The sequence below is a fragment of the Alosa pseudoharengus genome, unplaced genomic scaffold (genome assembly GCF_046254945.1).
Source record: "Alosa pseudoharengus isolate Yale_2024_CS ecotype anadromous, Long Island Sound unplaced genomic scaffold, YU_APseudo_1.1 YU_APseudo_1.1_scf_24, whole genome shotgun sequence".
Classification (NCBI taxonomy): Eukaryota; Metazoa; Chordata; class Actinopteri; order Clupeiformes; family Clupeidae; genus Alosa; species Alosa pseudoharengus.
Window position 1 is genome coordinate 7972305 of NW_027468689.1, and position 144179 is coordinate 8116483.

The 144179-nt window shown below is 41.1% G+C and overlaps 6 protein-coding genes and 4 long non-coding RNA genes across 18 annotated transcripts; 4 read left to right on the forward strand and 6 right to left on the reverse strand.

Moving 5' to 3' along the window:
- Positions 1 to 1968: 1968 nt before the first annotated feature.
- On the reverse strand, positions 1969 to 7766 carry slain1b (SLAIN motif family, member 1b). 2 transcript variants are annotated; one of them, XM_076303011.1, is made up of 6 exons: positions 7621 to 7766; positions 6886 to 7233; positions 6301 to 6312; positions 5330 to 5479; positions 3974 to 4256; positions 1969 to 2428 (listed from the first exon to the last, which is right to left on the reverse strand). In XM_076303011.1, exons 1-6 carry the CDS (start codon positions 7640 to 7642, stop codon positions 2353 to 2355), a joined length of 891 nt encoding a protein of 296 aa, XP_076159126.1. In that variant the 5' UTR covers positions 7643 to 7766; the 3' UTR covers positions 1969 to 2352. The 2 variants fall into 2 exon arrangements, with proteins under 2 accessions (XP_076159126.1, XP_076159127.1); XM_076303012.1 differs by lacking the exon at positions 6301 to 6312.
- A 648-nt stretch (positions 7767 to 8414) lies between these two features.
- Positions 8415 to 16631, reverse strand: LOC143141727 (SLAIN motif-containing protein 1-like). The gene is made up of 4 exons (XM_076302441.1): positions 16179 to 16631; positions 14468 to 14604; positions 8933 to 9082; positions 8415 to 8539 (listed from the first exon to the last, which is right to left on the reverse strand). Exons 1-4 carry the CDS (start codon positions 16625 to 16627, stop codon positions 8415 to 8417), a joined length of 861 nt encoding a protein of 286 aa, XP_076158556.1. The 5' UTR covers positions 16628 to 16631.
- Positions 16632 to 17209: 578 nt separating this feature from the next.
- LOC143142239 (uncharacterized) lies at positions 17210 to 27557 on the reverse strand. Of its 4 annotated transcripts, none has more exons than XM_076303014.1 (26): positions 27455 to 27557; positions 26366 to 26429; positions 26146 to 26239; positions 25904 to 25954; positions 25724 to 25756; positions 25577 to 25621; positions 25044 to 25112; positions 24864 to 24926; positions 24639 to 24719; positions 23332 to 23415; positions 23072 to 23116; positions 22633 to 22710; positions 22106 to 22186; positions 21926 to 21967; positions 21629 to 21703; positions 20678 to 20761; positions 20418 to 20462; positions 19946 to 20023; positions 19417 to 19497; positions 19237 to 19278; positions 18940 to 19014; positions 18746 to 18823; positions 18455 to 18526; positions 18161 to 18269; positions 17746 to 17848; positions 17210 to 17534 (listed from the first exon to the last, which is right to left on the reverse strand). In XM_076303014.1, the coding sequence occupies exons 2-26, from the start codon at positions 26397 to 26399 to the stop codon at positions 17518 to 17520; spliced, it is 1659 nt and encodes a 552-aa protein (XP_076159129.1). In that variant the 5' UTR covers positions 26400 to 26429; positions 27455 to 27557; the 3' UTR covers positions 17210 to 17517. The 4 variants fall into 4 exon arrangements, with proteins under 4 accessions (XP_076159129.1, XP_076159128.1, XP_076159130.1 ...); XM_076303013.1 differs by having other exon boundaries at positions 24639 to 24722; XM_076303015.1 differs by lacking the exon at positions 23072 to 23116 and having other exon boundaries at positions 24639 to 24722.
- A 2834-nt stretch (positions 27558 to 30391) lies between these two features.
- LOC143142240 (F-box/LRR-repeat protein 3-like) lies at positions 30392 to 38617 on the forward strand. 2 transcript variants are annotated; one of them, XM_076303017.1, is made up of 5 exons: positions 30392 to 30646; positions 32240 to 32718; positions 33324 to 33446; positions 34233 to 34404; positions 35150 to 38617. In XM_076303017.1, the coding sequence occupies exons 2-5, from the start codon at positions 32263 to 32265 to the stop codon at positions 35788 to 35790; spliced, it is 1392 nt and encodes a 463-aa protein (XP_076159132.1). In that variant the 5' UTR covers positions 30392 to 30646; positions 32240 to 32262; the 3' UTR covers positions 35791 to 38617. The 2 variants fall into 2 exon arrangements, with proteins under 2 accessions (XP_076159132.1, XP_076159134.1); XM_076303019.1 differs by having other exon boundaries at positions 32262 to 32718.
- Positions 38618 to 39261: 644 nt separating this feature from the next.
- LOC143142241 (uncharacterized) lies at positions 39262 to 54220 on the reverse strand. 3 transcript variants are annotated; one of them, XR_012990912.1, is made up of 5 exons: positions 51773 to 54220; positions 51287 to 51390; positions 49793 to 49839; positions 40485 to 40670; positions 39262 to 40306 (listed from the first exon to the last, which is right to left on the reverse strand). It is a non-coding gene; the product is annotated as an uncharacterized LOC143142241 (long non-coding RNA). The 3 variants fall into 3 exon arrangements; XR_012990910.1 differs by having other exon boundaries at positions 39262 to 40285; positions 51773 to 54213; XR_012990911.1 differs by lacking the exon at positions 51773 to 54220 and adding an exon at positions 51516 to 51757 and having other exon boundaries at positions 39262 to 40285.
- A 622-nt stretch (positions 54221 to 54842) lies between these two features.
- Positions 54843 to 58589, forward strand: LOC143142244 (uncharacterized). The gene is made up of 4 exons (XR_012990913.1): positions 54843 to 55883; positions 56406 to 56543; positions 56650 to 56729; positions 56862 to 58589. It is a non-coding gene; the product is annotated as an uncharacterized LOC143142244 (long non-coding RNA).
- A 17001-nt stretch (positions 58590 to 75590) lies between these two features.
- LOC143142246 (uncharacterized) lies at positions 75591 to 77937 on the reverse strand. Its single transcript, XR_012990915.1, has 3 exons — positions 77879 to 77937; positions 76457 to 76576; positions 75591 to 76232 (listed from the first exon to the last, which is right to left on the reverse strand). It is a non-coding gene; the product is annotated as an uncharacterized LOC143142246 (long non-coding RNA).
- A 3632-nt stretch (positions 77938 to 81569) lies between these two features.
- On the forward strand, positions 81570 to 103646 carry LOC143142242 (uncharacterized). The gene is made up of 4 exons (XM_076303020.1): positions 81570 to 82052; positions 102170 to 102313; positions 102444 to 102520; positions 102988 to 103646. Exons 1-4 carry the CDS (start codon positions 81698 to 81700, stop codon positions 103078 to 103080), a joined length of 669 nt encoding a protein of 222 aa, XP_076159135.1. The 5' UTR covers positions 81570 to 81697; the 3' UTR covers positions 103081 to 103646.
- A 5677-nt stretch (positions 103647 to 109323) lies between these two features.
- Positions 109324 to 114071, forward strand: LOC143142243 (CD276 antigen homolog). 2 transcript variants are annotated; one of them, XM_076303021.1, is made up of 4 exons: positions 109324 to 109852; positions 112285 to 112325; positions 112420 to 112758; positions 112977 to 114071. In XM_076303021.1, exons 1-4 carry the CDS (start codon positions 109836 to 109838, stop codon positions 113102 to 113104), a joined length of 525 nt encoding a protein of 174 aa, XP_076159136.1. In that variant the 5' UTR covers positions 109324 to 109835; the 3' UTR covers positions 113105 to 114071. The 2 variants fall into 2 exon arrangements, with proteins under 2 accessions (XP_076159136.1, XP_076159137.1); XM_076303022.1 differs by having other exon boundaries at positions 112980 to 114071.
- On the reverse strand, positions 113613 to 116218 carry LOC143142245 (uncharacterized). The gene is made up of 4 exons (XR_012990914.1): positions 115253 to 116218; positions 114356 to 114621; positions 114073 to 114117; positions 113613 to 113695 (listed from the first exon to the last, which is right to left on the reverse strand). It is a non-coding gene; the product is annotated as an uncharacterized LOC143142245 (long non-coding RNA).
- Positions 116219 to 144179: the final 27961 nt, after the last annotated feature.

Below are 144179 nucleotides of genomic sequence, written 5' to 3' on the forward strand. Positions count from 1 at the left end.
CTGAATGAATGAATGGCTATAACCCTATTACCTCAACCTGTTCTTGCACTGAAATAGTTTTTTATTTTACCTTGTCTACATTACACTTTACTCTCCTATTTGTCTATATTATTTATGCTGGTCTCTAGACCTTACTCTTGCACTGTTGCACTGTTGGACTAATGTTGGACTACTTTTTGCACCTTCACCATGACACTCACTCTCTTGAGCACCTTGCCAGGCACACATAACTAAGGACTATGGTTGGACTACTGTTTGCACCTTCACCATGACACTCACTCCCTTTAGCACCTCACCAGTCCTGGCCCTGTTACTACAAGCGTCTTATGCTTGATCACCCTCAAGCACATTGGACTTTCTTAATTTAACTTATATAGTGTATTTAGTATTGTTAGTTATCTTATCTGTCTTATCTTCTACTGTCTTTATTGTACAGTGGAGTTTAGTTTATACTTACTTGGAGTTTAGTTTATACTTTAGTTTATACTATGTTTATACTTATGTTTACCATTTCTGCTGTAAGTGCATGTTGTGTGTTATGTCTGTATGCTATGCTATTGAGACCCTTGAATTTCCCCTTGAGGATCAATAAAGTATCTATCTATCTATCTATCTATCTACATAAGATATAAAATCATATAAAATCATGTTTGAATGTCCTTAATGCCAAAATTGGGGGCAGCCGTGGCCTACTGGTTAGCGCTTCGGACTTGTAACCGGACCAAACCGGTTGCCGGTTCGAACCCCGACCAGCAGGCACGGCTGAAGTGCCCTTGAGCAAGGCACCTAACCCTTCACTGCTCCCCTAGTGCCGCTGTTGTTGGAGGCAGCTCACTGCGCCGGGATTAGTGTGTGCTTCACCTCACTGTGTGCTGAGTGTGTTTCACTAATTCACGGATTGGGATAAATGCAGAGACCAAATTTCCCTCACGGGATCAAAAGTACTTATACTTACATTGTATGAAGGACGACATGCATTGCTTTAAGCAGCTATCTGAAGACAAATTGACAGAAATGTGTTTTGGTAGCTGAACTCTGATTGGCCATTGGTTTTGTTAGGCCTTGGTCAGACAGGCGACACAGAAGGGTGATACTCCAGGAATTTGCCCCCAAAAGCATCTATTTTTTGTCAGCAGGCCTTTGTATAGGCCTACATGCCCATGAGGTTTCATGTGCATCAGAGTTTCCGTACCCCAGGAATAGCTGACCAAAAATTGGGGGGAAAAAAAGCTTTGACAAAACCTCTAAGGGCGCAATGCGCTAGCGGTGGTCGTAATAACTCTTCCATGTCTATTGGCTTTATGTGTGCCTCTGGCATCATCCGGTCACAACAAGCCTGCACCAATAAGGCTACTGTACTTGTTGCTGAAAGTTTAAAAAGCCTTTATTTTTTAATTAAAACACACAAACTTGTTTCAATGACAGTGCTTAAAAATACAAACAAATAAACAAACCAAAAAAGTAATACCTGTATTTTAAGTGCAATTGCAAATATAATTTTTTGTTATTCTTGTTGGACACATTAAAACCTTTTTAATTCAGTGCTACATTGGTCATAGTGAACTTCTATACAGTGTCTTTTCCAAACAAACAATATTGAAAAACAAATAATTTAATAGTGAAAGTGCAGTACCAAAACACTTCATTGACACATTAACAATAGGTGCAACAATAACAAAGATTTCTTACTTCATCTCAGTGTTCCATTATTTGGAAATTAAGTGTGTGTGTTTGTGGGTTTAAAAACATCGTGTTAGCAGTTTACTCACCTTTACCTGTATGTAAACACTTTCAAGCTGGTCAAATTTGGTTAAAGTTTTCCATTACAAAAGAGTATTAATAGGACGGACATTACTGTTCAATCCCTTAAAAAGCGTCACACAATTGCAACAACTTCTTTCTCTTTTTCTATGTAATATTGTTTAAAAACAACTTAAGTGGAACAGCAGAATAATGATTAGCAGCATGTTTGGAGTTCCTCTTTTAAGAAAAACCACATCAAAAATGATTTGATTAAAAATAAGCTTTACAGGGCAGTGAGTCGATTATTAGTAACTAAGTCCTGGTCAGTGCATTAGAGCAAAGCTGGGGGCTTTATGAATGATGAAAACGTGACATTGAGGATTACATTTATTTTTTGCATAATACATAGATGCAAAAAACACCCCCTTAAAAAGGAAGCACTAAGTCCCAACTCTGGGCTTTTCTCCATAGCATGGCAACTTCCAGTCATTCCCGTTCACATTCTAAGATTGCTTTATCAGTGGTAGCCCACCCCAACCAGCAGGGCGGCGACATGTGACCAGATCACCACTGAGTTGAGCTGTGCCCTTTTCCGATGTTTGCCCATTTCTAGTAACAGCCATCCTTCCAACTGCCATCACGCAGGGCACTGAGGGTAGCCAAGCTCTTTGGCGGCGTCAGTAAACTGGTTGGAAAACACAACCATAAGTCATAGATATTCTTATATGAACTGGAATTTACACACAACAGTAACTATATGCTTACGTTGTTACATATTTTATACTACCAAATACAACAAATCTACATGACATCACAGTGTTGGTTTCTAGGACAGAAAATTACCTACAAAAACAGTAAACAACTTTGGCTTAATTTTTTATATAAAATGAACAGTGAAAATGACAGTTGAAACTATTTGAATGGACATCTTCTGTTTGACCTAGATATCGACTTTGCTCAGGAAACCAGTCTGTAAATGTCCTTAAAAAAGTCCTTAAAAAAACAAGTCACTATAAATAGACCTCTAGTTGGCACAAACTGCACTCAATCTAGAGCCTACACACACAGCACAGAGCAATACAACTTACTTGGGTTTGCTCTATTAAACCTGGGTCTACACACACACACACACACACACACACACAGAGGAATACAACTCACGTGGGTTTGCTCTATGGCAGGGGTGTCCAAACTTTTGACTCAAGGGCCACATTGGGTTTTGAAAATTGGCCAGCGGGCCACACACACAAAAAATAATACGTGTATAAAAATACTGTTAATTTGATGCTGTTTAATTCATTTATAAATGGTGCACTGTCACTTGAAGACTTTTTGCCAGCTCCACTCAAATATAGCCTATGGCTAGTGCTGTGCCTATGGCTGTGCCCTCTCACAGTTTATAATGGTCAGTAGTGCTACTGTTGCCAACGCGATTTCCTTTTAAAAGTTTCTAATAAAAAGGAGATATCAATTATCAACAATGACAAGCCAGCTGGAACCTGGCGCGCTCTCTCCCTCTCGTGCACGCTCAAATGCGTTCCAAATTAGCATAACATAGTTAGATCTGCCGCAATGGAGATACTATGTATCTCGATGTAACAAGCTGTTTTGACATTGACATCGTAAACGTTCTCTAAGAAGAGTGTAAAGCAGTTTGCAGTAGCCTAAGTTAACCACAGCGTTCCGTCTATTGCTGGAAAAAAATAGTGAGCAGCCTATAATAACCTAATTAAATGCTCGGCAGGCTGGATTAAAGTGCGTGGCGGGTCGGATCTATGATAAACGAATAAATGCTCGGCGGGCCGGATTAAAGTGTGTGGAGGGCCGCATTTTGCCCGCGGGCCGTAGTTTGAACACCGTTGCTCTATGGTAACTGGACCTACACACACACACAGAGAGCAACGTGTGTTTACTCTATGGTAACTGGGCCCACACACACACACACACACACACACACACACACACACACACACCCACACAGAGAGAGAGAGAGCAATACAACTAACGTAGGTTTGCTCTATGGCAACTGGTCTACACACACACACACAGAGAGAGCAATACAACTCACGTGGCTTTGCTCTATGGCAACTGGTGAGGAGCATGTTATCAAGGTTCATCCCTTTAAAGAGCATTTCAAGATGATGTTTACATTTCTCTCTCTCTCCGGGCCATATAAAAGGCAATCATGTTTGTGATGAGGTCTCCGCATCGTCCCATCTCACCCTCTTACCTGCGCACAGGTTGGGCGATCTTGCTCCGGGGAGTTGAGCTGGTTCCTATGAAGGAGGCTGGGCGAGGGAGGCCGCTGCGTCCTGATGCCTGGCCACTGCCTGGTTTGCTGGGTAGCGGGATGCCACTGCTGCTCAGGGACTGTAAACTGGTTGACGTTGTCACGGTAGCAGGACCCTTGACTGTGGGGCTGACGTAAGCAGTGGCCTTCAGGGGTTGCCGAGACGACACAGAGAAGTTCCCCACACTCTGAACGCGGTTCTGGAGCTGGCCAGGTGATGGGACTGACAGACACAACCACATGGTGTTAGCAACATCCACATTTGAACTCTTATTTTTCCTCATCACAACCACATGGTGTTAGCAACATCCACATTTGAACTCTTATTTATCCTCATCACAACCACATGGTGTTAACAACATCCACATTTGAACTCTTATTTTTCCTCATCACAACCACATGGTATTAACAACATCCACATTTGAACTCTTATTTTTCCTCATCACAACCACATGGTGTTAACAACATCCACATTTGAACTCTTATTTTTCCTCATCACAACCACATGGTGTTAACAACATCCACATTTGAACTCTTATTTTTCTTCATATCTCTATGACGTCCAGACCTGTGTTGATTTGACATGTTTTGATTGTTGTATGTGGTATTCAGAATTTGTTATCCTAGCACATATATATTACAGATGTTTAGCATGGTCAACAATAGCTTTAGGTATTGTAATGGATAGGGCTGTCAAACGATTAATCGCAGAATTTCTACAGTTAATCGCGATTCTAGAATCTTTGCTAAGTATTAAGTATATATACTCTTTTGATCCCGTGAGGGAAATTTGGTGAATGATGGTGAAACACACTCAGCACACAGTGTACACACAGTGAGGTGAAGCACACACTAATCCCGGCGCAGTGAGCTGCCTGCAACAACAGCGGCGCTCGGGGAGCAGTGAGGGGTTAGGTGCCTTGCTCAAGGGCACTTCAGCCGTTCCTACTGGTCGGGGTAGGCCACGGCTGTAGGCCACGGCTGCCTCCAGTAGGCCACGGCTGCCTCGGAAGTTTCTGTGGCAGTTTGAGGACAAGAAATGGTGCATCAAAGTCAAAATAGCAGCAAAAGGGGATTGTTGATAACAGAACAAGTGACAGTGTAAAATAAAAAAAATCATTGGCGGCACGCGATTAATGCGATAAAAAAAATGCACGCGTTCTGCTTGGTCCTTAATCGCATTGTGATTAAAGCGTTAACGCTGACAGCCCTAGTAATGGAATATAGTAAAACATATCCAAAGTCAAGCTCAGGACACTCAGCTGATGTTTGTGCAAAGGAAGTCAGGTGTCTTACTAGCAGACTGCAATCTGGCCAACCCGTTGGAGGAGTCGAAGCTCTGGCTGTTCCGGATGGAGGCAGGAGAGCCCACATGATTGGCTGGAACAGGGACACTCGGCATGCTGGGAGCCCTGACCAGGTTGGGCATACTCCTCCGCAGTTTATCTGAAGTGGCACAACTCATGCCGTTAGTAATGCTGCTCATTCTTCCCAATATAGTTTAAACAGAAAACACCAAAACCGCACACAAACACGGAATGAGAACGTAAATTATTAACGCATATTTGAAATGCATGCAAACCCTCTCTCTCGCTCTCTCCCTCTCTCTCTCACTCCCTCCCTCTCTCTCTCTCTCTCTCCCTCCCTCTCTCTCTCTCTCTCCCTCTCTCTCCCTCCCTCTCTCCCTCTCTCTCTCTCTCCCTCCAAACGCTGAGTTTAGGTAAAGTAGACAAGAAGCATGACATGAGATTAAGGACCTAAATTAAAAAATAAATCCTAACCAATTTTCCAGAATTTGGATTCAATATGCATCAAATTATCCCACCAAAATGTCAGAGTCGTTAAGGTGCATGAGTATTTGCCCCTTATAAGGGGCATTAGATATGCAGAACATGGCCTAAGTCCTCTCACACAAGATCTGGTGCCTGGCATATAGTCGGCCCTCTAAAAGGAGCGGACGACCTAATGAGAGCTTACAGCCCTGGAAGGAGCTTAGCGGTTTAGGGAAGTCAGATAGGGAGTGTTTTAGCAGTGGCCAAAGCGGAATTAAAGGGTGGTAACATTTTGGTCTTTTTTTGTTGCACCACCATGTGTGTTGATGACTATTGATTATTGAGTGAAGGTATGTTTGTGTTAGCCATAGCAAGTGGTGGACAATACGGTCTTGGAGATAAATGGTGACAGGTTTGAAAGACTAAGAGACATATTTTCACAAACATATCATGTAAAGACAGACATACAACAACACCAAACATTATCTGACTTACTGTCAAACTCGACTGGGTTCCAAACAGGGGATCCACAGGTTATGGTCACACAGACATATGTAAATAAAAGATAAAACATATATTAAATATGGCATCTTTTTAAAAAAATGCATCAAGGCTTTTTTCAGCCCTCAGAATTCAGAATCTCAACTATATATATTTATATTTGTAATTATTACTGATGAAATAATTTGTATAATTATTTAACATTATTATTATTATCATTATTATTATTATTATTTATAATTATTTAACAGCTATACAAATAAAACATAGCCATCATGTAATATTAAACAGGTCTTGCTGTGTTATCCTATGCATGTTTGTAAATTATTTTAATCTGACTATAACACCTTAAAAGACAATATTTGTGATCCTCCATAATCCTACAGATCATCAGAATTCTGAGCTTGGCAAACCTGCTTTACTAGTCCCTGATTTGATCTGCCATTTTTGACTGCTTAGGAGGAGTCCAAAGGGAGTAGCCCCATCCAGTGCAATGAAATGCATCAACTGGAAGGCGGCACCTCATTCCCGCCGCCATGCTGCTCTCGTAGCAGAGGCGTCTCCCCGTGCGACGCTCACCTGAGCTGTGCCGGGGCCCGTGCTGCTCGGGGGCGTAGCTGGGCGCGGGCTGGGGCTGGTAGGGGAAGGTGGAGGGGTAGTGGGGGGTGGAGGGGGTGGAGGGGGTGGACGTGCTCCGGCGCCAGTCCCGCATGCTGGTGAAGGTGTGGGAGTGGGACAGGCCTCGCTGCAGGGGCCCCCCCGTCCGCGTCAGCCGGGGCTGCGGAGGAGGCAGCTGGCCGTAGTCTTCGTCGTCGTCATCCTCCTCTTCCTCCTCCAAGTGAGTGTCCGCTCGCTGGCCAAACTGGAAGGAGAAGCTGGCGCTCCGTCGGTTGGTCGATGTGGTGGTGGCGTAATCTTGACGAAGACCTGAGTGGGGAAAACGGCTATACAGATCAGCAAAAATGCATTCCTACTATTGCCGGTGCCATGTCACTGACATGGTAAATCTAGAATCCCCCTCTGGTACAATACGGCAGAATAAATAGATAATTCTATTTGACAAATGCTATCCTCTTCTACTAGAAAAATCTGGATTAGTCAATGTTCCAAACCAAATTCCCAGTTGGAAAAAGAATGTCTTCACAAAAACGCAATCTATTCCTGGACTAAGGACTATGGATAATCCATGTCTGGGAAACTGGCCCTGAAATACCCTGTTGCTCCCAATTCTGGTGCCCTGGACAGAGCTTCCCCCCTCCACACACACCCGGCCCCTTCCCTTCCCGTTGGACTGAGGGTTTGTTGGCGACTTACTCTCCTCCTGTAGTCTTGCCATCACCTGGACGTCTGTGAGGTCCTGCAGCTTGTAGCCCAGAGCGATGGAGTCGTCCTCCAACTCGGACGCACTCAGTTCACTGTCCAGAGACGACTGAGGACTGAAGGAAGTCCGTCGGAGGCTGCGGCCTTCACACACAAACAAAACATGGTTTAATTTCCAAACAATGCTTCAAGTGATTTTTTTTAGGTTCTATTCCATTATGTCCTAACATCCAAAGTAACAGCAATGAAATTGTTTCACTAGCTAACTTACTATTGGTAGTAAAATCTGTCTTATACAATTTTGTGAACATAAACTAAAACTACTGATAAACAATGAAATCATAACTGACTAAATGATCCTGCTCTCTGTAAGAATTACACTCTGGAGTAAATGGAATGAAGGTTGATCCTATCATAGGGTACATCATCAATTATTCAGGATCAAAAAGAAAACAGCAAATCAATACTTTCCCCCAACCCAATCCTGTGTCATTGCAGTACAATAGAATTCAAAATCCAAAAAGCTTTAAAGCCATGGAGATATGTACAGACAACAGATCGAACCGATATGGCAGTAAAGCAAGCATTTGATTTGATTGACACCCAAGCAGAGACTCCGTTAGCATGTAGTGTTTGCGTTTTAGCGCGTTAGCGGCTGAGCTGAATTATACATTTGCAGGCACCAGCCCCTTTTCTGCTGCGACATGACCAATGGCTGCATGGAAGAATACGGCGCGAGAGCCGGTTGCCATGGAGCGAGGGAGGAGTGTTATGGGATGGCGGTGAGCTCAGCGAGGCTTACTGCGATCAGCTGGGTGATAGAGGAAGGTGGGAGTTCTCTCAGCTAGAGGAGAGCGATCCTTCCCAGGTAGAGTCAGGGAGAGCGAAGGGTGAGAGGATGGAAGGAATGAGGCTACAGAGAGGAAGAGAGAGAGAGAGAGAAGAGAGAAGAGAAAAGTGAAGAGATGACAGAAAGATAGGTTGAGAAATGAGGGAGGTGATGTACAAACTCTTCATTCAGGTCCATCTGCTTTGGGATTTGACATGTTTAACAATTTGTAGGATTACACATGTGTCCAAATGAGAGCCTAAGGGCAAGTTTTCAATCCAGTTGCACACCATAAAATTACTGGGACTGAGATGAAATATACTTGTATAAATATACATCTTTATACTAAATTTCACTCACAATCTCCATGTGATGGCCACAGAACTCTGTCTCTAGGTGACAGCATTGGTGTGTGTGTGTGTGTGTGTGTGTGTGTGTGTGTGTGTGTGTGTGTGTGTGTGAGTGTGTGTGTGTTACCTTGTCTCTCAGAGGAAGGTGCGCTAGGGGGAGGAGAAGAGCAGGACTTGGAGGAGGGAGAGGAGGTGCAGAGCGGGGAGACTCCAGCTACCCGACTGTGAGGGAACGCGGGAGACGCGGGAGAGGAGAAGACGCCCCTCCACCTGTGGACTAATAAGGAGGAGGAGGAAGAGGAGGAGGAGGAGGAGGAGGAAGAGGGTGGAGGGGACAGAAGAGAGTCCAAAATGGTCATCTTATTCCCACACAATAAGGCTAAGAAGGGGTCTAACGCATTATCTAAAAATCGGTATTGTACACTACGTAAACGCATTGCGTTACTGACCAAGGGAAACCTGGTCAGAAATCTGTGGCGAGTTGTTTACAGTATGTGTTATTTTAAGAGCATTATCAACAGTGATATGGGTGGGTGCACCGGCGCACACCCATGCAAAACATTACAAATTACATGATTACAATGGTAAACATCTCACAATGAGTAGTTATTCACCATCATTTGCAAATTGGTGACGGATAAAAGTGATCAGGCGTGAGGCGAGAGGTACATATGAAGCACAGCTGAAGACGCACTGTCACGAGATGTAAGCAGCAAGGCCTCTGCAGAATAAATGTCCTTAGGTTTTTTATTCAGTCATTCGAACATTACTGGGGTAAGTGTTGCTTTGTTTTGGGGTAAGTGGGGGTAAGTGTGGCTATGTTTTCGATGGTAACCCATTGTCAGTCAATAGTGAAAGTAATTAACTGTGTATAACTGTTTTGTCACACCACAGTGAAGTTAGTTTCACTTTGCCAATGAGTTCAAATAATAGACGAGTGCAGATGGGCTATACATGGTTTAGTGGAATACCTGTTCCATATGGTCTCGTGTACAAGCAGATTCCTTCAAATGCACCGCTGACAATCAAATTACTGATGCGCTGTTTGAAGCTGCTTGCTTGCTGTTAAAGGGAATGAAGGATGTCATTCTCATTGGTTTAAATGATGTTATGCCCCAAACACACCCATGACTGATTAAGAAACCTAGAAACGCCTTGTTGCGCCATCCGCCCGACGTTTGATAACAAAACCACTTCCAACGTGGACTGGACAACTCACTAAATTTAATTAAGCTATTCGCTAGTGACCATGTGTTTTAGATTGCTAAAATAGGGGCCATAGTAGATATAGATTTAGTATTGTAGATAGTATAGTACGTAGATATAGTATAGTAGATATAGGTATAGCATAGTAGATATATATATAGTATGTAGATATAGATAAAGTATAGTAGATATAGTATAGTATAGTAGATACAGATATAGTATAGTAGATACATGTATAGTATAGCATAGTAGATATAGATATAATATAGTAGATATAGATGAAGTATAGTAGATATAGATATAGTATAGTAGATATAGTATAATAGATAGCTATATAAATATAGGTCACCCAAATGGACACAAATAGATACAAGGATACAAATACACAGTTACATGTCCTTAGAGAAACACAAACTAGACATTCATCCCAGACACATGCACGCACACACGCACACACACACACACACACACACACACACACAGTAAACTGCCTAGTCACATAAAGCCTCCAATCCTCAGCCCAGGATTTAATGCTGTTATCACAGCCAGGTAGTCTGCAAGACGTTTATGTAAGTACAACCCGTACAGGTGTCTTAGGCAAAAATAGAACAAGGTACAATGGAACTTAGAGATGCATTGTGGGTAATGGATTAGAAATAAGGACAGACGTGTAAGAACCACATCGCCGCTCAGATATCCCTGCTATTACCAAATTGTACACCCAATGACAGAGTAAAGGTACTGATCTTGTTAACCTTCGAAAGGTGTTTTTCTATTTCTTGGTGTTATGTAAGAGCTGAGAGAGAGAGAGAGAGAGAGAGAGAGAGAGAGAGAGAGAGAGAGAGAGAGAGAGAGAGAGAGAGAGAGAGAGAGAGAGAGTGATCTTCTTCACGGCGGAGCTACCTCAGGGCAGAGTGGTGGCATCAGTCGGGCACTAAACTGCCAGTCACTGGCCGCCTGGGCACACATCTGTTTCCCCAAAGCCTGGCACACAAAGGGGGCATTCAGGGCTGGCACGAGGGTAGCGTGCTGCTCAATGCAGGCCTTTCACTGGTCAGTTCAAGCACAAACTGCACCCAATAGCCCCAACCCAGTTTAACCCCAGAGCTGGCAGCCAGTAGACCAATAGACCAGCCAGTAGTTTTTTTTTGTTTTTTTTTTAACTCAATATTTCACATGCACATTAACACAAAATCACACACAAACAAACACACACACACACACACACACACACACACACACACACACACACACACACACACACACACACACACACACTTCATCTAATATTCATGAATGTTTGAAGAGCTTAGCCAAACATACAGTGAATTATCTATTGGTCCTTCAAGGAGTACTAGATTTAATTAAAACACACACACACACACACACACACACACACACACACACACACACACACACACACACACACACACACACACACACACACACACACACACACACACACACACACACACACACACACACACACACACACACACACACAGCCAAGAACATAGTGCACAGAGGGTATACAGTGTTTCCCACAGAATTGAATTCTATTTGTGGTGGTAGGTTACTAAGTTCGGCTGGCACCCAGGCTAGTGGTAGGTGGTAGTTTTGAACAAATCTGTTTAGCGTGGTTATGATGCCAATAATGTTTTCTTTAATGCATGCATGCCCGTAGAGAGACAGAGAGACAAGGAGAGGAGACTGTGCAAAGATGCACATAGCTCTACAATGAAAGGATTTCATCCCATTTAAATAGTACAATATGGAAAATCATTGTGTGGTGGTCAATGTTGATATTGTGGTGGGCCGCCACAAATAAGTCAATGTGTGGGAAACACTGGTATATACATGGAACTGCTGAGCCAACTGCTGACATATATAGGGCTATGCTTCATAGCAACGAAGTTATAAGCCACTTGGCATGAAGCACGGAGTCCTTTCATGTAAACACAGTTTCCATGGTTACCCCTCTGGTTGCCCTGGCTTTTGTGATCCTGACTAGAACAAGCTTCTAAGTATGGCAGACTGCAGGTCTACACTGCTGCACTCAGTGCTGCAACGGAAATAAATATACATCTGGGCCAATATCACGAAAATAAGCAGGTCAACAGTGGGCTCTTTTGGTGAAATATGTGTCAATAGACATAAATACCCATGGACTTTATGGAGCCCATCACCTGAGAGTCCAAAAAGGGACGTTCATGTGAGGTAACCGAGTGATTCAGTCTCCCGTTACAGGCTAATGCTGCTAATCCCTATTAATGCTTTACTACCTTCTCAGGAGTCTCAGTCACAATCATTCACATTTACACACACATGACTCTCCCTCCCTCCCTCCCTCCCTCCCTCTCTCCCTCCCTCCCTCCCTCCCTTCCTCCCTCCCTCCCTCCCATTCCACGGCCACCATTCTGAAGGCACGTTGGTGAGCATCGTCCTCACAGTAGTGACTGCGTTAACTGCACGCCCACCGCTGGGAGAGTGGAGCCATATGCTGCTCTTCTGACTGAGCGGGAGGCATGATGTGAATTGTTAATTAGGGCTTTAAGCTGGAAGTCATTGAGGCCCTGCAATCTACATGCTGCAAGTGCGCCAGGAGATGTGCAAGACGTGATGCAAGACGTGCGCAAACGTGCACCACTCTGCGTATGTTCTTCACTTGTGAGCCTACCTACTGCTGTGTGGAACTGGCTAGACATGATGTGGTACATTTGCTGTGGTGGTGGTGGTGGTGGTGGTGGGGGGGGGGGGTGATGTTGGCATCTGTTGATCATCAGTAACAGTCCCACCATATGACAGTAGGACTTCTTGAGAGCCGATGAATGGCTGTTTGTGTCAGCTGAGTGTGTTATGGTCAGCTGTGTGTGTTTGTTTACCAGCTCTGTAAGAGGACTGGCGCGAGTGTCTTTGTGTGTGAGTGTGTTTACTCAACTACTTGGACGCGTCCGGAGTCCTAAATAGGGCAAGCTGGCAGATTTCCTTTTTTAATCCTCAGGAAGAAAAAGGCCAGCTCACAGGGAGGGGGAGTAGCAGTGAAAGTACCGGATCAGTTACAGATGTCTCTGATGCAGACCACCTTACCCAAACCTCACAGACCAACACAAAGACCGCAATTACTGCATCACTGGACGTGCCGGCTTATGAGTGACCGCCCAATCACAGCATCACTGAATGTGCATGGTTATGAGTAAACACCCAATCATAGCATCATTGGACATGCCTGTGACCGCCCCCTCACTTATTAACAACTCACAACTCACTGAGAATGGGAGGCTATTGAAATCAATCCAGTGGTAATGGTAATTGGAATTTCCTCAAAAAGCGTCAAAAGCATCATTTCCCAACCATGGGGTCGGGACCCCATGTGTGGTCCCCTGAAATCCTCATTAAAAACCTTAAAAACCCCATGATATCCGAGTTAATTAACAGATCCTTCATTACAATCTAGCTAAGTAAAAATAAACTTAGACAGCCCGCATAAGATGCTTGTTTTGAACATTGATCAAGCATAATTCCACCAATCAAAATAGTTAAATAACCAGACATGCATGAAAATCAAAGTACCACTATCGTCTGGATGTGCTGCGTTCTCTCTCGCTACACATGAATGATTGGGGTCGCCAACATTTTGTGACATCAAAATAGGGTCACCTGCCAAAATAAGTTGGGAACCCGTGGTCTAAAGACTCTGTTTACCTTGGTTTGTATGTAGGTACGTGGTTTGTATCTGTTTATGGTTGTTATCGTTAATGGTTACTATTCTATTTTTTACTGAATAAACGGGAAGCAAATCAAGGTATGTGGAGGATATAAAATGCACATGCGGGGCTGAGGCAGTACACTTCGATATGCAGGGGCATCTCAAAAAATTAGAATATAATTGAAAAGTCCATTGCCCTGCCCAGGCTGAGAGATTAAATGCTCAGGAAACCATTGCTGATATTTTGACTTAATTAGAGCTCTTCTCAGGTCAACATGTCTGTATTATAAATTCTTTATTGTAATTATTTGAGATACTGAACTGGCTTGAGAACTGACTTGATTTCCTGTAAACTGTAAACACTAAGATTAGAATAATCAAGATTTAAAAAAAAAGCTTGAAATGTATTTCACTGTATGTGTAGAATGTGAATCTAGTTAACATGAAAATTTCACTTAAATACATTTTGGGAAATTTGTATTTTTCTAGGATATCCATTTCTATTTGATGCACCTGTAATGTATACAAAACCAGACAATCTCAGCAGCCTGGAGAACGGCCACAAAACCCAACAACTACTTATGAACTCTGGAACTAAAATCACAGCCTGAGGTGCAACCCAGGGTTCAGTGTGACCCTTTGACCCCTGTCATCATATCATGTTACTCCATATCCCTAATAACACGGCCAGCTCCACCTTCTCATATCATATGTTACTCTACGACCATAATAATGTGACCATGGCTCTACCTGGGTCCAGGCGATGGCAGAGGGCCCTCTTGGCAGCCTCCATGTCCGGCCGGGGGTTGTCCAGAACCTGCCGGCACCATTGTAGTGGCGTCAGACTCCCCTCCACCCATAGACAAGCCTTAGGGGAGACATACAGCCTACAACAGAAGAGAGGGAGGAAAGCACCAGGGAGCAGAAGATGAGAGATTAAAAGGACAAGAGGTAGAAAAAGAGATGAGGTAGGATCGTGAGGTCAGAGATCAGCATTGTCATGAGTTGTTCTGTGAAAATGCGCTTTGGCGCAGCAGGCCTGTACCATATACGGGTCCGAGTGCCCACGGCGACCCAGGTTCAAATCCAACCTGCGGTCATTTCCCGATCCCACCCCATCTCTCTCTCCCACTTGCTTCCTGTCACTCTCCACTGTCCTGTCCAAATAAAGGCAAAAAAGCCCAAAAAAATATACTTTAAAAAAAAAAGAAAATGCAGATTTTCAAGTGCAGCACCCACTTGTCATGGCCTTGGAGGACAGAACCCCCCCCCCCCACCCCGCCAACACTCACACACCAGCCCAATCAGCATGACCTAGGGTCAACCTGATCATAATTAGCCATCCACTTAACCTTCCTGGCCTGACAAGCTTATATAGTAATACTAAACTTAGCTACACTAAACATCCATGAGGACCTGAGCTTTATGTAAACAAAGGAGCTTTATGGCTATATGGTGTATTTCTCTTTTGCACTGCCAACAGCATGTATCCTGCTTCACTGAGTGCATCTGTCCATGTAGCATATTTTAGGCTACTTTGCTGTTGACCTCTGTGCAATTCACTCTTATTTTGTGTGTTGAGATCAAATCCTGAAAAAAAGATTTCATGTCCACTCTTTCAACAAACTGAATCGTTATGAGAGGCCTGCATACACACTGAGCTTCACGTGGAAATGGAGCGATTAGATTGCAGAACTGAGCGATTTAAATGTCTACGACCGCCGCCCCCACAATAACAGAATTGGGCACATTGACTGTATTTTTTGATAGAAGTCAAATGAAACAGGATTTGGTAACAAAGCGATCACTCAAGGATGGAGACTGCAATAACTGTATTCGTCTTTAGAGTATTGGATGACAGTTGTAGGTCGGCGAACGCATTAGAACACTTGCCAGTGACGGCTGGTGAGGACACCAAAACAGCCAAATAATAGCTTAAGCCAATCCGAATTATATGACCGCCCCAATAAGGGACATAATACTGGCTATGTACACAAAAAAACAAAGAAAGGCTGCAGAACACAAGGAGACATAGAGGGGCGGGTACGGATGTAGGCTATGTTAAATCATCCACGTCGATGATTGCAGACCCAAATCTGGTTCAGACATCTTGACCAGAGGAGATAATCATGTATCATTTATCCCTCTACATTCGACAGACATGCCAAACGGTTCTGAAAACGCCGTGCGTAAAATGGCACTCACGCCCCCGTGTCAATACTCCGATGTAGTGGAGCTGGCCTGGAGCTGGCCTGATTAAACGGTCATTAGTGTCACATTCGCATAGCTTAAAATGAACAGCAGTGCATAAACTAATGCTCTTCACTGAAATAGTTTGGCCTTGTTAAGTTATAACGCCCCGGTGCTGTGATGAAGCCGACTAATACATTATTTGTCCATCCAATTTAATAGTAGGATCAGTGTGTTTCTGCACAAAACAGAACAGACAGAATGACCATACCAGGTTTCCTCTGAATCCTGATCACAAGGTAACAGGGAATCAAGGTTCAGTATCTCAATATCGTCAAAAACCGTAGGTTCAGTGTAGTCGCCAGACACATCATCTGCATCAGATGCGGCGTCGTCGGGGTTGTGAGGTTGGAAGTAAGGGAAAGGCTCCTCATTGTATAGTCCTAAGGATGCCGGGCACGACAGCGTCGGTGGCGGACTCGGAATACAGTAGCTACTACTAGCAATTGTATTCCCGAGTAAGCAAAGCGGAGAGGACGACAAGATATGAGGGCTTGTGCGCCCGTTTACTGCATTTGCCCGTGTCCGTAGCTGCTCGTTCTGCATTTCCAGTTTCCTAACGAGCTCTTGCAGCTTTTTCACCTCTAGCTCTGCGTTCATGGCACTGTTGTTGCAGTTGACATCCGTCATCATCTGAGGGTTTAGAACCGCAGCCTCCATTGAACCAAATTATTTCCAACAATATTCGTATAAATCCAGACTACTTTGCCCTGAAAATGGAGGACAAGGTAGGCTTTGCGATCCTCACTCATCCGCCGCCCTTACTGAGATTTGTGATGGCAAGTTTCCCCTTGCACCTACGTCCACTGGCCCTACACCGCACTCGACTGCTTCTCGCCAATGAGCGGAGGAGAAAATGAGTCTCCTCCCTCAACGTACAATCGTCTTCGCTACGCGACTCCACATCACCAGTACGGCCGACCAGCCTAATCAGAACCAGCAGCAGGTGGTAGCCTACCATAATTAATTCTCATCGCTACAGCTGTCGAAAGCTCTATCGTTTGTGTTAAAACACAGAAAACATAACAATAACACATAACTTTACTCCAGTTCACGATCTCGCGGTTACTCCCATATGAGTGTAGGGTTTAAAATGTTGTTAACGAATATGCTTAACTTATATTTTCAGTTGAGCTCATATATCATAGGTCTTTATCTATTCAAACCTAGATTATTTAATTTATGGGGGCTCCTGTATTGACACGATTCCACATAACAAGACATTCACTAAACACACCTTAGTAACAATAGCATACCTTTATTGAACATAATCATAATTAACAGGCAAGTTAGTTGCATTTTGATTAGTTATTTGCGCAAAGAAGATTACTTGTTTTAAATGAATTTGTTTCCATCTCTTTTGTAACATAGAGAAATAGAGAAATACATTAAAACAATTCAAACATTATATTGAATGAACTGAATGCAGTTTTAAGTAGAAGGAATAATGCATAGTTTATGTTGATAAGATTGTTAATATATGTCCATTTGATCAATAGTGTTTAGAATCCACAACGCTGACTGCATTCATGTCCATGTTTTGTCCATTCTCAATGATACCAACGATCTGTAATAGAACAAAACATTTTGAATGACTGAACCTTAAAACCATGGAAAGAAAATCTGCAAGATTTGATTATTTCTTTAAGCAGTTCTTATTGATTCACTCTGAATCATTACAGCTTGACTGTACACAATTGTATACACGTTTGCATAATGATCCCTAAATATTATTAGTAAAAGAATGATAATCCATTCTAATGGTAATCCCCACTAACCTTTTATTTTCATATAGCAGTTGTCACAGTTCACAGCGTCCCTGTAAACCCATAGACTGTCTCCAGCCTCCAGTTTGCTCAGCTTACAGTGACACCCAACACACTGAAAACATAACAAAACATAAATGGGGAGAAAGAGGGGGGGGGGGTAAAGAATGGGTTAAATGTCTAAGAATGTTAAGTACTGAAGCAGAATTTTGATCTTTAATCCAAATCTTTTTCTTTCTAAGAAATCTTTAGAGATCTCTTTTCGTTAAGAGCATCAGTGCCGTTAAAGTCTGCAGAGTGAGGCATGCAGGCCTGAGGCTGAACAGAGCTGCATCATGTTGTCCCACAGAAGGAGGGAGAGCAGCTCTAATCCAGGGTGACCTCTGGCTGGCATGGGAGCCTGATGGGACTGACTGAGACGGGTCACCTTAAAGCAGTCGGCATGGCTGAAGATCTTTAGCTCGTCCAGAACCATCCTGATGGACTCTGTGATGGGCTGATGGCAGAAGGAGCACACGTTTCTGTCCGACACCGTTCTGGATTAGAGACAGAAGGGGGAATTCTCATCAGCTGTCACCGTCACCAGCCAGTAAACTAATGAATAAGTCTGCACTCTGAAGACAACTGGGTGGACCCATAATGGATGTATAAAGTTTGTGCCTTGAGTTGCACTGTGATATCACAGAGGCAGGTATGCCCTGCTGTAATCACATTCACATACCTTTTAGACATGGATTGCACGCTTGGAGATGTTTTGGAGGAAATTAATGTATCTCCAGGGCTGTACTTGGTGCTGTGGGGAGAGGAAGGGTCAAAGGAGGACAGTTCAGATTTTGTTCTAGTGAACTCTTGAGCTGGTTGTTGTGCGGCCCGCCGGCCAATTTTCAAAACCCAATGTGGCTCTTGAGCCAAAAAGTTTGCCCACCCCTGATCTAAGGCATGTTAGAGATGACCATATGACCATATTCAAATGAATCCAAGGAGAGACAGAGATATGGTAAGAGATACAGACCTCTTTGTATAGGATGTCTCCGTCTTAGTTGACTTAGTTGGGGAAGACAGAAGTGAATCAGAAAGGCTGTCATATGAACTGTTGAAAAACAAGAGCAAGTCCCAGAAAGCAAGATTAAAAACCAGCACAACTTTTTTAGTGCAGAATTAGAAACGTTCTTGGGGAGATTGCATAATCTGTGTTGTTGTCCCAACCTGCCACGAGTTTTTTCTTGAGGTTTTGTGGTGGATGAGAAGGGGTCGAGTGTATCTGCAAGGCTGTCTAGATGTCTGAGAAACAACAGGAGGGACAAAAAATCATTGGGTTGTGACTGCTGTGTACAAACAGCTCATGAGATGGCACAGCTGCATGTTAAAATGACACCACGGTTGACCCAGCCAGATGGCAATGGACCCTGGAGCAGCAGGGCAGGTCCAGATGTTACTGGACCCCCAGCAGGGTCACCCACGGCCTCTCTAGGTTTGTGTGTCCTACTGTTAAAGGCCTCTAACCTTGCAGGGATGGAGTCCACCTCGCTTCCCTTCTTTGTGATGCTAAATAACATGAAACAGTGAGAGAGAATGAGCACTCTGAGAGATATGATGGTGGGAAATAGCATTGCAATTGCACATTTTATACTATTTTGTTTGTTCATAAACTAAATGTTCTAGTGTGTTTTTAGGGATACTGACCTTGTTCTGGTTTTCACAGTAGTAGTGTCTGCGGGTTTGGTGGGAATATCAATCAGTGTGTCTGCCAGATTGTCCAAAGTGCTGAAAAGCAAACACAAACATGGGACTCTTGCAGATGGGTCTGTCACCTGGCTGAAATGCTCTGTGTTGCCAGTATTTGGAGAGTACAGAGCATGCTTAAGGATTCACAAACACTCCATATAATGTCAGCACTGTTCCTGTGGTGATCCAACCACTTATGCAACAACAGAATGAAAGCAGCACTGTCTCACAGAGAGACAACTCTTCTTCTAGCTTTGTCTTTTGTTTGATTGTGATTTTTATTTTATTTTTTATTCAAATTCAATGGCTGAGTTTCCGCCCTTGCCATAAGTATCTGCTCTTATCTGCATAGAATGCTCACCTACCCACTTTTAAACATAGATGGCATAGTCTGAGATAATGCAGTAATGAGTGTAATCTATTGTTTGTGGGATGAATGAACCATGTAGTACAGATAGTTGTAAAAAGCCGTTTTCTCAACAAGTACCTTGATTTGTAGCTCGGAGACTTGGATCCTGACAGTGTTGGGGATGGGGACTCCGTCACACTGCTTATTGTTTTGGAACTGCTCCAAAGAGAAGAACAAAAAAACAGTATTGTGATGTTAAGGAAGTTTTCAAATATTCTTTGCTAGGAATGTGTGTGTGTGTGTGTGTGTGTGTGTGTGTGTGTGTGTGTGTGTGTGTAGACTCAATAGACAATGGGGTGGCTGAGATTTATCAATAAAAACAAAACACTCATAAGAGATTAAAAAATAAATACCCCACTGTAATAACTATATCAGTCATAATTCATCTACATAAATGCTCACATTCATTAGTGAATGCAGATGTCTTAATTTGCTGCCATAGATGTGCTGTTAGAAGTGCATAGAGGTGTTTCACATTCACTGTAAACTAAGGACACTCAGCATCTGGGAAATCAAAGTTATTAAATGATCAGATTATCCATAATCTCACCTTGTAATTGGAACTGGTGCAGGAGATTTGGGGGCGCTCTCCACACTGAATGAGGGAAATAAGCCAAGTCAAAACAGGACAAAGTAAAGCCAATTCAAAACAGGACAAAGTAAAGCCAATTCAAAACAGGACAAAGTAAAGCCAAGTCAAAACAGGACAAGTTCCTCCACATACTGTGTGTGTTGATACTAATTATTTTCCATGGTAGGAAACGGTATTAGACTCTTGGAATACACATCTAAATATTGATAGTTACTCACCTGCTCTTGATATTGACAGGGGAGGTGGGGCTTAAGATCTTGGTATTGACAGTGGAGGTGGGGCTTAAGATATTGGTATTGACCCTAAAATAAAAGAATATGAATTACTTATTGCCTCATTTTTATCGCTAGATGCTGTGAGTGCTTCAACAGTGCTTGAGAACAGCAAGCAGTGTGTGACTGTTTCTCCTTAGGGTCGTTATTCTAGTCAGAATCAGCCTCTGTAGAGATGTATGTTCACAGGATTGATTGCTGTCTACATCTTGTGTCATTGTCAAATTATCGCCCTTTTAATTTGGCTCTCAACAAGATTTTGTCACGGAAGCCTTTGAAGTACGCTTGATTGATTGATTGATTGATTGATTGAAGTAAGCTTGTGAAGATTATTTATGTGTCAGTCAGCTCAGATGTATTAGTGCATGAAGAATGTCAGGCCTGCCCCATGACCACACATTACCTGAACCCCACCCTCCGTCAGCTATGAAGCTGCGGTCTCCAGCAGCTGCATGCTTCTCATGCCTGCCTTTTTACACTACCTAATGTAATTACTCCTCCTGGAAATACTGCCATTTTGTTGTGCAGGAATTTTTAAATCTGAAAACTCTACACATAACACACAACCCTTTTAGGAGGGTTATGGTTTGCTGAGAAAGTGACCCTTCCCTTTGTATCTTTTTGTATGTGTTCTTTTCTCCATTCTGCCATAATTCTACTCACATCAGTGATTACGCTCCCTGAATGGGAACTGTTTCATGAGCAAAAGATGTTTTGCTTTCTAATTTCTATTGAACCCAGATAATTTGCTTCAAGTTTTATGAGTGACCAACATGAGTGCGGTGCACTCCGCTTCCGACACTCCCAGAAAGCAAGATTAAAAACCAGCACAACTTTTTTAGTGCAGAATTAGAAACGTTCTTGGGGAGATGCAATAATCTGTGTTGTTGTCCCAACCTGCCACGAGTTTTCTCTTGAGGTTTTGTGGTGGATGAGAAGGGGTCGAGTGTATCTGCAAGGCTGTCCAGATGTCTGAGAAACAACAGGAGGGACAAAAAATCATTGGGTTGTGACTGCTGTGTACAAACAGCTCATGAGATGGCACAGCTGCATGTTAAAATGACACCACGGTTGACCCAGCCAGATAGCAATGGACTCTGGAGCAGCAGGGCAGGTCCAGATGTTACTGGACCCCCAGCAGGGTCACCCACGGCCTCTCTAGGTTTGTGTGTCCTACTGTTAAAGGCCTCTAACCTTGCAGGGATGGAGTCCACCTCGCTTTCCTTCCTTGTGATGCTAAATAACATGAAACAGTGAGAGAGAATGAGCACTCTGAGAGATATGATGGTGGGAAATAGCATTGCAATTGCACATTTTATACTATTTTGTTTGTTCATAAACTAAATGTTCTAGTGTGTTTTTAGGGATACTGACCTTGTTCTGGTTTTCACAGTAGTAGTGTCTGCGGGTTTGGTGGGAATATCAATCAGTGTGTCTGCCAGATTGTCCAAAGTGCTGAAAAGCAAACACAAACATGGGACTCTTGCAGATGGGTCTGTCACCTGGCTGAAATGCTCTGTGTTACCAGTATTTGGAGAGTATACAGAGCATGCTTAAGGATTCACAAACACTCCATGTGAGCACTGTTCCTGTGGTGATCCAACCACTTATGCAACAACAGAATGAAAGCAGCACTGTCTCACAGAGAGACAACTCTTCTTCTAGCTTTGTCTTTTGTTTGATTGTGATTTTTATTTAATTTTTTATTCAAATTCAATGGCTGAGTTTCCGCTCTTACCATAAGTATCTGCTCTTATCTGCATAGAATGCTCACCTACCCACTTTTAAACACAGATGGCATAGTCTGAGATAATGCAGTAATGAGTGTAATCTATTGTTTTTTGGGATGAATGAACCATGTAGTACAGATAGTTGTAAAAAGCAGTTTTCTCAACAAGTACCTTGATTTGTAGCTCGGAGACTTGGATCCTGACAGTGTTGGGGATGGGGACTCCGTCACACTGCTTATTGTTTTGGAACTGCTCCAAAGAGAAGAACAAAAAAAACAGTATTGTGATGTTAAGGAAGTTTTCAAATATTCTTTGCTAGGAATGTGTGTGTGTGTGTGTGTGTGTATGTGTGTGTGTGTGTGTGTGTGTTTGTAGACTCAATAGACAATGGGGTGGCTGAGATTTATCAATAAAAAACAAAACACTCATAAGAGATAAAAAAATAAATACCCCACTGTAATAACTATATCAGTCATAATTCATCTACATAAATGCTCACATTCATTAGTGAATGCAGATGTCTTAATTTGCTGCCATTCACTGTAAACTAAGGACACTCAGCATCTGGGAAATCAAAGTTATTAAATTATCAGATTATCCATAATCTCACTTTATAATTGGAACTGGTGCAGGAGATTTGGGGGCGCTCTCCACACTGAATGAGGGAAATATGCCAAGTCAAAACAGGACAAAGTAAAGCCAATTCAAAACATGACAAAGTAAAGCCAATTCAAAACAGGACAAAGTAAAGCCAAGTCAAAACAGGACAAGTTCCTCCACATACTGTGTGCGTTGATACTAATTATTTTCCATGGTAGGAAACGGTATTAGACTCTTGGAATACACATCTAAATATTGATAGTTACTCACCTGCTCTTGATATTGACAGGGGAGGTGGGGCTTAAGATCTTGGTATTGACAGTGGAGGAGGGGCTTAAGATCTTGGTATTGACCCTAAAATAAAAGAATATGAATTACTTATTGCCTCATTCTTATCGCTAGATGCTGTGAGCGCTTCAACAGTGCTTGAGAAAAGCAAGCAGTGTGTGACTGTTTCTCCTTAGGGTCGTTATTCTAGTCAGAATCAGCCTCTGTAGAGATGTATGTTCACAGGATTGATTGCTGTCTACATCTTGTGTCATCGGTCAAATTATCACCCTTTTAATTTGGCTCTCAACCACACGGAAGCCTTTGAAATACGCTTGATTGATTGATTGAAGTAAGCTTGTGAAGATTATTTATGTGTCAGTCAGCACAGATGTATTAGTGCATGAAGAATGTCAGGCCTGCCCTATGACCACACATTACCCGAACCCCACCCTCCGTCAGCTATGAAGCTGCTGTCTCCTGCATCTGAAAACTCTACACATAACACACAACCCTTTTAGGAGGGTTATGGTTTGCTGAGAAAGTGATCCTTCCCTTTGTATCTTTTTGTATGTGTTCTTTTCTCCATTCTGCCATAATTCTACTCACATCAGTGATTACGCTCCCTGAATGGGAACTGTTTCATGAGCAAAAGATGTTTCGCTTTCTAATTTCTATTGAACCCAGATAATTTGCTTCAAGTCTTATGAGTGACCAACATGAGTGCGGTGCACTCCGCTTCCGACACTTCCGACAATTATTGTGTTCAATCCAACTTTGCACATCAGAACGGAACCCTTGCACTGCAACTGTCTCAATTAAGATTGAGTTTTATTTCTGTTGCCGCCGTTCAAGAAAATCCATATCTTCTCCAGTATTTACCACATGCTTGTCAGTTGTGAGATTTTTGCACCTGTGTGGTGCAGGGGCAAGTGACTTGGATTCCGTTTGGAATGTATCAGTGCACTCATGTTAGCACAGGTGTCCAGTGAGCTCAACAGCGCCACCTAGTCTGAACCCTTTCATAACTATCAGTAATCAGATTCAGTACTAAAAGCTTTGGGCTTTGGATATAAAGCTCTGGAAAGAATTAAGAGACCACTGCACATTTCTGATGTCATCCTACGGTTGCTGAGTGACATTTGAATGAGTTGATGGTCATATTCAAATTTTCATTCGAATATCACTCAGCAACGTAGGATGATATCAGAAAAATGTGCAGTGGTCTCTTCTTTTTTTCCAGACCTATATATTACATTGTAATATGACGTGTGAAATGTTCACTGATATTATACTAAAGCATTACTTACCCATTGGTTGTCTCGGTGTAAGTGGTCTGCCTTGACACAGTAGTAGTTGTGGTGGTAGTACTTTGTGGAGATGTTTGATCACTTCTGTGAGGGAAATAGATTAACTTTTTGAAGAGGCTCTTGCTGAATGTCAAGCTTGAGTTCAGAAAGTGCTCTTGTGGCAATGAAGGCGAATGTTATCATGAGAGTATAATGGTGACACTTTCCTCTTAGAGCTTTACTTACGGTTTGTTGGCAGAGAATACTCTGTCTGTGAAGCTACTTTTTCCTCCTGGACTCAAAGGCGGTCTATTAAAGCACACAAAAAAAATAAAAAAATTTTAGGATAAATTAACTTTATTAATTATCCATTCCATTCACCAAAGCAAAATCAATTAAATTAAATTATTAAAAGTATGTTTGTACTTAGTCTGGAGTGCAGGTTTGGTAGGTGTGACTGTTTTGGTCTCTATTGTCGATGTTGTTGTCTTGACACTGGGGGATAAAAAAGAACAACATAATGCCATTTTGAGATTTTTATTGAACAAAAATGATAAATGCAACGTGTTATTTTTCCATGAGTTTAGTAAACGATTTAAAATAGCCTCCATCCACACAAAAGGTTTATTTCACTCAAATTCTGTTCAGAAACCTGGTAAAACCCATATTAGTGAGACTTAACCATTCAGTCCACTTTGGTGGACATGCCCATTGCCAGTCCCCCAAACTTGTGACATCAGTTTGTAATAGCTGCCAATTTTAGAGACAATATTTGGCTTTTGGCCTTTTATCAGCATCTTTTGATATCACACCTGTCAGGAGGATGGATTATCTTGACAAAAGTGAAGTGCCCAATACACTGAACAAATGTGGACACAGCATTTGAGAGAAATACTCCTTTCATGACAAATGGGACTGAAGTGTTACATTCATGTATTTGTTCAGTATAAATTAATTACCCGGAGCCTGAGCTTGTAACTACTGTCTTTGAAGAGGTTTGATTTCTGTAACAGAGAAGAGGTCAAACACATTCAAACCCAAAAGCAATATTCGGACCTATTTTATGCCACTCCAACAGGATGGCATTGATTATCATTAAGACTAACCTGCTTTGGTCAAGATCTTGGCTCCCACCAAATCTGTAAAGGGATATATGAAGGGATATTTAAAAATGTGCTGCATCTAATATCATATAAAATAATCTTCAAAGGTGTACAGTATGAGCTTAAAACAACATAAATAAATATAAATAAAATGTTATTTTGTAATTGTATCCCATAACGTACCTCTTAGTGAGGTTGCTGACTGAACCAGTCTTGTGTGCCAACTTGTCTTGACTGCGTAGACAGGATGAAAAAATAGTTTAAACAACATCAGTACAAATGTGTGTATTTATAAAGTGAGTAATGGACTATCAGGGCCTTATCAGGGGGTTCTGTGCATTTGCATCCTGCTATAAGTGGTATTTTCTTGTAATTGTGTTTTTGTGCCTCTGCATGATATTATGAGAATATAAGAGTTTTCTTACAACACTGAATCGTCATCGTCATCTCCATCCTTCTTAATCCAACTGCTGTCTTTCAGAAAGGATCGTTTGGCCGTGGATACCTGGCTAGGGCTACCTAGATACAGATGAACCGTACAAAAAGGCAAACAGAGAGATAGTTGGTTTCCTGGTGCGACACAAGATGCCAGAGCAAATAGACCAGTAATCAACAAACACTTCACAGCTTCACGAAGCATCTCACTTGTTTTAGAAGAGTAAGGATTGTTGTAGGACATTGTAGACAGGCAGTGTTTGGTCTGCTGACTCTGAAAGAAAGAGTGAGAAAACAAACCACAGTGGTTTTGAAGTCATGCCAAGTTCTTTATCATTCCTGACAGTATCCCTAGAGGAACTTTATACTGCAGCACGGGTGTGTTTGGACCATTGGACCTATCAACAAAATACCTCCCATATCTCAGCACTGCCCACATCATAAATATGAACATTATGAACAAAAACCTTTTACAAAATCATGACATTCCACCAAGTCTGTCTGGGTTATTTTGGGTGTGTGTTGGTGCGTATGTGTAACATTGTTTTGGGTGTGTGTTGGTGATAATGTGCAATGTTCCCTGGGCACCATGCCTTGCATATTTGAGTCCCCATGCAGCCAGGTCCCCTCCCTTGCTCTCTCAGGGTGTGACCCAAAGCCACCTGTCCTGATTAACCAGGAGGGCACACACTTGCTCCCAGTCCAGTGAAATGATTATCCTCTGTGTTTAGCATACACACCACTGGGCAAACATAAAGGTCCCTATAACTGCTGGCATCGCTTTGCCTCCCGAGCCTTTGTTTGCTTGCTTTTCAGTTTCTCATGCAATTGTTCATAGATTCTTTTCTCAATTGTCACCCTTATAATTGGCATAAATCTCCTCCTTACATGAACAAAACACAGATGTATAAAATATATACAGTGCCATAGAAATGACATTTAACATCACAGACAGGACCCAAATTTACTGTATTTTATACTCTCCGTTTACACAATTTAACTGCCATCAGTAATAATGTCATGTTCAGGGCACTGACACCAGACTACTAATGACAGTGGGAATGTAGGCTTAGTAACATGAGTTTGATAAATGCCAAACCAAAATAATTTCTATACTATGCTGTCACACACTGATCTATTACCATATGGCCAAGGTTTTCTCTTGTGTGATGTATATAAATGGAAATATCAGAATCAATAATATTACCATAGAATCAATATATTACCACAGAATCACTATATTACCATTCACACCGTTAAAATGTTCAGAAGGTATATGATGATAAGCGGTCGCCTTACCTCTCTTTGTATAAACTCAGGTGTGTCTTCTCCTCTGATGAGCTTTGACAGATCTACTGCTCTGCTCTCTCTCCTCTCTCTTTCTCTCTCAGGGCGAGTGATTCACCCAGCCCAGGGGGTGTGCCCCACGTCATACCTGTGCACACCTTGAACCAGAAAGGTGAGTTTTCCCAGGCAGCAAATCATCAAGGCATTAGATGGAAAAGAAAACAGGCTTGTGAATGTGTTCTCCCTCTTTCAGAAAGATTTGCTGTCGCAGTCTTGTCATACCAGCAGCATGTAATGCTTCCCCTCCCTCTGATACATTGGTGTCTACCTGTGAAAATAGAAGCCCCGATCTTAAGGCAACATGGAATAACACAGTTATGAATCAGATTATACCCACCTGTCTCCACAACATAGGACTTGTTGCTCAATATCAACTTAACTTATCAACAAGCTTGAAAGAGCATTGGTTTTCAAAGATCTTGTTATGTAGTCGGCCTATAGTTTATGGCATGCCAATATCTAAAGAGGGTTTCCAAAAAAGTATAGCACTGCAGTTCTAATATTTTATACAACTGAACTGAAACAACAAACAGGCGTTGGAAATATATCATATTGTGGAGTAGGTTTGGAAATAAAAAAAATTAACAAATCGGAACAAAAAGTAAATTATACAAAAATGAAAGAAACAATATAAAATAGAGCATGAATATGGGAAAAGTAAATGTAATAATTATATTTTATTTACAATTCTCACCTTCTTTGCGTGTCTCCTTAAACAACATGCACTCTACTACACAGAGAAACACAGTACACACACGCGCGCACACACACACGCACACACACACACACACACACACACACAAACACACACACACACACACATACACACACACACACACACACACTCAGCTTGTTCACTGCAAGAGACAGGTGTTGAGCTCTAATGCTATGACACATGACCACTGTGCATTCCCAAAAGCTGAGCAGGCATTTTCCGAGTCAGAATGATGTGCATTTTACAGACTTCAGCAGTTATCGGTTGCTCTCTCACTTTCTCCTTTTTCGGTCTGTCACTTCTGTGCATCCACACGCGGTGTCTTAGCCACAGCTGCAAAAACAAATTCAAAGACCATGATGCAGACATGGGCTGAGATCTTTGGTTGGCCCATGATGCTGACATGCCGAGACCTTTGGTTGGCCTATTAGCCTTTTGCTGATGGAGGAGAAAGACGCCCGGTTTTAGAAGAGTTATTAATCTTCCAGATCTCAAAGGCGTTTACTTTTCAGAGTAAGCAGACATTTCTTGAAAAACATGAAAATGGCCAATAAATTGTCATTACACATTCCGGAAATAGAAACATGATGTATAGGCTACACTAGTACTTTCCAAGGAATAGGGGATACACTATCAGATAAAAAAGATTTTAAAAAAGCACCTACACCTACCTATATCACTGTCAGACAATAACCTGTCAGACAAACACCTTCCTACAATCAAAGAAATCTTCTTGTGTAAAATATGATGATACATGAGGCAACTTTTTGAGCAATATTGCTGAGCAACACTTAACCGCTTCCATGTGTTCTGATAATCATAATTTAACCTGACTCTCGCCAGATGAGTGGAGCTAGGCGGAACAAAATTGGTCTTTGCTCATTCTACTGGGAGTCAGACAATGTGATTTGTTTCCTTACATAGTCTAAGAAAGGTCCCCATGTGTTGCTGATCCTTTCAAAGAGTATCTAATTCTTTCAAGTTAAAGAAAATAAAGTACATCTTTGATCCAGTGTAAATGTTGGTTTGCTGTCTTTTCATTTTATCAAAAATCAGCCTTCTATCGACGACAGTGAGAAAAGCAACACTGTCAAATTGTGCCTTAGTTAGATTACTTGACTCAGGTGTAATACCAAATAACCCAGTTACAGAGCGTGAGATTGATTGTCCCAGGAAGCCAGACATAGTGTTAAAGATAGAAGTCCAGTAGTAGTCCAGCTTTGAGCAAGACCAGAACATGTGGGTATGTGATGCCGGGTGGGGATCAATAAAGGGGGATCAATAAAGTATCTATCTATCTATTTATCTATCTATCTATCTATCTATCTATCTATCTATCTATCTATCTATCTATCTATCTATTTACATCGATCACATATGGATCTATATCTGAGAACCTTTTGGATAATCTAAGTTTAATCCAATGTATGCAATGAACAATATTAAATTGTAATAGTCCATGCCTTGCACAAATTGATGAGTTATGTACTCTGCTTGAGGCGGCCTCCCAAGATGCTTCGGGGATAGGCTCCTCCAGCTCCCCTTCCCACTGAGATTTTTTATCAGGGTAGAATGTCAGAGTGCCATCCGTTTGCTACAGTACAGGCCAAAAGTTTGAACACACCTTCTCATTTCAATGCGTTTTCTTTATTTTCATGACTGTAGATTCTCACTGAAGGCATCAAAACTATGAATGAATGCAAAGTTATTTGGCCCACAGAGGAATATTTGTCAAGTTATGGCTTGCTGAATATGGTAAAAAAAATAGAAGAAACTAGAATATAAGACATATAATATTCAGTTATTTCACACTTTTTTGTTAAGTACATAATTCCACATGTGTTCATTAATAGTTTTGATGAATCACACAATGTAAATAGTCATGAAAATAAAAGAAACGCATTGAATGAGAAGGTGTCCAAACTTTTGGCCTGTACTGTATGGCTGATATAATTCCCTTAAATGATAGAGGTCGATCAAATATATTATCATAGGGGGTGCATGGGGGTTGATTTGGATGAAAGATTATTTGTTATGCTGAACTAACTCAATAGTGGTCTGTATGATTTGAACTGATAGGCTAGTGTCCCCCCACAGGCTAGAGAGTGAAGTGCACTAAACGCTATTACCCACAATGCCCTACTTTCTCGAAACACAACACAACACAACGCCATTTTCAGCGAGCTTGGAGCCCGAAGCTGCGTGAAGCAGAAAACTAAATAGGTCACAAGACTGACGGCAAAATACGCAAATAGATTTTTATTATAAGAAACGGTTTGGATTCGCCAAACTTTCCGTTCGCCACATATCGGCTAAGAGCAAATGATTGTGATCGGTTGGCCATCTCTGATGTGGTATTACTGTGCAGGGCCTGGTTGATGTAAAAAGTGATCGCCTTTTTCACTGCAACTGCAAGCTAAACAAACCAGGTAGGAGGGGAAGAGGGGTGTGGAGTCGCAACTCTCAATCTGTCTAGTCAGTTATATTAGCATGCTCATTGAAGTAACAGTAACACAATGAACGAACGATTTAACACAATATTCAGTTGATCAAGGTATTACGCATTTCTTCTATGGGACCTAGTGAGTTCAATTTTGCGGCTGAGTTGCTAGCTCGTTGGCTAGCTACTTAAAACAGCTAACTTGGCGCAGGCGAGACAGATTGGACAGCAATTAAAATATGTGTGGACGCAGGATCCGAATGTAGCCTAACTTGAGTTATCAAAGCTAGATGTCAGTGTAAACAAACCACATGAAAACACGGTAATAATGTACATATCAGAAACATAATAGTATTGACTAATCTGTGAATATGCCGCCTCCATGTTAACCCTCCTGTTGTGTTCGTTTTATGTTTACTAGTTTTGTGTTCCCGTCAAAAATGACCGCCGCATTATAACTTGTTATAAATCCATAGTAACACACATATTATCATCTAATGTTGTGATAGAGCTTTGCATGAACTTGTGTTCTATTGGATATAACCAGTTTTGTACTTCCTTTTGCTATTTATGGCCTGCAGGCCTCACTGACCTGAGCTCATGCAAGTCAGAAAGGGGAAGATTCTATTGGGAAAAGATTCCAGTGGGGGCTAGATGGGGAGTGAGGGTGTGTTTGTGCGTTCTAATGTACAGAAGCACATATACAGTCAATCTGATCAATAAGTATGTGCCTGGACTCAATTTTATACATTGACCATTTTCTCACCCATTCATTTCTAATGGCCGGTCATTTTTGACCAGAAACACACATGGGTGTTCTAAAGTTAAATAAAACACTCAAAAAAACATTTTTGTGTGTACAGATGCCCTGTGTTAACAAAGTCAAGGAGCCTCATGGTAGTGAGAATAAGTTAACAATATTTTTGAGAGAAAATAATTGTCAATTGGTCACATTTGACCGCGAACACAGGAGGGTTAAACATTTTTTTTGCTAATGTTACATGACCAGAATCTAACACAGACACTTAAGGAGGTGTGTGTGAGGGCGTAAACAAAATTGTAGCTTTACAACACCTTGTCACAAGTTATTGTTCGTCAATTATTGCCGTAGTCTTATAATTTGCTTATACTGTTTGTCATATTTAGTTAACATAGCCATCTTAACATTACATGGCTCTTAACATAGCATGAAATGAACCTGACTAGACCATTTTACATTCACCGCAGGAATTAAAATAGCTTCTCACAGTGAGGCTATTGAAATGTAAGTGTTAAGTGGCCATACATTCTTAAAGGCAATATTTTCTTTTAATGAGTAATATGCATAAGCTTTAAATATACTTAAAAAAATCTAGCACTTTGTTTAAATCCATTGTTTTAATGGATTTAAGTACTTTTGTAGTTTTAGTACTTTTAAGTGGTCATGCATACCTTATGTTGTCTTATCGGTATGCATAAACTTTCACTATACTTTTATCATCTAGCACTTTGTGCACTGCTGTAATATGCCATGTTTATTTATTCAGTTATTCAGTGTCATATTACATTATATTAAGACTATAATTTAATTCCATTCTTCCAGAACTTTACTTTGTGCTTTTTAGAATGAAAAGGACACAACGATGTGATGAAGAGCAGGAAGGAGGAGGAGGAGAAGGAGGAGGAGGTGATGGCGGCGGTGGTGGCGGCGGCGGTGCGAACCCCGGCCCCTTAGAGCAACGCAAGAGGCTGCGTGGACGCGACTTGGACAAAGACACCCAACCGAAGCAGGACCAACACCAGGAGCTTGACCCAGAGCAGGATGAGAGCACCCCCAACTGGGGCCTCCTGCCCCAGGAGATCCTGCTCCAGATCTTCCAGTACCTGCCGCTGCTGGACAGGGCCTTTGCGTCGCAGGTGTGCCGCAGCTGGAACCAGACCTTCCACATGCCGGAGCTGTGGCGCTGCTTTGAGTTCGAGCTCAACCAGCCAGCCAGCTCCTACCTCAAGGCCACGCACCCAGATCTCATCAAGCAGATTATCAAGAGGCACTCCAACCACCTGCAGTTCGTCAGCTTCAAGGTGAGGAGTGTGTGTGTTTGTGTGTGTGTGTGTTTGTGTGTGTGTCTCTGTCTGGCTGTGTCTGTAAAAGAACCCCAGTGGGTGAGGCAGTAAGGGAGGATTGGAGGTATGATTAGTGTGTGTGTGTGTGTGTGTGTGTGTGTGTGTGTGTGTGTGTGTGTGTGTGTGTGTGTGTGTGTGTGTGTGTGTGTGTGTGTGTGTGTGTGTGTATGTCTGGGTCTGTGTCTGTCTGTAAAGCAACCCCACTGGGTGAGGCTGAAAGGGAGGATTGGAGGTGCGATTAGCAGCCTCGCTGTTATGAATGCATATCTTTCCATCTAGTCAAACTGACACACCAAAAATGATATTCACGCAACACATACTAAGAATGAACTAGTGAAAGCCCTCCGGCTGGTTAAACGAGGAATATACAATCACTTGGAATGTACAGTACGTCAGTATAGTACATTCTTCCTATTGTTTACTTGGAGTCTTATGGTAAACGGGTTGCAATACCAGGGTCATGGTAAGGAGGAGTGGTGAAATGCATAAGAAATCTAGAATCTAAATTGTATTTTTGTGTGTGCGTGTGTGTGTGTGCATGTGTGTGTGTGTGTGTGATGTAGGTGGACAGCAGCACGGAGTCTGCGGAGGCAGCCTGTGACATCCTCTCTCAGCTGGTGAACTGCTCCCTGAAGACCCTGGGCCTCATCTCCACGGCCAGGCCCAGTTTCATGGAGCTGCCTAAGGTACGGCCACTCCCTGCCCCGCCCCGCCACACCACACCACGCCACGCCACCTCGTCCCACTGTCACCACAGCACTTCCTCAAGCATGCAGACACATGCAGGGAGTGCCACTCGCCTTGTCTGACTTGAGTGGAAGTCATTTGGTTTTTAGTGTTGTCAGGTGGCCAAGACCAGTTCTGAATTGTGCTTTGTGTTGCCGTCCAGAGTCACTGCACCAAACTTTTTTTCTTCTTTCATTCCAGTGTTTCCCGTACATTGACTAATCTGTGGCGGGGCGCCATTAAATCAAAACCGGCCGCCACACATTAATATTCTATGTTTAATTAAATTTATTTGAACTATGTAGAAAACGTTATGAATTGCATCATCCACACATCAGCAGCCTTTTAACTGTGTTACAATCATAATTGCAAGTGTTCCCTCACGAACGTCTTAAAGTGACAAGCACTCATTCAGACCTATACACTACCAACAAGACGATCTTAATACCCCCCCCCCCTCCGTTGTCCAAGTCAGCTACCGCCACACATTGAATCCAATTCTGTGGGAAACACTGCATTCATTTATTTTTCCAGAAATGGCCCTGCCTACCCTCATGCTGTTTAACTTGTAGGAGTGTCCTGCCTACCCTGGTGCAGTTTAACTTATAAGAGTGTGTCAGTTTCTAATGGGTTTTCAATCTGTTTTTATAATTTTTGTGGTCACGGTGCTCCATTTCTGGGATTAATAGCCTGAATATAGAAGAACTGCATGACTAGCAAAATATTTCTCTCTCTCTCTCCACCAGTCTCACTTCATCTCAGCACTCACTGTGGTCTTCGTCAACTCCAAGTCCCTGTCCTCCCTGAAGATCGACGACACGCCAGTGGACGACCCGTCTCTGAAGGTGCTGGTGGCCAACAACAGCGACACGCTGAAGCTGCTGAAGATGAGCAGCTGCCCACACGTGTCCCCCGCAGGTCAGATTCAACATCCCTTTATTTTTTTTTTTTTATTTTTTTTTTTTAAACGTGTTTCACACATCCACCAATTCAGTTTTTCAGTGGCAACTAAAAACTGTGAAATGATACACTAATAAAAAAAAAGAGCATTTGTAACTGAATTAAATGAAATAAAAAAACAAACATATACTGAGATAAAACAAATCCTGAAGCCATTTGTGGGAGTGTAGTTGGTTAGCAACTGTCCACACGTGTCTGAGATGCAAGATCCAACATAATGTAGATGGCAAATCAGATTTGTCCTGGCCCCTTGTATAAACTTACAGGCCCAGAAAAGTCACTTTTACACAAAACTGTTAATTTATTACAATTATTACTGTAGAAAGCTCTTTATGTTAGTAGCCTCCAGTTAGCATCAGAGGTAAGCTGCGGGCCAGTGACAGCCATCCATCTTGCCCGACATGCTCTTTAATTTGCCCCGGGCCAGCAGGCCATTGGTTATGCTGAACCCTGGTTGTGGGAGTGGAGGTTATTAGAACGCTGGACTAGTGAGAGCTGGTACTGACTGATGCTCATGTCCTCATCACATGATCCTGATGTCGGCCGCCATTTTTAAAGATGGTGGCGGTCTGCTAGAATGCTAACTGGCTGCCGCTAATCCTTCAAATCCCGCCCCCCTGGTTTTGATGACCATCTCCCATCCCCTGCCCCCCAGGTTTTGATAACCAAATTCTCCGAAATCTGCTTTTTCCTGTGCGTCCAGGTATCCTGTGTGTAGCGGACCAGTGCCACGGCCTGCGGGAACTGGCCCTGAACTACCACCTGCTGAGCGACGAGCTGCTGCTGGCGCTCTCGTCCGAGAAGCACGTCCACCTGGAGCACCTGCGCATCGACGTGGTCAGCGAGAACCCAGGCCAGCAGTTCCACACCATCAAGAAGAGCAGCTGGGACGCCATGGTGCGCCACTCGCCCAAGTTCAACCTCGTCATGTACTTCTTCCTGTACGAGGACGAGTTCGGGCCCTTCTTCCGCGACGAGATCCCGGTCACGCACCTGTACTTCGGCCGCTCGGTCAGCAAGGACGTGCTGGGCCGCGTCGGGCTGCACTGCCCGCGTCTGGTGGAGCTGGTGGTGTGCGCCAACGGCCTCCGCCCGCTGGACGAGGAGCTCATCCGCATCGCCGACCGCTGCAAGAACCTGACGGCCATCGGGCTGGGCGAGTGCGAGGTGTCCTGCAGCGCCTTCGTGGAGTTCGTGAAGATGTGCGGCCGCCGCCTCTCGCAGCTGTCCATCATGGAGGAGGTGCTGGTGCCCGACCACAAGTACGAACTGGACGATATCCACTGGGAGGTGTCCAAGCACCTGGGCCGCGTCTGGTTCCCCGACATGATGCCCACCTGGTAGACGGGAGGGAGGGGGCAGCGCTTGGTATGCTCACCTGTGGCCCAGGTGACCACCTGCACACCTCTCCTCCCCCCCCCCCCCGCCCTTTTCTGCTAGAATGAGACGATCACCATGTAGAGTAGTCCGCTCCACTTCAAAGACCATCCTCCCAAGTGTGTTCTTCTAGACCATCCTCCCGAGTGTGTTCTTCTAGACCATCCTCCCGAGTGTGTTCTTCTAGACCATCCTCCCGAGTGTGTTCTTCTAGACACGCAGACACACACACACACACACACATATAGAGAGAACAACTCAGACTCTGTCATGCTGTTTTGGTGTAGCTTGGCTCTACATCATGACATTTGTGTGTATGTTTATGTATGAAGTGGACACCTGCATTGCTGTGTCTGCAGAGGCTCGTATGAGCGTCTGGGCGGACTTTTTAAAAAAGTAGTATGAGTGTCTGGGAAAGGAGAGATGGGCGTCGCCGCTGAGCTCCAGGATCTCAGATGGACCAATCAAACTTCATCATCAGACAGGTCTCTCGGCTCATTGGTCAGATTGGAAGATCTCTTGGGGATACAAATCAGTTGAAAGTGAGGGAAGGAGGACCGATTCAGCAGTCCCGCACTGTGCAGTGATTGGCTGAAATACTGTCTTTCATTGGAACGAGTTTTGATTGGTTAGCAATTGGTGTGGAATTGATGCTTGTGTAGGGTCTCAGTTAGCGCAGTAAGTTTCACTTCTGGGAAGTATCTGGAAGTTACTTTATTATCCATTTGGATATTTGGATGTCTAAATCATAATATAGCACTTTTTAAAAATAAATGAAGAAACAATTTAATGAAAAGCAAAATGTTTAATTGTTCTGTATATATTTTAGGTTAGCCTAATCCTTGACTCTGCAACAGATCCAGATTGGTTCTGAAACATTTTTAGCAGGTCGGCAGGACTGGCTAACAGATCCAGATCGCTTCTGAAATGATTTGAGCAGGTCGGCAGGATAGCTGCAGGAAGCCAGGAGAATGTCCATGAACACCGAGGGAAGAGAATAGAACTCAATTATGTGGCACCACCATTACCCTCCACTCAACCATTACCCTCCACTCAAACTCGCTTGAGTCTGCATCAGAGACGTAAACTCACCTGGATTTTAACACGTTTGTGATGGACTCACGAGAAGCTTTTCGGCTTTTGTCTCCCTCTGTAAGTCAGCCCCATCTCCCCTCGTTAGTGGTTACTGTTCCTTTTTACTGATGTGGAAGACGTTTGGCGCTCCATCTCCCCTCATTAGCGGCGTTCCTTTTTGCTGATGTGGAAGACGTTTGACGCCTCACGCCATCTACTCACACAGCCCTGCGACAGGAAGCTGTTTTTATACTGTACATAAAGAATATGGGTGGACTTTATTTCTGTCCTGGAAGAGGATGAAAACACAAATTCCTGTCCAGCTGAGGTGATTTTCCTCGCAGATGTTTATCCGTTTTTCATTTCTACTTACAAAGAGATATGAAGGAAACTCTGTGGGTTTTTATTTTCTCTTTCCCTCCTCTTCCCTTGCCCCTGCATTCCCACTGCATCCTTCCTCCTGCTCCTCAGTTGCCCCTGCATTCCCACTGCATCCTTCCTCCTGCTCCTCAGTTGTCCCTGCATTGATGATCCCGTGTAATTTATTTAGCGTAAAACTGCTTTTTGTATTCATCAGTGGTTTGTATTGATGATGATGATGATGATGATGATGGTGGTGTGGTGTATAGTTTCCAAGTGATGTACATGTGTACGTATGTCTGCAAACAGTCACAGTTGTTGTGAACATATAGGCCTGCCTATTATGAGAAGAAAGCTTGTGCAGCTTTTCCCACTCACCTCCACTAGAGGGAGCATGTGTGCAGGTTTTGACTGCTCCTGTCAGAACAGAGTAGCTTTTCTCTTGTAGAAGCGTGTGGGTTTCCTGACATCACTGTAAATAGATGCTACATGTACATTCATACACACTACACTTTCACTGTGCTGGGATGCTGTTATCCTTTTTTTTTTGTCAAGCCTACATCAAAGACGTACAAAAATGTTAAGACCATTTCAAGGTGCCGATTTATTTTTTACCTTTTTGTATTTCCATGTAGGCTACAAAACAGAAAAATCTGATCTAAGAAATATTCTCAGATGTAATGGACAGAAAATGGTATTGTGAATCTTTTCTAAAGAATTCAGTATAGAAATAGTCGAGTCAGTCTTGTGGAGATATGGGCTGAACTGAGAAAGTTTCTCTCCTCTGAGCTGGGCATATGACCTTCAACCTTTGGCTGACCTTTGATTGTACAGGATCAAGTGCGTCTCCATGGCTACATTGGAAGTGTACATCTGTCACGTTGACTTCATTTACTCTGTTCCTCTGACATATCTGTTCATCTGGGATACAGCCCCCCCCCCCAAAAAAAAAAAACATGACCATTCAAGTTATACTGATGATTCTGATTTTAAAAATGTGTAGAGATATGGATATGCATTTTTTTGGTTTTCAAGTGGATTAACCCCTGCACTTTATATAGAAATGTATTCCATAAATGTACATAATATATTACAGGCTGATGTATAATTATATTAGATTCGCTCTCAGCTGTTTTTCCTCATCTGCTGCAGTAAGTGGATAGTTCTGTTCGAGTTTGTACTAAGGCTATATATATAAATATTTTTGTTCATTATTCCTTTTGCAGACCTTTAATTCTGGCTTGTTGATTGAGCTCTTTCTTGTATGTTACATAACAGAGATCTATCCAGAAAAAAACCAGAAATATTGTTTATTTTCATTTTGCTTTTTTTGATTTTGAATAAATTTTTTGTGAATGTATTAAGAGATTGGAGTCATCTTTTTATTTCTCTGTGAATAAAATCAAGAAATAGTACCAGATAGAGACAAACACACGTTCCATTTCTGTAACTTTTATTCAATAGACTACATGCACAACAGGCTCTTCCTGTACTCTCATTTGTTTCTGGTGGAGCGTGTACCGTGTACCGGCATCTTCTTTTATATTCTGGTGGAGCGTGTACCATGTACCTGCATCTTCTTTTATATTCTGCTACAGACATCCTCACTCCGACACTGAATATCGTGTTTGTCCAATAACAATTTTAACATACGCATAAATCTTTTTATCGTAACGTGCTGATTCCCTAGTGCAACACCCAACCGGGTCCGTGTAGGCTCTAATTACATTAACAATTGAGGCAGGATCAAACACACAACAAACAAGCACACAGAGAGCCTTTTGTGCACGCAATCTATTACTATCTCAGTGTTAAAGTTCATGCTGAACATCATGAGCCATGCAAAGTTTTTCTCCATTGCCTTCTAGCTCCCTCTAGTGGCCTTCTAGTATTCATGCAAATCTCTACCGTTGCAACTGAAGAGGAAACCACACATAATTTGCTTGGTGTCGTAACCACTTGGCTCGGGAGTGAGCATGACATGAAGGGGAGACCACACCAAAGTATATTTTAAACAAAAGTATATTTATTAAGTGAGATATTTACAGTCAGTATATGTAAGGCAAAGCAAACTGTCGTGTAGGTCAGCATGTGGATGTGTAATGCAATAAAGTAAAGTAGCAGAGCTGCAGCCAGCCCTGCCGAGTGTGTGTTCACAAGTGCCGTGCAAGAGAGACAGCCAACTGGAGAACACTGGTTTTATCCACCCTCCAATTAGCCACTTAAGTAGAACCTCCACAGCTCCTCCTGCAGGCCAAGAGAGGGACAGACAAGAACAAGCCACAAACAATATGGCCAGCAAGGGAGGAAGAGGCAGACGCAGCACGGTAGAGCTGGGCCGTCACACTTGGCAATCTGTCCTGACAGGGGAATCTGTCCCCTAAACACACCTGGGGTGTATTCCAAGTAGGTGGTTAAGTGACATATCTGGGTAAGTTAACCCAGAGGAAGTGGTAAACCTAATAGAAGAGCCCCTTGGCTTTGTTTAGTTTCGAGATTGAAGCCCCTGGGCTATTCTATTATAAGGTTTACAACTATCAGGTTATCTTACCAAGGCTTGCCACTAAACCACCACCTACTTGGAATACATGGCCTGTTTTCTGCAGACTTGAGCTTGAGTTCAAGATGGACAGAACATTGCAAAGCGTGTTTAATGCAAACAGTGTTGCGTTGAACACGCTGTTTGCACGAGCGTTCTGAATAGCTTTCTTTTGTTTGCTTTCTTTTCCAAGTCTATGCCGAGCCTGATGAATCAGCATAGATGTAGAACTTTTCACTCTTATCCTTCATCTGTAAATGACTTCAGATGGATATGCTGTGTTCACATCCCTTTTTGTAATGCAGTGGCTTTTGTACTGTATTCATGTCAATTGGCAATATAACCAAAATCATTTCATATTGGAAGACAAACCGTCTCAGGTCGCTCACCTAGTCAGACTCGTTGTCGAGCATGGACAAATGCAACAAGGCAAGGGCAGCTTTGGTTCACTGGTCTCCTGATTTGTCTTCTGACACATTACTCACAACCCTACATAGATAAGAGATAAAACTGCAATAACTTTCACACAGGTTGCTCTTTCAGAGAAGATTACATAATTAATGTGAAGGGCAGATTGGGTTCATTATAAAAAGTATTTAACAGAAAGAACAAGGAACATATTTTTAAATGAGAGAAAATAAACACATTGGGTCACTGATAAACTATTAATGAACGAGAGTGTGCTTACCTTACAGCTTTGAGATGATGACATTCTATAAGCAGCCAAATGTAGCCTTTTTGTATAGCACACCCACATCAAAGCTCAACCAAACAGTAGGCCTGTACGTGTGCATGTGCGTGTGCAAGTACTGTTCACCGTCAGCAATAGGAAGCATGTTTATTTGGAAGAGATGGTGATTCCTTCACCCTTGACCTGTAAAACCCATAACAGAGTGTTGAACTGCTTCATTAGTGGCTAAGGTGTGTCTGACCAAAACAAACAATTCAAAAACAACATGTGCACACACACAGGCATGTTGGCGGGAAAGCCAAAACCAGCTCTTCATTGTCTCGGGGTTATTACAACAACCTTCCACAATGCAACATCAAACACAAACGCAGGTGAACGGTGAACCTAACTGCTTCCTACACGCAAGCCCTATGTGTGGTGCAGACTGCAAGTAGGTCCTACTGTGAATACGTGTGTGTGTGTCAGCTTGGCAGGAGCCTCAGAGAGCGGTCAACATACCCAGTGCTGGCACTTCCTGCCTGTTGCTCCTGACTTAAGCTGGACTAGCTCAAGTGTCTTAGAGTTCGAGTTTTATTTTATCATTGGTGGTGTAAAATCCAAACATAAATCCATGTACTGTAATCCAAATGCCACGGAATATACAAATCAACCATCTTTGATCAAAGGGTGATATCAAAGATGGTTGATTACGAAGATACTTCCTGAGAGGCCATTTCCTGTCCCCGAAAATGTATGCAAATAGGGTAGCAGTAGTACATGCCCCGCACGAGGGGGGGCCACTATCCCCCATTTATACAGTGATCGGGCTCCCTTTTTAACATTGAGGTCTATGGCAGAATCCTAGAATTTCCCAGAATTTGTCAAAGCCTTATTTTTCTGAGCAATGGATGCACATTTCGGACACGGTATCATGATCTCCAAATCCTCCTCCCCATTTCAGGAGAATGTTGTGACAGTATGACCCTCCAGTCGGGAGAAAATCAACATTAATGAAGGTGTACACCAAGTTTGTTTCTGTCTGGCGTGGAACCGAGGCATTCAAACGTCAGTCATACCTCAGTGACACGCCCCTGTGCAGGCGGGGACTGAACCAGAGCCCGTCTCTGACTGACCTCCACTTTGGCCTCATAGACATTAACTAGGATGACCCATCTTGCTACGCATTAATTATCTTTGCTTTGATTATGTTGTTTTTCTGACTGCCAGTGTAACAGAGGTAGTAAATCGTCCACTGCTCACGGCCCTCGGACCCGCCGCCACCTCGACACACACCGGCATGGACCACAAATAGACCTTTGAAGTTTGCCTACAAAAAAAGCTACCATCTCGTATCTTGAAATTTTTCCTATATGCTATATTGCATCAGTTAAACACTCACGGGGAAGAAAGAATTGGAAATGCAGACGTTTTGCTCTACACACTTTGTCCTCTGCCTTTTAGTGGATACTGTGATCTTCGTTACATTAATATGGCACACTTTGAGTTTTGCTACCCCAAAGCTAACTTGCAATGCAACTTTGTAGTGCATAATGCATAAAGCTTCAATTAACACCCAGATCTCCTTAAGGGCAACAATGGCTTCTTTGGTTCCTTTTTGTTGCCGAACTTCAGAGGTCTATGAACTACAACGTGACGATAAAAGGTGGTTTTCTGGTTGACCAGCTTGTTAACCAACTTGACCACCCTATGATGGTTGACCTGCTAGACCAGCAAAACTCTTGCGAAAACATACCTTCAGCTGGCTTACCAAGCTTACGATGGCAAATCAGCAGGTTTTGCTTGTCGCACCACCTCAAGCTGGTCATTTTAGCTGGTGTTACTGGTCGACATTTTTTCAGCAGGGATTTCACTGCTAGTTATGTCCCTGCTGGAATTCGTAAGTGAATGAACCTTTTCCAGATCCACTCTCAATTACGAGAAGGTCTGCGTGCTAACCAGGCTGCAACTGAGCAACTCTGTTAGCAAAATCATGCCCCAGTTTCCTGTGAACGATGATGTTTTCATTGGGAAAAATCTCTTTCCCATGCGCATGAACGCTAGCCTGGAAAATCCAGACCCTGGTAATCTAGAAAGATTAAGGGTCTGGCCACGAACAATGTAATGGCCCAACTCGAGGGGTGGCACCAAGCATGCATTTGAAAATCTCACTGCACGCAATTGGAACACTAGACCGATGTTTACTCTGAATGATTCCGGACTTCGACGATAAAACCTTTTTCCCAGTGAAAACATCATCATTCTGCATCATTCACGTCAGTTTCTAGCCCTGGAAACTGGGGCTAGATTTTGCTAACAGAGTTACCCAGGGGGCTATTCCAGAAAGCAGGTTTACTGGCTTAACTGGGTATGTTAACCCAGAGTTAGCGGTAAACCTGGGATTTCAGTTCCAGAACGCTTAAATATGATCAGGCTATGTAAGTAACTATGGTAACATAGGCTCTGAACTTAACCTGGTAGGGCGTAGGTTTTGTTCAGGTTAGGTTCATGTTCAACCAGGATGCTATTTTTACACTTGTCACAATGGCGTTTCATTTTGACGAAGGTCCGATTGACAAAGAAGCACAAAATCATGTAATATTCATGTGCTTAGCCATCGGAATGTGTGACAAACACGGATGCCACAACAAAGGTGAAAACATACACTCACTAATCCTAAATAAACAACTGTATTTGCTTAAAATATAGTGTAAGATGCTTGTGAAAGAAAGATATGCAGCTTTCAAGTGACAAAAACGGCAAATTCCTAAGTTCACATTAAAACTGTTGGACATGAAAGGCCACATGGACTACAAACGAACTACAACGTGACGACAAAAGTGATGATGAGTCCCTACTTGGGCAACTCTGTTAGCAAAATCTAGACCCAGTTTCCGACCTCTGACTCACACATTACGTGACGTGAATGAGGTGGAATGATGATGCTTTCACTGGGAAAAAGTTTTTTCCGAGCCCATGAACACTAGGTGAGACTGTTCTCAGCTTCACAGGTTGGCTTCAATGTATTAGTATAAGTATATATACTTTTTTTATCCCGTGAGGGAAATTTGGTCTCTGCATTTAACCCAATCGGTGAATTAGTGAAACACAAACAGCACACAGTGAACACACAGTGAGGTGAAGCACACACTAATCCCGGCGCAGTGAGCTGCCTGCTTCAACGGCAGCGCTTGGGGAGCAGTGAGGGGTTAGGTGCCTTGCTCAAGGGCACTTCAGCCGCGGCCCACTGGTCGGGGCTCGAACCGGCAACCCTCCGGTTACAAGTCCAGAGTGCTAACCAGTGAGCCACGGCTGCCCACAATGTCAGTCAGTGGTTGAAGTAGCACATGAATAGATGACGGACAAGTGGCTTATCCAATCATATGCAAGGATTTTTGATAAGGCCCAGCCTTCTGAAACACCTCTCCAATGGATCGATCGGCCTGCCTACTTTATTGGCGTTTTAAACATTTTTAGCTTTGAATGGACACATCACAAAAAAATGAAATGTCTCCTGTACCACACAGGGGAATTTCCGTCTGCTTTTCTCTGCCAAAAGTTAACAATTTTCAAGCTCCTTGCGTCTTTCTCTCAATGTATTGCTATACGGCTCTGGGTTTGCTTGTCCTCCGAGTTCGTCCTTAACGACGGTTGTTAGGGACCTGAAACCTTGTCATTCCCAGGTGCCATGAATTCACCATCAGGCCTACAGTATATATTTCCAGGGTAGGCTACATGAAGGCACCAGTCAGTGCTTTCCCTACCATGTGACTTCACCTATCCTAACACAGGCACACACACATTTTGGTTTGTAATTAACCTGAAACCTTGAATATGTGGCCGACGTGTAGGTCTGTACCCTATGGAGCCATCATTTTAAAATGTTCAAATATTTGAACATTTTCTTATAGGCCTACCCTTTGTGTTTTGGGGTCAAGACTAGTTTAATGCTTTTGGAGAGCGGTAGCAGAGTATGTTAAAATGACGGGCTCTAGACCTGTAGCATCCGCAAGCACTTCATGATTCTACGTCACTTGGCGGAAGAGGCCTGCTTACGAATAGTCACGCACTTTTATTATTCACCCCACATTTTCTTAGATAATGCGTATGGATATAAGGTAGGGTTGCCTAAATCATGTTTTTGAACAATTTTACAACTACTAAATTTAGAGCCAATGGGAATAGTTTAATGAGCCAGTCCTGTAACCTCCCTGTTTGCGGAAGTAATGAAAATGAACTTATAGCTAACTAGCACTATTGCTATTTGCTAGCCTGCTATCGTCGTTCTTGTATCTTGTTATGTTTGCGTTATTTCCCCCATATAAATAGACTGAAGTCGAATGTGTCAAAGTGCCTTACATAGGCCTATTACTGTAATATTAGCCTATTCGTAATGTAGCATGCTTGAGTACATTTGGCTAATATGACGTAAGCTGGTGACTTATCTGGTCCCATGTTTGTTTAGCCTAACGTTAGATAGATACTTTATTGATCCCCAAGGGGAAAGTCAATTCTTTCAGTTTGTGCATAATTACATGATATAACTATACTAATTCTGTAGCCTAAATGGTGGATCATTAAACTATACATCATATGCGGAAGTGTGGTATTTCTGAAGTGCTAATTTACAGTAGAGGTTCTCAACCTTTTTGTGGCTAAAGCAGGGGTGCCATCACTTGAGTGAAAGTATTAGCTGCTATTGCCAAATTTCTTGCCAAGCCCATTTCTTGCCAAGTGTTGTATTTATTATATCGAAGACAATTAATTCGGAGTGGGTCATGCAGGAAGCCTACCTGTTTTCTTTGTGATTGCCTTTATGTAACACGTGTATAGCCTACCATATAGTAACCTATAATAGGCCTACTCATAATGTAATCAAAATCAAGCAATTCCAATCACACAGGCCATTAAGTCACATTATACTGTTACTGACTGCTGACAATCGTGCTCTGTAGGCAGTGTTGTAGAAGTTCATACTTCACAAGAGCTAGAGGAACATTGGAAGTAGGCCTATTTTGTAAGAGGTAGTGTAGCAGCAGTGTATGATATTTAGCCTACTGAGTGTAATCTTAGGTAATGTGATGTATGAAAACGAGTATTGCCAGGCAATTTCAATACTACATTGAAATGTAGTATTGCTGTGGCAATACTGACGACGGCGGCCATGGGCTAAAGAACACCAAAGGTCAAAGCAAAATTCCACGGCACACCTCACAGCACACCACTGAGAACTACTGATTTACATAGCAATCTGATTACAAAAGTCTACTGTTGCTATCTGAGTATGAGCAAGCCAGTGATAAATTATGCTAGCTAGGTGCAATCTGAGTTGTTATGATCCATTATCGCAGATTGTATAAGCACAGGTGTAGGCCCATCTCTCTTAGCAGTAGGTCAGCTATGTGTGCAGCATGTCACGTTATGACTGCTGGAAAGGGTGGCCTCATGGCTGGAGGTGCACCAAGTTTTGTAGAAGTGAAAGTAGAACTAAGTTGGTCTCTGTGATCTTTTACTTACAACCACATTTTTAGCGTGCTTTACAATGTGACCAATTTGACATTGACGTTTTTTTTTTTCTTCTGTTTAACAGACTCCCTTTAATAGGTATCCTATTTCTCCTGTTTGAGCCAGGTGAGTAGGCCTGAACAAATTCATAGCTGAAATCATAAAATCAAAATCATAGCTAATGGGAATCTACCCTTTTGCATTGTTTTATGTGTCTGTTCAGTGGTGAAATGCTGACTTCTGTCTGTTCTTGCTATTTGCAGTCACCTTGGAAGTGCCTGTGGTGGGATATGTGGGAGGTGACGTTGTTCTGCCATGTTCACACAGCGGCCCAGATGCCAATGTTACATTATCCGACAAAAAGGACATCATATTTAGTTGGCATTTTAAAGATATTAGGTCTAAGGTTATTGTGGTTGTTGATGGGGAATGTGAGTTTGACAAACAAGACAAACAGTTCGAAAACAGGACAAATCTCTTAGATACCCACAATGGCAACTTCTCTGTGAAGTTGACAAAGCTGAGTGAGAGAGACAGTGGGAGATACACATGCACTCTTCCTCGTGTTACAACAGCAAATCTTCAACGTCAACATGTAATGCTCACTATCAAAGGTTTGTTTTTAATCCTATTTTCGGATGTGAGTCGTGTGTTTTCTCGCAAAATACTGCAAAAAAATAGTCTTTCTCTCATACAAGACTTCAGTAACCCTGTCAACACAGATTTGGCTGCACACACACACACACACACACACGAACACACACACACACACACACACACACACACACACACACACACACACGTACACACACACACATACATGCACACACACATGCACACACATTTGTTTTTTTATGTGTTCATTCAGATTAAACATTAACAGGGTTTCTACATATTATGGAAAAGTATAGGATTTGATTTGAGTATTTTCCAGGTCTGGAAAAGTTTGTAAAAAAGAAAAGAGTTTATGGAAAAATATTTTCCAGATTACTTTACCTAATTTGCTTTCTAAAATATAAAATTGCCAACCTGTTCACCCATGAGACCAGAGTGTTGTTGACTTTAAAGGAAGTAAGGCAAGACATGCAGCAGTGTGCTTGTGTCTGTGTTGAATCTAGGCTGTAGTGTAGGAAAATGCCCTGTCATTGTGTGCAGATACATGTGAACATGCATGTTTGCATAGACCTGGTATCCGTTAAAGCGCTAGTAGACGGTTGTTTGTACAAGAATGTTATTTGTTTAGCCTTTATTCTGCTTAAATTTTGTAAAACGTTTTTGACACTGTATTATCTGTCAACCATATTATTGCAGTCAAAAAATGAACTATACACACTTTACTTACAGAAAACTAAAAAAGAAGAAGAAAAAAGTTGTCATGAATACACTTTCCAACACAAATCTTCCTCTACAAATATTCCCCAACAATTGGCAAATGCAAGTTTCCTGAGTGCTATAAATGAATACTCAATATAAAGCCTGGTTGGTTACAGACCCCAAATGGCAAAATGTGTGCAGCTCTTGGGGGGAATCGTCTTCAACATAGCACATATAACACAATTTAAAACATATTTATTTTGTGTGATGTGTGGGTGCATCAGGATAATCCACTGGTGCTTAAAATCTTCCCCATAGTATTAAATGGGCAATTAGATTTGCCTCATCAGAAAATCAGCTTTGGTTAGGTGTTAGACTTTGCTCTTTGCCTGAAATTTAAAAGTGGACCCCAAGTTTTTTTTTGTATTCTGATGTCAAACATAGTCGGTAAAATCTACTGCAGAGTGAAAATTTGACCATGGAAAAAGTATGGGATTTTGTAATGGAAAATGTGTAGGAACCCAACGAAACAATCAGTTACATTATACTACAGTGTAGTTATTTTGTCCATAAACAGTGATATACTAACGTTTTATTTTTCCTTAGCAGAGAAACCGATACCAGAGACCGAGAAAAACCCTAGGGTTGGAAACAGCAGCATCAAGATAGGTCCACAGAAAACTATTTTCTTATTGATTTTAATGTTGATGACGGTCCTGTCTGTGTGAAGTTTTATCTGTCTAGTGCACTAACTTTCCTTAACATGAGTGTACCGGTACATCAATAATGATCCAATGAAAAATGTTAGCATATCACTACTAATAGCTGCCTACTGCTCAAATAGAACCATCTTACATTTCCTCAACTGCCCAAACTGGTTTTATGCCCCCCGATTCATTCACATAGTTTTTGTTTGCAGGATCATATATTTGTACTTTTAAAGGGAGTTTGATTGAGTAATTGATATTGTAAATTTGAATATGTTTTGGCACTTGCTTTGCTTGTACCATTGTTGGAATATTATTTTCTTTACTGAGATTGTTGTGCCATTGGCATTAATACTTTTATTTATACCTTGTCCCTCTGTGTCCCTCTGCATGTACGTACATTTCACCATCACTCAGGATCATTCAATTTCTGAAATTATCAGAGATTACTCTGTGCCTCAGGTATAGTTAAGCCTTAATTACTGAGTTTGAGTTAAGAGTTAAGTAAAGAGAAAGTTAAGTCATAAGAACTAGTGCTGCCACTAACGACTAATTTTCTAACGACTAATCTTTCGAATAATTTTTCGATTAGTCGACTAATCTAAACGACTATTTTTTTTTTTAATCAAGTGTTTGTTATTTTGTTGTGAACTCAACTAAAGGGAAAACGTAAAATATATATCACCCTACTTTTGTTAGAAGCTGTATTACTGTAAGTAAACTGTTCAAAAACATTATGTATTATATTATTATGTTCTATTAAATGTAGTTTCATAATTAAATAGCTTTCCAATAGGTTGAATTGGAGATTTGCTACCAACGTTATCAAGTGGTTTCAGTTTCTCTCGCGCATTGAATGAAAGCTCATACCACCATTTAATTGTATGCCTCTATGTTTGATGACACCAAATTAGCAAGTAATTCATACTGATTGCAGAAAAGTTTGTTTTCTTTTTCTGTCGGTCCGCGGTTCCTTGATCGATCAATTGCGCAGCAAATTATCAGACGAAGCCCCGGGAATAATTTCACTCCGCGGCTCCGGACCAGCAATGTCCACGTTACGGCCGGTGCTGGTCCGCGCGGCCCATAGTTTGAGAAACGCTGGACTTTGAAAGGCGACAGGAGTTGAGGACTTTGCAAATGAGCCTAACATCAGCATGTTCAAAACAAGTAGGCTACAGGCACTTTGCGCGTCTTACCACATAGGTTACTTCACTTTATCAGTTGGCTTGAACGCTAAAAAAATATGCGTCGTGGCTTATTGACCATAGGAAATGACGCGCACTTTGATTGTTGATATCACGGGCGGCGGCATGTTCGGTTTAACGTTTTTTTGTATGAATGAATTACAGTAATGACACGCCGTTGCGTTGTCAACGTGAGACACTTCACTTCACTTATTTCAATTTCCACAATAGGCTACTATATTAGTCAGAGTCTGGACTAGCATAACCTACTAGCTTAGCTCCCCCCACTTAGCTCTGCCTAATAATTAATTGCGCTGAAAGCAGGCAGGCACGCAGCTTTGCTGCTGGCGTTAACACTTGCGTGCATAGTGGGGTTTAAAACATGCCAAAGTCCTAGTAGCCTGTTTAACATCCAAAGACAGTCATTGCACTTTTCAAGAGTTAATAACATATGGTTAATATAACATTACAGCCGTGTGAGACCAAAAATAAATAGGCGGTCAATAGTAAAACGACTCTTTGACTAAAAAAATTGCCGTCGACTAATTGTCATGGTCGATTAGGTCGACTAAGTCGACTAATCGCGGCAGCACTAATAAGAACATTGTTTTCTTACCGTGGGCTGGTCTGGTGTCCCTGGAATCATTCATAACGCACAGTGGCCTGCATGAGTCAAGGTCAAATGTTAGTTTGAGTGTTAGGAAATCACTGAGCTCTGATAATATTGTTACATTCAGTAGGATACTCTTCAGGTTTGTGTGTCAACAGATAATGGAATAATGCTCAGGGTGTCTTCTTTGACGTTTTAAGTTTTTGCACTTGCTTTATATATATATAAATTATTTTTTTTCAACATGTAGCTTACATTTGCAGTGCCTTATGCTATTATCACTGAAATCAGAAGTTGAGGTAAAGCTTATTCGATTGGCATTCCTCAACTTTGTATGTGCTTGTTTTTTTATTCCTAGTTCTGAAGATGCACACACTGGCTTTAATCAAAATAGACTTGAGTTACACATAGAGATGTGAAGGTGAGGGTATAATGAAACAGATCACATGAGTGATCAAACGTATACTATTAGGACATGATCCAAATTCCCTGTGTGTAAACATACTTGGACATTAAATCATTATTCTGACCTCAATACATTTGGTTACACCTTTAAGGCAACATACCAATAGGTTGGTAGTGGGCCTGGTAGAATAGGCTGCCTGCATTGTTTTAAGGATGAATCAGCTTTCTTCAAACATTAAGAAACTATCAGTTACAGTATACTACTCACAGGCTGTTATAGTACAGTGCAGTTACTTTGTCCAGACAGTCATATGCTAACATGTTCATATTTTCCCTAAACTGATACCCTGGAAACAGCAGCATCAATAGGTCCACACAAAAACTGTTTTCTTACTGAATATTAATGTTGATACCAGGCCTTTCTGTTTGAAATTTACCCAGCTACTTTGTGTACTTTCCTCCACAATTGTATTGTAGATCAGTAATGATTTCCATAATGCAATGAAATAAAGAAAAAATATCACTAATAGCTGCCTACTGCTCGAATTCAACCATCTCACATTTCCCCACCTGCCCAAACTGGCTTGATGCTTTATAAATCATTCACACACACATAGCATAGTTTTGTGGCAGGATCTGATATTCAGTCATCTAAAAGTTGTAAGGACAAAATTGTATTGCAATTTTGAATGTTTTTGCACTTGTTATGTTGTCTTAGTTTGTCATTGTTGTTGGAATTTTATTTTTATATTTTGTTGAATTTATTTGTATTCTGCACTATTACCATATACTTTTTTCTACCTTGTTCCTTTGTGCATTTCACCATCATTCAGACATTATTCTGAGATAATCTGAGATTAATTTGTACTGTAAGTAATGGCTGAGTTTTCATATGTCACATAGCTTACTGGTTAAAACAACTCTTCTTGCTGTTTGTTTTTCCAACTGAAGTCTGATTTCAAATGTCAGATTGAGTGTTGAGTGTCAAGTTTTTTGCACTTGCTGGACTGAACTATTTTTTTCCCCAACGTCTATCTTACATTGGCAGTGCCTTATACTATTACCTTTGAAATAAACAGTTGAAGTAAAACTTACTTGGTTGCCATTTCCTTGACTTTGTGTGTTTGGTTTTTATCCCTGTGCCGTCTTCCCCCGTTTTAAAGGTGCACACGCAGCACACTGAGCAAAGTACACATGAGCTACACATAGAGACATGGAGGTGAGAGTTTAATGAAACAGGAAGTGAGTGATCAAACATATACATTAGGACATGATCCAAATTCCCTGTGTTTATTAAAGCATGATTCTGATTCTAAAGTTATACCTTTGATTAAAGTGGGCCTGCTCTAGAAATGGGCTGCCTACTTGTTTTATTGGTTGAGGCAGCTCTCTTCGTTCCTCCACCTGTGTCATTTTATGATCATGACCAGTCAGCACTTCTTAAGTAACAACCTAAGCATATTTGACAGCTCTTCTGATTCAGATATATTGGCTGCTGCTAGTATCAAAGATGTTCATAGGAATAATTTCAAGGTAGCATACATAACACAAAATAATAATACAACTAGCAAGCAGGCCTACCTGTAACAGCACCGTTCCGCAGGCAATGGTGATACTAGAAGGGCGATCGTAATGATGACGATCTTACATAAAGCTGGAGGTGTACTTGTTGCTAAGTGTTAACTTCCTGGGTTGCTCTGATGACTGAAAACACACCTATATGCAGACCAAGAGACGTGAGGAGGAAACCACACGTAAAGGCAGACAAACCTGTTGCTTGAATTGAAACGCAAGAAAGCTGAGTGAGTTCAATTGATGTTGAGGAGCATTTTCAGACTAGAAATGATGTACTTTAAAGAGCAGCATTGAATCCACTACAGGTTTACATCAGTCATTAATACTGCAAAAAAGTGCAGTATCTACGAAAATTCCAAACTGAGAAAAACAGCATTGTTGTTTGTCTTTCACACTGTATTCTGTAAAATGAAAACCCTATATCTTCAGGAAATGTTTCAGTAGATTAATGAGATTTTGATAGATTGAACGGAGGATATGGCATTTTATATGGGTGTAAAAAAGTGAATTTCACAAAAAATGCAGTTACTGCACTTTGGCTTTGTAGGGCAGAATAACCCTGCTGAAAAAAACAGCCTGACCAGCTTAAGGTGGTTTGCTGGTTGTCCAGCTTGTTAGCTTGTTTGACCACCCTACGATGGTTGAACTAGATCAGCAAAACTTGCGAAAACATAGCTGCATACCTTCAGCTGGTTTACCCATTTTACAATGGTAATTCAGCTGGTTTTGCTTGTCGTACCAACTCAAGCTGGTCATTTTTATTGGTCATTTTAGCTGGTGTTGCTGGTCTACACTACCTGGCCTGCTTATGTTGGTCATTCTAGCAAACAGGCATGACCATTTTACACCAACAATGTCAAGCTTGAGAGGCTGGTCACACCAGCATGACCAGTTTTCTCAGATGGTCACGCCAGCATATTCAGCTGGTGGTCCAACCAGCTACACCAGCAAAAACCAGCAAGAGCTGGAAGAAAACCAAAGCAAAGACCAGCTAAAACTACCAGCATAAGCTGGTTTAGCTGTTTTTTCTCAGCAGGGCACTTTGTTTTTGGTTGCTGGCCTTGACATTCTAGGTCAAGGTAATACCCTTACAAAAACTGCAGCTTGAAGGTTTGGCATATAGGGGATACATTTCAAAGAAGTGTCACAGAGACAGAAGAAGGCAAAGTTGGATGGGATCCAGTGAAAGGATCACAAGAGGAAGAGATCCACACACCATATAGTTCCCATTCATAATCTATTTTTTTAATTGTGTGACGTTTTAAGCTTAGTGGCTCTTCCTCAGACATCTGACACCACAAACTCGAAACGTCACACAATAAAAAAAGAGACAGACTTGTCACAGAGAAAGACCTTAATAGAAAAACAAAAACAAAAGATCAATTACTCATGAAAAGCACATATGAAGCACAGCTGAAGACACACTACCACAGGATGTAAACAACTCCTCTGGATAAATGTCCTTAGGTTTTTTATTCAGTCATGCGAACATTATTGGGGTAAGTTGCTTTTTTCAGGCTATGGTTTGTGTATAACTATTTTGTCTTTGACTATGACACCATGGTGAAGTTAGTTTCACTTTGCCAATGATTTCAAATAATAGGCCGTGCGTGCACTGTAGGCTATACTCTGCTAGGTTTTAGTAAAGCATAGTTTAGTGGAATACCTGTTCCATATGGTCTCGCATGCAAGCAGATTCCTTCAAATGCGCTGCTGACAAAATACGGTATTTTGGTATCAAAATACCGATGCACTGTTTGCGCTGCTTGCTGTTAAAGGGAATGACAGATATCATTCTCATTGTTTTAAATTATGTTTTGCCCAACACACCCTTGTTGAGCCATCCACCCGACGTTTGACAACGAAAACACTCCCAATGTGGACTGGACATCCTACTAAATTTAAATAAGCCAATGTAGCCAATGGAACCAAGATTTAGACTTCAGCCGGTTACCCTCATGTTTGCATTGAGCACAAGTCCAGCATGCTTCATGTTCTGCCACATCTGTGCAGCACTGCATGAAGTTGAATGAGCCTATTATCATTTGCCTGTGTCATGTGATCTTGTTCATGTGTATTCAGAAGAAGAGATTCTTACACAAAACTGTTACACAATTGTTACACAAACTCTTACCAAAACTGAGCACTAAGAACCATGACATCAGCAGTCAATTTTTAACTTCCTGAAGTAGCTAGCACAGTCAAAGTCCTTTTAGCTAGGATGCAATTCATGAACTTCTGGCACTTCTGGATACGTTTTTGATTTTTGGCAGGGTGTTAGGTATAGGCCTAAGGTTTTCAAAAATCCGTGGATACAAGTTGGGGTGGCCCCCCTAGTGGCAGTTATCCCCCGCCGAAAAGAGAAAAGGTTATATCTCAGCTTTCTTTAGTCTTAAATTGTTGTATAATGTATTTTCTCTACTTTGTTTGATACAAGGAATCCGATTTTGATTGGATGTTGGATGTTCTTCTTTTTTTAAGTCCATTTCCATGTTAAATCTAGTATCATAGTCATATTTAGCTCATAAACTGTTAATATCTCTGAAAAAGTCACATTGAAATATTACTCAGGCCCCTAGACCCATATTTTACCTCCAAGGTATGCTTTTCTTTGTTGATTGGACAGGTCACTATCACTATAGTGTCAAAAATCACATGTTGTGACCAAAGGGACCATTGTTGAGGCCTTAAATAAACACAAATTCAGAACTATGCCACAGTGAAAAGTTACAGTATATTAGGCTTTTAACATGGATGTTTTAAGCGTGCGTTTCCTATTTGAAATTTGAAGTGCCCAATCTTCATGATTTTTCACATATTCCTTCCCAGCTATTTTAGGCAAGTCCCTTCACTCGGCGGCCATATTGCAACGCTTTTTGGGCACTTATCGGGTATCTATTTCAACAGAATAGCAAGGCTTTACGACGGCATTTTTGCTCCAGCGGCGAGATCACACCACATGATTGGCTCAATGTATTCACATGTCGATGTTTTGTTGCGGAAGGGGTGGGATATGTGTAGACAACTGCCATATTGGCGTTACAAACTAACCCCATACATTTCTATGGATGATTTTTTGAGTGCTGTGTGTACTCATTAGAAAGTCTGGCACAGTATTGTCCATTCATTGCCCAAAAGAAGGCTGCAAACTTTGCAGTACACCTGATCATGTGGGATATAGTGCCACCTGGTGGTTGGCAAGAAATAGTCGCAAACCTGACTTGTACTGAGGTCAAGAGCCAACTGACCAACTCAAGTAGCTTATCTATAGTGTTAGAAAGGGCTTTGATGCTTTGAATGACCAAAAGCAATATCAAAATATTACCAAAATCAGGGCATCACATATCATCTATTAAAAAAAAACTGAAAAGCAGACTTACAAACATCACAGAAACACCAAGGAAATTGTTCCATTGATTCGAGTACAGTATTTAAAAATCACAGTGCTTGAATTAGATTTTTGTTTTCTACATGAGGTTGTTGTAGTAACTGCCAATAAAATGAACATCTGATGTAAAGATTGTCTATATGTCATTTCCTGGCCCTCGTGATTTTTTTCTAAGCTTCCTCCACTGTGGTCGCTCCTGGGTGACATACTGTGTGAACACAGAACAGACTTGAGCTTCACAAAGCAAAGTAAAGGCCAATGGAACAGGACGTGAGCAGTGGTCATCCATTAACCCCACAAATTTCCACTTAATTCAGTCTAATGCAACGGGATAGCATCTCATTTTGATTAGGTTAGAACTATAACTAGGTATGCATTACTCCCTCTGGTTTCTGAGCTTGCTGTTCAGCTCTGGAGTATCAGGCAGCTTGACCAAGTTAACAGTGGAGTTTGGACAAAATGTGACTCTAAACTGTTCTCTTGCTGAAGAGGAGATTTATTGGTTCATACAACGTCAGTCTAGGCCTCCAGTGAATATACTGTACTCATTTGGGAAGACTGATTTATCTGTGTACAACCAGCAACAATTTAGAGAGAAATACTCACTACAACCATTTAGTAGACATTTAGTTATACACAATGTGACCAGGACTGAACTTGGATCGTACTATTGTGCCAGCATAGAGGCGCATATTACATTCAGCAATGGCACCACACTCATGGGAAAAGGTAAGTGTTCATAAACATGTATACATTTAAAGCACTAGCATTTGAAGGAAGAAATTAACTGTATTATTGAAAGAGTTATGAAAAGTTTTTTCCATTTTCATGATGCATGTTTTTTTTTAACAGTCTAATGTCAGGTGGTAGGGTGTGAGCAGCTGTTATGTGCTGCTAAGCCTTGATTTTGTTTCAATTTATATGGATCAGAATTTAAACTGAACCTGCATCAAACCTGTACTGTAAAAAAGTGCTGATTTTACTAAAAAAAATGTCTGATTTTACTTCATCTATTTAACTGTTTCACTATTTCAATCTAATTTCAACTTGGCAATGAAGAACTCAAATATTCAAGTTGAATCATCAAATGCTTCCAACTTCATGAAATATATTGCTAGTATGCAGTATGGTTTGGACTTGCACAGTTATTTTTTTATTATTCAAGAAATTACATCAATTGGGTTGCCAAAACTTAATTATTGCATTTTCTGAGTGTAATTCATACTACTCAAAACATTTTTTGCTCTATAGAGGACCATCATTCTTCAAGCAATTTCACGAGGATAGATCCTCTGCAACCTCAGAAATGTCCACAGGACTATCTAAAACCATGGATATTATGCATTGTGTCGAGTCTTCTCAACTGTATCTTCATCATTCTACTCTTAGGTGAGTAGGCCATATGTAAACAAATGACACAGAGCGGCAAGATGCATGAATGTCTGTAGGCTACAAGTTACATTTTTTGTCGTCTGTACAAAATTAAAACTATCAGCAGGGGCGGTCAAGAGATGGTCAACTCTGAAGAAAAAGAGCAGAAGTGTGGAGCCGCCGCATGACTCTGACTCTCTTCACGTATGTATCTCATACAAGTCCTGCAAAAATCCTCTAGACTTCCATTTTTATGAAATACTATAGACGCAATTGCAGTATTCTTTTGTCATTACACGAAGGACAGATACATTGTTTATATTTTGTTTTCTCTAGTATTCTGCTATAGTCCTGCCCACACGGCCAAGAGCACCTCAGCCCAGAAACATCACCAGCACCTAGGCCTACTCTGAAATCCAGCTTCTAGCCTCCAGTCTGACTGACACCGCATGCTAAGCTTTATGGCTGCACTTATTAATATCGTGGGGCTATTGGAGATTTTGTTTTGATACATATTAGAATCACAGTGTGTTGTTTTTCATTTTGGAAGACATAAACGTAACAGACGTTTAGAAAATCTTCATGATCACTGCATGATCAGAGGGAAATGTGGAGGAGAGTGACAAAAACTAAATATGTGAAACACAATGTCACATTATATTATTACAATATACATTACTCAAATCATGGAGGTATTTCAGAAAGCTGGTTTACTGGCTTGCATGTTAATCCAGAGTAAGCGGTAAACCTGGGTTTTCAGTTCTAAACTGGTCAGGCTTTGTAACTCATTAAGGTAACATAGGCTCTGAACGTTCAGGTTATGTCCAGGTTATCAGGTTATGTTCAGGTATTTAAGTGCATGTTCAGCAAGGCCGCTGCTTTGACACAATGCGTTTCTTTTTTAGGAAAGTCCGATTGATATAGAAGCATAAATCATCCGTGCTATTTACCGTGGGAGGGTGATAAGACCACGACATGATATGTCTTATGCAAACAAGTTTTTGAGAGCGCTACCGTTTTTCAGCGGAATCCTTAATATACTTGAACAACATTCTCCATCCCTTCAATTTCTAACGTTACGCATTGTGGATCCGCCCACAATTAGAATAGAAAAGAATAAAATAAATATTTAATGTCTACCATGGTGGAATTTTTCTTTGGTTCACCAGACAAACAAGGCAGATGGATATACAGACAACATCTCAGACACATTGAATTTATCATTAAAACAATTAAGTTTAAATACATAAAATAACAGCTCAGTCATGTGTGACTTAGTTTGGTTCAGTCCCGGTTCAGACCTCCATGGGGCCCTACGCAAAATCCTCCTAAGGGGGCCTCCTGAACTCTGAGCGCCAAAATGTAACCATTTTTTTAAAGTAGCCTATCATTTGACACCTCAGTGCTCCCAATACAATCATCCCATCCCATTTTGGATGTCTATGGGAGTTACCAAATATAGTTTATACCCTATAAAGGACTAGGAGAAAGAAACATAATTGTGTGTGAATCACCTTCACACAGCAATAAATGCCCAGTTTCAGTGTCTGGGCTGTTTGCTTTTGATGCTTGCTGTATATCCCCTTGCAAAAAATAACTGCAGTTTTTTCAAAGTACAGTTCGGTTATACCACAATAGGCTACAGTGCAGTATAGTAATTTCATGTCCAAAATACTGCATTTCTGCAGTAAAGTAGGCCTACAGTAGGCTACGCAGTACAATGCTTTTTCCGTCTAAAATACTGCATTCCCTGCATAAGAACTGCAAATATTTCCTCCAAAACTGCGGTTTTCATACTCTGCAGTTTAACACTTGAAGTAATGCAGTTCTTTTTTGCAAGGGTCTGGTTGTGCTAGTTACTGACTGACTACTCACCTGTGTGTCTGTAGAAGGCTTGCCAAAGACATATGAACTGGTTCCCCTGATTCTCTTATTATTTCAATATGTTTTCAAACGTAGACTATTTTAAACAATAATTTTAATACTTCATATAGACTTTACGATGTGCATCTATTGTCCATGCAGCACAGCGAATCAAAGTTAATACATTAGGCTACTTCCCATTTTGCATAGGCTACGTTCAGTTGTAGGCTATCTACTAAAGCTTGACTGAAATATTGTAAAACAATTTAGTTATTTTAAAAATGTATGGGAAGAGTGAAATCACCTAGTTTCGACGGGTCCTCACATGTTTCTGCTGAAAAACTGCTAGTTTCATCCTGAGCTGCACGTTATTATGAACACATTTAGAGATGCGGAATTTTTTTTCCCTTCAAAAATGTAGCCAGTCGCCCGCATTCAAAAAACGGAATTTGCGACTCACAACTTTGCCTACTGTGACTGGGAAAGTCTGACAAGTAAGCCGCAGACAGATCAGGGGAATTACTTCCCTTTTAGGTAGGCCTAGGCTAGGCACGCGCTGGAGAGATGTATGTTAACATTAAACCATGGAACGAACGCAAGTTTACCCGACTGCTGTTCCCGCTGGTCATTCTCGTGACGTTTCTTCCGTTTTTCATGCCCTGAATGGTAATTCGGTTTCATGTTCACTTAATGTATGAGGCACTGTCGCTATAACTGTATTCATGGGTTTCATCAGGTCCCTTTCCACAGGTGTGTAAAATCAGGCACCTTGATTATCAATGCAGACTGAATGGTGCTTGATTAATACACCTGTGGAAAGGGACCTGATGAAACCCATGAATAGGGCCTATTAACTTGTCTGTCACTAGCTTGACTCAAGGGGAGACGGGGGAGGGGGCCTTCATTAACTTGCGGGGCCCTACGCAACTTGCATAGTGTGCGTATGGCAACTGGCACCCATGTTAACTGGCTGCGTTGGTGACGTTTCACGAGTGATGACGTTTCAGATGTGGCCGCTTGCAGATTTGTCACTTTCTGATGGAAACTGGAGACGATCAAATACAAATATGATCGTCTCCAGTTTATACATGACATATTTAAATGTCAAAATTGTCTGTAGTAGCCTACACTACATGCACTGGACCATGAATATGCCACCAAAAAAATAAATACCTAAACAGCCTAATAACTCCACGTGGGTATTCGAACCTGCTTCCTAAATGAAACCGCTTACAGATTAACTATTCATCTACGTAGGCTACTTGCGCCACGAACCAGCTGATTGAAGTCACATTGAAATGTACTTGACTTAGTCTATACAATTAATTAGTCAGCTGATAATTGTAGCAAGTTAACACGGCTGACGGTGTTGTCTTGCTACAGCAGTTGTCCAAGTCAGTAGGTCTTCAATGTATCATGGTTAAGTTTTCAAACATTTCACTGACTGCTGGTCAGGCTGTCTGTGGCCACCTAGTATCTGAAGCCTAAATTAAGGAAGCGTTGCTGGTCTAAAAATAAATAAATGATAATAAAAAAAACGTGTGAACGGGAGGATTGAACCCATGTCGACTGCGTGAAAAAGCAATGGGGAAGCATTAACCCGTTGCGCCACAGAAGAAGCACTAACTTGAAGTTTAGGAAATAAAGTATAAAAAAAACATCAAACCCATGTTTACATGTCAGCAACATTAACGTTAATAGCCCATAAGCCTAAGAGTTTTGACTCTCCCTGTGCGCAAATTTTGTGTAAAATATGGACACGTTATAGACTTCTCCTGCCTATTGCAGTGTGCGTTTCAATGCCTGTGTTTCATGAACTGAATTCTTAAAAGAATAGGCTGGACAAAAGGATACACAATTAGGCAACACATTTTTATTTGATTTATTTGCTGACGTTCATGTGGCTCTACAGACACTTCAGGTAGGGGTGGCCACACCCGCAGTGGAACGTTTGTAAAACTTAACCATGATACTTTGAAGGCCTACTAAATGGCTTGGGCAACGGTAGCATGATAACATGGTAGCTAGATAACATGAACAGCTATGTTAACTTGTTACAATTATAATAACGTTAGCTGACTTCTTTTAATCACACAACTAAAGTCAATTTCTGAAAGAGCAGTCAGCTGGTTCGTGGCGCAAGTGGATGTCTGATTACCAAGTAAGCAGGTCAATCAATTTATTCGTGGTTTGATACCCACGTGGAGTTAATTTATGCTATTTAGGTGTTTGCTTTTTGGGTGGCATATTCATGGTCCAGTGCATGTAGTACTACATACAATTTTGACTTTTAAACATGTCATGCCTATTTGTGTGCGTCTCTAGTGTATCAGAAAGTGAGAAATATGCAAGCGGCCACATCTGTCAAAGACTCGTCATCAATCATGAAACGTCATCAACGCCGCCTGTTATGGCAGCAGATCCAGTATCTGTGTCATTCAGGAATTAGGAAAGCACTCTGGAAAGTAATGGACGCGTGCAAAAATGGTGTTTTCAACAAAAAATCTTTATCTAAGAAAATGTCTATTTCAAATTACATAAACAATAATAAAGGTTTTCTTCCTATTACAGTTCCTTCAGTAAGCTCTCAACACGACAAGCACAGACTGTGTGCATCCGTGCTCTCCAATCCATCCATCTCTCATCTACCAGTCTTCAAGCCCAAAATGCGTCTTTACACACGCTATCAAAATAAAAGTCTCCATTTTTAAATTACTATTAACTTAGACTGAGATTATGCTTGCTTTCATGAAATGATACATAAATTACAAAAATACGGCGATCCCTCTCCGTTTTTTGCGATTGGGAGGTTTTTGTACGGGTTTGGAGACGCAGTTTTTGTCGGTCAGTGCGTAAAGTTTGCCTTGCACTAAAGCGGTTCCTGCGCAACTTCATTCGTTTTCCTGGCCACAAACCCACTAGGATCATTAAAGTGGCGTTTCACCAACTGGCAGGTCAGCATCACTTGTTTTAAGTTTTACCAAATTTGCACCGAAATTATCTTTGCTGAAGAGCTTTCAATTAATTGGCCTTGGCTAGCCTATTTCAGGCTTTCCAAACATCATTCATTGGCTGCATTGATGGGACGCAAGTGTCACACATTACATTAGATGTAGGCCTATGCACATTACTCAAATCAGATCTCTAATGTAAAGTAGTCTCTTGTAAGCCACAACGTCTTGTTAAGACATCAAGTGATTATAAGCTGTCGTTTTTTTTGTCGTTTTATCTCATTGTCTAGTTTGTAAGAGTGGTGTTATTGTAAGAGTGTATTTATGCTCAGACCAACATGAGTCTTGAGGAAATTAAAGAACAGAAGAATTTCCCATTTCTTCAGTAGACCAAAGTGAACATATTTGTCAATTCAGTGTTTTCTCTGTAAGACAGAATTTCATTGACACATGATTTGTGCCGTCAATATATAATTTGCATGCATGTATAAGTTACATTACACCAGTGTGCACAAGTTACACGCTTAATATTACAAATTAATTGAGGGAATGTAAATGTAATGAGTAAGTGTCTCTATAATCTATCAAGGAATTCACAAAAACAAAAACAATGATACGCTCGCAGTATCCACTCTGTTTACCTAATCCACCGTATCACAGTATCCACTTTGCTCTAATCAGGATACTCCTGCTAAATTAATGGCCATTTTTTAAACACATGAATGTTTGCAACATGTATGCTTGATAATACATTCCAGCAACAGGGTACATGGGGTGGTCTGTCCTAGAGATAATGTATTTATTGAATAATTGAATTCAATTGAATAATTTTGATTATAGGTTACAAAAGTGTAAGAGAGTGACACAAAATATGAACAGCATGTTGAGCTAGCGCTTGTTGTAATAATCCACATGCTTTTGACTTCTCAATAAACAGTGCAAAACTCAAGTGTTGTAAGTGTTATCTGACTGCAGACCTGGACTAGAGTTGGATGTCTCGAGACCGGTCTTGGTCTCGAGACCACTTTTACGTTTCCCCCAAAATATATTTCATATACATCGTTCTGAACTGTATCTAAATTGTGTCTAAACCTCCCGTGCAGCTGGACAGACAACGAGCAAGCTATAGCGCGCGTACAGTAGCCTAATTGCGCCAACGTGCACTGGTATCCAAAGTGTTTTAGCAGACGGACGTTTCTTGGAAAGTCTCCGAAATAAATAAAAAAACATAGGCCTACAGGCTAAAGAAAAATATGTTGATGTTTCAATAGCCTATTCTGGTTTTATGTGTGTAGTGTTTCGCTGGAGAGACAAGAGACAGACAGCGCGTGTACGGTTTAACCAGATCTTGCGCAGCAATAATGAAAGTGTTTTAGCGGACAGAAGTATTGTAGCGACCGGCTGTCAATCAGGGAGTGCCCGCGCTATGCATAAGCCCAGGCACGCTCATAGTTGGCAGCCTGGCGAGAGGGGGGCGGGACCCCCGGAGAATATAGGCTACTGTTCGAGAAAGTTCTGCCTCTTTCGGTTCTGGGCCTGACACGGCCCGCTGTGTTATATGCTGCATTGTGTGCTTTGTGACAATAAACCAGTTCATGATAGTGAAACGCTACAGTATGTTGCAGTCTCCCAAATAAAAAGGCATGACTCAAAGAAACGTGTTTCATGATATACAGTAGCCTATATAAAAAAACGATTGGAAGTGGGAGCGAGCAGAGTAACTAGGCTAAATAAATAAATAAATGTTGAAATTAAGTGTTTGCAATTTATTCATAATCAAAAACAGATACAGGTGGGTTAAAGATATCTAGTGATACTAGAGTGATAAGAAGTCCTAGTGAATGCTTGATAAGTAGCCTATAATACAGTAAATAAACAAACAAATAAATAATAAATAATTAGGCTAAGTGAAATTTTCGGCGCGCGCTTTGCGCGCGCATTATAACTATATCATAGTACCACCAAGAAATAAAAACTACTTTCACCCCTGATCTCACATGATCAGATCATGCATGTGTTAGTATTATGTATCATGACATACTCTTCTTACATGCGCGGTATAAATTATTTAGGGAGGGATATTTTTTTGCAAGCTTCTTTGCAGACTACTGAAATATTTTTTGGCTAAGAGTGTAACTACATGCTAAGTACAGGTAGCTAACTTATCAGTGTCTCTCGCTACTTAAACATTAACAGTTTTCACCAACGTTAGATATTTTGGCGAATTCATTGAGTAGAAATACTGTATATCAAAACCGTGTCAGTGAGCACTTTAAGGGCTGGTATCATGTGGTTTGTTGTTGATTTTGGCAAGGTTATAATTGTGTATCTTCAATTTCATCTACAAATGAAGTACTAGAAATGCAATTCCGAGGAATTACACGAGGGGATGCAGTCTGCTGGTGTTGGTGAGGCTGTTGAGCTTGCTGCTAGCTGTTTGGTAGGGTAATTGTGATACCTGCAAAGGTGCTTTTGGAGTAACCAAATTTGAATCTTGTGTGACATGGCATTCTTGAGATATCATACTCAAGGTGTTTTTGACCTTGACATTTGACCTTCAACCTCCAACTTCAACTCACTTCATCTTTGAGTCCATAAAAACACTCGTACCAAATTTAAAGCATGTACGTCAAGCCGTTCTGGAGATATAATGCTGAATGCATGAGATATGGCTGGGACTTTTATTTTGACACACAGGAAACACTTTAACAAGATGTGTAGTTCAGGTAGAGCTAGATTGTATGCTTAGAAGCTGAGACAGTTGAATTCCTCACAGGTGACACCTGTGCCAGTGTTCTGATTAGCCTGGGAACTGCTCTGAGAACTACTTAACGAGCGCAGCTGGCTCTATTATGACAACACAGCCCCCATTCAAGTCTATGGGGGAAAAATACACTTTTAATTACAAATATCTCAAAAAGTATAAACTTCTCAAAAATGAAAAATGGATAGGACGGTAAAGCCTTGGAAGATCTACGGAACGGTGTTTGAACCAAATTTGTACGTTAAGCGGTTTGGGCTGAATAGCGCGCACAAAAAGGTAAAAAGAAAAATAATAATAATAACTAGAAATGCAATTCCAAGGAATTACCAGTGCATGAAAATGCTAAACTTGTGATGTAAAATATCATGTATAGTTAAAACAGATAATACAGAGATGGTTACTACGGTGATGCTAGGATAGACATGGTGGTTGCATAGCTTAATAAAAGTTGATAGTTTAAAAGTAGACTGTTTAAAAGCTGAATGTAGATAGTTTAAAAGTTGTTGATAGACAGTAGATAGTTTAAAAGTTGTTGATAGACAGTTAGTTTAATAGATAGTTTAATGATAGTTTAAAAGTAGACCATTTAAAAGTTGAAGGTAAATAGTTTAAAAGTTGTTGACAGACTGGAAGTTGAAGGAATGTTGATATTCAAATAGTTTAATGGCTGTGTATAGGTAGATATTTGACGATAACTGTAAGTTGGAATGGCTCTAATGTTTGCTAGCAGTTATGCTAAGATTTTTAACTATGCTAACCATGCTACTTAGCTAATGTTTTATAGCAGTGCTAGCAATGCTAACCATGCTACTTAGCTAACGTTTTCTAGCAGTTTAATGAATTTGGTTTTTTCAAATAGTTTAATGGCTGTGTATAGGTAGATATTTGACGATAACTGAAAGTTGGAACGGCTCTAATGTTTGCTAGCAGTTATGCTAAGATTTTTAATTCTGCTAACATTGCTACTTAGCTAATGTTTTATAGCAGTGCTAGCAATGCTAACCATGCTACTTAGCTAACTTAACTAACATTTTCTAGCTGTTTTGCTAAACATGCTAAATATGCTAGCAATGTTAGCATGCTAACTATGTTAACCATGTTAATTAGCTAACTTAGCTAACCATTTTTAGTAGTTATGCTAACTTTGGTAACTAGCATGTTAACATGTAAACAATGCTAACCATGTTACTTAGCTAACTTAGCTAATCATTTTTAGTAGTTATGCTAACTAGCATGCTAACATGCTAGCATGCTAACCATGTTACTTAGCTAACCTAGCTAATCATTTTTAGCAGTTTTGCTAAAAATGCTAACTAACATGTTAGTATGCTAACTATGCTAACCATGTGACTTAGCTAACCTAGCTAATCATTTTTAGCAGTTTTGCTAAAAATGCTAACAATGTTAGCAATGTTAACATGCTAACTTTGTTAACCATGCTAACTAGCTACAGTGGGTAGGAGTCATAGTTGATGAAAAGTGTTGACATAGTTGATGACAAGTTAAAAGTTGTTGATAGACAGCTAGTGAATATATATAGTTTAAAAGTTTAAAAGTTGAATGTAGATAGTTTAAAAGTTGTTGATAGACAGCTAGTTTAATAGATAGATAGTTTAATGATAGTTTAAAAGTAGACCGTTTAAAAGTTGAATGTAAAAAGTTCAGTAGTTTAATGGGTTACATTGTTTAACAGTGGATTATTGTAGTGAGGACTTTTATTTTGAAACAGTTTTGGGCAGAGGAAACAGTTGAATAGGATGTGTAGTCTTAATTGACCCAGATTGTATGCTTAAAGCCTGTGGCTGCAGGTGGCCTGAACACCTGCCATTAGGATTCTAATTGCTTAATGGCCGTATTATGATGTCACAATCGGCAATGTTAAGTCTATGGGGATTTAAAAAAAGTTTTTCTTTAATAGTTTAAAAAGTATATAAGTTTCAAAGTTGAAAAGACATAGCAACCCGATCTGTTTGAAGACCTACGTTACAAAGTTTGAATGAAGTTTCTAAGTTAAACTGTTCAAGAGAAATTGCGTATGGAAAAAGTGGTAAGCGGAATAATAATAACTAGAAATGCAATTCCAAGGAATTACCAGTGCATGAAAATGCTAAAGTTGTGATGTAAAATATCATGTATAGTTAAAACAGATAATACAGAGATGGTTACTACGGTGATGCTAGGATAGACATGGTGGTTGCATAGCTTAATAAAAGTTGATAGTTTAAAAGTAGACTGTTTAAAAGCTGAATGTAGATAGTTTAAAAGTTGTTGATAGACAGTAGATAGTTTAAAAGTTGTTGATAGACAGCTAGTTTAATAGATAGTTTAATGATAGTTTAAAAGTAGACCGTTTAAAAGTTGAAGGTAAATAGTTTAAAAGTTGTTGACAGACTGGAAGTTGAATGAATGTTGATATTCAAATAGTTTAACCCTCTAGGCGCCACAGTCGACTATAGTCGACAAGATGCGGTACTGAATAAAACGGCCGATTTAGTCAAATAGGGTGTCATATTTCGTTCGACTTCCACTCCACTAGATGGCAGACATGTCATACGTCATCCCCGAGTCGAAAAAAGGGCACGCTTTAAACAAAACTTTCTAGCTACAGCCGATTGAATCAGTGCGTGAAATACCGGAGCTAGTGTGCGTGTGAGCCACTTTGTCAGAGCGATATTGTCAACGTCAGCGAGTATTTGCATTAGGTTATCGTCTAATGGCATCAAAAAAGTTTACCTGAAATGAAGTGTTGGGTCTTCTATTCGCGGACCCTGATTCTGAAGGGGAATATCTGCCTTCAGAAAATGACGGTGATTCGTTTAGTGAGGCTTCAGATGCGTCCCTGCCTTGCAATGATGCAGCTGGACAAAGTGAGAGTTTACTCCATAGTTTAGCTTACACCAAGCACAAACGTTGAATCGTTTGCCCAATGTCACTGGTGGGAATAATGTTTCACGGGTTCGGAGTGTTCATCGGGAAGTTAGCAGGGTGTTAGTGGTGTGGCGAACGAGGCTGGAGGTAGCCTAATGTCCATAGCGCTAGCTAGCTTCTGTCTTCTGAACGTGTGCCTCTCCACAATCGCGGCGACAGTAACGTGGTGGAGCCTTTGTCTAATGCCACTGGGTATGTTAGACGAGGTCGAAGTGCTCATAGGACAGTTAGGGGGGAACGTAGTGGCAGTGTGGGGAGTCGCAATGAGAATGACAGTAGGCCTAGTCTGAGCTGCGCAAATTCTCTCCACTCGGCGCGCGCGAGGCATATCTGGCCATGCTGCTCGCATGGTGGAGGTGGTGACACGCTCTCTCCCTCTCCCACACACACACACAAACATTAGGTCATGCATAGTCTATCACAAGATGATGGGAATGCCGGCCCTGTATGGATAGGGATAGGGAGTCATTATCTCTACAGCAAAAGGCCTGCTACATAAAAAAAAAATGTCAGCCATTTATTAGTAATGATTTACACTGTTGATTTGCTATCTATTTCCCTGATCATTTAGGACATACACTATGTGTTCCTTTTTGTGTGTTCATGTCCTTGTGATGTGTGTGTCTGTCAGCTAAGAAAAAAAACAAAAAAACATCAACAAAAACATCAAAAAGAAAAAAAATACTAACATTGTCTCTTGTCTTGTCTCGTCATCTCACTCCTGATCTGTGCCTTGCCGTGGCAAATGAGCTTTTGAACTAAACAGGTCTTGTCTACTTGTGTTTGTGTGTCATCTGAATAATATATATGTGCCCCATACATGGAATCAGAGTGCCTACTGTATGTAGTAAATGGAAAATCTCTACAGCAAAAGGCCAGTCTACCGCTACATGCATTTGGTTTGTTTCTGCCATTAATTAGTAATGATTTACACAGTTTGTTCACTACTTACTATTTACCTGAGCATTCAGTATTGTGCAATATAGCATACAGAAGGTGAGGGACATTTTGGGGGGAAAGAAGTGGTGCATTTTATCATTCAAACATGCAACTTTTCATGAAAATTCTATAATCCAAGATGGCCGCCACCATATGACGTCATAATATGCAAATTAGATATAAACATTTAATCTCTACATAAACTTTGGGTCATCCTTAATATTTCTCTCATTTACAGAAAGTCTCTATCTCTTATCACTTTTAAGATATAGCCTTTTGAAATGAAGATGTCAAAATTGATCGTTTCGGAAAAAAAACCTCTGGCGCCTAAAGGGTTAATGGCTGTGTATAGGTAGATATTTGACGATAACTGAAAGTTGGAACGACTTTAATGTTTGCTAGCAGTTATGCTAAGATTTTTAATTCTGCTAACCATGTTACTTAGCTAATGTTTTATAGCAGTGCTAACAATATTAACATGCTAACCATGCTACTTAGCTAACTTAACTAACATTTTCTAGTAGTTTGCTAAACATGTTAACTATGCTAACAATGTTAGCTTGCTAACTATGTTACTTAGCTAACTTAGCTAATCATTTTAAGCAGTTATGCTAATTAACATGCTAACATGCTAACTATGCTAACCATGTTACTTAGCTAACCTAGCTAATCATTTTTAGCAGTTTTGCTAAAAATTCTAACTAGCATGCTAACATGCTAGCATGCTAACTATGCTAACCATGTTACTTAGCTAACTTAGCTAATCATTTTTAGCAGTTTTGCTAAAAATGCTAACTAGCATGCTAACATGCTAGCATGCTAACTATGCTAACCATGTGACTTAGCTAACCTAGCTAATTATTTGTAGCAGTTTTGTTAAAAATGCTAACAATGCTAAAATGCTAACTTTGCTAACCATGCTAACTAGCTACAGTGGGTAGGAGTCATAGTTGATGAAAAGTGTTGACATAGTTGATGACAAGTTAAAAGTTGTTGATAGACAGCTAGTTTAATAGATAGATAGTTTAATGATAGTTTAAAAGTAGACTGTTTAAAAGTTGAATGTAAAAAGTTCAGTAGTTTAATGGGTTACATTGTTTAACAGTGGATTATTGTAGTGAGGACTTTTATTTTGAAACAGTTTTGGGCAGAGGAAACAGTTGAATAGGATGTGTAGTCTTAATTGACCCAGATTGTATGCTTAAAGCCTGAGGCTGCAGGTGGCCTGAACACCTGCCATAGGATTCTAATTGCTTAACGGCCGTATTATGATGTCATAATCGGCAATGTTAAGTCTATGGGGATTTTTAAAAAGTTTTTCTTTAATAGTTTAAAAAGTATAAAAGTTTCAAAGTTGAAAAGTCATACCAACCCGATCTGTTTGAAGACCTACGTTACAAAGTTTGAATGAAGTTTCTAAGTTAAACTGTTCAAGAGAAATAGCGTACGGAAAAAGTGGTAAGCGGAATAATAATAATAAGAAGTTGTTGAAGTTGCCTAGGAAGAACAGTACAGTGCATTTTCATGCACTGTAATAATAAGAAGTTTTCGGATTTCAATAGAGGGGATGCATCCCCTCTAATAATTGTAATTAGTTACATATTTCCCATAGCTGTTGGAGGTGTTAGCTGTTTTATCAGATGACTTTTGGACCAGTTAGTACCAGTCAGTCAGTAATATCAGTCCTCAACAGCAGACAAAGGAGTCTCAATCCTCTAATAGTGCAGTAACAGCTGGCATGCAATTGCTATACATAGTTTATCTCACCCAGTCTACGAACATTTACAGTGAGTGAGCTCACAGTCACACACATTCATGACATGCTCTGTCTCTGCATTGTTCTGTCTGTAGTTGAAATAATACCTTCTTAAATTGAATTTAAACTGGGACTGAACCTCTTACCCCAGTATGCTGCTCTTATTCAATTGATGCAAGTTATGGTGTAACACTAGCTCACTAGCTGTTTTTTTTTTTGGTCTCGGTCTCGTCTCGACTTTGTCTTGGTCTTGACTCAGTCTGTCTTGGCCTTGGTCTCGTCTTGGTCTCGGTCTTGATACCCTCTGGTCTTGGTAGTGTCTTGGTCTCAGTTTAGGCGGTCTTGACTACAAGTCTAATCTGGACATATCCTGCTTTTGAATCAATGTGCTGAGGGCCCTAATTTAAACACAGTGCAAAGTCAGTCTATGGATAACGTTCTCGTGCATTTCCCCACTTCATTCCCTGCACACTTCTGAACCTTACACACCCATTTTTACTCCAACATGTTCTAGTCATTTTCAAAAAAACTCAAAGATGAAACTAAACCATTTCCTCAGAGGTCATTCATCCAAATTTCACCAAAATTGGCATACAACATCTCCAGAACATCTCCTCAAAAATGACCTTTACGGATTTTTGATTCATTGGTGGTAGCGTACTGGTTAAGGAGCTGGGCTAGCGTACAGTAGCCTAAAAAGTTGTGGGTTCAATTCCCGGTGTTACATGGCACCTGGATCCCATGTTAACTGGCTGCGTTGATGACGTTTCATGATTGATGACGATTCTTTCACAGATGTGGCCACTTGCAGATTTGTCACTTTCTGATATACACTAGATAGATAGATAGATAGATAGATAGATACTTTATTGATCCCCAAGGGGAAATTCAAGGTCTCAGTAGCATACAGACATCACACACAACATGTACTTACAGCAGAAATGGTAAATATAAGTATAAACATATAACAAAACTCCACTGTACAATAGAGACAGTAGAAGATAAGAAAAACTAAATACTAAATATACTATATAAATTAAATTAAAAAAATCCACAGTGTGCTTGAGGGTGATCAAGCATGAGACGCTTGCATCCATGTCCATTGTCCTCTGCTCGCTTTCATTCCTTTTGCTTGCAGTAATGTGAATAATCAACATTTAGTAGCCTATGTTTAGGCCTACTTTGTTGAAAAAAAAATGGGTAGGCCTACCTTATGAAGGAAAGACCTAGGCCTACAGCATAATCCTGTACGTTATGGTACAGTAGGCTAGGCTACTGTACGTTTCCAATATGACCCAGGGTAATATGCTGATTTAGTCTACAAAACAGAGGACTAAATTAAGCGTGATATGTCATGTAGGCTTAACGTTTCTTTTAGGATAGGCTATGTTTTTGCTGAAAAAGTAGCCTAGTTCACAGGTCATTATTCATTCATTTTGCATATCTTTGCTATCGTTTTCTTTCAATAATGTCCAATGGCTTAAACATTGTCCTTTATTGTTTGCTTTAGGCCTACCTTTATATTTTAGCCTACATTATTCAACTCACGTATTGTCATCTGATCTTGGGCACTGCCAGTCAAAAAAAGCAAACAGGTGCGCGCTCTGCACCTATTTACGCAACTCCGACGCAACACTAAATATGAAGATGCCCTGCTTTCAGAGGATAACTTCCGTCCCTTGGTTGTGTGGGCTATATATGATATAAAATATCTATAGCCTACATTGTATAGCTTACATTCAAATATTACCTTTCTGTTACGAAGCTGGGAATAGGCCTATGAGCGCAAATTAGGATGTATCGGAGGCCAAACGCGAGTAAACACAGTTTATCTACCTCTGACATTTCAGAAATAGAGTTTAGGCCTACCCACCTCTTATTAGAGTCCACCTCACCGAGATTGCAGAATTCATAGTTTACCCACCTCTTATTTTACCACTACATCCCTGGCACGAATATGTACTTTTCATCTCCTAAACGAGGGCAATTGGACATTTTATGGTCAATATTAGATTGGTGAGAACACTAAATATACTAGATCACCTGTAAGAATGTTTCAATCATTCTATCGTAGGTCTTGATGTTTTTTTTAATAGATATTATGAAATAAGTAAGCTATACGTTTTTTTCACTTTCTTAAGTGGGCTATAGTTCTCATTAGCAGTTTTATGCCAAACCATGAAACATTAAGCTGCGTCCAAAAACGTCTTTAAAAATCTTCTGATATTGATCATGCATAGATTGTTGGTCTTGGAATTTTGAAAATGCATCGCACTTAGACCTCAGATTACTTGCAGTACCCCGGCATTACCACAAGGAAATGGTCGTACGTCAAGTTTGAACCTGACGTGGGGATAAGCACTTTTCCACGTCAAAGACGGTTTTTATAAATCTGAGCGTTGGCATGGATTTGAGCGTACGCACCGTCTAAGATCAAATCTGTGCGTAAGAACGCTTTATAAATGAGGCCCCTGTAGTCATTAAGCTCACTTGGGTGTGGCTTCTTAGGGACGTGGGTAAGACATGATGAGCCCTATCATGACATTCTAAAGTGCATCGTCACTTGTCAAAAGTCTATTCAAATTTAGTAGGATGTCCAGTTTACATTGGGAGGGGTTTTGTTATCAAAAGTGGAGCGCATGGCGCAACAAGGTGTTCCTAGGTTTTTTAATCAGTCATATGGGTGTGTTTGGGGCGTAATATCATTTTAAACCAATGAGAATGACATCTGGCATTCCCTTTAACGGCGCAAAGCGCGATATGTCAAATAAATGCATCGGTATTTTGGCATTCAACGGCGCATTTGAAGGAGGCTGCTTGCGAGACCGTATGAAATAGTCATTCTTAAACCATGCATTACTAAAAACCCAGCATAGCCTTCACGCATTTGCACTCGTCTATTATTTGAACTCATTGGCAAAGTGAAACTAACTTCACCAAGGTGTCAGTCAACGAAGACAGTTATATGCAGTTACTTTCACTATTGACTGACAATGGGTTACCAATCGAAAACATAGGCTAGAAAAAGCAACACTTACCCTAATATTGCTCAAATGACTGAATAAAACAACATTTATCCTGCAGAGGAGTTGCTTATATCTCGTGACAGTGCGTATGATGGTGAATAACTACTCATCATGAGATGTACAGTATTTCGTAATATCTTTATTCTAATTATGTTTCCCATTGTAATCGTGCAATTTGTAATGCTTTGCATGGACGTGCGCTGGTGTCTGAGGGTCTGTGTGTCTGATGGCTGTTGATTGAAGTCGTTGGCACCTCGTTGTTTGTGGTTGCCATGTGGGGAGAGGAGCAATATCCAGTGATGGTGGGGGTGAGTGTTGCACTAGTAATGAGGTGGGGTGGGGGTGGGATGACCACCTCCTTGATGTCCACTAGAGACCAACCCAAATATGCATGACACAAAGTCAAAATTGTATGTAGTAGGCCTACTACATGCACTGGACCATGAATATGCCACCCAAAAAACAAACACCTAAAAAGCATAAATTAACTCCACCACGTGGGTATCGAACCATAAATAAAAAATAAAAAAACTGTTTGCTTGATAAATTGACTTGAGTTGTATGATTAAAAGAAGTCAGCTAATGTTATTATCATTGTAACAAGTAAACATAGCAGTTCATGTTATCTGGCTACCATTGCCCAAGCCATTTAGTAGGCCTTCAAAGTACAGTATCATGGTTAAGTTTTACAAACGTTTCACTGAGGATAGGCTGTGGCCGCCCCTACCTGAAGTGTCTGTAGAGGCACATGAACGTCAGCAAATAAATCAAATAAAAATGTGTTGCCTAATTGTGCATCCTTCTGTCCAGCCTATTCTTCATGAAACACAGGCATTGGAACGCACACTGCAATGGGCAGGAGAAGTCTATAACGTGTCCATATTTTACGCAAAATTTGCGCACAGGGAGAGTCAAAACTCTTAGGCTTATAGGCTATTAACGTTAATGTTGCTGACATGTAAACATGGGTAAACATGGGTTTGATTTTTTTTTATACTTTATTTCTCAATTCACAAAATGGTGCCTCTCCTGTGGCACAACAGGTTAATGACTACAAATTGCTTTTTCACACAGTCAACATGGGTTCAATCCTCCCCCATCACAGTTTTTTTTTATTATTATTTATTTATTTTTAGACCAGAAATGCTTCCTCAATTTAGGAAACAGATAGACTAGGTGGCCACAGAGAGCCTGACCAGCAGTCAGTGAAATGTTTAAAAACGTAACCATGAAACATGATACTGGCTTGGGCAACACCGTAGGTAGCCATATACCATGATCAGCCGAGTTGCTTGCTACAATCATAATAATATATATAAGCTGACTTCTTTTAATTGTATAGTCTAAGTCAAGTACTTTTCACTTTGATTTGTCTGCTGGTTCATGGCGCAAGTAAGTAGATGAATGGTTATCATGTAAGAGGTTACTGAAAGGTTGGAAGAATAACGGATTCTGAACTCTCAAATAACTATGCAGCTGTCACCCTGCCCTGGTACTGGGTAGTTTACTCCACATCAGGTGGGGGAGAGGATGGGGCACTGTCCTAAACTGCCAACCAGAAATAACCCAACATGAGTAAAAACAACCCTATTGTGGTTTTCACCGAAAATGAGGACTACCCTCAATGAACTTCCGAGAATAAATAAAGGTTGAATGGTTTTATGCTTTTACAGTTTGATTTCTAGCTTGTTATTCTAGTGCTATTCACAAAAGATCAGTGGAGTGAGTCAATTGCATTCAATCATATTGTCTTTACATATAAGCCCCTACTGGAATATGTGGAATAGGTTTTACACAGTTCAACTGGAATTACATACATCCTTTGGAATTACAAACAACGTTATTCGGTGTGATAATATTTGCTCAGACTGAGGTGGCTTTCGACTTTCATCTGAAAATCCACAAGCCTGTTTAGCATATGGTAGTTTATGCATATTTTTCCCCCAGTTCCAACCAACAAGCAAGCGCCACACAAAACAAGTGCTACCACATCCACAGGTCTGACTATTCTCAATCTGTCAAAGGATATTTCAGTCCGGATGAAAGATTGCCACCTTCAGCTTAATCTGAGTTTTTGGTGTTTCCAGCTAAAACAGCTATTCCCCAACAGATTAACATCCACATTGACTCATCTTCACTGACCCCAACTAGATCGGCATGTAACCTGTAGCATTGTAATTGTCTTGATGACCGCCAGATTTCGGAGTGCAGGGAATAGGCTAAACCGAGATGGGCTATAAGACATACGTTCACACTCGGGATCATGTTTCAACACACTGACTGGATCAGCTCCCTGCTATCTTAATTCAATGATCTTAATTCAAAGATATATATCCCCAACCGCCCACTGCGGTCTTCTGATGAGCGTCTGTTGTCTCGACCAGCCATAAACGCTAGGTCAAATTCAAGACTCTTGGTGGTCTCCTCAGTGGTTCCTTTTTGGTGGAATTAGTTGCCCCGTGCTCTCCATTTCTGTCCATGTTTTTGGGTCTTTCAAGAGGGCTCTAAAGGCATATCTGTTCAACATGCACTTAGTTTATTAAGCGTTTCTTATGTGTTATGGTTTATAATTGTATATACAGTATATGTAATATATATATTATATATTATATATATCATGTCATTGTTCTTATATTATTATTATTATTGAATGGACATTATTTTTTATTATTGCTTTTTCCCTCATTTGCTTTGCTTATTTTATTAGGCTATTGATTGAATTGATATTGTTGTTTATTATTGCTATTCTCCTTATTATAGTTTGACCAACATTCTAACCTGTTCCCTGTTAAATTTTAAATTATGTATATGTATATGTATTCGCTGTGGACAAAGGGGTCTGCCAAATCCCATAACCATAACCATATCCATAACCACATTAGGCCTATAGTATTTATTTATTTTCATTAGGCTATTGATTAAATTGAATTGTTTATCATTAGTATTCTCCTTAATGTAGTCTTACCAACTTTTTTAATTGTTTACTGTTACATTTAACATTAAATTATTATTTGTATGTTGCTTTGGAAACAAAGTCTGCTAAATACCATAACCATATGCGATACTCATTTTCAAACCACACCACCTTATACTACTATTTCATCTGTTTTGCTTAAGATGTGGATAGTCAACTTGCACCACACTGGCCTTGTTGTAAGTAAATGCAAAAACAAGTCTACTCTGAAATTAATGATAGCCAAAAACGATGTGCTTACAGACTCAAGCCCATCTGCAGTGCATGACCTTTGAAGTTGTGCAAACAAACCATTCCAGTTAAAATACAAATACAAAAACAAATCACTATTCACGTTTCCTGGTTTTATTGTTTAAGTTGGGGAGAAAATGACCATTGATGTCCTTTCATTCTTCACATACATCAACATGTGCTTCTCAAGTTATCAGTATGAAAACCTACATGTTTAAGGTTTCACAAATCTTCTGACTGACTGACCCACTGCATATTGTTTACAATGTCGGCATCTAAAGAAAAGTTTATACACAGGAATGACAGGTCACATGAAAAATAGGCCCAAACCAAATCAAATCACAACAAAACAATAAATACAATCAGCAAGCATCTGTCACACATGTGCAAACATACATTTGCAAAAATCTGTATGTAGGCCTAGACACAGATCAAACACATACCGTGAGACACGAGAGGAAACCACAATGAAGAGACAACGTTTGCATGATCTACTTACATTCTGCTTTGACTCAAGATTGGAACGAGACATCCTGGTAAGAGGCGCCTCGAAGGTCTTGACCATGACCGCCTCAACCACCGCATTGTTGCTGTAGACGCCATAGAAGCTGTCAACAAACTGCAACAAAGACAACAGGTGTTGGTAAATACAAAAGTGAACACAAAGGCTACAGCAACAGTGCAGGATTTGCCTACATGCACTAGGTGGAAATAAAGCAAAACAAACTGCCAACATTTAACTTGAGAGAAATGAGGTTCAGACTGTCAGTTCAGAGTGTCAGATCTTAGTGGATGTGGGAAATTCAAGACGTTAGAGAAATGATGCTCAGACTGTCAGTTCAGTGTCAGATCTTAGTTGACGTGAGAAATTCAAGACGTTAGAGAAATGAGGTTCAGAGTGTCAGTTTAGATTGTCAGTTCTTGGTGGACGTGGGAAAATGCAAGACGTTAGAGAAATGAGGCTCAAGGCCCTATCGTACACCCGGTGCAAAATATAACGTAAGGCTTGTTCTTATCTTACACCCAATAAAGTGATGGATTCTTTCCGCAATGTGCTCCACTTTTATTAAAGTTATACTACGCAGTTTCACGTACATTTTGTTCACAAGCTCTCCCTAGAGTCGCAGAGTATTTGTATTTTACGACTGAAATTCTGACCGAGGGTGACTTTCTATTTTCCTCTTCTTCGTCTCTTCTGAAATCACTTTCTTTGTTCTCTTCGCCGCACACCTCTGCAATCATTCACGTCTGAAATACTGTGCTAGCTGCTTCTTAGATCTTGTTGATGTGTGTGATGTCGTGCCATAAACCAGTTCATGATTCTTGCGAGATTTTTCGGGGCGCCGCTTTTTGAAGTTGCATTGCTGGTTCTGTCAGCAGCGGGCCCCTCCTGCTTTGCTAGCAGCATGATTCGCTCTACTACGAGTTTGTTTAACATCAAAATTACTTCAAAGCTGTTATATAAAGGTAAAAATCTTGCATAGTGTACCTTTAAACCTTATGTTCAGGGTTGTGGCAATTAATGACAAAGACGTGGTCTGGCGCATTATCCAAAAATCGCTATCTTACGCTCTCTAAAAATCATTACGCCATTGATCAAGAGAAACCTGGTCTAAAGCGAAAGGCGCATATAAAGCACAGCTGAAGACGCATTATCACAAGATGTAAGCAACAACTCCTCTGCAGGATAATTGTCCTTAGGATTTTTTTTTCAGTCATTCGAACATCATTGGGGTAAGTGTTGCTTTTTTCAGGCTATGTTTTAAGTAATTAACTGTGTATAACTGTTTTGTCGTTGACTATGGCACCACGGTGAAGTTAGTTTCATGCCTATGAGTTCAAATATTAGACGAGTGCAGACGTGTGTATATACTCTGCTAGTGACAAACAGGTTTTAGTTAAGCATGATTTAGTGAAATACCTGTTCCATACGGTTTCACATGCAAGCAGGTTCCTTCAAATGCTCCGCTGCTGCTTGCTGTTAAAGGGAATGACGTCATTTTCATTGGTTTAAAGGTGCTCTAAGCAATGCTGGGTAACTTCACTTCTGTTGACATTCAAACAAAACAGATTTGCATTGAGCTCAATGAGCATCAAACCAGCTAATAGGCTAACTGAAATAACACCATGCCAATCTCTAGGTATGGTAAAGGGTATGTGATCGTCACGGACAGAAGACGACCCAAGAGCGCAAGTTCAAATTCAGAGTCTTTTTATTGAAGGGTTCAGGGGGGAAGAGGAGTGAGAGAATCGTGAGGTCTTGGAGGTTCCGGTTCCAGGGGTGCTAGGAGTGCCAGGGGTTCTCAGGGCTCTGGGGTTTTTCAGGGTCCTGTGGGTTACCTGGGGTCACCAAGTTTCCGGGGGGTTCCAGTCCAAGGTGCTGAGTGTGTGTCCCCCAGTGATCGAGTGGCGTCTCGGGCTGAGGGTGGTGACGCGTCTGGGCTCGCTCGTCTGGTGGTCGGAGGCCTGGGGGAACACACACACAACAGCAAGATGAACAGCAGGCAGTAGTACAGACCAGGGCTAGGCACCAAACGTGGTGAGAGACAGAAGGCAGATTCGAGTTACCGGGGGGGCTGAAGATCGGAGAGTAATCGAGAAGATCCGGAAGGCAGGTCGGGATAACCAGGGCAGTAGAACAGGGAGGCAGTCAAGAATGGATCCGAATCACAGGTGCAGGCAGGCAGGCAGGCAGGCAGGCAGGCAGGCAGGCAGGCAGGCAGGTTACTGGTCCAGGTTTGAAGACGATCTGACAGGGCTTGGCTGAAAAACAGGGCTTTATATACTGGGAGAGGTTAGTGGAGAAATGCAGTGCAGCTGGCAGAGTAATTAGAGCAGAGTGGGGCAAGGTGAGGATGGTGAGTGGGAAATGCAGCGCAGCTGGCCAGGTAACAAGAGCAGAGCAGGGCGGAGCCAGGTGGAGCTCGTTAGGCAGAGTAGAGAGAGAGTGAGCAGAGTGGCAGAGAATTGAATTCAATTAAGGTTGTTACCAGGGAGAGAGAATGCTCATGACAGATGTGGGGCTATTTCAATTCCAAAGGCCAAGGGAACTTTATCAGGATGCATAGTATCCTGGATCCATGAAATAACTTGCCTTTAAAAAATACAAATCTGCCTGCCTCTATGGGAATTTAACATAGGGGTGCTAGTACTTATGACCCCTGTATTCTAAGGAAGAACATTTATTTATTTATGATACATTATTTATTCACAAAGAAAATTGGTGTCCTTAAAGGTTGGATATTTCCTCATTTATTTTACTTCAATTCAATTTCCAAAAGATGATTTTCTTCAAACGGGTTAAATGATTGCAAAAGACATGTTGAGGTGAGTTTAACAAATGTCATTCCATGTGCATATTATTCAGGCCTATACTACAGTAGATGGCTATTTGCCAACTACCAAAATCTACATATTTTATTATCACCATTTCTATCTATACAGTAGGCCTTCCTTATTTGGTGTACTGACAAGTGACAATGAATTAACAAACATAGGCTATTTATCTGTGTTTCAGTATCTAAGTTGGGTAAAGTAAAGTATTTTTTAAGCTAACCGAACACAAGTCACAATCAGGATGAGTGAGATAGCTTTATGTCCAGGACGTTGGATTCCCAAAGGATGGTTTCAAGCATGTGTCTGTGTGATCAGCTAAGTAGACTGGTCATGTGCCTGTGCCATGTGATCTTGTTCATGTGTATTCAGGTCTTGCGTAACAGTTTTTGTAGGCCTACCAAAACTGAGCACCAAGGACCATGATGTCAGCAGTCAGTTTTGTATTTTCTGGAGTAGCTACTGTATAGCACAGTATTGACCATTGAAATGAATAGAAGTGGTAAACTCTCTCTCTCCACCTCTAAATTATACCAGATCATACCACAACAGCAGAACTTTGCAGTGCACCTGTTCAAAGTGAAATATAGTGCCACCTGGTGGCAGATTGAGAAATAACCGAAAGCATGACTTAGACCAGGGGTTCCCAAACTTTTCAACCCGCGACCCCCAAAATAACCGTGCCAGAGACTGGCGACCCCCACTATCCCTGGATGTGACTCAAAAAATTAAATAAAATGTGCGCACCGGCCATACGCACTAGGCTTATCCAAACATGGGCTTAACGACAACACAAAAGAACAGAGCAGCCTGTTATGATTTTACATATAGAACTTTACTATATGATAAAAGCAGAATACCTTACTCAAAAAATAATATCCATGAGTGCACATTATTGCTGTCATGTGCAAACTTAACTTTGAAACATTTAATTTCCATTTTAAAGCAACACCAAAGCACTTTTCCTGTCGCACGCACGCTTGTTTATCCAGCACTGGCTTTGGAAATAACGATGTCTACAGACAAGGTAGAGTACGTTGCATGATTTTATGAAAGTATAATGTATTGCGACATCAGAAGCAAGTCAAATTTGTAGTTTCTTATGTCTCATTCCATCGAACTACAGATCCGCTACCCGATCTGGCAAACTTGCATAGTGCGGTTATAGCCGATAGAGGGTCGCGAAGAGAATGCAGAAGTGCCGTTCACCCTGTTACGAGTTGATGATTTTGGAAACAATATTTTAATGTACAAAAAATTATTTGGTGTTGCTTTAACAGAAGAATATCTCAGTCAGGGTAATATCCACAAACTGTTGTAAACATATGTAGGCCTACATTGTTGCTGCGCAAATTTACATTTTGGCAACTACGTTTCAGCGTTAATCTCATCTAATGAGATGGATGCGCGCTATGCGCGGAACACAGCAAGTCCATTCTTGGTTTAATTGTGGAGACGGCCACACGGAGATCATCCTCCACATTTAGACGCGATCTGTATTTGTTTTTAATATATGTCAGTGCAAAGAACGGCGTCAGTACGTCCATCGCGGCCTTGTATAGCTGTGGATATTCCCTCTCGACTGAAATCCAGAACTCAGCAAGCGTCTTGGAATTAAAATCTGTCTTTAAAGTGCGGTCACATGACAGCTCAACCAGTGCGTCCTCCATGCCGGCTGACAGATGACTTGCGGTGGTTACAGTGAATGGTGATCTTATCCAGTCATAATTGTTCAGAATTTTTTTTTTTCCAAATTTATTTGATTTATGGAAATCATTTCGCGACCCACCCCTCGCCGTCCCGCGACTCCCACTTTGGGAACCCCTGACTTAGACTATAGTCAAGAGCAGAAGAGCAAACGTATGGCGTTATGAGAAGGGGCAGTGCCCCCCTTTAACACCCCCACTCCCCATGTGTCCTTGTGCTGCATGAACAGATACATGTCAGCAGCGCTGTGTGTGGGGACTGAGTAGTATTACAGTTGTGATCAAATATTACCAAAATCAGGGCGTCAAATATTGATATTGTTTATTTAAAAATGTGTATCAGAAATCAGCTTTACGAAAGTTGATCCATTGATTTATTTCTAATTCACAATCAGAATCAGAATCAGTTTTGAAATTGATATTTTTGGCTGTTGTAATAACTGTCACTAAAGTTAACAGCTGAAGTGAAGATGATCTACATGTCATTTCCTGGTCCTTTTTTCCATTTTTTTCTAGACTTCCTCCACTGCGGTCGCCCCTGGGTGAACACAGAATAGACTAGGCCTTCACAAAGCAAAGTAGAGGCCAATGGAACAGGACGTGAGCAGTGGTCATCCATCAACGCCACAAACTTCCATTTAATTCAGTCTAATGCAACAGGATAGCATCTCATTTTCATTAGGTTAGAACTATAACTAGGTATGCATTTCCTCTGGTTTCTGAGCTTGCTGTTCAGCTCTGGAGTGTCAGGCAGCTCGACCAAGTTAACAGTGGAGTTTGGACAAAATGTGACTCTAAACTGTTCTCTTTCTGAAGAGGAGATTTACTGGTTCATATGGTCTGAGCCTCCAGTGTACATTCTGCGCTCTTTTGGAAGGGATTATGAAACATCTGTCTTCAACCCGCAACACAAGGAATTTAGAGATAAATACTCATTACAAACATTTAGTAGACTACTTATACACAATGTGACCAGGAACGAACTTGGATTATACTATTGTAGAGGAGTAAAGGACAATCTCACATTCAGCAACGGAACCACACTTATGGGAAAAGGTAAGTGTTCGCGAACATGTATATGTTTAGAGCACTGTCATTTGAAGGAACAAATTCCTTTTTGAAAGAGTTAGATCAGATCAGATTAGATTAGATTCAACTGTATTGTCATTGTGCAGAGTACAAATACAAAGACAACGAAATGCAGTTTACATCTAACCAAAAGTGCAAAAAAAGCAGAAAAGTGCAATGTGATGTACAAAGTATAGGCAGGTGGTGCATAGACAGGGCAATAAATATAGTGCAGTGTAGACAGTAGTATACAGTTGATTTACAGAAGGTGGTGTAGAGTAGTATAAATTAAATATAAATATGTGCAGTGTATTAGCAGTTACCTTAAGAGCAGAATAAATATGGCTATGTAATATGAACAATGTATGAACAACATGTACAGATATGTGCGACGTATAGCAGTAACATTATAATAGTAGTATGGAAGGTTTTTCCATTTTCCATTTTAATGACCATGTTAATGATAATGTATAGAACGCCGGTCATTATGGGGAAAATAAGTCCCGACAGGGCGAACAGGACCCCGACGCGCAGCGGAGGGGTCTTGTTTCGTCCTGAAGGGACTTATGTTCCGATAATTACCGGCGTTCTATACATTATCCCGCTTATTACACGGCTACTTGCCAAAACGAAATAATAAACTCCCCACGATATGACTTTAGCCTACATAACCTAGCCTATTTGTTACCGTTCATCGTGGCATTTGCTGAGAAACAAATAGTTCGCAACAACACAGGCTGCTGAACTTGAATCAAACATTCTTTAGAACACAGCTGATCAACCGTCTGCTTTCACGTTTGAATGAAGTTCCAGTCCTTGCGTAGTGATATGAAAGACATTAAACCAGAAGCACAAAACCCTTTGCCTTTGACAGCGGTGATTAAATGCTTTGCCGGTGATTTATGTAGATTTAACATAGGCCCGAACGTTGGGAAGGCCAATTCATGTGAATGGAACTTTCTGCAGCACTCTGAAGAGCCGTGTAATAAAATGCAGTAATGCAGCTGTAGATGCATAAATAACCTCAGATGTTTGTTGTGCATTTTCTTTTTAATTATAATTCCAAAAAAACAAGATTTTGCACTGAACTGATGCTTTGGTGCATAGTGTTAATACAATTATCCTTCATATTGTTCTGATATTATTCTGATTTTAATACAATTGTCCTTAATATTGCATCAGGTGTTGTATGTGAATGATTATCAATATTGCATCAGGTGTTGTACTGTATGTGAATGGTTATTTCTGTTATTTTCTGTTTTCCTACAATTCTGAAATGATGTTGTCCACAACACCAAGAGCAACCCGGATAAGAAACCTTGACAGCTCGTACACAGAGATACTATACTGTAAGGTTTAGGATGGGTTTTGCACTTTTCTACAGACTTACATAATCTATATCACAATGTAGGCTACTGTTTTTAATTGTGGAAGACCAAAGAAATACTGCAATGACATTTCCATATTCTTACATCCTTTTAGTAATAATAATAATAATAATGATAACAATAAAAATGTATTTATAATGTGCCTTTCAAGACACCCAAGCTCGCTTCACAATTGAAAAAAAAAAAAAAACACAACACAAAAATAGTAAGTCAAGGGCATTGGTGATTCTCCTGGCAATGGAGAACTTTAAACAGCAACATGGTATTCTTGAACAGTCCAATCATAGCATATTAGGCCGTAACATGGGGTCAGGTGTCCTTGAACGTCCAACCAGGCAGGCCTTCGTTTAGCACTGCATTATCAGATAAAAATGTGGAGGAGTCACAAAAAGTCCAAAAGCGAAACATAATCACAATAGAGCTGCACAGTCCCGCCCACAGCCAAAATGCGGTTAGGTGCCGGATGTAAGATTCCCATTCATTTGTCCCATTGACGTTTGGAAAAATCCGTATCTAAACAGTTTTACAGCATGTCTTGGGCTAACCAGCTACGGCATAACTCATAAGCATACAACATATAATTTCGAGTGAAAAAACGAAGAGAAAATCCAAAAAAAGTCAAAGGTACAAGACTGTGTACATATTTTCATTTCCGAGCGAAGGAACTACTCATCCCATAAACCACCGCGCCTCATTTCCAACCGGCGACAGCACGCGAACCCTTTCCTCCAAACAGTGATTTTTATATAGTGAATGTGCAGTTAATAGCAGTTATTTCAGGAGTAATCGTGTAAATAATAGTGTTTTGATATTGAATTTTATATTTATCATCGTGTATTTTATATCGTGTGTGTGTGTGAAAAGCGGTTAACGTCAACGGCAGTGCTTCATAACGGTTACCTGACTCATCCTATGCTGTCATCACTGCTCAGTCGGGCTGATGCATGGACTGGTGCATGGTCTGCTCTTGGACCACCATATTCAGTTTATTAATTTGCCGTGAATTATTACACAAAATGTTCATTAAATGCACGAAGTATTCCTAGGTTAATGGTTGATATGAATCATACAGTTTGAAGGCTACAGTAGCCTAGCTAATTAGTGGGTTTGATCCAGCAAGCCCACTATTGTTCTTCTTAAGTTTTCTTATTATATCTTCTTTTTCACCCACTTTTTGGCCGAACTACTGCTCCTAGACCGTTTGAGCTATCGACGCGGTTCGAACTCCAAAAATTCAGGCCCGAACCGGTGTAACTTGCTTGTTGATTTCGTGTCGCTGGCACTTGTCGTTTTCGCGGTATTCCCGTTTTTCGGCGTTTTTGGGCCCCATTGAAATGAATGGCGGAATGTTCAAGGATTCTAATTCGATTGTGACATCACAGCTCTAATTGCTTAAGCTTGCACCTGGAAGAGTTCTAAGCCACCTGGCAGAGCTCTAATGGGCTGGGCTGGGCTGTCTGTGTATATGAAGGTGTGTGCATGTAACTTTTGACCCGTATGTCCGATTTTCATGAATGAGGTACCGTTGGAATCCTTGAATGAAGCCCAGTTCAATTCCTTGCCAGCACTAAGTGTAAAGGTAATGTAAAAAAAGATGAGACAGCGCGAAGCGCTGTCTCATCTTTTTTTTAAAGCCAAACCATGTTGATACAGGTCATTAAAAAAAATATATATATATTTTCCAAATCCATTCAGCCCAGTTCAATGCCTTGCCAGCACTAAAACCATGTTCATATAGGTCATTAAAAAAATAAATAAAGTATTTCACCAATGCATTCAGCCCAGTCCTATACCCAGCTAGCTCTATTTGAACTTAGTCATGTGTACAGTTGTATAGATTATTACATTGAGAAACACACTTACATATAGATATCATGCATATCCACGCAGCATTACTAATCAAGTTACTCATCGTTGCCCAGCAAGAAGTCCACAATCAATTCAATTGTCTAGCCACGATCTGTGGAGCTTACAGACAACGTTATATTACTATAGGTTCTGTATGCTATTTAAAGCCCACCTAACGCTGAGTCCCTTCTAGACGGTGTGTTGCAATGCATTCTGGGTGCTGTGCTGTGATTCGACGGCTCGTCACCTGACCCACCAAACAACAACTCTCTGGGATGTGGCAAATATCGCGTAAAAACCTTGTTGCCAGAACAACAGGGAAAAGGCAACAGGATAGCAGCAGGAAAGATACGCAGGATACACACGGAATTTTGATGGACGTCCTTATCAGTCTATGGTCTAACTTATAAACGTGTCGGGTCAACGTCAACGATAAGTAAGTTAGGCTAACGTAAACGTTAGCTATTTGCTGTTGTCATATGCTAGTGCTATATGCTTTAGGCTACGTGATGGCCATTTATCACACTAATTTTAGGTACTACTTTTACGAGGTCTGTAGTTCTGTCAAAATGTATCTTATCGTTGAACAGACTACAAGGTTATCTTCCTTAGACTTCGTAGATGTAGTTACTACAAATTGGAAGCGAATTTCGAAGTGTAAATATGGTTTTAGTGTGTAAACAGACCAACCGCGATTTTGCAATGAAGTTAATGGAGCCTTTTATGTAGGGCTTCTAGGCTACTTTCACGAAGTCTGTAGTTCTGTCAAAATGTATCGTATCGTTGAACAGACTACATGGTTATCTTCTTTAGACTTTGTAGATGTAGTTATTACAGTTTGGAAGCGAAATTCGAAGTGCAAATATGGTTTAAATGTGTAAACAAGACGCCTGATGTTTAATATATGTTAATGAATGGGCACAGTATTATTGTGTACAGTAATGGGCTATCAGTAGTATGTAAACAGTTCATGTGTTATGTGATTTACATAAACTAGTAAACAACTGAAATGTTAAAAGCTGGTATTGTGTTTCCTGAATTCTTACATTCAGGCATTCAAATGAAATGTAATTAAATAGCATATCAATCATGTAACAATGCAAAAACAATGAAACTAGTGTAGGCCTAATTATATTTTACATTAGTAAAGCAGTACTCTGATGTGCATGCTTTCACAAACTTTTGTGAACAATCTTAGCACTTTAAACATTGACTGTTTTGAAGTGCATGTATAGCAATATAGTATAAAAATAATAATAATTGTGATGATATTACAATTTGATGGGGGGTGGGAGGAGGGGGTGGGTTCATGTAGGTGGGCCCTATGACCCCAAAGTATGCCTTGACTGGGCCTCAGTTCAAAGAAGTTTGAGAAAGGCTGATGTAGACGACAAAGCAGCAAGGAGGCGTCGTGTGATCATTTAAACAAGTTTTATGACAAGGTCGATGAGGGTGGGAAAAATCGTACATTTCTGTGCAAACTTTGCCCGCACTTCAGTCATATTGTCTTTTAAGAAAATGCAGTCCATTTTTCGGTTTCAGCAGTCAACAACCTTGACTATTTGAAGATACTAATCTATTGTGTACAGTAATGGGCTATCAGTAGTATGTAAACAGTTCATGTGTTATGTGATTTACATAAACTAGTAAACAACATAAATGTTAAAAGCTGGTATTGTGTTTCCTGAATTCTTACATTCAGGCATTCAAATGAAATGTAATTAAATAGCATATCAATCATGCAACAATGCAAAAACAATGAAACTAGTGTAGGCCTAATTATATTTTACATTAGTAAAGCAGTACTCTGATGTGCATGCTTTCACAAACTTTTGTGAACAATCTTAGCACTTTAAACATTGACTGTTTTGAAGTGCATGTATAGCGATATAGTATAAAAATAATAATAATTGTGATGATAGGTGGGTTCATGTAGGTGGGCCCTATGACCCCAAAGTATGCCTTGACTGGGCCTCAGGTCAAAGAAGTTTGAGAGAGGCTGATGTAGACGACAAAGCAGCAAGGAGGCGTCGTGTGATCATTTAAACAAGTTTTATGACAAGGTCGGTGAGGGTGGGAAAAATCGTACATTTCTGTGCAAACTTTGCCCGCACTTCAGTCACATTGTCTTTTAAGAAAATGCAGTCCATTTTTCGGTTTCAGCAGTCAACAACCTCAGAACTGACCCTTCAGGCCTCTCAGGAGGCACTGGCCTTCTAACCTAGCGACCACCTGAGCAACCAGCATGATTGCCCTAGCAACCAGCATAGCAACCACGTTATTTATGCGTTTTAGCTTATTGGATGTTGCGTTGATGCAGATAACTTTTGATCCGTGTGCCCGATTTTCATAAATGAGGTACCGTTGGAATCCTTGGATGAGGCCGAGTTCCGTGCCCCAGATCAAACCCACTCTTGCAGTTCCTCGGAACCGCAATTCTAGTGTTAACTAGCACTGCTGCTAGCAGCATTAACGTTACCAACCTCCCTACTTAAAGGCCGTGTTGCAGGGTTCATTTTCCATCGAATTTGCACAATTTGCTTGTTGATAATAAACATTTAAACTGTTATCCATTGTATTTGATGTTGTTGGGTATCACAAAACGGAATATAATACGAAAAAGCAGCTACTACTTCACAGCGTTTGAAGTGATTCTCCTTTCCCCCACAATGCATTGCATTACGTCACCTTGGGGAGACTACAGACCAAAGCCCACCTTGAGACCCTTGAGAGTAACGAGAGAGGAGTAAAGAGAGACGAGTAAGGGATTGTTCAGCAGTAGATAGCGCAGATTATAGATAAATAGATAGGCTATAGATAGCCTAGATATGTATATAGACAGGTAGATAGATAGCTAGATAGATCATGTCATATGCTGGTCACAGCTCCTCGACCAGCGGCCAAAATGCACTCGCTTCCCTAGTTACTGCAGCTCTCCACCACAGTTTCCATCGGGACGGCACAGCCCACACAAGCACCTGCAAAACTGCGACTTGCCCATATTATCTCCCTCTTTGGTAAGCCGTACCCTGACGATGTCAATGGCAATCAATCACGAGCAGTAGTTTTCGAAAATATTCATGCTGAAGACACGACCAGCCTAATCGGCGGCGGCTAGAAGCTAAGTAACTGGGGTGGCTCACAGGTGGGACTAAAAAGTTAGCCCAGCTAGCTATCATGATGCTTCATATTCTGATCTTCTGACTAAGTTTGCCCGGTAGCCTACTTATCTGAACTAACGACATGATCACTATCACTAGATATAAAGAAAATGTTGACTTTCATTCGGTGCTGTTCACTGACAGTAACAAAAAAGTGTCGTAATGTTATAAGCATAATACATTGAACTGAATAGGTGCATTAAATGTAGCCTCATAACGAGGTCTCTCAAATTCAGAAAATTGCATTAAACTAAAATCGGAAGATATTGTTATCTTTGTTAGACCATAGGGTCGTTGTCATATAAATGCTGTAACTAAATTCGAAGTGTAAATATACAAACTTTATGTTGAAAGTGTAACCGCGACCGTTTCCCATAGGAATGAATGTAAAACATACCCTCCAAAACGAGACCTCCCGAAATTCAGAAAAATTACTAAATTGATATCAGGCACCGTTATTACCATTGGTAGATCATAGGGTAGCTGTGATATTAATGGTGTGACGAAATTCGAAGTGTAAATATACAAACTTTATGTTGAAAGTGTAACCGCGATGTCCATTGAAATGCATTGAAATGAATGAAGCGCAGATCAAGTAGTCCCCAAAGTGACGTCATCACCGAATTGCGTACAAAAAACCTGCTAATGCTAAAAACAACAAAAACTGGCATTTAACACCATTTGGAGACATTTTTAAAAATGATATACATAGATTGAGTGCTTTATGTACCCATTAATCAACAGTGGTGGTTAACCTGCAACACAGGCTTTAAGAGTGTGTCCATGAGAGGACCAGGCGGGGGTGACACATGCTACCCCAGATAGCAATTTCCTTTGGGCCGGTGTTACATGGCAACTGGCACCCATGTTAACTGGCTGCGTTGGTGACGTTTCACGAGTGATGACGTTTCTTTGACAGATGTGGCCGCTTGCAGATTTGTCACTTTCTGATGGAAACTGGAGACGAACAAATACAAATATGCATGACATATTTAAATGTCAAAATTGTCTGTAGTACGCTATTGCACTGGACCATGAATATGCCACCAAAAAATAAATACAAATAGCCTAATAATAACTCTACGTGCATGGGTATCGAACCTGCTTCCTAAATGAAACCTCTTACATGATAACCATTCATCTACATACTTGCGCCACGAGCCAGCTGATAAGTAATAGTGAAATTTACTTGACTCTATACAATTAGAAGAAGTCAGCTGATGATTGTAGCAAGTTAACACGGCTGATGGTGTTGTCTTGCTACAGCAGTTGCCCAAGCCAGTAGGTCAAGTATCATGGTTACGTTTTCAAACATTTCACTGACTGCTGGTCAGGCTCTCTGTGGCCACCTAGTACTTGTAGCCTAAATTGAGGAAGCGTTGCTGGTCTAAAAATAAATAAAAAAATAAAAAAATAAATAAAACGTGTGATGGGGAGGATTGAACCCATGTCGACTGCGTGAAAAAGCAATGTGAAGGCATTTACCTGTTGCGCCACAGGAGAAGCACGAACACATGAATTGGGAAAACATCAAACCCATGTTTACATGTCAGCAACATTAACGTTAATAGCCTAAGAGTTTTGACTCTCCCTGTGCGCAAATTTTGTGTAAAATATGGACACGTTATAGACTTCTGCCCATTGCAGTGTGCGTTTCAATGCCTGTGTTTCATGAACTGAATTCTTAAAAGAATAGGCTGGACAAAAGGATACACAATTAGGCAACACATTTTTATTTGATTTATTTGCTGACGTTCATGTGGTTCTACAGACACTTCAGATAGGGGCGGCCACAGCCTAGCCTCAGTGAAACGTTTGTAAAACTTAACCATGATACTTTGAAGGCCTACTAAATGGCTTGGGCAAAGGTAGAATGATAACATGGTAGCCAGATAACATGAACAGCTATGTTAACTTGTTACAATTATAATAACGTTAGCTGATTTCTTTTAATCATACAACTAAAGTCAATTTCTAGAGTGCCATCAGCTGGTTCATGGCGCAAGTGGATGGACGTCTGCTTACCAAGCAAACAGGTCAATTTATTCGTTGTTCGATACCCACGTGAAATTAATTTATGCTATTTAGGTGTTTGTTTTTTGGGTGGCATATTCATGGTCCAGTGCATGTAGTACTACATACAATTTTGACTTTTAAACATGTCATGCATATTTGTGTGCGTCTCTAGTATATCAGAAAGTGACAAATCTGCAAGCGGCCACATCTGTCAAAGACTCGTCATCAATCATGAAACGTCATCAACGCAGCCAGTTAACACGGGAGCCAGTTGCCATGTAACACCAGATCCGCATAAAAGCCTTTAGATCCGCCTGTAGCGGACATACGGTATCTGGCTGTGGGCCAGATCTGCTCCTGATAGAGGTTTCAGCTCTGTTAGCAATGCTGTTTTATCACCGGTTTACAGATTTGTCCCAGGTCCGATTTCCGCAACTCAACTGGAAGTCAGGATATGCGTTTAAAATACAAAACACTGATTTGGCCCAAACCTGTGATACGGATATGAGCCGAAGGACCATTTTTTCACAGCAGACCCAGGTGGTAATGATATTAATTAAGGTGCTGATTCTGCTAAATTGACTGTCCTTTCCCTACTTCATTGTCAACTGGCTGCTAAAGAAAAAAAAGGTATTTTGGAATGGCACAAATTTAGAAACCATGGGGGTGCACTATGTTCCCATGGCCACTTCATTTCTACAGTAAGGCTGGAAAAGAAGATATAGTTGGCTCAATGTTGATCATATGCTCGTTTCATTCTTTTTATTATTACCTAGCAGTGGTAAAAGTAGTCAATTGTTGTTTGTGTCAGATCAAACAGTGCTATGAGACAACCCATATTCTTGCCACGCATGCAGAAGTCCAAGCAGTAACTTTAATCAAGGATCTTTGGTTTGCGCACTATCAATCTTTTGACATGATTTGCCAGCCTGGGGTTGGACTAGGACACTGCCCAACTTTTCAAGGTAGGCTATCTGCTTTTTATCTCTGTTGGTTTATTCAGAGACAACAACAAGCAGCCGAGCGATTGATAACTTTACTGTAAGTTTATACTATTATTTTCCAGCAATATAGGCTACTAGCTTAGCTTTAGCAAAACAGCCATCACAATAACTAGCCTATTTTGGAAAAACGCTAACAGGATCACTGATAAAAAAAACGAGTGTAATTGTGACTTAGCCTATTTTCAAAAAGGAATAAATGGCTAATGTTTATTTTGTGTTGTTTCAGATTGACCATGGAGATGACTGAGGAAGACAGCCTGAATATCGATGGGAACAGTGGAATTAACACAACTTAAACTTTGTCTGGGATTGCACTTCTACAGCCTGGTTGTTGAATAAAAAAAATAATAAGACACTTATTTGTAAAGTTTTTTTTACCCCCCCATTGTGTTTGTAGCCTAGCATATGTTTATTAGTTGAGCTGTTGGGTAAACGTTACGAACTTTAGCCTGGGTGAACCTAACGAACCTGTTAGCAAATGTGTAGCAAACAGATTTTTCAGGATAATTAATTACCAATCACATTTCACATGTCAAACAAAGCCAGCTGATATCTGATAAACGGGTCCGTACCACACACAATAAGCGGACCCGTATTGCATATGATAAGCAGATCTGGAACACGTCAGTAACACAGACTATCATACGGAACTGGGCCAGTCTTAGCCCTAATTGGAACCAGATCCGTCAAACGGATCCAGACCCGTTTTGGACCGATGTGCGTTTGGAAGCCGGATCAGGTCCATTATGCAGATCCGTGCCGGACGTTGTGGTAGGTGTGGCCCAGTTCCGTCCCAGTGTATGTTTGCTATCTGGGACGTCACCGATTTTGATGAAATTGGCCAGTTTGAAGGGTCCACCTAAAAACTCAAAAAGCTTAAATAGTACAAAATTTGAAACAACCCAGGGGAAGTTAGGACCGCCTCCTTGTTTTAGGGCAAAAAACCTCAAAAAAAGGTCCAAAATTGCATAAAATGTTGACATCCCTCCTGCTGTCAGATTTAAACAGAGCAAAGTAACAATCCATGCCATCAAAGGTCCATCCAAGGTTAGTTTAAAACTGGAGTTACAAGGCGTAAGGTGTGACTGGTGTCAGTCCAGGACTGCACGTATCCACTATGTCACATGCCTTTTGGCGAATACCCCAAAAATAGCAATATTCAGACCTGAATATCTCCGATGAGCAACCTCCTTTTTTCAAAATTCTTTCTGCACATGAAAGGGCCATCTGTGGACTTCATAAATCAAAAGAAAAATGCTCGGCCTTTTAATTATTTTTGTCGCTGTAACCGCCTAAATAGTGTGATCCAGCCAGTGATTTCAAATACATATCTATTTCAATGATTGGTTGAAACATAATGTTTAGGTCATTTATGGTGGACAAATGGAGATAAATTATCATCAATCATGTCTACTGATCAAATCCAAGCTAGATTTAATGTCCTAAGTGCAATGTATTCCTTAAGGTAGCTCAAAATGACATCATTGGGTGACATACACCAGTATACCCGTAGGTCCAATATTTGCAAATGTGATATCTCCAACATATCTCAGGGCTAGAAACAGTCACTTGGATTCAAATAATAACTTGTAACATTTTGGTAGCCAAAGGTCAAAGGTCAAGGTCACTGTGACCTTATGTATATCCCTTTGTGGTGGATAAATCTAAAAAAATCCCTGACATAATTTCATGTGATACAAATATTCACTTTGACTCACAGATAACAAATATTTGAATCTGGTGGTCAAAGATCGAGGTCAAGGACCTTGCATTCTTGAGAAAATTATATATCATAAATGCCTGTAGGGATGTTTTTTCAATTTTGGTACAAATATTCACTTGCACTTGCACTCGTCTTTCATCGGTGACATTCAGAAGGCTCAACAGTGGTATCTGGCATCTCAGACCCAGCTCCCTCCACACTCATGATAGGTTGTCTACCAACCAATAACAACACATTTTTGGTAATTTGTCTTCTTTACTGTGGCCGTTTATGATCCGATCAGCAACACAGCCAAGCAAACTGCAGTCCCTTGATGTGGGCACCCACAAATACCAACAAATTCTTCAGTTAATCATCTTTTTTGCTGTGGCCATTTATGATCCCATCAGCAACTATACAACAAACAAAACACCAACCCTTAATGAGGGCACCAAGAAGTACCACCAAAGTCTTTGGTTATTCCTCTTCTTTGCTCCCTAAGTTTCTGATCCAATCAGCAACATAACCAGACCAACTGTAAGCCCTTGATGTGGGCACCCACAAATACCTACACATTCTTCAGTCAATCCTCTTCATTGCTTTGGTGGTTTATTATCTGATCATTAACATACCCAGTCAAACCGCAAGCCTTTGATGCAGACACAAACAAATACCAACAAATATTTAGATACCAACTACCAACCATTGTCACAAATTCTTCAGTCATTCCTGTTTGTTGCTATGGCCATTTATGATCCGATCAGCAACATACCAAGCAATATCATAAATTCTCCAGTCATTCCTCTTCATTACTGTGGACACTTATGATCTGATCAACAACATACACAGCCGACACGCAAGCCCTTGATGTAGGCACCAGCAACTACCACTCCGGAAACACAGTAGCAGTGTCTCAGAGTCAATTCAGGTTACAACATGACCCCAAATAGCATGTGAGTGCCATAGCCATGGGCTTGCCTTTTCAGCAGCTTCCGATATTTGTTACAGCTCCTTTTAGTGACCGTCCTCAAAAAAAGTCTAACAGAAGTTTTGTGGCTGATTATATTTGGGTGGTGAAAGGTCAATATTACTCTGACCTCACAAAAAAAAACTATTTCACTATTCACTAAAAAATATTTTTACAACTTAAACATGATATCCTGGAAACACAGAGTATTGTTATTACGGTTATTATCACATGATAATAACATTGTTATTTTTCATGTGATGAATTGTTTTAACATGGGAAAATGTTAATCTAGCTTGGCATTACTCCATTAGCCCAACACAGCAGACAGCAGTCATATGCAGGAATTAAAGTGGGAGGAACACAGTTCCGCCACCTCGGATAATTTAATAATAAATATATTCTTTCATACCAACAATACAGCGCGATTATATTGTTAAAATAATTGGGGAATTAATTTTCGTGTGTACAGAGGTTACCAAGAAGCTATCAATTCTTGTCCAAAAAGTATTGCTACACCACGATACTCAATATGTTGTCCAACGGTGAGTCATTTTTCCCTGTTGCACCGACACTGGAATTTAGGGTTTCCCCACCTGCCAAATCCCACTTTAACCACTGGTCATGTGGCATGCAATGGAAACAGATTCACAAGTAATGTACATTATCATGTTTTCAATGTTTCAGACAGATTTCCTTGTGGGACCCTAACATGAAGCTAGGTGGTTATATCAGAGTCTCTGCTTTAAAACAACTTGTACTAATAAGCAGGGTCTACAGACATGTTTTTACGATGGATGGACATCGAGGTACAGTAGGCTACAAAACAAGTAAAGCCCAGGAGAGTACTGACTGACTTGCTATATATACGAACACCCAAAGTAACCATCACGTCCTTGTCCACGGTGGCAGCCGTGGCCTACTGGTTAGTGCTTCGGCCTTGTAACCGAAGGGTTGCCGGTTCGAACCCCGACCAGTAGGAACGGCTGAAGTGCCCTTGAGCAAGACACCTAACCCCTCACTGCTCCCCGAGCGCTGTAGCAGGCAGCTCACTTCGTCGGGATTAGTGTGTGCTTCACCTCACTGTTATGTGTGTTCACTGTGTGCTGCGTGTGTGTTTCACTAATTCACGGATTGGGATAAATGCAGAGACCAAATTTCCCTCACGGGACTCAAAAGAGTATATATACGTATATACTTGTTTGTAAAAATCTCCATTTTGGATGTCCACAGATCCAAGTAAACCAGCATTCTCTTTAGAAGGTTTTAAAAAAAATATCTGTGTGGGCTAAAACACTTTTTATGTGTGGACGAAAGACCCAAACATAAAATATCTGGTTATGTGTGTACAGGGCCTAAGTTGTGCTAAATTTGAAATAACTCCCTCAAGGTGTTTCCAGGATATTGTGTTCAAGGTGTAAAAATACAGTAGTCCCATGTTGTTTTTTGAGAGGTCACAGTAACATTGACCACTCAAATCTAATCAGTTCATCTTTGAGTGTACATGTATGTGACTGTGTTTGTCGAATTTGAAAGAAAAAAAAAACGTCCTATAGGCATTCCTCACAAGAATGTGAGGTCACAATGACCCTGACCTATGACCTTTGACCATCAAATTCAAATTAATTTGTTATCTGTGAGTGAAAGGCCCTTTCCGAAACTAGCTACACTCTCTCCCTAGCCACTTGCACTCCTAACCAAGTGTTAAAGGAACACGCCAACATTTTGGGAAAATATCTTATTGTCTCATCCAGAGTTAGATAAGATGATACATACCCTTCTCATCTGTGAGTGTGCAGTACCTCAGTCTGTTAGCATAGCTTATCATAGTTCATTGAGGTGAGCAGTTCCAACTAGCCTATAGCTCCCAAAAGTGATAAAAGAACTCCAACATTTTCCCATTTACATAGAGAACTCGATTTAGCTGTAAGGGTGATTCCCACCTGAGTGCACATCGTAACTTAGGGGAGTGGGTAGGGATTAGTTTCAGAAAGGGCTGGTGTGAATGTTTGTATCACATTTGCAATTATGTCAGGGATTTTTAGAGGTTTATTCACCACAATGGGATGTACATAAGGTCACAGTGACCTTGACCTTTGACCTTTGACTATCAAAATCTTACAAGTTATTATTTGAGTCCAAGTGACTGTTTCTAGCCCTGAGATATGTTGGAGATATCACATTTGCAAAAATTAGACCTACGGGTATACTGGTGTATGTCACCCGATGATGTCATTTTGAGCTACGTTAAGGAATATATTACACTCAGGACATTAAATGTAGCTTGGATTTGATCAGCAGACATGATTGATGATAATATATCTCCATTTGTCCACCATAAATGACCTAAGCATTATTTTCAATCAATCATTGAAGTAGATATGTATTTGAAATCACTGGCTGGATCACACTATTTAGGCGGTTAACACGAAAAAAATAATAAAAAGGCCGAGCATTTTTCTTTTGATTTATGAAGTCCACAGATGGCCCTTTCATGTGCAGAAAGAATTTTGAAAAAGGGAGGTTGCTCATCGGAGATATTCAGGTCTGAATATTGCTATTTTTTGGGTATTCGCCAAAAAGCATGTGACATAGTGGACATGTGCAGTCCTGGACTGACACCCGTCACACCTTACGCCTTGTAACTCCAGTTTTAAACTAACCTTGGATGGACCTTTGATGGCCTGGATTGTTACTTTGCTGTTTTTAAATCTGACAGCAGGAGGGATGTCAACATTTTATGCAATTTTGGGCCTTTTTTTGAGGTTTTTTGCCCTAAAACAAGGAGGCGGTCCTAACTTCCCCTGGGTTGTTTCAAATTTTTTACTATTTTGGCTTTTTGAGTTTTTAGGTGGACCCTTCAAACTGGCCAAGTTTCATCAAAATCGGTGACGTAACATGTGTCACCCCCGCCTGGTCCTCTCATGGACACACTCTTAACTCACCACAACTTTGTAGGTCTTGTCCCTCATGCTGGCCCTTACAAAACCCACAAACTGACTCTCGGACACACAACAGTCAATAATGTGACCCGATTTAAAGTGGCTTTCACCCCTTTGGACACTCACTAAAACATAATATATTTCATACCTGTGTTGCAGCATGTAGGCTAATGTTAGCTGCATTATGTAATGACATAATGTCGGAAATGCTAAAGGTTAGCCTGTCGGCTACCTGAAAAGTTTGAGTGTTTAAACTAACATTTACAGTGGTCTATTTGATAGTGTACTGGCCCTGACTAAGTTCGTGTGATGTATAAACCCCAATCCTTGTTGATACAAGTACCAATATTCGTCAAGAAAGTTTTTAATCACATTAAGATTTTCGCCATAGGCAGTAAAAGACTGCATCAATATTTTTCGCTGAGAAAGTTTCAAACTATGACCACAACGGCCTTTCCACCAATCAGAGGCATCACTGTGGGATTGTGGGATTGTTCAGGATTGTGGGTAATGAAGTACTTATCCAAGAGATCGCGAATAAAAGGCATTTATCTCAAAACAAGGTTAGTGCCCCATGAACTCTTGGTGTCTATAGGAGCATATACAATCGCTTACTACAGCCGTAGCTGGTTTTAAGTCTACCACCTGCAGTTAAGTTTTTATGGCTTATACCGCAATTGTCAATGGAGAAATTGCATTGAATTTTTACATTCGGCATCGGCTGTGGGCGGGACTGTGCAGCTCTATTGACATTGCACACATTATTCACATTAAATATGTCAATATCACTTTCTCGTTGACTGAGATGCTGTGCTGAATTTAAGTTTTTGTATCCGTCAACTCAAATTCATTTTTGTGAGTGTTACTGCTGTGTAGTGTTCATAAAGTCACTGTTTGACGTGTTTACCATTCAAGTTCAAATGAAAAACTATTTTCACTGTTTACATTTCCTTTTATTCTTTTAGTTGGGGTGAAATCGATAATCAACTGAACGTATTATTGCTGATTGTATTTATTGTTTTGTTGTGTTTACTGTTGTCTGATTTGGGCCTATTTGTAATGTGACATCAGATCATTCCAGTGTATAAACTTTTCTTTGGATGCTGGCATTGCAAACAATATGCAGTGATACGCGGTCTCTGTGGACAGCCCAGGCTCCAAAAATGGCAACAAAAACAACTTGGTCCAGCCTGGACTATGTAAGGGATAATGTATAGAACGCCGGTCATTACTGGGAAAATAAGTCCCGACAGGGCGAACCGGACCCCGACGCGCAGCGGAGGGGTCTTGTTCCGCCCTGAAGGGACTTATTTTCACAGTAATGACCGGCGTTCTATACATTATCCCGCTTATTATACGGCTACTTGCCAAAATGAAATAATAAACTCCCCACGATATGACTTTAGCCTACATAACCTAGCCTATTTGTTACCGTTCATCGTGGCATTTGCTGAGAAACAAATAGTTCGCAACAACACACGCTGCTGAACTTGAATCAAACATTCTTTAGAACACAGCTGATCAACCGTCTGCTTTCACGTTTGAATGAAGTTCCAGTCCTTGCGTAGTGATATGAAAGACATTAATCAGAAGCACAAAACCCGTTGCCATTGACAGCGGTGATTAAATGCTTTGCCGGTGATTTATGTAGATTTAACATAGGCCCGAACGTTGGGAAGGCCCATTCATGTGAATGGAACTTTCTGCAGCACTCTGAAGAGCCGTGTAATAAAATAAAATAACTAACCGTTCCAGCCAATCACCGTCGAGATGCGCGTTTAGGAGAGTTTCAATTGCACGGGAGGGAGGGGGAGGGAGTTGTGTCTCTCTGTTTTGTTTGAACGCCAACAGAAGTGACGTTACCCAACATCGCTTGGAGCGCAACTTGAATGGTTTTGTTTGCACAGTTTCAAAGATCATTCATTGCAGTTTTGAGTATAGGCACATTCTTGGCCATCACTCATTATGACCGCCGCGCAGCGAAGCGGCGGTCATATAGGTTTAGTCAGATTTTTCTTTTTTTTTTCTTTTTTTTTCGCATGCCCAAATTTCTGTCAATGATTCCCGGGACACTGAAAGACCGGGGTACACGAAACTTGGTGGGCATACAACCCCACATGGATAGCATGGAACCATCGTTTTTCGTTTTGATCTGTAGCCCCCCCGCTGGACTGGACCCCCCGAAAGGAGGGTAGGGCAGACACAGTTTTCTGTGAATATCTCGAAAACCGTAGGGTTTAGGAGGACCATTTTTTTTTTTGTATGTTGATCTCAAGGGGCCATGTCAACCCATTCCATAACCACTCATTTCATGTATAGCGCCACCTAGTTAAACACAAAAAAGTAAAAATGAGGTGTTGTAATTGAAGGTATCTGTGACCTAACAAAGTCAAAACTGTACAAAACTGTACAAAAAGTGTAGGATCATTATGACACCCTCTGTATGCACGCCAAGTTTCGTGGAATTCCGTTCATGGGGGGCCACACAATAAATTAATTTATGTTACTATACACCAACTGGCCTGTAGGTGGCCGGAGACAGTTTTCTGTGAATATCTCGATAACCGTAGGGCCTAGGAGGTCCACCTTTTTTATGTATGTTGGTCTTAAGGGGGCATGTCAACCCATCCCATTACCACTTATTTTATGTATAGCGCCACCTAGTTAAAAATGAAAAAAAAAAGTTTGGTGTTTTCATCACAATATCTCTGGCTGACAAGGTCAAAACTGCACGAAATTAAAAGTGTAGGATCATTATGACACCCTCCGAATGCATGCCAAGTTTTGTGTACTTTCGTTCATGGGGGGCCTTACAATAAAATAATTTATGTGTACATTTAGTGACGTACACCAACAAGGATTCCCGGGACACTGAAAGACCGAGGTACACAAAACTTGGTGGGCATGTACCCCCACATGGATAGCATGGAACCGTAATTTTTCGTTTTGATCTGTAGCCCCCCCGCTGGACTGGACCCCCCGAAAGAAGGGTAGGGCAGACACAGTTCTCTGTGAATATCTTGAGAACTGTAGGGCCTAGGATGACCATTTTTTCCCGTATGTTTGCCTCCAGGGGTCATGTTAACCCATTTCATGTGCACACATGTGCACAAACAGATACACACACACACACACACACATACATTCACAGTAATCATACGTATGACACATATTTACACAGTAGACATATGTTCGCTTGCATGCACAGGCACATACGCAGGCACACACACAAGCACGCACACACACACACACACACACACACACACACACACACACGCATAGCATAAACATGTACATGCACACAATTCAAGAATTTCTCAGAATTATGAACAGGCAAGATGGAGGTGGGGTTGTATAAAATTAATTTTACATGTGAAATCTATGAACTAATCATGTTTTGGTACTTGTTGTCTAGCAGATATCAGTGAGAATTGAGTGTGGATAATGCAATTTAGTGAGACAGTTAGAATCATATAGGCCTTTCAGCGTGATTTATTTTTGTGGAAAAAATGTGCTGGACTGGGCGGCGGTCATATTTTGTACCGCTCTGCGGTACATCTAGTTTTAGAATAAACTAGTTAAAGGTACATCTCACAGTTGGGCCAGGATAGTGCAAGTTGTCTACTATTTGCATTTTAAGTAAAACATATCAAGTAGTAGCATAATATGTTGTTGGTGTGTTGTTATAAAGCAAGTATTGAATGTCTTTACACAGTTATAACTGTGGGTTTAGCGCTTGTTTCCTGTGGTGCTTGCTTCTGCTGCATGCTAAACATACTTTTCAGTGAAAAGCCACAAGCCTGTTTTGCATAAACCATATTCAGCCGGATTGGTGTTGTGAGCCATTTTACCTCTTAGCACCTTCTACTTTACAACCGGTAATGATAGAGTGATACAGACCAAGCTTTACTAATAACAGAAACAGAGGCTGTGCAAAATGATACATACACACATACATACACAATACATACACACACACATATATACATACATACAATACATACATACATACATACATATATATATACATACATACACACATACATACATACAGTACATACATACATACATACATACATACTGCGAACTGTGTTTAAATGTACTCTAAAAATAAACTTTACTTACTGTGATTGTGTTTCAAATTCACAACGCTTTGAAATTGATATTTTTGGCTGTAGTAATAACTGTCACTAAAGTTAACAGCTGAAGTATATACATGTCATTTCCTGGCCCTTGTGATTTTTTTTCTAAAAAAACACAAAATAGACTAGGGCTTCACAAAGCAAATTAGAGGCCAATGGAACAGGACGTGAGCAGCGGTCATCCATCAACGGCACAAACTTCCATTTAATTCAGTCTAATGCAACGGGATAGCATCTCATTTTCATTAGGTTAGAACTATAACTAGGTATGCATTTCCTCTGGTTTCTGAGCTTGCTGTTCAGCTCTGGAGTATCAGGCAGCTCGACCAAGTTAACAGTGGAGTTTGGACAAAAAGTGACTCTAAACTGTTCTCTTGCTGATAAGGTGATTCACTGGTTCATACAATGCCAGTCTGAGCCTCCAGTCTACATACTACGGTCCATTGAGTGGACTAGTGCTCACTCTGTCTTCAACCTGCAAAAGCAAATGGAATTTAGAAGGAAATACTCACTTCAAACATTTAGGAGGCTAGTTATACACAATGTGACCAGGACTGAACTTGGATCATATTGTGCCAGAGTAGAGAACCATGTTACATTCAGCAATGGTACCACACTGATGATAAAAGGTAAGTGTTTGTGAATATGTCTATATAGAGCACTAGCATTTGAAGGAACAAATTCCTTTTTGAAAGAGTTATGGAAGGATTTACATATTCCATTTTAATGACCATGTTTTCAACAGTTTAATGCCACAGGTGGTATTGTGTGAGCAGCTGTTATGTGCTGCTATAAGCCTTGATTTTGTGTCAATTTATATGTGGATCAGAATTTAAACTGAACCTGCAAACCTGTCTTTGTGAGTATTACACTCACAAAGACAGGTTTGCAGGTATCAGTTTATATACTACTCATGAAAACATTTTCTTTTCTAGAGGACCATCATTCTCCAAACAATGTAACAAGGATAGAGCCTCAGCAACCTCAGCAACGTCCACAGGACTATCTAAAATCATTGACGTCTTTCCCCTTTGTTGTATCGTGTCTTCTCAACTGTATCTTCATCATTCTACTCTCAGGTGAGTACTGTTTAATATGTAAACAAAACATGTAAACAAATATGTAAACAAATGTACTCAAATAGCTGCAAGATGCATGAATGTCTGTGCAAGCTATGTCTTTTCTTCTGTACAAAATTAAAACCATCAGTGGCGGTCAAGAGATGTTCAACTCTGAAGAAAAACAACACAAGTGTGGAGCCGCCCCATGACTCTGACCCTCCTCACGTATGTACTTCTAATACTTATTATATTATAATTAATAATGTTATCGTAATTTTTACTATTTTACTTAAAGTAAGCTTAATAAAAACCCTGTTAATTTTAATTATTTATATTGCAATGTTCATATTTTATTTGGCCGAATCCAAAACCAAATCCTGAATTCCAGTAATTGCTGTGATGCATAATGCAATAATGCAGCTGTAGATGCATAAATAACCTCATAATTCCAAAAAAGCAAGATTTTGCACTGAAATGATGCTTCGGTGCATCCCTAGTGTTAATACAATTATCCTTCATATTGTTCTGATATTATTCTGATTTTAATACAATTGCCCTTAATATTGCATCAGGTGTTGTATGTGAATGATTACTAATGTTGTATCAGGTGCTGTACTGTATGTGAATGCTTATTAATATTGCATCAGGTGTTGTATGTGAATGGTTATTTCTGTTATTTTCTGTTTCTCTAGAATTCTGAAATGATGTTGTCCACAACACCAAGAGCAACCCGGATAAGAAACCTTGACAGCTCTTACACAAAGATACTATACTCTAAGGTTTAGGATGGGTTTGGCACTTTTCTATAGACTATATCACAATGTACTGTTTTGCATTGTGGAAGACCAAATAAATACTGCAATGACATTTCCATATTCTTACATCCTTTTAGTAGTAATAATAATAATAATAATAATGATGATGTGTTAATAAAGCACCTTTCAAGACATCTAAAGTTGCTCACAAGTGGTATTCTTGAACAGTCCATCGTAGCATATTAGGCCATAACATGGGTCAGGTGTCCTTGAACATCCAGCCAGGCAGGCCTTCTTATAGCACTGCATTATCAGGCAGGCCTTCTTTTAGCACTGCATTATCAGAGAAACATGTGGAGGAGTCACAAAAAGTCCAAAAGTGAAACATAATCACAACTGACATTTGCATGGTTTACATTATTCACATTAAATATGTCAATGTAAAGATATCTATCACTTGAGATGCTGTGATGAATTGAAGTTTTTTGTATCTGTCAACTCAGTAATTTTTGTGAGTGTTACTGCTGTGCAGTGTTCATGAAGTCACTGTTTGACGTGTTTAGCATTCAAGTTCAAATGAAAAACTGTTTTCACTATTTACATTTCCTGATTTTATTCTTTTAGTTTGGGCGAAAACGAAAATCTATTTCCTGAAACACTGAACGTATGTTTGCACACGTGTGACAGATGTTTGCTGATTGTATTTATTGTTTTGTTGTGTACTCTTGTCTGATTTGAGCCTATTTGTCATGTGACATCAGATCATTCCTGTGTATAAACTTTTCTTTGGATGCCGACATTGCAAACAATATGCAGTGAGTCAGTCAGTCAGAAGATTTGTGAAACCTTAAACGTGTAGGTTTTCATACACTGATATATTGAGAAGCAATGGTGCTGTCGGGTCTTTGCAGTGATTGAGGATCTCCGCCAGATTTGCAGACTGCCGCCTAAATTGATCAATTCTGCATGTGTGGAAAAGGTTCCCTTTTATCAACATGTGCAATTAGGTAATGCCCGTGGCTGGGCATTACCTAATTGCACATGTTGATGTGTGTATGGGAAGAATAAAAGGGAATCAACCCCCACACCACCCCCCAACTTAAACAATAAAAACAGGAAACATGAAGTGAGATTTTGTTTTTTTGGAATGATTTTGTTTGCACAGCTTCATTCATTCATTGCATATGGTTTTGGGTATGTAGGCACATAATTCTTCATTAATTTCAGAGTAAACTAAAGCTACTACTCACATTTGGGCCAGGATGGTGCAAGTTGTCTATTTGCATCCTGCAAATAAGTAATAGCTTAATCGTAGTAGTAACATAATATGTTGTTGGTTCAAAGTTTGAGTATTTAATGCCTTTAAAGAGTAAAAGCTGTGAATTTAGCACTTTCGTGTGGTGCTAACTTCTGCCGAATACTAAATATACTTTTCAGTGAAAAGCCACAAGGTTGTTTTGCATCAAGCAGATTGGTGGTTTCAAGTAGCCATTTTAGCACCTCTTAGCACCTTCTATGGAGCAAATGACACCCAGTAGTGATAGACTGATACAGATCAAAATAGCTTTATTGATAACAGAAACAGACACTGTGCAAATAGTTATACATACATACATACATACATACATACATACATGCATACATTTGCTGGAGCTTTTTATCCCTTACATTTGTGCCATTTCTGCAACTTCTTTTCAAATAAAGTTCTTGCTGTACGTTGTGAGCCATACAGTTTTCCCTATTATCTCCTTATAGTGCACTTTTAGTATTCATGCAAGTCTAACCTCTACCCTGGGACTTGAAGAGGAACCAAACTTATAATTTGCTTGGTAATAGGGAATTTGTCCTGTCAACCACTGAACACACCTGCTCCTTGCAGACTAGCTTGGGCTTGAGTTCAAGATTAAGGGGGCACTAACTGTAGGGGGCGCTGTGGTGCAGGCGGCTGCAGCATCTTACCCACGGTGGCTTTTCAGTCCCGCCTCATCTATCTTCCTTTCGCTTCACTGTCCTATCTGAGTAAAGGCAAAATCTTCTTATGGATTTTATGGATAATGGAACCGGTAACATCTTCATTAAAGCTGTAATGGTGTACACATATCAATATGTAGGTTCACATAGCAACAAGTACATGGGAAGGCACAGCTGTGGACAACAAAATGGACCAAAAATAATATAGGAAGAGCAAGGTCCTTAAATCATATTATATTTGAAGACAAATTGTTAGAAGATGAAAAAAAATGTTCGCTGACAAAAGCTTGTTGACAAGCAGGGACAAATGCAACAAGGCAGGGGCAGCTTTCCACAGTGAAACATGTTGTATTCTTCCTGGGTCACTGGTCTCCTGATTTGCCTTCTGATACTGTTCACATTACTCACAACCCTACATAAATAAGCAGTAAAACTGTAACAATAAAAGTTCACACAGATTGCTCTTTCAGAGAAGAGTAAAACAGAATAACAGAAAGAACATGGAACATAGGCTTTTTTACAATAGCGGAATGTTTCTTTTAACAGAAAGTTTCACTTCTGCTATAGCCTAGTACATAATTCCATCACGTGGACATTGTAGCCTACGTGCGCAGAGCCGGTCCTGTGATCATGTGATCTTGCACCATTACCTAAGCCACAGCACCCCCACAGTGCAGAGAGTCTAGCCCACATCAGAGCTCAGCCACACAGGCCTGTGTGTACATGTTTGTGTGTGTGTGTGAGAGAGAGTGTTGAACTGCTTTGTTGAACTATTCCTTGTGTGTGTCTATAAGTTTGTGTGTAGCTAAATCTACTATCTGAGCACGAGCAAGCCAATGATAAGTTCAGGAAAGGAATGTATGCAAGATGAAACCTGAGTCGTTAGAATTCCTTAGCACAGGATTTGATTGTCTCTGCAGTTTTTTAGCTGATGCTTTTCTCTAAAATAAGTTACAAAATGAGGAACAACATTCAAGCTACATGGGAAAGAAGAACAAAGGTAACAAAATACTAAAAATAATATGACCAGAAGTACTGTAAGTACCAGTCAAGTGTTGTTGAAGGAGTGGTAGAAGGAAGGGAGAAGTGCAGGTTGTGTGCATGCCTACACGGTATGTGTGTAGCAGTAGGTCAGAGGGATCTCTGAGGTTATGTAGCTGCTGTCTGCAATGCAAACCAAGTTCTGTGGTTGTAAAAGTAGAACGAGAACAGGTTCATCTCTGATCTCTCATAACCACATTTTTAGCATGCTTTACAGACACACACGCACAGTATATGATGCACACTTGAGTGTATTAGGCATTAGGCATCTCACACGCATGTGCATGTTGGAATAGGCTACAGCTAGGCCAAACTGTTGATCATACTTATTACCCTAAACCCAACAGATGACAGACAGAATGTTATGTTTTGGGAATTTATTGGATTTTGTAACCATTTTGGTCCGTAATGGTTCAGAAATAGGCCTAATTCACTTATTGTGTGGTCTAGGTTACAGGACGACTGTGCCCTGAGGAGCCATACATAGGCCTATAATTTTCTCAAATAATTGGGTATTTTCTTGGTATTCTCTTTGTTCAAGACTTAGTGCTTTTGGAGTAGACCTTTTCAGAGAGGGATGTTTAAATTCACATAGACAAGCTCTACGTGGCATTTGCAAGTTAATACTACGTCACTAAGTGTAATAAGACTCTGCGTTCCCCAGGCCTGCTTACAAATAGTCAAGCACGGTTATTAGACATATAGACTATGTGTATGGATGTGTGGATGTGAGGTGGGGTTGCCCAACTCATGTGTTTTTTTAACAGTTTAAAAACTACTAGATCTACATCACCCAATGGCAATAGATTAATGAAAATCCTGTAGAGGAAGTAATGAATGATGTTGGTTAGCCTGATATCTTTATTTGTGTGTGTTCTTTTTTCACTATAGACATATATATATATTATTAGACATTAGAGCTAGCCATTTGCCTTGAATTCAAAAGTTAATTGGACATCCCATAGCTAAATCTGTGTGTGTAATCTGAGCATGAGCAAGCGAGTTAAGGAAATAAATAAATACTACATTAGACTAGATTACCAAGTTGTTATTATCCATTACCACAAGATAAGCAAGATAAGCAAGCAAGGTGATAAGCAAGGTGTCTCACTTCGCAGTAGGTCAGAGGTGTCCCTCAAGTCGACTATTTGTGCCGCATGTCATGTCACGTTATGGCTGCCGGAAAGGGAGGCCTCAGGGCTGCTGAAACAAGTTTTGTAGAACTGAAAGTAGAACTGAGTGATCTCTTACTTACAACCACATTTTAGCACGCTTTTACAATGTGACCAATTTGACATTGAAGTTAGTTTTCGTTCCTTCTGTTTAACAGGGTATACAAATTTCAGCAGTTGAAGACATTGTTTTGTGTCTATTCAGTGGTGAAATGCTGATTCTGGTCTGTTCCTGCTATTTACAGTCAAACATTTCCAAAGGTTTTAGTCCAAAGTGATATTTCTAATAGGAACGTTGCCATGCATCTGCTTCTTTTCATCCAAGTTTTTATCCACAAATGTAAGTTTATCCATAGAAAACCTATTTGAACACTCAACATGCCCTTTAGCTATAAATACACTTCTACAAAGTGTCATTTTTAAGCTCTTAAAATCCTCGTAACCTCTTGTCTGTATTGCCATCTTGTTCATGAAATGTATTTTTTGTAAGTACTTGTACTTATTCCGTTGTTTGTTGCACTTGTCCAGCTTCTGCCTGTTTGTGTACTTTTACTGAAATTTACAATAATAAAAAAAATGCGCAGCACGCACATCAGGAAAATGCAGTACAGTGGTATTAGGTTATACTGGTGGTTGCACGTCATCAGACAATTATTACAATTGTTTATGCCATTAATTGTTTTATGAGCCATATATTTCCTGACCAATGATTTAAAAATGACTTAAAAACCTTAACAACACAAGCCATAAAAAAACTTTAGCCTGCTAAGATTAGGCTACTTAGATAGGCTATTAGCCTATTTTTAACCTGCTATATTGCTGCACCTGCCAATGAGTTTAGTAGCCAATATTCGTTTAAAATTTTAATGGGCTATTAGCTTAAAGCCTAGGTGGAAAAAAGTGGTGATATAGGCTACTCGGCAACTGAATACATTTCTAAGATATGCAAATTAATTCACCCTTACGTCGGACTGATAGAGGAGAAAATGATAACCCATGTGTCCAATAACAGCTCAGTAGGGAGGAGATATGGAGAAACATTGGGTTTGTTAAGGGAGCAGGTTATGTTCACAGTCACAGTCAGATAAAGTGGTAACAGACTCAAAATTTGAGTTAAGTTTCTCACTGGAATGGAAAACCCAGAGTTTCCCTCAAGTCAGGGTTAACAAACTCAGATTTCTAACAAAAGGAATAGGCCCCAAGACAAAACCTTTCTGTGGTTTGCAACACATGCATAAAGCTCAATTCCAATTCAAATGAATTCAAGTGAGCTTTATTAGGATGCCATACACCTTTCAACTGCATTGACAAACATGTGTCTTATAAGGTATTTAGTGACACAGAAAACAACAGTGGGCTAATGGTAACTTGGTGTCAAACAAAAAAATCCTGGAAAAAAAAAAACCTGATAGGCCTGCGCATTTTTTTATGACGTGGACCTTGAAGTTGTCAATTGCTTATAATGAATATTCCAGATATAATCCAGTTTTTGTGTGCGCACACGGAACTTTCATGTGCTCACTTGAGACATGGGCTTCGGAAAAACCTTTTTCCCAGTGAAAACATCATCATTCTGCGTCATTCACGTCACGTAATGTGTGAGTCAGATGTCGGAAACTGGGGCTGGATTTTGCTAACAGAGTTGCCCAGTTAGGGGCTCGTCATCACTTTTGTCGTCACGTTGTAGTTCGTTTGTAGTCCATGTGGCCAGTTTTAATGTGAACTTGGGAATTTGCCGTTTTTGTCACTTGAAAGCTGCATATCTTTTTTTCACAAGCGTCTTACACTATATTTTAAGCAAATACAGTTGCTTATTTAGGATTAGTGAGTGTATGTTTTAACCTTTGTTGTGGCATCCGTGTTTGTCACACATTCCGACGGCATAACACATGGACACTTGCTGTCGGAAAAACAAAGTAGCCACGGGGGCGGCCCTTGTCATTCCGAAGTGCCATGAATGCACCATTATAGCCTGACTCCGCCTGTCTACGTACTTCCGCTCATTTACATTTCCCTACAGCACTCTGCGAAGTCAGAGAGTCTGGTATCCAGGCTAGAGACTTTAATGTGCGCACATGAAAGTTTCACGTGAGCACGTGAAAGTTTCACGTGAGCACATGAAACTAAACTTTAGATTTATTTTTTTTGCTCATGTCACCTCTGTAGCATTGCCATTTGTACTCGTTGTGAATATGCAGGCCACAAGAAGTAATTATGTTCATTTAACATTGGTTCTCTGATATGAACGAAACCACTAGGGGTGCTAGTTTTCACTTTCCCTCCACTCTGCACTTGTTGATTGATGTGACCTAGGCTACAGGCCAACTGCGCCTGTAGGAGCCATACAGCCATGGGCCTGTCATTTTCATGTTTTCAAACATCTGGGCATTTTCTTGGTATCTTCTATGTTGTGGGGTCAAGGCTTTTTGGATTAGGCTACTTTTTCAGAGGGGTACGTTTAAATAGCTGTAGACGGGTTACGTAGCCACGCACGCACGCACTAAATAATGATACGTCACCAGGCGGAATTCGGAATTCGACTCTGCGTCCCCCAGGCCTGCTTACGAATAATCAAGCACGGTTATTATACTTAGATTGACTATGCGTATCGATGTAAGGTAGGGTTGCCTAACTAATGTTTTTGACAGTTCTAAAACTACTACGTCTACACCCAATGGGAATAGTTTCATGTGACAGTCCTGAAACCGCCCTATTGCGGAAGTAATGGTAGCTATTATTGCTAGCTATAGCTAGCTGTTGGCTAGCCTGTTATCTTATTTATTTTGTATTGTTTGTGCCCCCCCCCCAAAAAAAAAGGGCTGAGATTGAACGTCTCTAAAAGTGCGTTACATAGGCATATTATTGTAACATTAGCCTATTCATACAGTAGCAGGCTTAAGTACATTTGGCTAATGTGACGTTAGCTGGTGACTTGTGGTCCCATGGTTAATTCGCGTTAACCTAACACCAAGTTAAGCACACCTTTGTAATGAGTTACTGATTATAAAGAAAAGTAGGGATGGGCAAAGCGAGGCTTTATGAAACACTGAAACGTTTGAAGCAATTGTGCCGAATTGTTCCGAAGCTCTCGAAACAATTCCGACACCTCAGAGCTGTTTATGGTGAAACAAATCTGTCAAATGCTTCGTATTGGAGACGTAGTCTTTGGAGTTCGTGGATCACTGTGTTACCTGTGTTCAGTCTTTGTCAAAAGCTAAGCAGTGATGCCCTTGGTCAATTACTGGATGGGAGACCACATGAAGTGACAATAAAGAGATTCTTATTGCTGCCGCTAGTGTTCTCTAAATAACTTTCTTCTTATAAAAACTCTCGATTTTTGACCATTCTGGGAGTTTAGTTGAAACTGTGTGGTTAATGATGAAGTAAGAAAACATAAACAGATACGATGTGAAGCAATACCTTACGAATTAAAGGGGGCTCGAACCACATTTGAGCAGCCTGGGCTAGGCCTACCGTGCAAAAAACGCCCTCACTAACTACTACACCATCATGGTCATTGCTTAAGGAAAGTCTACACTGTTAATTGAATGCGCGAGCACGCCTGCCGACACTGGTAAAATGCACCGAAGGTTCACTTCACTTTGGTCACATGACATGGGGATTTTGAACAATGTTTCGAAGCAGTGGTCACATGACATGGCTGTTTTGAACCACGTTTCGAAGCAGTGTTTCGAAACACTTGTGCTTCGAAGCCTCGACACTGATTCGAGACGTCGGTTTCGAAAGTCACACCCCTAAAGAAAAGTTAATATACAGCAGAGTATATGGAGTAGTCATGAGCTGAGACCACGGTGATAGGCTTACTGGTATCCACACATGATGTTGACTTAACTGTTTAATTACGAAGCTGTCATTGCATTTTAAAATAGCCATAATAGCCTATTTCATTAACCTAAAATGCTCTGATTTCCCCAAAATTCCACGGCACACTTCGCTTTGCCTCTCGGCACACTACTGAGAACTACTAATTTACAGTAACGTTAGCCATCTGCCCTGAGTATTATAATCTACTGGTCTTATCTGAGTATGAGTAAGCCAGTGATAAGATAAAGAAAGTAATGTATGCTAGATGCAATCCGTGCAGCATGTCATGTCACGTTATGACTGCTGGAAAGGGTGGCCTCAGGGCTGGTAATGCACCACATTTTGTAGAAGACACACATTTTTACCTTTCATTTGAGACCAGGATTATGCTTCTACACAAAGGGGTTCATGTGCAGAGAGCATTTGATTGTCAGTATGCATTTTGGATTACCAAAAGTCCTATGGGGAGTTTCCATAGGCATTTTACAAAACGCATGAGCATACCTTGGCAAATAATGGTCTAAAACACTCATATTTTCATCCTATATTGATCTACTTTTGCACACAGCTTCACAAGACCTGGTGCTAGGGCTCAGTTGTGTTTCTAAGTGATATCAAGTGACCTAGAGGGCTGAAATGTGGTCAGTTCAGAGATCCGGCAGAAAGAAAAAACTAGCCTCTGTAACTCTGTCAGTACATCACACAGTTATTTTGGGCAGCCGTGGCCTACTGGTTATCGCTTTGGACTTGTGACCGGAGGGTAGCCAGTTCGAACCCCGACCAGTAGAAAGCGGCTGAAGTGCCCTTGAGCAAGGCACCTAACCCCTCACTGCTCCCCGAGCACCGCTGTAGTTGCAGTCAGCTCACTGTGCCGGGATTAGTGTGTGCTTCACCTCACTGTGTGCTGAGTGTGTTTCACTAATTCACGGATTGGGATAAATGCAGAGACCAAATTTCCCTCAAGGGATCAAAAGAGTGTATATACTTAATACTTATGCTTATACTTTTGACTGTTTCCTACGAAAACTACAGGTTCTCAGCTTTCTATAGAGGTCAAACATTTGTTGGTAGGCCCCAAAAGAGGTGGGAACAATGCCCTTGTAAATAGGCACAGTGCAATTTCAGGCAAAAACTTGAAATTTGTATTGGAATTCATGTGGTTAACGTGCTTCACAATGTGACCAATTTGACATTGAAGTTAGTTGTTTTCCCTTCTGTTTAACAGACTCCATTTAATAGGTCTCCTATTTTTCCTGTTTGAACCAGGTGAGCAGATCTGTACAAATTCTGGCCTTTTGCATTGTTTTATGTGTCTGTTCAGTGGTGAAATGCTGACTTCTATCTTTCTTCTCTTTTGCAGTCACCTTGGAAGTGCCTGTGGTGGGATATGTGGGAGGTGACGTTGTTCTGCCATGTTCACACAGCGGCCCAGATGCCAATGTTACATTATCCGACCAGGACATCACATTTCTGTGGCGTTTTAAAGATAGTGTGAAAGTCTACAACTTCGTAAGGGGGGAAAGTGTGTCTGACCAACACAAACAGTTTGAAAACAGGGCAACTGCCTCCGCTCCCAAGAAAGGCGACTTCTCTCTCACACTGAGAAATCTGAGTGGGAGTGACCATGGGGAATACACATGCTTTGTTCCTGAAGTTAAAAAGGATCTTCAAAGTCAACATGTACTGCTAACTATCAAAGGTTTGTTGGTACTCCTATGTTTCAGTGTGAGTTTTGTTTTTTGCAAAATACTGCAATAAAAATAGTATTTCTCTCATTAAAACCCTATCCACACACATGTGGCTACACACACATCAGTTACAGTATAGTACTAGGCCTACATACTGTAATATTACAGTGTAGTTACTTTGTCCATAAACATGATTATCGTGTATAACATTTTTTGTATTTTTTCTAAGCAGAGAAACCGGCACCAGAGCCCAAGGAAGGTAGCCCTAGAAACAGCAGCATGAAGATAGGTCCACAGAAAACTGTTTTATTATTAATATTAATGTTGATACCAGGCCTGATTTCCATAGTGCAATGAAGTAAAGAAAAAATGTTGTATTGCTAATAGCTGCCTACGGCTTGAATAGAAGCATCTTACATTTTTCTCAACTGCCCAAACTGGTTTCATGCCCTATAATCATTCACATACACACACAGGTTAGTTTCGTGGCAGGGGCAAATATTTGGACTGTCTGTAAAAGTTTAACTGTCTTACCATGTAGTACTGGTTAAACATACCCCTTCTTCCTGTTTGTTTTCCCAACTGACCAAACTGGTCTGGTGTCTGGAAATATTCACAACAGACAGTGGCATATGAGTGAAGGTCAAATGTTAGTTTGGGTGTTGGAAAATTCAACTCTGATATTGTTACAGTAGGATGTCTTTTTTGAAGTTTTTGCACTTGGTGTATTGAGATTGAAGTATTTTTATGTTCTTCCAACATTTGCAGTGCCTTATGCTTGTATGCCTAAAATAATGAGTAAAAAATTGAGTTGGGAGAAAATTAAGTTAAAAAGACATTGTTGTCTTACCGTGTAGCACCAGTTAAACATACCTCTTCTTCCTGTTTGTTTTCCCAACTGACCAAACTGGTCTGGTGTCTTTGGACTTGTACAGAACACACAGTGGCCTGTATGAGTCAAGGTCAAATGTTAGTTTGAGTGTTAGAAAATCATTAAGCTCTGATGATATTGTTACATTCAATAGGATCCTGCAATGATATGTGCTTGTCTGTATGTATCCTACTCTTCAGACTTGGAATCATGCTCAGGGTGTCTTTTTTGAAATTAAAGTGTTTGCATTTGTTGTATTATTTGGCAAATGCATTGACTTTTGAATGATATTATATATATGTTTTCAAACATGCAGCTCACATGGGCAGTGCCTTATTATTTTATTGAACCCTTTCCAAACTTTAAGAAAAATGTCTCTCCATGCTTTGTGGCAGATGCTGTTATTGCTGATATAAACAATTGAAGTGAAGTAAATTGGTTGTAATTTCCTCACCTTTGTGTCTTTTTGTTTTTTTGTGTGCTGTCCTCCTCCCTAGTTCTGAAAATGCACACATTGCACACTCTTATAAAAGTAAAGCTTCATATAGTGACGAGGAGGCAAGGGTATAATGATACAGGAAGTGAGGAAACATATACATTAGGACATGATCTGTATGTATGTAAGTAAATATACATGGCCATTGAAGCATGATTCTGATTCTGATGTCATACATTTTGTTTTGTAGGCGTGTACAGTCAAATTTCCTTCAGGATGACTAAAATATATCTTATCTTACCTTAATGCTGGTTGCTGCTGATATCACAAATGTTCACCGGAATATCATCATGGCAGCATCACAATGAAAAGAGATATAGCTTTAGCCTATAACATAAAATGGTAACAACCAGCAGGCAGGTATGCCTGCCTGTTACAGCCATGTTCCGCAGGAGATGGAGATACCAGTGCGATCGTGAGGCACAACATGATGACGATCACAGCTTAAAGCTGGAGGTGTACTTGTAGCTGTAACTTCCTGGGTTGCTCTGGTGACTGAGAAAACACCTACATGCAGAGATGTGGGGGGAGGAAACCACAAGTGAATACAGACAGAAATCTGTTCTCACTTCAACTTTCTTTGTGCTTATGGCTTTTACTCTTTCCTGTTTTTTCAACATGCTTGGGTGGAGATGCAAGAAAGTGAAGTCAGTTCAGCTGAGCATTTTCACAGGCTAAAAATAAGTCACAAAGTACTTTAAAGGTCAGTGATCTAATATTGAATCCACTCACTGTTTAAACCATATTTATACCCTATCACTCTGACTGATCAGAGGTGGAGCACATGATCTCCATATTAAATTTCTGCTTGAATTCAAAGTATCATTTCAAATTATTCAATAGGCTACATTTATACTGTATAATGATGAGACTGGACGGCGAAGTAATAGCAGGTCATGTAAACTCCTTTACTAGTGAAACCGAAACTTAATGCATAGCCTACATCAATGCATAGACTTATGGGTAATGTACCGCTACACCTCCTCCTCTTAGCTAAGCAGCATCTTTTTTAGAACTTTTTAAGTCTGTATTCTTTTATAGACCATTAACTCATTTCAAACATTTTCTTTTATCAAATCATTTTCAACTCTTTCCTGACATCAACTCATCCAATTCTAATTGTTATTTATATGCTAACCTTTTTATCACAACACATTTCTCTGGAACTCTGCCTGACTTGGTGGTGGCTTCAGAGGAGTTCCCAGTGGCTCTCAGGTGGATTCTGTTTCTCCTTAGAATGCCCTTGTCAGTTTCTACCAAGTATGACCTTGGCATGTTCGCAGTGCCTAGAACAGTCCCAGGAGCTTTCTCGGTGGTGATCCACACATTCTGTCCTGAGGTGAGCTCTTGAAGTGTTCTGGACTGGTGGCGGTTGCTTGCTTACGCCTTCCTTCCTCATCTTTCCTGTGAAAAGCCTCTAGGTCAGGCCATTTTGGTGTGAGCTGACTTGTAGGGATGTGCGCAGGTTTCTTCATTATTAACTACGCAGGTGAGTATCCATGTTTTAATGGTGTGGCTCTGTATGCTAAAAGTGCTCTAGTGCGGTCAGTGTCCTACTTCAAAGACGCTGACTGTCTGCACTGCCGAGGGCTGGTGACGTGTGCAAAGCAGCTCTCTTTCGCAAATGTTCTGAATGTCTCTGAAGAGAACTGTGGCCCGTTGTCATGATGTGCAAAAGCCTCCTTTACAGCACGAACAGTAGCCAGATGATGTGACCCTGAGCTCAGCCACCTCTATATATCGCGAGAAGTAATCGATAGATAGATAGATAGATACTTTATTGATCCCCAGGGGAAATTCAAGAAATCGATGATGAGCAGGTGGGTCTTGCTTGCCCACTCAAACGGCAGACATACCGAGTCTCCCGCACATTAACAGCGGCTCCCTGACGCCCGCAAATTAGATAAAATCTCCCGGAATCTAGAGCGATCGATCAAGAGCGCGCACGCGAGACCTAGACTTCAAATCGCGAGTGCATCTGAGTGTAGCGCTGTCACTCCCCGATGTGAGTCGCTACCGGATGTGAGTCGCGCATGCGTCACTTTGCTACTTTGCGACTACCAGTGCTGTTAGCCACAGAATAATGACATTAGCCTACACAGCAGTAATGAATTATCAGAGACGGTTGATAAATATGTATATTAAGGATCTTTGGTATTATTTAGCGTAAGGCATCACTTTTTCACGGCATGATCTCTAGATTAGAGGCTGAAGTAGCCTGCTAGCGAGAGACTTCTGTAATATCAATAAAAATTGACCTACATAACGAAGTTTGTTCACTGCTGGCAAGTAAGTAAGCAATCAAGCACAACAAAGGCTGTCACTTGAATGGCGTTTGCTAACGTTAGCAATCAAACAATCTTAGATAGCTAAAACGTTTTTGAAACAGAAAAGTGAATTATTTTATGGATTTCAGTCGGATCCCTTGGCGTTATGCCGTAAAACAGCATGCGCGACTCACATCGGGGAGTGACAGCGCACACGACAGGGGAGAGAAAGAGGGGTGGTGGGTACGTGTGCCTGAGCGCATCCAAGACAGAGAGCATCCTGATTGGCCTGTTTTGCTAAATTAACCAATCAGTTTTCAGTGTAGGCGGGCTTTTTATCTCTTTTTCTCCCAAACTTAATCAGTTCAGTGTATCTAACAGGGGCGTCATGGAGTCAGTGCCCCCCCAAAAAGGAAAATGTAAGACCCATTTCAAAGTGTACCATAAGAGTAAAAAATAATGATAGGCCTAGTCTTGCACGCTGCACTGTTTGCAACAGTGACTTCAGCGTTGCCCATGGCAGGTTAAATGATTGCAAAAGACATGTTGAGGTGAGTTTAACTAGGCCTATACATGAAAAAGACATGAAAAGACCAAAAAAAAGACCAAACTACCAAAATGTACATATTTTATTTTCACAACTTCTATCTTCCTTATTTGGTGTATTGAACCAACATATGAATCTGTATTTCAGTTTCTAAATAGGCTAAAGTCTTTTTTTTTGAGGGGGGGGGGGGGGGCTTTGTGATACCTCCCTGAAATGACTTTTTGCAGGTTGGGATGTCTGAAACAGCTTCATAAAAACCTTTTGCCCGGGCCTGTCCGGGACTTGGGACTGTATGAGGGGCTCTCTGTACTGTGTTCTGTATCTCTGACACATTTCACATCTGTCTACTGTCTCTCGAATTTGTGCAGAGATACCTGGCCACCATACTGATGTTTGAGCTCTGGCACGGCATTTGGAGATCCCTTGGTGACCCTTCATGGAGTTTGTGCATTATGTCCCCTCTGAGTGTCTGAGGGATGACTATCCTTTCACCTTTCATCAGAAGGTCGCCAGCGAGATACAGCTCTGCTCTGACTTGCCTGTATAGGGTGCAATCCCTGAACTCAATTTGTGTCTCTGTGGCCATGCTGTTTGACAGTAGAGTGCCACCGTTTTGCACGTCTCATCAGTTTGTTGTACTTTCTTAATTACTTACTTACTTACTTTCCGTAGCAGGAAGTGAAGACACAACAGCATCCACAAACACCTGGACCTCTTTTTCAAGCTGTAGGTCGTTAGCTGTGAGTGTCACTCAGCGGAGCTCTGGACAATGTATCAGCAGTGATGAGGTTTTTGCCTGGCACGTGAACAATGTCGTAATCATACCTGAGGATTCTCAGTCGAAATCTTAAAACTCTAGGAGGGAGTTCATCTAAACCTCTGGTGCTCAACAGAGGGACAAGGGCTTATGGTCAGTCTGAAGAGTGAAGTGCAGCCCTTGCAGATAAGATGTTAGTCTTTCACACGCCCACGTTACCGCCAGCGCCTCCTTTTCAATTTGCGCCTAGCGCTTTTCTGTGTCTGTCAGTCTTCTTGAAATGTATGTGACAGACTGCCAGGAATTATCAGCTTGCTTCTGTGTGAGTACTGCACCTATTCCGTATGGTGATGCATCCGCGGCCACTTTTGTCTCTGCTGTATTTGAGTACTGAGCAAGCGCTTTTGGTGAGCTCAGCCCACTTTTCAGCTTTTCAAAAGAAGTGTGCTGCGGTTCATCCCAGACCCTCATTTTTCTCTCTCAGTAGGTCTTTTAGTGGCACAGTGATGGTCGCCATCTGAGGTACAAACTTTGACAGGTAGTTTGCCATGCCCATAAGGCGCCTCACGTCCTCCACACATGTAGGCTCAGGCATCTGTAGGATAGCCTTCACTTTGTTTGGATCTGGCTCAATTGCTTTTGAAGACACTCTGTGCCTGATTTCAGCTGTTGCATTCCTTGTGTCAAGCCACTCTTGAACAAGAGACAGCGTCAGAAGCATCTCACCTGGGCTAAAGACAAAAAGGACTGGACTGCTGCTGAGTGGTCCAAAGTTATGTTCTCTGATGAAAGTAAATTTTGCATTTCCTTTGGAAATCAAGGTCCCAGAGTCTGGAGGAAGAGAGGAGAGGCACAGAATCCACGTTGCTTGAAGTCCAGTGGAAAGTTTTCACAGTCAGTGATGGTTTGGGGTCCATGTCATCTGCTGGTGTTGGTCCACTGTGTTTTCTGAGGTCCAGGGTCAACGCAGCCGTCTACCAGGAAGTTTTATAGTACCTCATGCTTCCTGCTGCTGACCAACTTTATAGAGATGCAGATTTCATTTTCCAACAGGACTTGGCACCTGCACACAGTGCCAAAGCTACCAGTACCTGGTTTAAGGACCATGGTATCCCTGTTCTTAAAAACTTGCCTGACCTTAGAACCCCATAGAACATTTTCTGAGATACTGAATTTGGGATTTTAATTAGTTGTCAGTATAATCATCAAAATTAAAAGAAATAAACATCTGAAATATATCAGTCTGTGTGTAATGAATGAATATAATACACAAGCTTCACTTTGTGAATGGAATTACTGACATAAATCAACTTTTTGATGATATTCTAATTATATGACCAGCACCTGTATCAGTTGTAGAGCCCAACCGATAAAGGATTTTGAAGGCCGATACCGATACAAATATTTGTTGATTTAAAAATCCGATATTCCGATATATCGGCCGATATATATATATTTTTTTCAGAAACGCGCAACAAAACATTAACAGATTTCCCTAACATTAGTTATTTGTAGTTATTTATGAGTATTGACTAAAATAATATGATAATGCATTTAAAAAACAAACTTGTTTATTTAAAACTTGTTTATTTAATAATTACAACAAAATATTTAACTAGACTGCATTTCCGGCGGGAACTGCGAAAGTGTGCTGGCCCTGGTCCGGTCACCAACGTGAGCAGACAGTGACATACGCCATGCTGAACCTGGCTTGATCCAAGCATTCTAACAGTGCCTTTCAGTGTTGGAGCAGTGGCAATACCTCAAAAGCTCTATTCAACTATTGCCTTGCGGGGTGAATGCGGTTCGTTGGCTTTTACCTGTGGCCTGCCTTCGAATTTAGCTTCTATGACTAAAATCAAATCAATAAAATAAAACAACAGCAGTGATTGGCTGCAAAAATAAATAATGTCACGCATCTTGCACCTCTCAAACTGGGCTATCAGGTAACCTAGAGAAAAATGTGAAATTATGAAATATGACTAAGGCATTAAAATGCTGCTTGTTTGTCAGGATACTTTTTCACTGATTTATTTTAAAAATATGAGCTATGAGTGTGAATGTTATATATTCCATCCCCTAATTCTGTTTTACTGGTTTATTTGACAAATAATCTATATGGATTTGCTCTATAAAGACATTATGTCTGTTTGGGATTGTTTTGAGAGCCTATTGATGTATATCAGAATAAAGGAATGTCCACAACATTAGTGATGTTCTTTGTGTGTGTGTGAATGTATTTTACTTAACTCATTGAATGTAGCTGGATACTCATGAATGCATGTCTCTAATAGCCACAATAGATGTAATTTTAGCAACACCGTATTTTGTGTGGCCCATAACGACCCAGTGGATCATGAAAACGTGCCAAAATTCACATTCCTTGCTTGTTGTTGGTACATTAATCCCATTCAGATTGCCACTTATCTGTGATGTAAGAGTTCAGTATAGGTTTAAGGTCTGGGGCAGGGATATGACATTCTGTGACTTCTTCATTGAGGGCTTGATTAGCAGCACTGTCCGCTTTCTCATTTCCCCTCAGACCAACATGGCCTGGGATCCAGCAAAAAACTACACTCAAGTTCTGGTTCTTTAGACGTTCTATAGTTGATCAAGCTCAGCTTTGGTTGTACTTTTTGCGTGACATTAAAGCCTACTGGAAAGAGTTTTAATTGCAATTTAATTGAATGCAATTTACTTTTATGATTAAATAAAATTAATTTATCCCTCACCCATAGTTTTCTATTTATTTACAAATGTACATAGGCCTACTGTAATTACATTTATACATAGTTATTCTACTGATCTTCATACTATTCATCCTGCACATAGACTTATTTTTACTACTCTTATAATGTTGTTTCTGCACTACAATGACACTGTTTCCACACTGCACATAGCTGTATGTTATGTACATATCTGTTATATATTTGTCATATTGAATATCCATATTTATTCTGTTTTATTATATTCTGTTAATACACTGCATATATCTATATTATTATTTCTACTATTATAATGTTACTGCTACATCTACATGTTATTCTACTTATTGTATGAGATAACTGCTACACTGCACATATTTATATTTAATTCATATTACTCTAAACCACCTTCTGTAAATCAACTGTATACTACTGTCTACATTGCACTATATTTCTTGACCTGTCTCTGTATATTTCAAGTCAAGTCAAGTCAGTTTTATTTTTAAAGCGCATTTAACATGCACAGAGTGCAACCCAAAGCGCTCCACAAACAAGACACATAACAACAAGACAAAAAATGCTGGGTGGAGCGGCGTAGTCGCCAGCGTTCCCGTGACATCAAGACATGACAAATACATTTAAAAAATAACAAACACAAAAGATGCCGGATTTCATCCTTTCTATACTTTGCATCACATTGCATGCATAGGCTACTGTAGCTACATGAATCACAGCTAAGATCCTTGGTTGCTATGAAGGCCAGTCGTTCTAAATGGATGGTTGCTATAGGCAAAAGGCCAGTTATCTCTGCCGTTGTCAAGCGGGCATATCCTAACCTTATCTTATTTGAAACATCTCTATTTTACTTAGCCTACTTCCATACAGAGACACTTCCCATTATGAAGTGGCCACTTCATTCGTGCTTATGTGATTCACACAGCAGCATTATTATGACCGCCGCTAGCGAAGCGGTCATATAGGGATTGTCAAAGTTGTTTTTTTTTTTTTTTTTTTTTCGTCATCTACTTCCTGAATTTTTGGTCAACGATACCCGGGACACCGAACCACCGGGGCACATGAAATTTGGTGGGTATGTAGCCCCACTAGACTTTTACGGAAAAATTTCGTTTCGTCCCCGGGGTCCACTCCCCCCCCGTGCTGGGCCCCCCGAACCGCAAAAAAAGCAGTTTTTCCTAAATAACTACCTGAACCGTGGCACCGAGGATGAAGAATCTTTTATGGTATGTTGGTCTCAAGGGCCCACATCAATCTGGCCCATAATCACTCATTTGTGATTTGCACCCCCCCCGGTAAAAAATGAAAATGCAATATTATTCTGCTTTAATCGTCCCTATCTTCAGTTAAGATGTTCAGAACTGCACCAAAGTTTATGTGTATGATTGACCTGGCATTCTCTGGGGGTATGCCAAGTTTCGTAGAATTTCATCCATGGGGGGGTCTTTAAAAAAATAGATTATGTGTACATTTAGTGACTGTACACTCATTGGCCTGTAGATGGCGGTGCACACATATACACATGCACACACACACAGGCACCCACATACTATCGGTATTAGAACGGCTGATACATAATTACAAATTCAGTAGGATTAAAAGAAAGCCAAAATAAATATTCATCATCATCATCATCATGGCTGCATTTCCAGTATTGGCGATAAGTAGTCGTTTGTCCACTAGATGGCGCATCGTTGCAGTGAGACGTAATTTTGTTGGAAGTTAAACGTGGGTTGGAATACAATGGCCGCTTCCTACAAGGACTATAGTTTACCGCAGAGAACGTCTAATAAGGATAGGATGATGTTCACATGAAATGTAATTCCCATTTCTTCTTGAAGCCGAAATAAATCTGAGGATGTTTATCGGACATGCTTGGTTTTTACTGCAGGTACGTTAATCTTATAATATCAATAAGGACCTAGGCAATGTTACCGTTAGCGATGGTTGAGTGATGGAGGCCAATTTGATTGATTGCATTTGTAGAAAACTATAAATGCGGTTATACCAAGCAAATTGATAACAGCACTGTAATTGTATCTTTCGACTGTCATTTGTTGCACGTGCTACAAAAATCATTCTGTGCAATGGAAGATTTACCAACGTTACACCGATCTGATACAGTTTTGCCTACATGCGTGAGACTGAGACGCCTGTTTATTTTGTTTGAAGTGCGTGCAGGGTGTGAGAGGGGAATCGATGTGCTTTGATTCCAGCTTGGTAGTTGTAGTCTGTGAAATTAAAAAGCACGTGTGTGTGAAGTATCCAAACCATGGAGGTATTATATATAACTGGAGAGAGTGACTAAGTCCCGCCCTCCATACAAATGAATGGTGGAGGCTAGGCTAGTAAATCCGGCCAATTCATAGTCAACGCCATATTGAACACTGGGGCTCGGATCCAGCGCCAGTCGGCTCTGACCATGCGCCAAGTTCTAAAGCTGGAAATGACGCATGAACCACGTCGATTTTTATTGGATATTCTGTAAAAAGAGAGTTGTCCTCCAGTAAGAGGGTGGCGATAATGCACATACTTTGCTTGCCACGTAACAAGAAGAAGAAAAAGTTGCTCGGGAACGCGCATGGAGTCCGAGTGGAGTCGCCCTGAAGCGCAACTTAATTTCATTGGATAACACAGCGGCTCTAACTAAGAGCGGTCTGCTTGCTGTCCTGCTGCAAATATGCATTCGAACTTGACGTGAAATATCCTAGTCGAACTATAAATAAACTATTCGGTTTTTAGTGCCAAGTGTAGCGCATTTTTACAGTCTATGATTAGTTTGTTTTTTATTTTATTGTTTGCCATCTCATAGCGGGTGCTCTAAACGTATTCTAGCGTTGGCCCATGACCAAATCAAGCCAATAATAGCTAGTAGCCACAATAATGACTGGAGCCAGAGCCCTCAATAGCCACCCTGTTTTGAAAATTATATTGAAGATATTCAATATTATTGAAGATAGTATTGAAGATAACGCACAGAACGGTCAGCCTGAGCGGACAATTACGTCCCCAACTCATCTAAAATGTGGTGTCTTTACTTTGAGTTGTACACCGCAGATGGTAAAGTAACGGTTAAAGAGAATGTTGTCTGCGGACTCAGCAAAAAACAGTTTACTTACGCATCCACGACGTCCAATCTTCGCGCTCACCTGTGGAGTTACCATCCAAATGAGGCAGCGGTGTCAGAGGCACAGTAGACGGCCAGAGCATCGCCAGGCGTCCAACATCGTATGATTGCATTTCCGTAAATCCTAAATTATGTCCAGGGTCTGCTATTTACTTAGGCTGCAAAGCACAGGTATTTATTTGAGGTAGCCTATGCTTATTCGAGGCAGACCTTTATTTCTTACATTGTACGTTATTGTGAGACATGCGTTTTGTTTGGAGCGGCATACCAGCTATCAAACGCAGACGATTTTCGGTTTTGGTATGGGATTTAATTTACTTTTTGACTTGTATTATATAGTTAAATGTTGAGGCTGATGGGCATTTAAATCTAGAGTAGTTGTGTAGTTGAAAAAGTGTTGGAATTTCCAGCTGTTTATTGCGAGACAAGGCCTTTTTCATTCATTGAACGTGCACTGTGCTCTAATGGAATCCTTATTGCATAGCGAAGTAGCCTAAATTGAGTTTTTTTTAATTATGCATGGTTTACTTTTTATTAAATTCGTAGGCTGGAATGCCTCGCGGCAAAATTGTGTTTAAATGTAGTAGCCTAGTGATTCAGCCTCTGGCAAGCTCCAAAGGGGGCGGCTATAGGTTGAGAGCAACGTGTTGGAGACCCATGGTGTAACGAGACAAGGTCTTTATGCCGCTGTTGTGTAATTTATTGTCTTTAATCATGTTTAGGCTACGTTTGTTCGGGACAAACAACAACGAAACAAGATCAATACAATTTTCTTTATTTGTTTATTTGTCATATGATGGATAAACAACCATAATATGCACGTCTTCTCATAGGATCCTCAAGAAATACGCACTGAATAACGTTTGGCTGTAGCCGCCGGATAGGTACCCGCCCACCAACATGTACGCGCATGAGAGCTCGTGCCCAACATGGATTTTCGTGCATGGAGCTGGTTCCAAATGCTCCATGCAGCGCCATATTTGAAAATGGCGTATGCTAACATGCCGAAGCTAATCTGCAGGCTCTTGACCCCCTGATCCAAACAATGACACCTTCATTTCATTATGGCTGCTTTAGCAACACACCATAAGCTACTGTGTAGGCTAGTGGGTCCCATTTAGAGGTGGCTACTTCATTCGCGCTTTCCTTGACTCATGGAGCTGCGTGAATTTTATTACAACTTTTCGCCACGATATGGCAATTTAAGTCCGCTTGATACTGTAAGGCTTAAGCCATTGGTTTCCAAAGGAGATTTTATTTGTGTCGCCAGCATAGCTTATTGACAATTTATGTTGTAAATAGGCCTACCTTATAAGCCTACCTGTAGCTTAAGGAAGCTAACAGCTTTCTATTAGGATCTAGTTTGTTAGTTACAGTTTTGTCATAACTCCCTGATGCATTTTTGCATTTAGAATAGCCAGAGCGTGAACAATATCGGGTGCCTATGGACTAGGCTCGCTTGGTGAACCCAGCCTGATCTGCCCGCTATTTATTTTTTGATTTCTTAAAAGATTGAGCTTGGTCTGGTGAAAGCCAGACTAGCCATGGACCTCAGTTACACAATGCAAGGGAACATGAATCAGCCTATATTTGCACGAACAATAACGGACAACAGCTCTTCAACTTTGGCCCGTTAAAATGTGTATGAACAGTCTAGCGACGCATTTCATCAAGGCCCATTTGGACATGTCAGTTATTTGCACCACTAGTAAAACAGCATTTCGTTTCAGACTACTGTTACTTAATTTGTGCATTAACAATAACGTTTCAGACTACTGACTATGTAATTTGTGCATTGACAATAAAGTATTACATGAACTAAAGATGACTAAAATCTTATGTAGAAGAAGAAACATTCACAAAAAAATCCATCCATCCAAAAATGACCTTTGTTTTTGATAGCTGTTGAAAACGGCTGAGATGTTTTTGTAAATAAATAAATAAATAAACAAATAAATACATAAATAACATTATGCTGATACCTTTTGCTTTTCCCAAATACAATGTAGCCTACAGGTGTAAGTGACCTTTCATCAATCCAGTTGCAATGGATGAACTGTGATGAACTGCCCTACTTGTGATTGTTTAGAGATTTTAAAGGTTTTATAACAATGCTACATCTTCTTTGGCTATTCTACAATCTATTCACCTTTTCAGCACCAGTAGGCTACTTTCTGTGCAGCCGCACACACACACTCAGGCATGCCAAACAAGCATACACAAAAGTTTCAAGAGTGGGGGATGGAGTAAAATATGGAGACAAATTGAAGTGTGCTTTATTTTCGCGGAACGGATGTACAGGCGGCGGTCATATTTTGTACCGCTATGCGGTACATCTAGTTAAATTAATGTGTCACCATATGCCTACGTTTGCAAAGAAAACATTTTAATTTGATTCACATGAAACGTTACATTTAATGTACATGTTGACAATGAGTAGGCTAGTTTTGGTTGTTGGTGGTGTTATTGCATCCCTTAGTTATGCCTACAATGCAAGTTCCCTCGCGATTGGAAGCTCCTGTAGACAATAGACGCATTTCAAAACATCGCGTTAGGAGTCCTTGCCACTTCTTTTAAGCTGTCATAGACTTAGGTGCTACTTTTAGGGCTAAAGTGCTTCGTGAATTACTGTTAGTAAAAAAAATAACAGTCCTAAAGTTACAAGTGACGAAGTTACGAGTGCAAGCGTCTCATATTAAATGACCATGACATTACGCTAAACAACATAAATCCCAATTAGCAACATACATCTCCTCCCTATAGCCAGCCACACAAGAAATTAATGATACTTAATCTCTGCTTAGCATGCTTCTCCGCTTAGCATTCTAATAACAGAAGGGGCACATTTATGTTGACCACTACAACATGACTCATGTCTGTAACTCTATAAAACACTTACTTTCATAAAGGACGCACACCATCCAGCACAGTTCTACACATGGAAACCGATATTTTGGGCACTTGTTTGGCCACGAACTCGTCACTCTGAAACTGGACTACTGTAGGCTGCACCCTCACCCAATGAGAGTCTTTCAGTATTAAATGTGTGTGATTACGAATGGATGTGTGTGGTTTGCAATTAGAAAAAACAAGAAATAACATTTCCAATAATTTCCCATGATAAATTACATAATATTTGCACCTTCCTTCCTTGTGAAGCTCACATAATTAGTGGGTTTGATCCAGCAAGCCCACAGCATGGCTGAAAGTTTACTTTATTAGTGGGTTTGATCCAGCAAGACCACTATTGTTCTTCTTAAGTTTACTTATTATTAGTGGGTTTGATCCAGCAAGACCTGCTGTGGGCTTGCTGGATCAAACCCACTATTGTTCTTCTTAAGTTTTCTTATTATTAGTGGGTTTGATCCAGCAAGCCCACTATTGTTCTTCTTAAGTTTTCTTATTATTAGTGGGTTTGATCCAGCAAGACCACTATTGTTCTTCTTAAGTTTTCTTTATTTCTTTATTTCTTTATTAGTGGGTTTGATCCAGCAAGACCACAGCAAGACCACAGCTGTCTCCTCTTTTTTTTAAAGCCAAACCATGTTCATATAGGTAATTAAAAAAATAAATAAATAAAGTATTTCACCAATCCATTCAGCCCAGTCCTATACCCAACTAGCTCCATTTGAACTTAGTCATGTGTACAGTTGTATAGATTATTACATTGAGAAACACACTTTCATACAGATGTCATGCATATCCACGCAGCATTACTAATCAAGTTACTCATCGTTGCCCAGCAAGAAGTCCACAATCAATTCGATTGTCTTGCCACGATCTGTGGAGCTTACAGACAACGTTATATTACCATAGGTTCTGTATGCTATTTAAAGCCGACCTAATGCTGAGTCCCTTCTAGACGGTGTGTTGCAATGCATTCTGGGTGCTGTGCTGTGATTCGACGGCTCGTCACCTGACCCACCAAACAACAACTCTCTGGGATGTGGCAAATATCGCGTAAAAACCTTGTTGCCGGAACAACAGGGAAAAGGCAACAGGATAGCAGCACGAAAGATACACAGGATACACACGGAATTTTGATGGACGTCCTTATCAGTCTATGGTCTAACTTATAAACGTGTCGGGTCAACGTCAACGATAAGTAAGTTAGGCTAACGTAAACGTTAGCTATTTGCTGTTGTCATATGCTAGTGCTATATGCTTTAGGCTACGTGATGGCCATTTATCACACTAATTTTAGGTACTACTTTTACGAGGTCTGTAGTTCTGTCAAAATGTATCTTATCGTTGAACAGACTACAAGGTTATCTTCCTTAGACTTCGTAGATGTAGTTACTACAATTTGGAAGCGAATTTCGAAGTGTAAATATGGTTTTAGTGTGTAAACAGACCAACCGCGATTTTGCAATGACGTTAATGGAGCCTTTTATGTAGGGCTACTAGGCTACTTTCACGAAGTCTGTAGTTCTGTCAAAATGTATCTTATCTATGAACAGACTACATAATTATCTTCCTTAGACTTCGTAGATGTAGTTACTACAATTTGGAAGCGAATTTCGAAGTGTAAATATGGTTTTAGTGTGTAAACAGACCAACCGCGATTTTGCAATGAAGTTAATTGAGCCTTTTATGTAGGGCTACTAGGCTACTTTCACGAAGTCTGTAGTTCTGTCAAAATGTATCTTAACCATGTAGTATGTTTATAGATATCTTCCTTAGACTTCGTAGATGTAGTTACTACAATTTGGAAGCGAATTTCGAAGTGCAAATATGGTTTAAATGTGTAAACAAGACGCCTGATGTTTAATGTTAATGAATGGGCACAGTATTATTGTGTACAGTAATGGGCTATCAGTAGTATGTAAACAGTTCATGTGTTATGTGATTTACATAAACTAGTAAACAACTGAAATGTTAAAAGCTGGTATTGTGTTTCCTGAATTCTTACATTCAGGCATTCAAATGAAATGTAATTAAATAGCATATCAATCATGCAACAATGCAAAAACAATGAAACTAGTGTAGGCCTAATTATATTTTACATTAGTAAAGCAGTACTCTGATGTGCATGCTTTCACAAACTTTTGTGAACAATCTTAGCACTTTAAACATTGACTGTTTTGAAGTGCATGTATAGCAATATAGTATAAAAATAATAATAATTGTGATGATATTACAATTTGATGGGGGGTGGGAGGAGGGGGTGGGTTCATGTAGGTGGGCCCTATGACCCCAAAGTATGCCTTGACTGGGCCTCAGGTCAAAGAAGTTTGAGAAAGGCTGATGTAGACGACAAAGCAGCAAGGAGGCGTCGTGTGATCATTTAAACAAGTTTTATGACAAGGTCGATGAGGGTGGGAAAAATCGTACATTTCTGTGCAAACTTTGCCCGCACTTCAGTCACATTGTCTTTTAAGAAAATGCAGTCCATTTTTCGGTTTCAGCAGTCAACAACCTCAGAACTGACCCTTCAGGCCTCTCAGGAGGCACTGGCCTTCTAACCTAGCGACCACCTGAGCAACCAGCATGATTGCCCTAGCAACCAGCATAGCAACCACGTTATTTATGCGTTTTAGCTTATTGGATGTTGCGTTGATGCAGATAACCGATTTTCATAAATGAGGTACCGTTGGAATCCTTGGATGAGGCCGAGTTCCGTGCCCCAGATCAAACCCACTCTTGCAGTTCCTCGGAACCGCAATTCTAGTTAGTGGGTTTGATCCAGCAAGACCACAGCATGGCGAAGCCATGCTGTGGGCTTGCGGAGCAAGCCCACTATTGTTCTTCTTAAGTTTTCTTATTAGTGGGTTTGATCCAGCAAGACCACAGCATGGCGAAGCCATGCTGTGGGCTTGCGGAGCAAGCCCACTATTGTTCTTCTTAAGTTTTCTTATTATTATTATTAGTGGGTTTGATCCAGCAAGACCACAGCATGGCGAAGCCATGCTGTGGGCTTGCGGAGCAAGCCCACTATTGTTCTTCTTAAGTTTACTTTATTTATTTATTTATTATTCCTTTTCACCCACTTTTTGGCCGAACTACTGCTCCTAGACCGTTTGAGCTATCGACGCAGTTCGAACTCCAAAAATTCAGGCCCGAACCGGTGTAACTTGCTTGTTAATTTCGTGTCGCTGGCCCTTGTCGTTTTCGCGGTATTCCCGTTTTTCTGCGTTTTTTGGGCCCATTGAAATGAATGGCGGAATGTTCAGAATTCAAATTTCGATTGTGACATCACAGCTCTAATTGCTTAAGCTTGCACCTGGAAGAGTTCTAAGCCACCTGGCAGAGCTCTAATGGGCTGGGCTGGGCTGTCTGTGTATATGAAGGTGTGTGCATGTAACTTTTGACCCGTATGTCCGATTTTCATAAATGAGGTACCGTTGGAATCCTTGGACGAGGCCGAGTTCCATGCCCCTGATCAAACCCACTCTTGCAGTTCCTCGGAACCGCAATTCTAGTTAGTGGGTTTGATCCAGCAAGACTTCGCCATGCTGTGGGCTTGCGGAGCAAGCCCACTATTGTTCTTCTTAAGTTTTCTTATTATTATTATTTATTATTCCTGTTCACCCACTTTTTGGCCGAACTACTGCTCCTAGACCGTTTGAGCTATCGACGCGGTTCGAACTCCAAAAATTCAGGCCCGAACCGGTGTAACTTGCTTGTTGATTTCGTGTCGCTGGCCCTTGTCGTTTTCGCGGTATTCCCGTTTTTCTGCGTTTTTTGGGCCCATTGAAATGAATGGCGGAATGTTCAGAATTCAAATTTCGATTGTGACATCACAGCTCTAATTGCTTAAGCTTGCACCTGGAAGAGTTCTAAGCCACCTGGCAGAGCTATAATGGGCTGGGCTGGGCTGTCTGTGTATATGAAGGTGTGTGCATGTAACTTTTGACCCGTATGTCCGATTTTCATAAATGAGGTACCGTTGGAATCCTTGGATAAGGCCGAGTTCCATGCCCCTGATCAAACCCACTCTTGCAGTTCCTCGGAACCGCAATTCTAGTTATTTATTATTCCTGTTCACCCACTTTTTGGCCGAACTACTGCTCCTAGACCGTTTGAGCTATCGACGCGGTTCGAACTCCAAAAATTCAGGCCCGAATCGGTGTAACTTGCTTGTTGCTTTCGTGTCGCTGGCCCTTGTCGTTTTCGCGGTATTCCCGTTTTTCTGCGTTTTTTGGGCCCATTGAAATGAATGGCGGAATGTTCAGAATTCAAATTTCGATTGTGACATCACAGCTCTAATTGCTTAAGCTTGCACCTGGAAGAGTTCTAAGCCACCTGGCAGAGCTATAATGGGCTGGGCTGGGCTGTCTGTGTATATGAAGGTGTGTGCATGTAACTTTTGACCCGTATGTCCGATTTTCATAAATGAGGTACCGTTGGAATCCTTGGATAAGGCCGAGTTCCATGCCCCTGATCAAACCCACTCTTGCAGTTCCTCGGAACCGCAATTCTAGTTATTATTAGGGCCCGAGCACCCGAAGGGCGCAAGGCCCTATTGTTTTTGTAAGGATTATTATTAGGGCCCGAGCACCGAAGGGCGCAAGGCCCTATTGTTTTTGTAAGGATTATTATTATTATTAGGGCCCGAGCACCGAAGGGCGCAAGGCCCTATTGTTTTTGTAAGGATTATTATTATTATTATTATTATTATTATTATTATTGTTATTCCACTTTTTTGCTTTCCTGTTTTAGAGGTGGTTAACATGGTCGAAACCTCTTGAAATTTGGCACACACGTCAGGTGTCATGCATCGCAGTTAGGTACAAGAGCTTGACCCCGGGCGTGGCCCAGGGACTCGCTAGCGCCCCCTTAGGTGACTGATCCCGTGGTTGGCAAATATTTTGAGGTGGTTAACATAATCGAAAACGCATGAAATTTAGCACACACATCAAGTGGTACAGTGAATAGACAGGGATAAAAGCTTGGCACCGGGCGTTGCCCAGGAACTCCATAGCGCCCCCTTACGTCACAGTGACTTGTGGTTGGCATATAGTTTTAGATACACACACCAAATTTGGTGGGTGTATGTAACTCCCAAAAACAAACAACTTTTGTATTAACATGCCATTAGCCACACCCACAGGAAGTGAGGTAATTGAGATTTTGTGCGTTGTGGACATGATCAATTTTAACGTACTCCTCCTAGACGGTTGATCCGATTCATGTCAAAGTTGGTATACATGATGCTGAGATGTTCCTGATTATAAATTGTGAAGGTTTTTTTCGATATGTTGTAATTTGACGAAATGACAAAATTCTTAATTTTAATACCCTTCCACATAAACAATAAATGTGTCATAATTCACCATGCATGGCTTGAAATTTTTTAAATTTCACAGGTCATTGAAGACCATGTTAATGATAATATTCACATGCCCATAATGCATGTTTGGCATAGCGCCACCAACTGGCAACAGAAAGAATGACAATTATACTGATGTCACATGATCAATTTGAACATACTCCTCCTAGACGGTTTGCCAGATTCATTTGAAATTTGGCAAACATTATGCCAAGATGTCGCTGATGTTAAATTGTGAATGGATTTTTGAATGTTGTAATATATTTGATATGATTTTAATATCTCACCACATAAACAGTAAATGTGTCATAAATCACAGTGCATTGAATGAATGGTCTGAAACTTCTCAGGTTAATAGATATTATGATTATGATGATATCCAGACACCCAATGGGCCTGCCTGGCATAGCGCCACCACCTGGCCAAGCAGGAAATGTGCCAGAAATGGAAAATGCCTTAAGTGATTGATCTGAAACTTTATACAATATTGGATATCATTATTGTGATGATATTCACATGCGTAATTCACAGGCCTAGCATAGCGCCACCATCTGGCCAAGCAGGAAATGTGCCAGAAATGCTCTATGCTTTGAATAAATGGTCTGAAACTTCTCAGGTTAATAGATATTATGATTATGATGATATCCAGACACCCAATGGGCCTGTCTGGCATAGCGCCACCACCTGGTCAAGCAGGAAATGTGCCAGAAAATGGACAATGACTTAAGTGATTGATCTGAACGTTTACAAACATTTTGGATATCATTATTGTGATGATATTCACATGTGTAATTTTCATGCCTAACATAGCGCCACCATCTGGTCAACCAAAAAGTGTATCAGAAATGTTCTTTGCTTAAAATGAATGGTCTGAAATTTCTCAGGTTAATATATATTATGATTATGATGACACCCAATGGGCCTGCCTTGCATTGCGCCCCCACCTGGCCAAGCAAGTACATGTGGCAGAAAATAAAATACAAAAACAAGTATCACACGCATCAAATATGTACATTTCACAAACGCACCACGTCGGTGCTTTGTTGGATTCCGACAAGTCACGGGTTGCGGCCCGCAGGTGCTCGGGCCCGCCATTGCCGCTTGCGGCTATATTTATTATTATTATTATTATTATTGTTATTCCACTTTTTTGCTTTCCTGTTTTTGAGGTGGTTAACATGGTCAAAATCTCTTGAAATTTGGCACACACGTCAGGTGTCACGCATCGCAGTTAGGTACAAGAGCTTGACCCAGGGCGTGGCCCAGGGACTCGCTAGCGCCCCCTTAGGTGACTGATTCCGTGGTTGGCATATATTTTGAGGTGGTTAACATGGTCAAAAACGCATGAAATTTAGCACACACATCAAGTGGTACAGTGAATAGACAGGGATAAAAGCTTGGCACCGGGCGTTGCCCAGGAACTCCATAGCGCCCCCTTACGTCACAGTGACTTGTGGTTGGCATATAGTTTTAGATACACACACCAAATTTGGTGGGTGTATGTAACTCCCAAAAACAAACAACTTTTGTATTAACATGCCATTAGCCACGCCCACAGGAAGTGAGGTAATTGAGATTTTGTGCGTTGTGGACATGATCAATTTTAACGTACTCCTCCTAGACGGTTGATCCGATTCATGTCAAAGTTGGTATACATGATGCCGAGATGTTCCTGATTATAAATTGTGAAGTTTTTTTTCGATATGTTGTAATTTGACGAAATGGCGAAATTATTAATTTTAATACCCTTCCACATAAACAATAAATGTGTCATAATTCACCATGCATGGCTTGAAATGTTTTAAATTTCACAGGTCATTGAAGACCATGTTAATGATAATATTCACATGCCCATAATGCATGTTTGGCATAGCGCCACCAACTGGCAACAGAAAGAATGACAACTATACTGATGTCACATGATCAATTTGAACATACTCCTCCTAGACGGTTTGCCAGATTCATTTGAAATTTGGCAAACATTATGCCAAGATGTCGCTGATGTTAAATTGTGAAGGTATTTTTGAATGTTGTAATATATTTGATATGATTTTAATATCTCACCACATAAACAGGAAATGTGTCATAAATCACAGTGCATTGAATGAATGGTCTGAAACTTCTCAGGTTAATAGATATCATGATTATGATGATATCCAGACACCCAATGGGCCTGCCTGGCATAGCGCCACCACCTGGCCAAGCAGGAAATGTGCCAGAAATGGAAAATGCCTTAAGTGATTGATCTGAAACTTTATAAAATATTGGATATCATTATTGTGATGATATTCACATGCGTAATTCACAGGCCTAGCATAGCGCCACCATCTGGCCAAGCAGGAAATGTGCCAGAAATGCTCTATGCATTGAATAAATGGTCTGAAACTTCTCAGGTTAATAGATATTATGATTATGATGATATCCAGACACCCAATGGGCCTGCCTGGCATAGCGCCACCACCTGGTCAAGCAGGAAATGTGCCAGAAATGGACAATGCCTTAAGTGATTGATCTGAAAGTTTACAAACATTTTGGATATCATTATTATGATGATATTCACATGTGTAATTTTCATGACTAACATAGCGCCACCATCTGGCCAACCAAAAAGTGTATCAGAAATGTTCTTTGCTTAAAATGAATGGTCTGAAATTTCTCAGGTTAATATATATTATGAATATGATGACACCCAATGGGCCTGCCTTGCATTAAGCCCCCACCTGGCCAAGCGAGTAAATGTGGCAGACAATTAAATGCAAAAATAAATAGCACACGCATCAAATATGTACATTTCAGAAACTCACCACGTCAGTGCTTTGTTGGATTCTGACATGTCACGGGTTGCGGCCCGCAGGTGCTCGGGCCCGCCATTGCCGCTTGCGGCTATATTTATTATTATTATTGTTATTTCACTTTTTTGCTTTCCTGTTTTTGAGGTGGTTAACATGGTCGAAACCTCTTGAAATTTGGCACACACGTCAGGTGTCATGCATCGCAGTTAGGTACAAGAGCTTGACCCCGGGCGTGGCCCAGGGACTCGCTAGCGCCTCCTTAGGTGAATGATCTCGTGGTTGGCAAATATTTTGAGGTGGTTAACATAGTCGAAAACGCATGAAATTTAGCACACACATCAAGTGGTACAGTGAATAGACAGGGATAAAAGCTTGGCACCGGGCGTTGCCCAGGAACTCCATAGCGCCCCCTTACGTCACAGTGACTTGTGGTTGGCATATAGTTTTAGATACACACACCAAATTTGGTGGGTGTATGTAACTCCCAAAAACAAACAACTTTTGTATTAACATGCCATTAGCCACGCCCACAGGAAGTGAGGTAATTGAGATTTTGTGCGTTGTGGACATGATCAATTTTAACGTACTCCTCCTAGACGGTTGATCCGATTCATGTCAAAGTTGGTATACATGACGCCGAGATGTTCCTGATGATAAATTGTGAAGCGTTTTTTTGATATGTTGTAATTTGACGAAATGGCGAAATTGTTAATTTTAATACCCTTCCACATAAACAATAAATGTGTCATAATTCACCATGCATGGCTTAAAATGTTTTAAATTTCACAGGTCATGGAAGACCATGTTAATGATAATATTCACATGCCCATAATGCATGTTTGGCATAGCGCCACCAACTGGCAACAGAAAGAATGACAATTATACTGATGTCATATGATCAATTTCAACATACTCCTCCTAGACGGTTTGTCAGATTCATTTGAAATTTGCCAAACATTATGCCAAGATGTCGCTGATGTTAAATTGTGAAGGGATTTTTGAATGTTGTAATATATTTGATATGATTTTAATATCTCACCACATAAACAGGAAATGTGTCACAAATCACAGTGCATTGAATGAATGGTCTGAAACTTCTCAGGTTAATAGATATCATGATTATGATGATATCCAGACACCCAATGGGCCTGCCTGGCATAGCGCCACCACCTGGCCAAGCAGGAAATGTGCCAGAAATGGAAAATGCCTTAAGTGATTGATCTGAAACTTTATAAAATATTGGATATCATTATTGTGATGATATTCACGTGCGTAATTCACATGCCTAGCATAGCGCCACCATCTGGCCAAACAGGAAATATGCCATAAATGCTTTATGCTTTGAATGAATGGTCTAAAACTTCTCAGGTTAATAGATATTATGATTATGATGATATCCAGACACCCAATGGGCCTGCCTGGCATAGCGCCACCACCTGGTCAAGCAGGAAATGTGCCAGAAATGGACAATGCCTTAAGTGATTGATCTGAAAGTTTACAAAAAAGTTGGATATCATTATTGTGATGATATTCACATGTGTAATTTCCATGCCTAACATAGCGCCACCATCTGGCCATCCAAAAAGTGTATCAGAAATGTTCTTTGCTTAAAATGAATGGTCTGAAATTTCTCAGATTAATATATATTATGATTATGATGACAACCAATGGGCCTGCCTTGCATTGCGCCCCCACCTGGCCAAGCAAGTACATGTGGCAGAAAATAAAATACAAAAACAAATAGCACACGCATCAAATATGTACATTTCACAAACTCACCACGTCGGTGCTTTGTTGGATTCCGACATGTCACGGGTTGCAGCCCGCAGGTGCTCGGGCCCGCCATTGCCGCTTGCGGCTATATTTATTAGTGGGTTTGATCCAGCAAGCCCACAGCATGGCAAGCACAGCTTTGCCATGCTGTGGGCTTGCGGAGCAAGCCCACTATTGTTCTTCTTAAGTTTTCTTATTATTATTATTATTATTTATTATTCCTGTTCACCCACTTTTTGGCCGAACTACTGCTCCTAGACCGTTTGAGCTATCGACGCGGTTCGAACTCCAAAAATTCAGGCCCGAACCGGTGTAACTTGCTTGTTGATTTCGTGTCGCTGGCCCTTGTCGTTTTCGCGGTATTCCCGTTTTTCTGCGTTTTTTGGGCCCATTGAAATGCATGGCGGAATGTTCAGAATTCAAATTTCGATTGTGACATCACAGCTCTAATTGCTTAAGCTTGCACCTGGAAGAGTTCTAAGCCACCTGGCAGAGCTATAATGGGCTGGGCTGGGCTGTCTGTGTATATGAAGGTGTGTGCATGTAACTTTTGACCCGTATGTCCGATTTTCATAAATGAGGTACCGTTGGAATCCTTGGATGAGGCCGAGTTCCATGCCCCTGATCAAACCCACTCTTGCAGTTCCTCGGAACCGCAATTCTAGTTATTTATTATTCCTGTTCACCCACTTTTTGGCCGAACTACTGCTCCTAGACCGTTTGAGCTATCGACGCGGTTCGAACTCCAAAAATTCAGGCCCGAATCGGTGTAACTTGCTTGTTGCTTTCGTGTCGCTGGCCCTTGTCGTTTTCGCGGTATTCCCGTTTTTCTGCGTTTTTTGGGCCCATTGAAATGAATGGCGGAATGTTCAGAATTCAAATTTCGATTGTGACATCACAGCTCTAATTGCTTAAGCTTGCACCTGGAAGAGTTCTAAGCCACCTGGCAGAGCTATAATGGGCTGGGCTGGGCTGTCTGTGTATATGAAGGTGTGTGCATGTAACTTTTGACCCGTATGTCCGATTTTCATAAATGAGGTACCGTTGGAATCCTTGGATAAGGCCGAGTTCCATGCCCCTGATCAAACCCACTCTTGCAGTTCCTCGGAACCGCAATTCTAGTTATTTATTATTCCTGTTCACCCACTTTTTGGCCGAACTACTGCTCCTAGACCGTTTGAGCTATCGACGCGGTTCGAACTCCAAAAATTCAGGCCCGAACCGGTGTAACTTGCTTGTTGATTTCGTGTCGCTGGCCCTTGTCGTTTTCGCGGTATTCCCGTTTTTCTGCGTTTTTTGGGCCCATTGAAATGAATGGCGGAATGTTCAGAATTCAAATTTCGATTGTGACATCACAGCTCTAATTGCTTAACCCTTAAGAACGTACCGTCACACTGGTGTGACGGCCGTTAACTATCCGTAAAAGCGTACCGTCACACTTTTGTGTTTGGAATGTTGCTACATAAGTATTCTAATTGCTGCTTAACAATGGGCTACCACTTGTTGGCTAACATGGGCTGACATTGTACATTCTCAAAGTCAAAGATGGTCTCTCGCAAATCACTTTGCCACTACCATTTTGTTATGTCCACATTTTGCAGATTTAGTTTATATTATGATTGTGTGGTCGGGCTATACATGACAAAATCCACGGAAGTGGCAAGTATTGGGAAGACGTTTACTTACAGGAGGCTACAAATGTTGCTAGCTTCACTGCCATTTATTGCCATATTTCTCAATGTCAGTCATTACACCAAGCACAATAAAACACGCAAAAGTGTTTTTTTTTTTTAATTAAATGATGATGTTATTCAGTGTTTAGTCAAATCTCATGCCCACTGAAAAGATGAAAATCAAAATGACCGCGAAATGTACGGAATGCTGGAAACAAACATCGTTCATTCACGAGCTATGTAGCTTTGAGTAACGCACGGCTCAGGAAAAATAGTTTGCTACATTCATAACATTTAAACTCGCACAAGAAATGCGCATACATCTTTATCTTGTCCCATTATAATCACAGCTTTATTTGCGCAATAGCAGTGCATCCATCAAGTCCGTCAATGCAAAACATTACAGCGACCGGCATCTCGAAGTATATTCATTCACAAAACAATCGTAGTATATTTACAGACGCTATAATATCATAGATAATATTAAATTAGGTATGGCACATTTGAAAAGGCGTCAGCTTACTGATGAAGAGATCAGGGTGATTTTTACATCAAATGATGACTCTGACATTGAACCTGCACCTGTGGAAAGTGACTCCTCTGACGAGGAGTTGCCGGACAATTTGGCAGCTCTGGAGGAAGAGGCGCCGGAGGACACCGGGGATGTCAACTGGAGGGAAGGAAACTTTCGTCCGAAAAGTGTCAACTTTGCCAGGTCTTTATCAGGGGTTAGGAAGCAACCTGACAATCCGACGGAGGTGGAGTGTTTTAAAATGTTTATCTCTCCCTTCACTGTGGCTACTATTGTGGCAGAGACCAACAGCTATGCCCAGACACTGAGGGAGAAGTTAAACTGTGTTGGAAAGCTGGCAAAGTGGGTGGACACCACAATAGCTGAATTGTATCTCTTTTTGGCCGTCTTAGTTCTCATGGGTCTAGTTAAAAAGAACAACATCAGAGATTACTGGACCACAAATCCCCTGCTATCCACACCATTCTTTGCCACTGTGTTCTCTCAGGACCGCTACCTCTTGCTACTTAGAGCTCTGCATTTCACCGGCATGACCTCAACTGACCCCCTCCAAAAAATTCGATCTGTTTTGACCCCAATTATCACATCTTTCAGCCAGATTTTTTATCCCCACCAAGACCTATGTATTGACGAGTCGATGATGAAGTGGAAAGGGCGACTATCCTTCAAACAGTACATTCCATCAAAACGACATCGATTTGGCATCAAACTGTTTGTGTTGTGTGACGTAAAGACAGGATATGTTCAGAACATGATAATTTACACAGGGAAATCGACAGATATTACCATATCTGAGGGTGTAGGGATTTCTGGGTCAGTTGTTCTCACATTGCTGGAGCCTTTTCTGGATAAAGGTCACATTCTATATGTGGATAATTGGTACACCAGCCCTGCCCTTTTTAATCATCTTTTGCAGCATACAACTGGTGCCTGTGGTACTGTTAGAGCCAACAGGAAAGGCATGCCACATTTCCCTAAAAAAATATCTAAAGGTGATGCTGCATTTTTCAATAATGGACAACTGCTGGCTGTGAAATGGCATGATAGGCGTGATGTGCATGTTTTGTCCACTGTGCACTCCGGAGACATGGTACCAACGGGCAAAGTGGACTATGCCACAGGTCAAGGAGTGGTGAAGCCAGTCTGTGTGGTGGAATATAACAAGAAAATGGGATCTGTGGATAATTTAGATAAACGAAACACCTTTGTTGACTGTGCTCGAAAGTCCTTCAAGTGGTACAAGAAGCTATTTTTTTATGTGCTGGATGTGGCTGTTTTCAATAGCTATGTGCTCCACCATGAATTGACCAGACAGGAGATGACATATGCTCGGTTTAGAGAGAACTTGGCACGTCAGCTGCTGGAGGAATTCCACACTGCGAGGAGGCCTTCAAGTGGTGGCCGTCCAACACTTGACAACCCAGTCCGTCTCACTGCTCGCCACTTCCCATCACTGGTGACACAGACATCTCAGCAGGGTATTCGCACAAGGAGGCGTTGCAGGGTCTGCCAGACAACAACCAGGCGTCAACAGCTGCGGAAGGCCACCAAGCACATGTGTGTCCCCTGTGATGTACCACTGTGTGTGACTCCCTGCTTTGAGGAATACCACACCCTCAAACATTTCTGAGTGTCCAGTCATGTCAGAAAAAGACAAAAAACATACAAACAGTAGTTAATATTTCAATAATCTATAGTTCTAAACAGACAAATGACAACTTTTTGATCCTGTTCCTGTGTGTGTGTCTGTCTGTGAGTGTGTGTGTGTGTGTCTGTGTGTTCATGCCTACATGAGGCACACGTGTTTGCCTCATGGGCCTTCCAATAAATGGCTTCAAAGTTCTTGAATTAATCTGACCGTTTTAGACATTAATTTTTGTCATTTACCTTGTTTCCAAAAATCTGATAAAAAAGATCCTTTATCAGATATTGAAACCCCTAGGTTCAGAAAGTAAAATTCTCATATTGTGTGCATTGTGTTCATTCAAAACAGCTAATTTCCTTTCATGCCTCGTCTGCCTGGTTTAAGATTTGTGCTAACAGAATTAGGTTTATTGAATGGATGGAATATGATAGCCTATGACGTTCACTTTCTTTAGTGTGTCTTCCACTTCTAAAAGTATATTATCCTGACTGGCTACTCACAGAGTTCACTACCATCGACTAACTATCTTGCCCTCTTCCCCTCAAACACAACAAAGACCAGTATGCTAACATTATATGATAATGACATCTGTAGGCTACAACATCGATTGCTGTAAATGACAACGCTATAACTTATGAACTGATTTCTAGATTTGATACATAAATTATAAGGGCACTTACTTAAAAAATCCATGTGAAGGAAGGAAACGGACGACAACAAAAACTTCCTTGGAGTTAAACATCCGTCTGAGGTAAGAGATATTCGCGTGTCTTGTTATCCTCGTGACAATTGTAGCACGTTGTCAGCGCGACTTCATTTGCGTAATCAGGTGCATGCATGCAACACATGTGATCACATGATGAAAGCATGTGTGTGTGTGTGGTACTTTGCAATGTTCACGTGAAATAAAACAGATCAGGCCATGCTAACACTGCATAGATTGTAGGCCACCTAATAATGACTATAGAATGTCAGTGTAGAACGCTAGTGACGCAGCCTAAAAAACTCACCCAGTGGAGTACGTTGGTTTAAATAAAACCTACGTTCTTAAGGGTTAAGCTTGCACCTGGAAGAGTTCTAAGCCACCTGGCAGAGCTATAATGGGCTGGGCTGGGCTGTCTGTGTATATGAAGGTGTGTGCATGTAACTTTTGACCAGTATGTCCGATTTTCATGAATGAGGTACCGTTGGAATCCTTGAATGAAGCCCAGTTCAATGCCTTGCCAGCACTACGCGCTGTCTCATCTTTTTTTTAAAGCCAAACCATGTTGATACAGGTCATTAAAAAAAATATATATATATTTTCCAAATCCATTCAGCCCAGTTCAATGCCTTGCCAGCACTAAGTGTAAAGGTCATGTAAAAAAACGTCCCTATCTGCCCAGCACACAGGTCCTTCCTCCGCTTCGCCTTCCAAGGCAGGGTGTTCCAGTTTCTGGTCCGGGGCCTAAAGATCCTACCGTACCTGGACGACTGGCTAATTTGTGCCCCATCTCAGGTGCAGGTGGTGCACGATACCAACACAGTTCTGACCCATATCCAGGCCCTGGGTTTCACGGTCAACTGGAAAAAAAGCAACTTGCAGCCCCGCCAGCAGGCGGACTTCCTTGGTGTCCTCCTCGACTCAGTCAGCATGACGGCGTCTCTCACTCCACGGAGGGCAGACAGCTTGACCGAGGCTCTGACAGGCTTTCGGCTTGGCAGGCTGGTCACCGCCCACAAAGTCCAGAGGCTGTTGGGCTTACTGGCCGCGGCAGCTGTGGTACTGCCATTGGGCCTGCTGAAGGCATGCCCCCTGCAGTGTTGGTTCAATGCCTTTCAGCTCCACCCGAGGGACGACAGGCATGTGAAGTTGCGGGTGTCTCCTGCTTGCGTCCGAGCCCTGCGTCCTTGGAGGGACAGGAGGTTCTTGCTCCAGGGTGTTCCACTGGGGGGCCTTCCTCACAAGAGGCAATTCATCTCGACAGACGCTTCTGACAGGCTGGGGAGCTGTCTGGGAAGGGCTGTCAGCGAGGGGCGTGTGGCCGCCCTCCTGGACGTCAGAGCGCATCAACGTCCTCGAGCTGAACGCTATCCATCTCGCCCTGCAGAGGTTCCTGCCAGGGTTGCGAAGCCAACATGTTCTGGTGAGGTCAGACAGCACCTCGGCGGTGTATCATGTCAATCACCAAGGCGGCACGAGGTCCCGGCGGTGCCTCCAGGTGGCGGAAGAGTTGCTGTCATGGGCATGGCCGCGTCTGGCTTCAGTGAGGGCAGCACACGTTCCAAGCATGGAGAACAGGGCGGCCGACATTCTCTCCAGGACCGGGCCACTCCCGGGGGAATGGAGATTGAACCCAGAGGTGGTCAGCCAGGTCTGGGCTCAGTTTGGTACTGCACAAGTGGACCTGTTTGCGTCGGCGGAGACGACTCACTGCCCAGAGTGGTACTCTCTCGTGGGACAGGGAGGCAGTTTGGGCCTGGATGCTCTGTCACAAGACTGGCCGACAGGCTTGTTGTACGCTTTTCCTCCATCCCCTCTTGTACCTCAGGTCCTGCGGAGGATCAGGGAGGGCCAACACACAGTTCTGGCCTTGGTTCCCAGACCTTCTCCGGCTCCTGCAGGGTAAGCCATGGCAGTTACCCTGCTGGGCGGATCTTCTGTCCCAAGCAGCTAGCTGAGTTTGTGCAGGAGACTCTGAACAACGCCAGGGCTCCTTCTACTAGAGCTTGCTATGCACTCAGGTGGAGGATCTTTTCGGATTGGTGTGCCAGCTTGGGTCTTGAGCCAGCGGTTTGCCCTGTGCCTCAAGTTTTGCGCTTCTTGCAGTCCTATTTGGATCAAGGCAAGGCTGTCAGTACTGTGAAGGTTTATGCCTCGGCCATTTAATCCTTTCACCAGGGTGCGGATAACAGGCCCTTGGGTAGGCATCCACTGATTGGTCAGTTTTTAAAAGGGGCCCGCCAGGTTGCGTCCAGTTCGCACTTTGCGGGCACCAAACTGGGATTTGCCCACTGTTTTAATGTCTCTTACTGAAGGCCCGTATGAGCCCATTTTAGACGTAGATCTGCGATCGTTGTCTCTGAAAACTTGCTTTCTCCTGGCTCTTTGTTCGGCCAGGCGCGTCGGGGAGCTGTGCGCCCTCTCCGTCAGCGAAGACTGCCTGAGGTGGCAGGCAGGGGGCACTGGCGTGTCACTTTGGCCTAATCCAGCCTTCCTGCCTAAGGTTCTAAATCAGCAGTCTATCAACCAGGTTCTGGTGCTGACCCAATTCCAGCCGTCTGCTGCCTCACAGGCAGAGTGCGACAAGTTGCTCACTCTGTGCCCAGTCAGGGCTTTGAGAGCTTATCTGGCCCGTACACAGTCGTTGAGGAGGGAACACACTCAACTTTTTGTCTGTTATGGAGCGGCGAAGCAGGGGCTGCCGCTTTCCAAACAGCGGCTGTCACATTGGCTGGTTGAGGTTATTTCCCATGCCTACCGGGCTCTGGGAATGCCAGTCCCTTCGGGTACAAGGGCTCACTCCACCAGGAGTATGGCTACGTCTTGGGCTGCCCTTAAGGGGGTACCAGCAAGCGATATCTGTGCAGCGGCTTCATGGGCAACGCCTTGCACTTTTACCAGGTTTTATAGGGTGGACGTCACTCGCTCAGCTCCGGTTGGCGACGCTGCCCTCATGTCCGTGACCGAGCGAGGTTTTAATGGTTAGCTTAGAGCTCCTCGCGACTTTTTTGGTACGTGTCATCCCTTTTTTAGACCGTAGTGACGGTCAGAGTGAGGTCGAAACAGATCGTAAGTTACGCATGTAACTATGGATCTGTGAGACCGAGGGATGACCGTCACTATCCTTGTCGCTCGGACCATCCTGAGGCGCTCAAGGTAGGAGACTGAACCGGGAGCAATCTCCGCTATTTACAAGCTCGAGTCGTTCTGCTTCCGGAGGTCATGGGCATGACTTTGTTGACATATGGTCTCGGTGA

Excerpts from the sequence above, each read along its gene's own strand:
- slain1b (XM_076303011.1), bottom strand. The coding sequence starts at position 7,642 with ATGGCAAGACTACAGGAGGAGA. Across the intron at positions 4,257-5,329 it reads GGCCAGATTGCAGTCTGCTA|TCCCATCACCTGGCCAGCTC; the intron begins GTAAGACACCTG and ends TGTGTCTGTCAG. Across the intron at positions 2,429-3,973 it reads ATCGCCCAACCTGTGCGCAG|TTTACTGACGCCGCCAAAGA; the intron begins GTAAGAGGGTGA and ends TTTTCCAACCAG.
- LOC143141727 (XM_076302441.1), bottom strand. The coding sequence starts at position 16,627 with ATGGAGGCTGCGGTTCTAAACCCTCAGATGATGACGGATGTCAACTGC. Across the intron at positions 14,605-16,178 it reads CAGGATTCAGAGGAAACCTG|GCTGTATGTCTCCCCTAAGG; the intron begins GTATGGTCATTC and ends CTTCTGTTGTAG. Across the intron at positions 8,540-8,932 it reads ACCTTCCTCTGAGAGACAAG|CCTCATTCCTTCCATCCTCT; the intron begins GTAACACACACA and ends TCCTCTCTGTAG.
- LOC143142239 (XM_076303013.1), bottom strand. The coding sequence starts at position 26,399 with ATGTCCTACAACAATCCTTACTCTTCTAAAACAA. Across the intron at positions 19,498-19,945 it reads TCTCCGAGCTACAAATCAAG|CACTTTGGACAATCTGGCAG; the intron begins GTACTTGTTGAG and ends TTTGCTTTTCAG. Across the intron at positions 18,270-18,454 it reads GTGCAATCCATGTCTAAAAG|AACGGTGTCGGACAGAAACG; the intron begins GTATGTGAATGT and ends TCTCTAATCCAG.
- LOC143142240 (XM_076303017.1), top strand. The coding sequence starts at position 32,263 with ATGAAAAGGACACAACGATGTGATGAAGAGCAGGAAGGAGGAGGAGGA. Across the intron at positions 33,447-34,232 it reads GTTTCATGGAGCTGCCTAAG|TCTCACTTCATCTCAGCACT; the intron begins GTACGGCCACTC and ends TCTCTCCACCAG. Across the intron at positions 34,405-35,149 it reads CCCACACGTGTCCCCCGCAG|GTATCCTGTGTGTAGCGGAC; the intron begins GTCAGATTCAAC and ends CTGTGCGTCCAG.
- LOC143142242 (XM_076303020.1), top strand. The coding sequence starts at position 81,698 with ATGCATTTCCTCTGGTTTCTGAGCTTGCTGTTCAGCTCTGGAGTGTCA. Across the intron at positions 82,053-102,169 it reads AACCACACTTATGGGAAAAG|AGGACCATCATTCTCCAAAC; the intron begins GTAAGTGTTCGC and ends TTTCTTTTCTAG. Across the intron at positions 102,521-102,987 it reads ATGACTCTGACCCTCCTCAC|AATTCTGAAATGATGTTGTC; the intron begins GTATGTACTTCT and ends CTGTTTCTCTAG.
- LOC143142243 (XM_076303021.1), top strand. Across the intron at positions 112,326-112,419 it reads ATTTTTCCTGTTTGAACCAG|TCACCTTGGAAGTGCCTGTG; the intron begins GTGAGCAGATCT and ends TCTCTTTTGCAG. Across the intron at positions 112,759-112,976 it reads TGTACTGCTAACTATCAAAG|CAGAGAAACCGGCACCAGAG; the intron begins GTTTGTTGGTAC and ends ATTTTTTCTAAG.